General features: G+C 52.8%; 5 protein-coding genes, 2 long non-coding RNA genes and 1 pseudogene across 18 annotated transcripts in view; 2 read left to right on the plus strand and 6 right to left on the minus strand.

Moving 5' to 3' along the window:
• LOC310881232 overlaps window positions 1-7,451 on the plus strand; it is a 14,440-nt gene extending 6,989 nt beyond the window's left edge. Inside the window, exons 1-2 of the long non-coding RNA XR_014572254.1 lie at window positions 1-5,583; window positions 6,174-7,451. The exon at window positions 1-5,583 is cut by the window's left edge and continues 6,989 nt beyond it. This is a non-coding gene — a long non-coding RNA (uncharacterized lncRNA). The remainder of the gene's footprint in view (window positions 5,584-6,173) is intronic.
• HTR4 (5-hydroxytryptamine receptor 4) overlaps window positions 1-29,600 on the minus strand; it is a 166,512-nt gene extending 136,912 nt beyond the window's left edge. For all 7 annotated transcript variants that reach the window (XM_083798276.1, XM_083798280.1, XM_083798277.1 and 4 more), the window contains exon 1: window positions 29,461-29,600. The gene's annotated coding sequence lies outside the window, so the exon portion shown is untranslated. The remainder of the gene's footprint in view (window positions 1-29,460) is intronic.
• On the minus strand, window positions 7,687-16,952 carry LOC310881230 (sulfate transporter-like; annotated as a pseudogene). Its single transcript has 2 exons — window positions 11,849-16,952; window positions 7,687-11,021 (listed from the first exon to the last, which is right to left on the minus strand). The product of its transcript is annotated as a sulfate transporter-like (transcript).
• SLC26A2 (solute carrier family 26 member 2) lies at window positions 18,973-37,906 on the minus strand. 2 transcript variants are annotated; one of them, XM_083798272.1, is made up of 3 exons: window positions 36,321-37,906; window positions 29,461-30,114; window positions 18,973-27,098 (listed from the first exon to the last, which is right to left on the minus strand). In XM_083798272.1, the coding sequence occupies exons 1-3, from the start codon at window positions 36,834-36,836 to the stop codon at window positions 25,593-25,595; spliced, it is 2,676 nt and encodes an 891-aa protein (XP_083654398.1). In that variant the 5' UTR covers window positions 36,837-37,906; the 3' UTR covers window positions 18,973-25,592. The 2 variants fall into 2 exon arrangements, with proteins under 2 accessions (XP_083654398.1, XP_083654399.1); XM_083798273.1 differs by lacking the exon at window positions 36,321-37,906 and adding an exon at window positions 35,638-36,302.
• A 14,544-nt stretch (window positions 37,907-52,450) lies between these two features.
• On the minus strand, window positions 52,451-58,206 carry LOC310881180 (E3 ubiquitin-protein ligase TRIM62-like). Its single transcript, XM_083798108.1, has 6 exons — window positions 57,412-58,206; window positions 56,654-56,749; window positions 55,400-55,633; window positions 55,281-55,303; window positions 54,682-54,824; window positions 52,451-53,317 (listed from the first exon to the last, which is right to left on the minus strand). Exons 1-6 carry the CDS (start codon window positions 58,051-58,053, stop codon window positions 52,836-52,838), a joined length of 1,620 nt encoding a protein of 539 aa, XP_083654234.1. The 5' UTR covers window positions 58,054-58,206; the 3' UTR covers window positions 52,451-52,835.
• A 4-nt stretch (window positions 58,207-58,210) lies between these two features.
• On the minus strand, window positions 58,211-65,648 carry LOC310881179 (E3 ubiquitin-protein ligase TRIM62-like). 2 transcript variants are annotated; one of them, XR_014572188.1, is made up of 8 exons: window positions 64,491-65,273; window positions 63,733-63,828; window positions 62,475-62,708; window positions 62,356-62,378; window positions 61,757-61,899; window positions 60,218-60,761; window positions 58,430-58,557; window positions 58,211-58,347 (listed from the first exon to the last, which is right to left on the minus strand). XR_014572188.1 is itself a non-coding variant. In XM_083798107.1 (7 exons), the coding sequence occupies exons 2-7, from the start codon at window positions 65,130-65,132 to the stop codon at window positions 60,274-60,276; spliced, it is 1,626 nt and encodes a 541-aa protein (XP_083654233.1). In that variant the 5' UTR covers window positions 65,133-65,426; window positions 65,509-65,648; the 3' UTR covers window positions 60,035-60,273. The 2 variants fall into 2 exon arrangements, 1 of the variants encoding a protein (XP_083654233.1); XM_083798107.1 differs by lacking the exons at window positions 58,211-58,347; window positions 58,430-58,557 and adding an exon at window positions 65,509-65,648 and having other exon boundaries at window positions 60,035-60,761; window positions 64,491-65,426.
• On the plus strand, window positions 65,565-80,000 carry LOC310881181. Its single transcript, XR_014572189.1, has 3 exons — window positions 65,565-65,703; window positions 68,850-68,940; window positions 79,295-80,000. It is a non-coding gene; the product is annotated as an uncharacterized lncRNA (long non-coding RNA).
• On the minus strand, window positions 71,071-116,202 carry PPARGC1B (PPARG coactivator 1 beta). Of its 3 annotated transcripts, XM_083798096.1 has the most exons (12): window positions 115,846-116,196; window positions 87,718-87,891; window positions 85,620-85,832; window positions 83,654-83,770; window positions 82,050-83,202; window positions 81,570-81,606; window positions 81,180-81,244; window positions 80,008-80,773; window positions 79,268-79,343; window positions 78,415-78,536; window positions 78,038-78,192; window positions 71,072-76,267 (listed from the first exon to the last, which is right to left on the minus strand). In XM_083798096.1, exons 1-12 carry the CDS (start codon window positions 115,927-115,929, stop codon window positions 76,164-76,166), a joined length of 3,066 nt encoding a protein of 1,021 aa, XP_083654222.1. In that variant the 5' UTR covers window positions 115,930-116,196; the 3' UTR covers window positions 71,072-76,163. The 3 variants fall into 3 exon arrangements, with proteins under 3 accessions (XP_083654223.1, XP_083654222.1, XP_083654224.1); XM_083798097.1 differs by lacking the exon at window positions 85,620-85,832 and having other exon boundaries at window positions 71,071-76,267; window positions 115,846-116,201; XM_083798098.1 differs by lacking the exons at window positions 71,072-76,267; window positions 78,415-78,536 and having other exon boundaries at window positions 78,050-78,192; window positions 115,846-116,202.
• Window positions 116,203-124,822: the final 8,620 nt, after the last annotated feature.

Genomic DNA, 124,822 nt, shown 5'->3' on the forward strand with positions numbered 1-124,822 from the left:
AACACGGCAGAAATTTTAAGCTGATAATGGGCACACAGGAGGCCAGGCTGGGCACCGGGGTGAAAGTGCTAGGCAGGAGGATATCAAGGTTTACCGTCAGCGATGGCTGTGCTTCCTCTTTGAGGCCACACAGAGCGAGTTATTTGCATGAATAAAGGTTTATAGGGGAGAAAAAAGGAATTAAAAAAAAAAAAAGAGAGAAAACATGGGAAGAACGAAATGACTGCCTGTGGCCCAGCCACGGCTGCCTGAAGAATCACAGCAGGATGCAGCCCAGTTATTGCAGTGCTTGGGCAGTAACAGTGCCCCATCTCATCCTGTGCTTTATTTCTTGCAGTTTCCACTGGAGGATGCCTAAGGAGGACCCTAGGAAGAGGGATTTGGGCGTGCAGGATCAGGCAAGCACACTTCCCTGGGACACTCTCCAAACCTCCAGGGCTCTGCGGTTAAACAAGTCCCTCAGCCAGAGAGGACAGCGCTGTCTCCATTAATTGTTCTTCCATTAATTTCTTCTGCTGTGTCATGAGCGCATTTTTGGCGAGGGCTTCCTGCAATAATTACATCTGCGAAGAGCCCTTTGGCGTGCTTGGAGCATAGCACGCAGCCGTTACAGCTGGTGCTTCTACTCCGCGGACTGAAGGAAGCAGCGAATGATCCTTCCCCAACACACAAAGCCCGGCACTCCCGGGGGCTTCTCCTGAAACTAATGCTTTAAGATGCACTAACATGCCTGCTGCTGTCAGCGTGCTCACGCCAGATGTGGACACCTGCACGTGAAGGCGAGAGCTGCATGCCTCTGGTCTCTGGCTCCTTGTCCTCGGGAGTTACCTGCTCAGCATCTGCTGTGATTGCTGCTGCAGGGACCTCGCAGTGCCGTGCTCTTCCCAAGCACCCCGCCATCCTTCAGGGTGCCATCCTTGCACCTCTTCTCCCCGACCCTATGCTCAGTGCCGAGCTCCGTGCGGCCGTGTGGGCCAACATTGCCATCCAGTGGCCACCGAGCCCACCGGCGAGCCCGATCTCCCGTCCAGCACATCGCCGCAGGTGGCACAGCCTTCAGCGACTGTCCCGTCCCGGAGTTACTTGCCTTCGGCATGCTGTCGCGTCTCGAAATAAGGAAATGCTCTCCAGGCTCAAACACCCCCGGACAGAAACACTCACAGTAAGTCCTGGTGGGTGCCCAGGTGCTCTCCCACCGCACCCGGAGAACAAGAGCCACCCCGTCCCTGCTGGCACCATCCCCACCGAGCCCAACATGTTGTTCTGTGCCGCACGCTGCCCGCTTGGCACGGGCCGTCCCGTGCAGCTAACGTTGCTTTTAGAGCAACTATTGGTTTGGGACAGAGAGCCGACACTTGTTGGAGGATCAAAGATTCAATTAAATGCTCTTAAAAAAAATTAACATCCAAAAAACCCACCCACAAAGCAACAAGAGATGGAAAAGCAATGAACAGTTTCCCCTGCAAAGACAGTTTGAAATGGGAACAACACTGTCAGTGTTCGGTATTGTTATTTTTCCTACTATCTATTAGCCACTTCGTGAGTCTCAGCTGCTGTCTGGCCTGGCATTTATTTTACAATACATTTAATCTTGTCTCTGCCTTATAAAGAAACCACAGTTGTACCTGCTGAAACATGCTTCTCAGTTGCCAAAGAAAGAAAGAAAATACAAGAACAATTTTCTTGTCATCGGACTCCCTTTTCTCAGCCCCTAGGGATAACCATTTACATGCTTTTTCCATGACTGTGGGCTATGTACTTTTTTCTACAGATGCAACAACTGTCTGCATGGGCTTCCAGGAGCTGGGGCTGTTCAGACCCCCTCCGAGAAGCCTCAGAGCTGACAAAACTGCAGGATTTGGCTGCCGAGCCTGAGGGCAGCAGATGCCCACGCAGCTGGATCAGAGTCCAGCCAAACGCTCAGCCTCCAACTTCCCCTCCTCTAAGCCTCAGGATTTTTTAGACCAAACAAATAAAGCTCATTTCAGTGCTTCTCTCTGCCGTGCCATCTCTCTCTCTTTACCACCTTCCCTGCCCTGCTTTGAGCCGTTTCTTACTTTGCAAAATCTCCCCAAATCCCAACCCCAGACCATGGCCATCACCCTGTAACCTCGCTGGCCTCGTCACCTGGGAAGGAAACCAAGGGATTCCCCTGGATTATCCTCGCAATTGAGCATCCAATCTCCAGCGTGGTTTTCTTCCTTAATTATTTTTAATCCTGCCTGCTGTTGCTGTTGTTGTTATTAGCACTGAGTACTCAGACTCTCCGAGGACATTACACCATGCGCTCATTAGCCAGCCAGAGAGATGGCTGCTGCCAAGAAGGCGGTGGGGGGCCACCGTGTGCCTGCCCTCCCCACACCTCCCCGCCGCCCCCAGCCCCTTCTTACTGTCCTGGGGAAAAGTCGGGACAGGGAAGAGCTACAGAGCTGTTTTCCCCAGTGAGGTCGCCTAAGTGCCATCGAGATGTGAGCCTCTAAGCAACTAACAGCGTGCCAAGGAGCGCAGCACTGACTTAGAAATAGAAAGAAGCGTCACCGAGCCAGTGAGGAGGATTTTCACTTTCTGGGCAATGAGCGAGGGCAGCGTTATTTGTCACTACTGGGCCTGCACCAGGAGCATGGGGCCCTGGGCAAGTAAAAGAGAGGCCCTTTGATTTCTCTCCCCTCCCTGATGGACTTTCTGATTAACAGACAGAAAATGATCATACACCGAGTGAAGCAGATTGACTCCGTCCGATTTCTCTCCAGGCAAGGGTGATAAAAGGGCAAAGAGCAGTTCACCAGCAGAACGGCAAGTAGAGAGAGGTTCCCAAAGCCGTGGGCTGGTTTCGGTATTTTGTGGGTGATGGCAGAGACCAGCAGCTGCTTGTGGCTATCCTGGACACTGCAAGAATTTAGCCCTGAGCGATTTTCCTCTTTGGCTCGTTTCATCCCTGTCCTTCTTCTTCCTTCTCCCCTCCCTGACACCGGCAGCTTGTCCCTTGGGGTGGCATCGGTCACCGAGCTCCTTTCCAGAGAAACACCTCCCTTTCTGAAGAAACACCTCCGTTAATCAGCAGGCCTGAGAAGACCAGACTCCGTTGCATGTCCAAAACTGGAGGACGTGGTTGTGCCCCAGACATCGCAGCCTCAGCACCGCTGCCCATCCCGACGCTGTTGGGCCACGGGATGCAGGAGCCCGCTGCCAGCACCCTGGAAGGCTCGAGGAGCATCTTGCTCCCACTCCCCTCCCTGCTTCGTTAGACATTAATGCTAATCAGTCATGCAACTGCCCTTCTTGTTCAAGGTGCTGCTGAGGTGCCACTCCTGCTGTTAACGCAAATCCGCACTCCTTTAGTGCAGAGGCTGCTGGTGAGTGGCAGAGAAAAGGACTGCTGAGAACCCAGCGGTGCTGACGGACGGCTGCCAATCCTGCTTCTCCAGGGCTCCCCCGGGTGCCGGGTGGCAGATTATGCAGAGGATACTAGCCACAGCATTAAGAAAGACCAAGAGGTCCTGTTTTCACAAGAACATCACTCAGAAGAGCCCCATCTCTTAGATGCACTGTGCAAAGAACAAATTGAGCACGTTCGTAGTTATGCAATTCGGGGGATTCTGCAACCCAAAAGCTGATGTGTGTCTCTTCCCCTTGCTGTTCCCAGCCACTGGTCTTCTGTTTGAACATCTGGAAACAATGCCATAAACCTCACTTGCAAACTGTCTGGTGTGAGCCCCGGCAGCTCCCTTTGGGGCTGTGAGACTCATCGCTTCCATTTCACAGCAGGTGGAGGGAGGGAACGAACTCCTGGCCATGAGGTTTGGGTGCTCAGTGACTTGCCAATGATGGAGCAGGAACCAACTCATTGTGGTCCTGTCCCCCCTCCCTGGGGACCCACCTCCAGGCTGTGCAGCACGGTCCTGCTGAGCCGCCGAAATCATGGGGCACCGCGAAGACACAGGCGGACGAAAGCTCTTCTCCATGTGACTGCAGCAGAAGACCCCAGCCTTTGCGGATGAAGTATCTCAGCCCAGCCACTCTGCCAGCTCTGCACGGGGGAACGGCCATGGGAGGGCTGTGGCTTGGGAAAGGTGAAGTCGCGTTGTGCCAGCACACGTGTAGGAGTGTGCATCTGCACCTGCACACACGGCCAGCTCGGTGAGGGCAGCATCCTCTGCCACCGACACAACGCCTTTGGTTACTATTTCCTCAGCAGAAACCCCAGCCAGCCTTTGGCCTGCAGTCTTCATGGTTGGAAATATCCTTGCAAGCAGACTATTGCTTGTGGCAAGGATATTACAGTTCCCCAAAGCAATCTTCTAAGAAGAGATTAAGTGAGGAAGACGCTTTTTTAGCACAGCGGGGTGCTCAGGTTAGCAGCAAACCTGGTGCACGCAATGCGAGCTTGGCACGGGTACTACAGAAGCCACCAGCAGAAAAGAGCTGTCCTCTTCCCTCTCCCCTGTTCTCCCTTGAACACGCAGCCCAAGCAGGGTGCCCGGGCACAGCCCCTCAGCTCAGGGCCCGACTCTGCCCAAGCTCTGCGCACTTGCCCACAGTCTCCGTCTGCTGGTTGCAGCTTCTGTGCTTCTTTCAGGTTGTCAGGGCACCATCCACCATCCGTGATGTTCCTCCACACTGGGCACCCACACAGCACCCAGGGTGCTCTGGAGTAAAAGGTATGGGCAAACGGCAGAAAAAGGAAGGGATTTCTCTCCCGTGGCTGAGGAAGGGTTAATGACGTGGCTGTTCCCTGACTTTGAATGTTTTAGACCAGGATTTAAATGGAGGGTTGCGTGCACCCCACTCGGTGGAAGAATTTAGAAGCTGACATGAATGTGTCAGAGCAAAGCCTCTCTTCTGAGAAACGCAGGTAGAAATACGGTACGGCAAAGCCATAAAAAAGCGAGAGCAGCAAGCTCCCAGCTGAGGACGCGGCCACCCACCGCCCTGCCCAGCACGCTCCTCGGGGAGAGGGGGCCCAGCAGCATCCCTGGGTTGTGCTGAGCCCCGCCAGAGCTTTTCACCTGCAGCCAGACTGTTAGCCCAGACCCTGCCCGGTGGCTCCTTCATCACCAGGCTACCTCCAGGGAAGCACTAAAGCTGCCCCTAATCTTCTTTTTAGGAAATGTAATGCCACCACCTGCAGCTCCCTGCCTTCTCCTTCCAGCTGAGTTTTATCTGCCAGGGAGAGCTTACGTGGGTAAGCACCGTGCCTGTGCTGGGAGCATGCATACTGCTTTATTGCAGCTATTGAGCTGCAGAAGCAACTCTTTGCCATTATACAAAGTGTGTGTTTTCAGGAGCAGGCAATGGGAGTGAGCAATCCGTGCAGCAATCAGCATCTCATAGGCTTTCTAGAAGGTGAAGCAAACACCTATCAGCCACGACAACCTTTATTCCTTAAACTTCCCCAAAGGGAGCATTTCAAAGCATAAAAAGATTTAAAGCTGTCCAGCTGCCACTGAGGCATAATTAACAGCTGCACAGTCAGCTCCGACCGCAGCTGCCAAAGCCTTAGCAGCCGTCCTCTATTTATCACACTCGTGGAGTATTTATAGCTCCTCAGCAAGGCAGGGGGGAGACAGAGAAGGAGAATAGCAGGTGAGCTGCTTACTGGGAGAGATAACATTTGCTTTCATCTGCATGGCATTTCCTTGCTCGCTGGCGGAGTGGCAGGGGAAGGCATGCGCGGTGCCCCGCAGCGCGGGCTGGGCGGCTGGGGGAGGCTGCGGCCGGTGGGAGCTGGGGGGTAGCAAGGGGCTGCGGGTCCCTGGATGGGGTCCAAGACCTCCCAGCATTTCCTGCACCTCCTGCACGCAGCCCGGTGGACCCTGTGGCTGACAGCCTAGCACGGGGTCCCTGCAGCCGGGTTCGACAGCCCGGCACATCTGTGCTAGGGATGGAGACGTGCTTCCCCCCAGTCCCAGGTGAATGTGGAGGAACTGGGGCAAAGGAGGGGACCGGGCTGTTGTGATCGGGTGCTGGGGGCAGATGGGTGCCCTGTGCCCTCTCCAGGAGCCCTTTTGTCCCCAGGAATTGTCCCACAGCTGTTGCAGCCCCTTCATGCTGCTGCCTGCCTGGGCCAGCAGAGGCAGGCAGTGAGGTGTCAGATGCATCTCCCATGCTGATTATTAGCTACCCTTGGACTGTGTCACTTGTGTCCTATCTTGTCTGTGTCATTTACAACCCAGGACCTCTTCATAGGAATTGATATGAAAATGGCAAATGTCCTTGAGCTACCTTGGAGTGCTGCAGGAACAGAAAGGCCGTGTCACCAGTGCTGGTGGTGGTGGCTGGAAAGCTACAGGGGGCTCCAGGCAAGCGGCGTGTGCAGGAGCTGCCAGAGAGATCCCCGTGCTCTGGGACTGGGCAGGGGGTTGTCACCTCACTCCTGTCCAGGGACGGTGTCCTGCAACAACTGCTGGGTATTGCTTTGGTGTGTTCACCGCTCTCCGGGGCTCCCTAGCCTCTTCCCGTGGCAGGGGGCTGCAGGAGCCCCTGCTCCGACGGTAACCTTGCCTCTGCTACCTCGCACCAGGCGGTGCCCAGGAGTTATCACTGCCAGTGATACCCGAGACTTGGTTTCACTTCCTGCTGCGGCTTTACTCACCCCACTGAGATCGTAAACACATCTAAAGTCTAACTAAAACAATTTAATTTTCCTCGTAAGCAGTCTTGTAAAGAAAACGATGGCAGTGCTATTCCAAAAAGGAAGAAAGCCGCAATCTTCACAAGGCTTCCCTTCTCTGCCAGCCTGCTGAGTCCCTCCTGTTCAGACACACCACAACCCACCGCTGGGTGCCTGATGCAGCTCCCTGGGGGCTGCCTCATGCTCTCACAGCCCACGAGGCCCCAGGAGGTGCTCCAAGAGCTGCACCCCGCTCCTGCCTGCACCCTCTGCCACCCACCCCCGGCCATTCGGCCCTGCAAGGCTGGTACTGGCCTCCTCGGTCCAGTTAGTTTCACCCGACGCTTCCAACCCTGCTCCAGCAGGCAGCCGGGCATGCTGTGCTCCTCAATCTGCTTGAAGGAGTCTCGGACCACAAGGAGATAGCTTCCTGAGCAAAGGCAGCAGCTCTCCTTTTCCATGCACTTTATTCACAGCAGTCTCCATGACCGGGCTTCCAAAAAGCCCTCCAAGCTAGAGTTCACTTCAGCAAACATCTTTGGTGCCACGTTTTCTTAGAGGTGGCATGGAAATAGTCCCAGATTAAACCAAAACACACACAGTGTTTTTACAGATGGCACTCACCAAAAAGCTGTCTTTGCACTTGACAATGCTGCTGAGCCTCGCTGCTCGGAGCAAGGACTCCCCCGTGGGGACGCAGAGCCAGCAGCATGCTGCCTGTCCCAGCGCGCCAGCAAGTAAAGGGCCCGTGCCCAAGTGAGCCGATTCTTGCTGAGCACCTCCCGCGGTGCTGCATGCACAGCACGGCCCTGCCTGCCTGCCACGGATGGCACCGCATCCCCCAGCAGCCCCAGTCCTTGCTGGGATCGGGGGTCCTGGCTCACAGCACCACCGCCCTGCCCCTTGTCATCGTCCCACCATGCATTCAGAAGGCAGCACGGATTTTGGCAAGCACTTGGAAAACCATGGCTATTTCTAGCCACTGTACAAGCACTCCTGGTTTACAGTTTATAAAGAGTAGCTGGTGATCTCAGACGCTTTAACTCTTTTTTTTTTTTTTTTTTTTTTTTCAGGAGGGAAGCTGCACTTTCAGCAATGGGAGTTCTTTGCAATCTATCATGGAACCGCAGCAGGGCAAGGCGCCCGTCCTGCCCTGCAGCAGAACGTCCTGAGCCCCACGCAGCGGCCGAGCAAGAGCTGCTGGCTGGGGCAAGTCCCAGCAGTCTTCTGAAACTCGTTTGCTTTTAAGGGAAGTGCTGTGCTGTTGCTGGGTTTGCTGCTTTTGTTTTGTGGCCACCGAGGGACTGTTAAACTCTCTGCCGTAGGGTGTTTGGAAGACAAATGAGCCTCTGTGATCTATTTCCCACACTGACTCGGGGTGGATGTAGGGGAGAGAAGGCCAGTCCAAAATAAAAGCGGCAACAAACGGGTGTGTGTCAGTGAGGGAAGGAGCAAGGGGGAATGTTCGGTCTCACCCCCGGTTCAGCCGGGCCCAAACCCCCCACGTTTCAGGAGGCTGGTGAGCGGCCTCGCAGTCTGGCACCCAAAGATGCCTTGGGATGTGCATTTCTCCACCATGCGATTTTTGAGAGATTGCACCACAAGAGGGGATTCTTGCAGCCCTTTCCCTAATTATTCTGGGTATGGGCACTGGAGTTGCACCTAGAAGGAAACTCCCTAAGCTATAATTGCATTTATGAATGCTCCTAAGTGTGCTACGTAGAGCAGCTTTTCCTTGGTGCTGGGTTGGAGAACATTGCAATTGGTGTTTGTTTGTGTTTTTTTTTTCATTTGTTTGTTTGTTTGTTTTTATCACTGAGAACAAAAGGAGGATCAAGACAGTTCCAGATTTAGCAGGCTCCATCCTTGTGTTTTAAGAATTCAACCTGCTGCACTTCCCTTTTCTCCTGCATCAAGCCTGCCCCCCCAGGCCTCTCTCGACAAGCGCCTGCAAAGCCTCTGCTGTGATTTCCACCGTGCACACGGCACAGTTACAGCTGCTGCTGCCCGAAGACTGCAGCTGTAAGGGACAGGGATGTCCCGTACTGCTGGCCCCAGTGATCAGTCTGGGGTCCAGGTCACCTCCAAACGTCACCCAGGCTCCAAGGGACACAGCCCCAGCCGGGAGGTGGCCAAGTGCTCCCTTGTGAGAGCACCCAGGGGCTCCCCAAGCCTTGGAAATGCATGCCCCAGTTGGCTGGGGTCCCCTTGCACTCAGCGGGGCTGGGGTCCGCTCTCACGGATGACTGAAAGCAGAAGGGTCGGAGGGAATACATGCAGCCCCTTCCTTCCAGAGGGGCAGGCAGGGCCTGCCTGCAGATTCAGCCGGCAAAGGGAGCGCGGCAGTGCCTGGGGGCCTGTGCAAAGGTTGCGGGCTGTGCAGCGCGGCTCACGTTTGCCACCCAGCGCCCACGCGAGCCCGGCGCCAGCATGGGAGCCAGGTGGCTGCGGGTGCACTGCGGTGGGTTGGGAAGGAGCGGACAGCAAGTGGGAGAGGCATCGCGGGGCGGCATCTCACGTGGATGATCCCTGGGGAAGCCGGGAGGCCCAGGTCACCGCGCACCGTCTCTTGCCGTCACAGCCCTTTCCAAAGGGAGAAGGGTAAAAGCCAGCCAGGCTCCCAGCCCACACGACCAAACCTGAAATGCCTCTCAGGCTAGGGGCGATCTCAGCTGAACCCCCTCCCTCCTCAGTCCTTTTGCCCCTTGCTTGCTGCTCACAGTTCCTTAGTCTTTTTTCATGCTCTGATCGCATGAAAACTGAAATTGCTCTGAAGCACGTACCAAGCCCGCCCTCATTAGAAATCATTTCTCACGCACAGGTCTACAAAGACGTCTGGACATGCGGGTCTTCGGGGTCCAGGAGCGCATCCTTTTTCTCCCTGCTCTCTTGCTGCACGGTACCACTGCTCAGCAAACTGCACTGCATCATGGACGCTGTGGAAAGCCAGCTGCCCACCGCTAGCTGCCTGGCCAGCCCAGCCTCCCGCCCGGAGCCGGTGGCGTTACAGTAGAAGGGTTACAGTTGGCCAGGAGCACCTGGACACCAATCTCCTTGTAGTCGTGATGTGTGTCCTTCAGCATGGAGAGACCCACGGTATCTATGAACTGCATCGCCCCACAGTCAGTGATTAAGGTGTGCTTATCTACAGAGGGAGGACAGACATCTGGGGGTGACTTCTCGGCCCTTGTCTTGGCAGGTTTCAGGCAGTCAAACCCGGTGCCAAAAAATCTCTTGCCATTGCCCATGTCTGCATTTGCCTGGCTCTCCACCCTTTGATGTCTAGCAGCCAGCAGGGTGGGATTTAACCCAGCTTTCTGGTAGAGAACAGTCTTGAAATAATCTTTGTTGGCATAGTAAAGGGACAACTCGAAGCGGAAGATTTTGATGTTGGCAATACTGCTGAGTTGCTTGTAAGCGGCCTGGTCCTCACAGATCTCCGTGTTGCTGACCTTGCCCAGGAGCGTGGCCCTGGGTCTCTGTGTGTGGAAGATGATGCAGAGCAGAGCAAAGCAGACGCCCACAAGGAGCCCGATCTCCGTGGTGATCAGTGTGGAGGCCAGCGTGGGTGTTCACCACACCACCGTGTCCAGCTTGCTGAGCTGCCATATGCAAGCGATGTCGCAGAACCTCCTCAGGCCCCCCCGCAGGTGACCACCCCCAGGATGGAGGTCTGCAGCGAGTAGAAGAGTGGCGCGATCCACAGCAACACTAGCAGCAGCACCAGGGAGGTGACCAGGCCAGAGACCTGGATTTGGGTCCCCGTGGACTCCTTCAGCAGAGTCTTGGTCAAGGCTGCAGAGCTGGCAAAGCTGTAGAAGAAAGCTGGGATCAGGTTGCACATGCCAATGGCGACCAGCTCTTGGTTGGCACGGACGGCTTAGCCGTGCTTTTTGCCAAAGATTTCCGCCAGGGAGATGGTCATAGCAAAGCCAATAATAGCAATGGGCTGGGCATCGACTGCCAGGCTGGAGAACAGCTTCATATCTGGTAGGGTGGGCTTCCTGAAACCAGTGGGGATAGCCCTACAAACAGCCGACTTGTATCACTCTTGAAAGTTGAAGTAGTAAGATACCACCGTGGCTACAATGACCACAAGCAGCTCTATGGGGAACGGGGCCTTCATCCTGTCCTTATACCGGTCATTGATCTCTTTGACAGGCACTATGATGGCCAAAGCAACGAGGCTGATGAGCAGGTTGCAGATGTTGGTGTTCTGGATGTACCTGAAAAGGTCAAGCCACGTCAGGATGAAGGAGCCCACCCCTTCGTGCCGAGGGATTTTCAGTCCCAGGAGGTACTTCATCTGGGAGATGGTAATGGTGAGGCTGGAGCCGGTCACAAAGCCACTGAGGAGAGGTTCTGACAGGTAGACAGCCACAAAGCCCAGCTGTAAACCCCCCAGCAGGATCTGAAAAGCAAGCCAGCCGTATCATTAGCATCCATGAGAAGGGATAGAAGAGGTGGCCGGCAACTTCTGCCAGTCTGCTTCCACTTCAGCCTCTCCAGCTATCCTGCCTGCTGAGCATTCTGCGTGAGACCAAGGCCTCTTTCTTAAGGAGTTAATCTGTAGTATGAAGAACTAAAGAGCTAGCTAGAAGACTTGTCTGTGGCTGGAGATGCCATACAAAGAAGCCTACATGATCCTGGTTGTTGTCTCCTTCAAGCAATAAGGGCTCATAATTAACTCTGAAGGTGCAGAGAGCAGCCACATCCAAACAGCCATTAGCATCTCTCAGTGGCATCAAGACAGTTCGGCACAGTGCCTTTAGTTGTCCCAGTGGGAGGGCCTGAAGCTGTCCACTGACAGCAAGACCCGGGCAGTGGGGACACTGCACGGCCTTTAATGGAGGCCCTGCTGATGGCAGGGTCCTTGAGGGCTGTTCTTGCCCACCCTAACTTGCTCTGACCTGCCCAGTCGTCAGCTCAGGTAGGACTGGCGTGGTGGGAAGGTGGTTCACGGTTCCCTTTCTTCCCTTGCATCTGATCCTAAGCACGTTTCAGACACATCCAGACACCTGGCCTATCACATGGGGGAAGCAAACCCCCAAATTCAGCTGTGTTTGGGCTTTCCAAATCACTACAGTTGGGTCAAGGGTGCAAGGGTCTAGTTACGTTAGGAAACATTTCTCGTGGCTTTTAAGTCTGAAGTGAGACTGGAGCTTAGAGCTGTTAAGCTCAGAAGTTCCTAGCAGGGAAAGGACAGAGAGGAAACAGCACAGCAGTGAACATCTATACCTGGTAAAGGCCAGCCAGAAAGCTCAGGGAAAGGGCCACAGTGATGGCGTAGCAGCTCTTGTCACAGGTAGCCATCCCGTTCCCAGGGGAGGTGGAATTGCCCACCATCACAGAGCCAGTGCTGCCATCGCTGTACCCTGCTAGCTGGAGCTGCCGGTTCACAGACTGCCCGATCATCAGGCAACGGACTCTGAAGGATCCAGCGAAGTTGTGGTGTGAAGTAGCCATGGCCACGTAGATGATATTGCAGAAGTTGGTGTAGATTCCGTAGATGGGATCCTAGCTGGCTAGCAGGGAGTACGAGACGGACTGAGGGATGGCAACTATCCTGGCCTCCAGGAGGCCAGATACGACATCCCCAAGTAACTGCGTCCTGACATCGTACCGGGGCAGCCAGTTCAGCACTGGGAACAGCCGACAGAAGAAGGTGAGGATGGTTTGATGATTGCATTTGCAGACCTCTCTGGCTTTCTTCAGGATGAAATCCTTGGTGCTGAAGTCTGTGGGCTCATTCTCCTCCAACCTGACGCGTATAAAATTGACAGGAGGCTCTTCTGGGGTTAGGGAGCTCAGTACATCTTTGCTCTGTCCTGACATCTGGCTCAGCATGCCTTCCATTGCACCAAGATAGCTATGGCAGGAGAGCAGGCGTGCCGTGAGGAGTTGCATTCATGTGCATAAAGTGCTTTACTTAGCTCCAGGGCTTGTGCAGATTGCATGGATAAACAAATAAAGGAAAATAACCTCAGACAAATCAAACAGAAAAGCACCTTCCTGTGGTGCCAGTTGATTTGTTTGCTATCAGTTACGGACCTAATTAAGCACAGCCCCGAGACCACAGTTCACATGGCATTCCCACTGGCACAGATGGCCACATCAGACAAAGCTACGGCAAGTGCTGTGCTCTATGCTAACAGGACAGCAGAGTGGCTTAAGATCAGACAATGTTATTTCACTGAACTAAAACTTCTTCAGCAACCCTGCCTTTCCTGACGACGCTTCCACTTAAACAAAACCTATTTTGAAAATGTTAAGGCATTCCAAGTGATGTTTTAGGAATGCAACATGTGGGTAAGGGAAGTTATTTGCAAAATATTTTTTCCTTTTAACATTTTGACATTTTATATTACATTGCTGGCTTGCATCAAATAAGCCCATTACAGAGGCTGATATCTGCGGAATGAAAGCATTCAACTTCTTCCATATTTTTAAATAAGATATTTGCCAGAGCTACTCCAAGTTTTTCAGTCAAAATACAGTTGCAATAAAACACACCTTTTTGTCGAAACTGATCAACACACAAAGAGAAAAATTCACCTGAGTGTGGACCTAGGCTCTGGAAATTGAACTGGGATAACGAATTGAGGCCATGCCCATTCCCCTACCCTACGGGTTCATTTCACATCCCTGGGCCTGACTGGAGTCTCTTACCTCTGGCTGCAGGAGCCAAGGGACTGGGGGTGTTTTCCTCGGGTCCCCCCTGCTGGCAGACCTCTCTCCTCACCTCACAGCACCCACCGAGCAGGGAAAGCACAAGCCAAACAACAGCAAACCTGCTTCCTTTGCCTTCCTTCTGGATCATGTGTTGCTTCTCTTGAGAAAACGGAATTATTCAGCCAAGCAGCTGGCCCTTCTATCTTGCTGCAGCTGATGAAGGCAGTGCAGCCGGCCAAACAAAGCTGTGTTTTGAAAACAAAGATCGTTCCGGGGGGGGGGTTATTTTTGATGAAAACTTGTCCTGCCCATCAAGAACAATTGAAGGGGTTTTGGAGAAGTGCTCCTGCCAGATAACAGCATTGCTGGTATCTGGGGATGTGTTGGCTAAACAAGGGCAACACTACACAGAAATCTTCCTCTGTGTGCTGTGACACTGCCCCTCCCTGGGGCTCAAGTCCTGCTGGGCTTCTCTACGCAGATCTTCATCTATTCTGGGCATCCTTTTGCTCCGTAAAAACAATCACACAACAACATTGTTCTTTGCTGGTAGCTTTTCTACCAACGTGCTCCACCACCGCATTCTCACCCCAGGCTCTGCCCACGCACGCTGCAGCCACGTGCCGGGCTGCTCCCCGAGTGCTCCCACCGCTGCTCTGCCACGCTGCACACACAGTTTGTGCATGCCTTCACAAAGGCTTCCTGCACCGCAAGCAGGGGTGTGATAGCATCATTATTTCTGGGCAGAGAGAGAACGTGGCATGTGGCAAATCTGTGTAGCCCGCATTCTGCATGTGCCTTTTAAAGAGCGTGGCAAAGGAACAAGGGATTTTGTGGCAAAGGAACAAGGGATTTTGCTTTGCAGAAGTGCAGGGCTGCACTGCCTTCAGAGGTAAAGGTGGGCAATTGCTTTAGTGGCCAGGAAAAAGGCAATGTCTCATCACCCTGAACTAAACCAGCAGCCTTATAAACACAGTTCTTCCCTTGCGATTCGTGCCAACAACCTACATGAGAGCTCTCAGCACATATTTCTGCTTGCCAGTCTCATCTCAGTCTCCGCTGACTCTTTTCCATCTTGTTTCCATCGACCTAGCCTCAGACCTTGCTGGATGTGCCGCTGCCCCTGGAGCAGGACAGCAGCGCTGCCTGGCAGGGAGCAGCCTGGTCCCCACCTCTGCTCCCGGCACTGGCTTAGTTCTGGGCTTGGGGGGGGGACTGGGGCCCACGGGCTTTGGAGAGATGGTGGGGGGCATGGAGAGATGGCACTTTCACAGGTCTGTGATTAGATGTTAGGGAGACACCCTGAGGGAAGAGGAGGGGAAGATCAGCATCCTGAGTTACGTTTATCTCATTAGTGCAAGGCTGTATCTCAGTAATTAGGAGTAAATAAATGAGAAACATCAGTGCTCTCTGGCAGCAGGAAAAAAATGAGAGCATATGGCAGGGGAGACAGCTGCTCAATGTATTTAGCTACTTATACTAATTCTTTTTCTCTGCTATTGCTCCACAGCTCATTTCCCTCTCCCTTCTTTCAGGAGTGGACTATTTCTTTCCTTGGCCTCTTCATTCCCCTTGTCCTTAGAAGATGATCCCTTCATATGCTTTATAATCCTTCCTAGTTACAGCTCATTTCGTATCTTGGCCACTCTGATATCATCTCCATTTCTTTTTTTTTTCGATCTCCTTCCTTAGCAAAGGACCCAGATCTCCACCTTTTGTATGATTCCTTCATCTTCAAATCCAGTCACTGAGGAACTGGCCAGTCTTTTAAGATGGCTTATTTGCTGGGATGAAACACATCTGAGCACAATCTATCCTTTGAATTTCGATCTTATTTAGGAAGCGTTCCTTTCTAATTCTGGATCTCTGATCTTGTCTGTGTCTTCAGCATTACCGTCCTCCAAAGAAATGGGACAAAGCACGTTTTCCAACTGTGACAGTATCTAGGCTACCTTTAACATCAACCCTGCCCTCACTGCATGGCAATTCTTCTCGAAGTTCCATCTTGTTCCATGTATTGGATCTCTTTGGTGTGTTATCATTTCCTTTACCACTTGGCATAAGTTGGTAAGCCTCGATTTACCCATTCTCTTTTGCTTCTCACAGGTATAACTCTCGGTGTGCAGTTCTTTTTCCATCCTTCTGTCTCTGTGCTTCCTCTGCCATCCTTTGTGAATGTGATTTTTTAATTGTCTGAAGCCTACCCTACATTTTTTCTCTTCCTTGTGTGCAAATTCTCAGTTGATTTTTCATACTCGATTTTAAAATATTCCATACTTTCCCTGCTATTACATTCTTGAGCTCCTCGTCCCAGCTGGCTTCCCTGTGGGCTTCGGTTCTCTGCACTGATCTCTTTGAAGTGGAAGCTCTTTGTGCGAGGGCAGCTTCTGCTTGGCCCCTCCAGCTGGGGGCACTGAGGAGAGGCCGTTCTCTGTCCTCCCTCCTGGCAGAGAGGATGCAGGAGCATCCTTGCTCACACTGAACACTGCATACACCTCTGAAATCACTTTTGCTGCATGAGGTAAGGGTAGGAGCTGGAAATATTTCACATTTACTCTAGAAAATATGTAACAGACAAGCTTAAAAAAGAAACCCACAGCACTTCATGTGACCTTGAGCTGACTGAGGCTGCAAAGTCTTCCAAATGCAAGGTCACTATAGCTAAACTTCTGAAATAGTTTGTTTTTAAATGCATATTCCAGGGTTGATCTTTATTGCCACCATAAACTCACCTAACTGTTTAACTCCATTATGGGAAAGGTTGGGTTGAACGGACGGTGAGTATTAACTTGAACCATGCAAGTGTAGGCAGGACTTTGCCTGCCAGCAACACGGTACGCTGTTTTTAAGACAAGCAGGAAGGACGAAATTCAGAATTGTCATTCATAGCATGGCATGTGAGCAATGTGACATCCATCTACGCAACTCCACTGCAAGCAGCTAGAACCAGAGCAGTGGAAACCCACGCTCCAGGTACAGTAGAGACCGACTTCATTCTTACAGGGGGTGGTGATGTGTTTCTGTCCTGCAGTGAAAAAAATAACATAAAATTGTCCGGGTCCGTGATTGTTACCCAGATATCTAGCAATGGGCAAATGTAGCGAGTTCACTTATCTGCTGCTACATCAGTGCAACCTTTATGGTTAGCAGGACGAGCTGACATCTTGGTCAATACAGCAGTTTTCTTTGGAGCAGAGCTAACAGCACTGCACAAGGATTTATTTGCTTTAAGGCTCGTGAATGCACTTAGGACTGTTTGGCTCCTGGAAGCCCTTCAAGCAGCGTCCACAGAGTCTTGGCCCCAGAACTGGACCAGCCTGCCTTAGCACGGGGAGGCACCCCCCTGCTCTGCAGGGCCTGGGACCACAGCCCACTTCAGCAAAACACAGCAAGGGCCAAGAAATGGTGCCAGGTAGCTAAGAGAAGTGCTTTTCTTTCCCTTCAGGTTTGGGACCTAACTGTCTTTTCAAATGGCTGCTGGTTCAGTTCCACATGGAAATGAATTTTCCAGATGTAGTCATTTGCAAAAACATCTTTTTTTTTTAAAGGAAAAAGGAGACAAACCCTGAACTGGTCGCACTGCTGAGACATGGCGAGTTGCGACAAAAGCAGGGGACAAAAAAGATGAACAGAACCTCTCCTATGGTTTCCTAGAAATAAATTACTCACTTTTTTTTTTTGCAAGAGATAACGCCAGAGAATGTGGAAGCAGTACACTAGGTCATCCCAGAAAATAAAACACTTTTTGTAGCCTCCTGTTGTTTTGCAGGGCAGTTTATAATAACGTGCATGGGTCACAGCAGAGCATGCAAGACAAAGAGAAAAGTTCTCTTCAGACAATGTGAGGCCAGGAGTGTCACTGACCCGCTGACTGCATTTCTTAATGCAGTCACTCTGCTCTGAAGCTTGAGAAGGTCCAAGGAGCCTACAAATAAACAATGATAAAGAGGACTGCTAACGATAATTTGGACTACTGCTCTCTCCCAGCAATGAGCTGTGAAGACAGACAGGCAAGGAATGCTTTTTTCAGTGTATTTTGGAAGATGCAAGATGGAGCATACGTCCTTGGAAAGGGATTCGGTGTAGGGATAGCAGAGCTAAATGGATGCAGAAGAGCATCTTTGGCCACAGAGGTCAAACACCGCCCGGCAGCCTATCAAGGACCCCACAGATTGGGTCCCCCCTGACATGCCCTGCCCCAGGTCCTTTCCCCAACACGGATGCCCACTCGTAGGACACAGAAAGAAACCAGCACTTCACAGTACATCAGCTAGATTTGGGGAGCGATCCCAGCCTACGTAAGGAGGATGAAAACAATGCCTTGCTAACTTCACAGCAGGTTGTTGCTGTTTTCCTGCTTTTTCCTGCGTGATAAATGCCCAGTGCTTATGACCCTTTTCCAAATTATCCAGCTAATAATTGAAAATTCTATAATGGCTCTGTAAGCTGATTAAATTGATTAGAGATGTATGCAATGAAATAAAAGCAGGGAGACACATTACTATTTCATACCGCATTGGCACTTGGCCCAGGTTGCTTGGCATCATTTCAGGCTGGGCCCGTTTGTTTTACCTGCGAGCCCTCCGCGCTCCCGAGGCCGTGCTGGCTGCCACCGGCCCCTTTAGCTGCCGGCCGGCCTGCGGGGTCACCCTATTTGAGATGAACCCAACTTTCCCAGCACCGCAGCTGTGCCCCACGGCTCCACAGCAGCCCCAGCGCGGTTCCCGAGCTCCCTGCACCACGGCTGCGGGGAGGGACCCTGCAGAGGTCACATCTCAGTGCCCCAGGAATCAAAGATGCCCCAGCAGGGGTTAAGAAGCATGGAAACTGGAGCACATCTCTAACCACCCACCATACGATGAGACTGGATCTGCTAGCAGATTTTTAACGGAAGGAGATGTGGCTGGGGAGTCTCCTCTGGCACGGGAGCACGTATGGAGACAATTACGGTTGTCTGCAGGGAAGGCAGAGCCTCACGTGGCACCAGCAAAGGGTGCTCCTGATGGAAGCCCATCGTCTGGGCTCTGCATCAGCAGGCATCAGCAGTGCTCTGCTAAAGGCAACGGCTGTCCTGTGCTTTTCAGGAGAGCACAGAGCTCCTGCCGGCATTACCTGAAACTGAACGCTCCTACCACTCCTGGCACCGACGCAGGAACTACAGCAGTGCTCTGAGGTTTCCTAAGGTAAAAGGTGCCCTCAGGTAAAAGCTGGATCAAGAAAATCCTTTGTGTAACACAAGGGCACGCATGCTTACAGTAACTGCCCAGAACTGCTCCCAGAGCTGGTCTATTTTTGCTCTGACTCTTACTGGCCATGACCTGACCAGGGCACATAACTGCTATGTCAAATAACCCCGAAACACATTGCAGCGATTTATTACAGCCACAAAGGTGGATACCATGCGCTGCAAGCACACATATCTTACAGCACAGCACCGAACCTGAGCAAAGCTGTTGTTTCCTGCAGTTTAGGAATTTGCACCTGGCCCACAGGAGGGTGCTGCTCACCCTGACACAGCACGGGGTTGGCATCGCTTTTCTTCCTGCTGGCCATGTCCCTTCAGGACACAAACAGCAGCCCACCTGCTCAGAGCACCAAAAATAGGACAGGGATTAGGAGTTCACTGTTCAGATGTGTGGTTTTTCCTCTTAAAATTCATAGCTGTGACATCTTCTAAGGCATCAAGCATGTGTCTGACAGCAGGAAAAAAAAAATATATCTTTTAATGATGGTAAAGAAATCACAAAGATTTTATCACATTTGATAGAAAACTGCTGTGCTAACATCTTCTACAATGACAATAAGGCACATTAGCATTTTAAAATGACAATTGATAAAGAACTAGCAGATGGAGACAGTGTAAAGGAAAGGCAACAATAAGCAGAGGATATAACCCATCGTTACGTTTTGTTGGTACGACATAACAACTGACAAAATACAACTCTCGTGGCAAATTTTGGTCAGCAAGTACAGCCCTCAACGAGGAGCTGATGGCATCGCATCTCTTCTCAGGCTGTGCCCAAGGCGAAGTGAAGTCTGTGTTGGCAAATACACACCCAGCACGGAGCAAAGCCACGCAGCAGACAGCTTCCCCAGCACCACGGATCCCAGCCCCAGACCGGGGGAAATGTTATACCTCATTTGTACCGCACAGATAAATCAGTAAAAAGGCAATCTCTTATACGTGCTATGCAACTTCTGCAAACTATTTTGAAATAAACTACTTCTGTAAACTGCTCAGGTCAGCCAACCAACATGGCCTGTTCCATTCATGAAGTCACGTTTGTTTAAATGGATTCCCAAATGTGAAAAAGCTGCTCCAGGCAGTTTTTGCCATATTATTTATTGTGCACAACATTATGTCACGAATAATATCTAAAATCACTCTGAATTTAAAATAATTCAGAAATCATATCCCAGAGCATACCATGGTACCAGAAATGATTGTCAGCAACCAGAGGTGATGAAATCAAATCACCATGTGCTTACCAGAAAAAGGGGAGCTTCACCCCTCTAAGCATGTTTCAGCTGCACTTCAAATATACACAAAATTTTATTCCTAAAGACAAAGATTAGACATTAAAAACTTGGACCCAAGTCCAGCAAAATGTTTGGTTGCCTATTGTCCTGTGGAGTCTTGAGATCACTTGGGAGCTCGACTAAGAACAAAGTGCTTTCAGAGCTGCAGAGATCGGCAATCCAAATATTTTAGGCAATACATTTCCACAATAGGGATTTGATTCTCCATCAAATGTTGTAATATTCTGTGTATTTGCACATTAGAGAAATAGCAATGTGCCTATTTATCAGATACAATAGAAAGGTACTAATTATATTATGCACTAAATACATATGTATATGTATTAAATATTCATCATTTTACTTAGCCAGAGGCCTCACTTTTAGCATTGCGGTCATCTCAAAAGAGAAAGCAAGACCCAAAATGATTTCCACCTCAGGTGGAATTTGATTGAAATAATAAAGATAGGTAGCTTCTCACATGTGCAGCTGCTCCGCCAAAGGCTTACAAACATGACAACCAAGTGCAAGTAATTCTTGGGACGTAACAAAATCATTCAAAGTGCAAAGGCACAGTGCCTCATCTGCACTGAAGAGATCGACCCTTTTAGCTATGCCAGCATAGCAGACGTGTAAAACCCTCTAGTGCGGACACGTACATCAATATTGGCATCCTAGACTGCGACTCAGCAAAGCACAACAAGCTCTACAGATACAAAGCACCTTGTATGGCATTAGCAGTAGATGACTGCTATCTCCATGGCAGCTTCATTAGCTCAGCTAATGCTATTAAAATAAAGTTTAAATCACCTCAATCACTTAATCACCTTTCCAAAGCATGTGAAAGAAAACCCAGAAGATAATGCCCTGAAACAAACTATCTGCCTGAAGAGTTTCACCCTCAACTAACAGGGTTTCCTCTTGTTCCAGTTTCTGTTCTATGATCTTGTAGACCAGCAGTCTCCGACAGTCCAGTCGTGTGGGTGATGACTTTGACCTCCTTAAAAACTCCTAGCATCAACACCAGGGCGCTGGCAGCAGGCGGCTAGGCACAGTGAGGTTGCACAGCCCTTGGGTGGAAGACTCAAAGAACCGGATCCAGGGAGATGTGCAGCATTGCTGGTCTTCTCAAGTAAGGTTTGAGATGTAGATTTAGGATCCAGCACAGAGTGGCAGCCAGGATGCTCTTCTGCCTGCAGAACCTCCCCTCTGCATGCCAGGCCTCTCGGTACAAGCCAGCAGAAGTGAGCAGAGATGAAGGAACTGCTGTGTTTTTTTCTCAAGAGAGAGGATCCCTCCGTTCGTCACTGCAGCCCGATGGGGAGGGAGTGCGGAAGTCATGGCAGCTCAGCTGCCCTGGCTGGGGGAGCCCAGTACAGAATTAGATTAAAATTACACAAAAATAAATAAGCACAAAACCAGAAATCCCTAATAACACCCAGTACAGGACACTGACTCATGCAGCAGCACTGAGCAGGAACTCGGTCCCTGCATTATTATTACACTCATTATGGAAAAAGGCACACCGGCTGCCCGCAGCTCCCCTCCTCCCAGGCTCAGAGCCCAGAGGACTGGGAGATTTTGGGACTGTTTTACAGTTTTTTGCTTTAGCCTTGGTGCAAAAACTAGGTAGCAGTTCACAGACAATAGCAAAATATACAACGATTCTTCTACTTGCAGTCAAACACATACAATGCCTTAAAGCAAATCACAGAAAGAGGCGTGGAAGAGGGTGATGAGGTGGATCTGGGAACGAATTAGGGAGCAGCAGCTGGAGCTGCAATGACTTACTAGGAAATCAGGATCATTAAATTGTGCAAGACTGAGGTTGACCATGTCATCATAAGTCCAAAAATAAGCACCATGTGCATCGTGGCAGCACCTTTCCACTTTACGAAGTAGACTGAAAACTGTTTCTGCGTCAAAACATTTACACAAGTTAAATGTTTATTACTGCAATTGGCACATTAGGAGGAGTTGAATCTGCTACATATGGCAGCAATAAATGCAGAAAGTCTGACATTTTGCAGGAGAGTACTAAAGACATTTCCAAGAGCATTTAGCATGGCTGAGACTGTGAGTATTCATTTCCATAATACTGTGTTGTTATCATTAATGAATATGCTAATGATCTCTTAATTCCTCATTTAGACTGGTAATTGCTGGATTAATGCCTTTGGGAGCAGAGTCGCTGGAGATCAGTGGTTTACACAACCTTCCAGGCTGGCCCAGGGCTCTGAAGGCTGCGGCTGGGACAAACGTCACTGCTCTGGGCACAGGAGTGTTCCCAAAACCAATCGTTCTGGGATTCCTTCTTCCCATAGACTACACATTAAGCTGTGAGGCAGGGATGAGAGAAGGGCTAGATGGCAGTGGGTATGGCAGACTTTCCCTTTTAAAATCCAGTATGTGCATTCCACCGTTTATTTTAGACAGCAGACGGCAGAAGAGCCCCTTCCAGGACAGAAAACAGACACATCACAAAAACACAACTGGTGAAATACAGCTGCTGCATTCATCAAACAGCTGCAAAAGGCATGTATACATGCCTGAAATTCCTTTATAAATCACATTCTTTAGGGAAACACTTTTCAGTTATGGTCCCTGATTCCTAAATATGAAGTTGGATTACTTCTAAAGGGTCCATAAACACACTGAAGCATACTCCTCTTATGAAGGAGGGTTGATTTTGCTTAGACTCATGCCTCTGTTAAAAAGAAAATATTGGCCTAAAAGGAAAATGGCTGAAATCGCAGTTTAAAGAAATCCCTGCCGTGATAAGCTCTAATCTTCAGTTAACGTCCAATGACTCTCTATTACACTAAACTCTCTGACAACTGGTATTTATTTCTGTTCCCTTTTAACCAGGGCTGTGTGAGTTTATACAGAGGATAAACTGCGGCCTCCGGCTATTATCTTAAATAAGAACATCAAAAATTGTTCTTTTGTTTGGCTGGCTGCTTTTACCATTGCATTTTAATATGCTTTTTTAATGTTTTGTTTGAAATGGAATTTGGAGGCTACACTGCCAGTTGTGGCTGCACAAACAGCACTGCGGCCAAGCATGATGTGCTCTAGCTGAACATAAATCACTTTAGTGTATCTTTTAGCTGTAATCTAAATTAATTCTTTGAAAATCAATTTATGGCTGTTTTATTGTGCTTTAATGCAAGCAAATACCCAGGTGCTACAAATATGCATCCTGACAGCTGTGGAACTACTGCTTCTTGGAAGTAACACTTATTCCTCCCTTCCTGGCACAAGTGGAAATGAATTTGAAAGAAATGTTGTTTAATATTTGTTGTTTTCCTCTTCTGTTACCCTGCTGCATAGTTACAGGTCAAAAAACTCTTCACCTGGGCAGCACGGAATGGGTAGAAGTCATCATGAGAGTGTAGAGAGGAAAGACTCACCCAAAACAACTTCTACTTTACTTTATCCCTGCTCCAGAGGATGTCTCCTGGTGGGCCAGAGCAGCTTCTCGGTCCTCCTCTCCCTCTCAGCTACATGCCCGAGGGGCAAGGGAGTGAGAAAGAGTGGCTGGGGGTAAGCATGAAAATTTGCCTCAACAGGGTACACCGTTTATTGTTTGTTGTGATTTAATTTTTCATCACAACTTTGAGGAGTGGGCGCTGCTTCTAGCACTATTCTGCTGTCTTGAAAAGTAGTAGCTAAAATCAGTGTTTAAAAATGGCATGGAGGATTTTGCTTAAAGTGAAAAGCCCTCCTGAAGCAGGAGCCCGGCTGCTGGAGCTGCTGAGGACATGGCTGCTCCCTCCTGACGCTGGCCCCCACTTTGGTAACATAAGCTTGCTAATTATAATTATCCAAACTGCAGGAAAAAAATGAAAAAAAAAAAAAACAGCAGTAGCTGTTTGGGATTCATCTCCTTGTATAAACACGCCCTAAGGCTATGAAAGAAAAATATTTGTGCTTTTTGAACACTGCAGAAGCATTAGAATTTTATCTCTGGTATTTGAAGACCTGCTTTTGCCTTAATAATGCCAGTTCTAGAACACATAATTCAAGGATCTCAGTTATATGCTACAGTGTGTCCCTCTGCCCATCTCCTAAATATTTCTACATGCTTCTACAATGTCCTAAAAATGTAGGACATAACATATAAATGTTGCCAGGTCCTGGGACTCATCTGCTATCTATTCCTTCTCTTGAGGTCTCAGCTCCTAGAGTGAAGTGACATGTGACATTTCAGCTTTCACTGAAAGAAGTTACTAGTTACTAGTTGCTCAGAAAAAAAAGAAGAAAATAATCCTAAAAAGAAAATAGATTTCTATTTAGAAGATGTTTCATGACTTACATTGCATTTTATTACCTTTTTGATTCTTGATTCATTATTTTTGAATGATTAAGACTAAGCATATTGTCTGTATAAAAGATCTTTTCCCTTGTAAAAGCTGCCAAGAAACTACAGCTCAGACTATAAACTCCCCTGGGAGAAAACACCCTCTTCCAAGTGTGTATTGTGTGCTAGGTATAGCTGGCACTCAGTTAAAAAAAAAAAAAAAAAGTTAATCTTTCAATTATGCTTTCATAACTGTATTCTATTGCTGTAAGAACAGAGAACAGCCTTCCTACTCAGTGCTTCTATTTTAGGATGAACAATAGACACTCTTCACGGTTCTGAATAATTTAAAAGCAAAGTACAAAGTTTTATTTACACTAACATGGTGAACAGCTTCCAGCAGACCTCTCTGGCTCTTTTTCTAGTGACTGTACTTCCTGGCCGACCATCCCCATTCCAAAATGTCCATGACTGAACACGTGTAAAGGATTTATGGTCAATAAAACCTGTATTCACACACAAAGTCTGTGTGACACTGACAGATGCTGGCTAGTCTATGAGGCCCTTTTCATTTCGGCTCCTGTGACTCTGCCTGGCTTGTAAAACTGGCCATGAAGAGCTGCAGTGTGTTGAGACCCATGAATTACAGATCTTCATATCTAATGTTCACAATACTGAAGTGCTCCTAGACATTAGGAAAATGAACAATTGACCATAAGCATGAATCAGACTTCTAAACAATCTCCTCCAAATAAAAACCCTTCCAGATTATCCAAAGAGAACCAAGCTAAAGAGACAATCTTTCCTGGCATGTAAAGACCCGTGTAGAAATTAGAAAATCATGTCCCTGTTGATCTGGCTGCATTAGCCTGTCAGAAGATGACGACAAAGCATTTAAAGGTGATAGGTAGTTAAAAGCTACTCGTTAAGACTCTTTTCCTGCATGTCTAGATTTTACTTACCTAGCTGTCTCAAAATCACCAGCTAAGGACTACATGTTATAGACCAGAGCAAACAGTCCCCGTCAGTCATTCCTTAAAAATATAAAGGTGTGATGATATGAAAAAGCAATACCTCAACTAGGGACAAACAACAAGTTGCCTTGTAGCATTTCATTAGACAGGATGCCCATACTCCTTCAGGATCTTGTCCCATCCAGAAAGACTTCAATGCTGATGATCAAAACTCAGGGGGGGGGAACAGAAATGGAAAGTTAATGACAGAAGAGAAATGAGATGAAAATCCACATGAAAACTCTTTGGTTCACAGACTGGTCACAATCAAGTTAAGAATTGCCTTCACTCAGTACCACCTATTGAATCATTATACCTGGCAAAGTAAAGCATTAAAACACACTGCACAGTAACCAATGTGTTACCAACAATCCTGCCTCTTTCCATCTGAGTGCACATATGTTTCATACGCAAACACACAGACCCACACGCATTTTTTTTCCAGGCTTTGTTCCAATTTGCTGCCTTCCTCCAGCTAGTTTTTAGAAGCACAGGTCCCATTGTGCTCCTGCGCACCCAATGCGAAGTCCACAGCCTGGTGCACACTGTGGAACAGAAGGTGGTCCTCGCCCTCTTTGAAGAATTCTCCACGGATCAGGGAACTCCTCACCGAAGGATTGCACTGGGCCAGTAGCACCTGGACATCTATCTCCTTGTAGTCCTTGCAGACCTCTTTGAGCGTGCGTATTCCTGCCGTGTCCAGGAACTGCACTGCACAGCAGTCGATCACTATTGTGTGAAACCCCAAGGGTTCAGAGACAAGCTCCAAGGAGATGCTGGTTTGGTTGCCACCAGAACCCGCCTCTTTGTGTCTAAGCATTCTTTTTGCTGCCTTTTTCTTTGCTGCCTTCACCTGGGCTGGGTTGACTCCAGTTTGCTTGTACAGCGTGGATCTGAAGCACTCTTTGTTGATATAGTAGAGGGGTGCTTCAAAACGGAACACCATGACTCCTGGCTTAGTTTGCAAGTTCTTGTAAGCAGACAGGGATTCGTATGTTTCAGACTCTGCCACCCAGCCAAGCAAGGGTGCCTCTGGTTTCTGAGTTCGGAAAATGACACAGAGCATAGAGAAGCAAACGCCAACCAGAAGACCAATCTCAGTACTGATGAGTGCTGAGGATGCCATAGTAACTATCCAGATTACTGTGTCCACCCTGCTCAAATGCCACATTTTTGGCAGGTCTTTGAACTTTCGCAGGGCTCCTCTGAGGTTTACAATAGTTATGACAGCAAGGACACATTTCTGAAGGGAATAAAACAATGGCGCAATCACAAGGAGGACTATTAGGATTAACAAACTAGTCACTATGCCAGAAATCTGGGTCCTACAGCCTGTTGACTCTTTGACAAGAGTCTTGGCAAGAGCTGCACTTGTTGTGAAGCAATGGAAGAAAGAGGGAATGATGTTGCAGAAGCCAATGGCATACATTTCCTGGTTGGCCTTCACGGTGTAACCATGCTTCTTGGCAAACATCTCAGAGAGGGAGACTGTGATGGCAAAGCCAATGATGGCTATGGGGATTGCATCCAAAGCCACATTCGGAATCAGGTTCCATTCTGGAGGTCTGGGTGGCAGAAACCCAGTTGGGATCTCCCCAGCAATGCTCGAGCCGTATGTTTCTCTCAGCTTCCCTAAGTGAGATGCCAGAGTAGCTGCCACAACCACAGCTAATTCAATTGGTATTGGAGCCTTAAGCCTAGATTTAAAGTGTTCGTTAAGCTCTTTGGTTGGGATAAGAACAAGAAAGCACAAGAAGCTGGTGATGAGATCACAGATGTTGGTCTTGTGTATGTTTCTGAAGATGTTTGTCCATGTGGTTATGACGGAGCCGACGCCACTGCTCCGTGGAATGTCCAGACCCAGGAGATACTTAGCTTGTGAAGTCAGGATGGTAAAGGAGGCACCCGTGACAAATCCGCTGAGCAACGAATCGGAGAGGTACACTGAGACAAAGCCCACTTGAAAGAAACCCATGGCCACCTGCAAGGAATCAACCACACAAAAGAGATTAGGATCCAAACCTTGCAGATGTCATCCCTGTGGGGCTCTGGAGGAAAGCGGGATAAAGAAGCACCATATGTGGCCTTGGAGAACAAGGCATGGTGTCAACATGGAGCAGACAGTCTCCATTATTCAGCTGCTCCTTGTGCACTGCACTTAAACGAAATGCATTTCTAACACAGAGCAGGCTTTTTTAGAGGTCACGGAGGTCTCCATACTCTGAACATGTGCCTACTGTTTGCCCATTGGCTCAACGCACCTCTACTTGCCTTAGTGGGCAAATAAGGAACACAAGGGAAAAAGCATTTGAAATACTAGCTACTTTTGCCATTTCTGTCACAAGTTCTTTTGATTTCTATGAACTTTTCAGGGATCCAAAACCAACGCTTTTGTCCGTCTCCCACTCGAGCTCACAACCTGCAACAGAAATACAGCTTATGGCATAACAGCTGCCCCTTGCACTGCATAAAGCTTGGCCCATTTGGCTCAGAAAGTATATGAGCTGCACACCCTTGTGATGCAGATTATATATGAATAGAGATAAATTTTTGAAGTGCCTTGTCATTCATTTTTTATTAATGTTAGTTGAACGGAAAAATCCTTGGTGCTCTTCCACAGGAATGAGTGGTTTTATGGATACCTACCCTATGTGTCTTCACAGCCGGTAAACTTCCCTTCCTTCCCACCACCCTTCATGCAAAACAGAGCACAGACTTTCTCACGGCAGCAACAGAAACTTTTTGAAATCTCAACAGGTTTTGCTAGAAACCTTTTAACTTCCCGAGATGGTCAACAGGGCTGCCTACACTGTTATCTGAAGGCAGCAGGCCAGAACTTACACGTATTAAACATTAAGCAGTGTCATCTTGATATATTTCATTAGGTAGTTAAGGCTAATCATGGCTGGAAACTTCCTAAGAATCTCAAAACATTACTGAAGAGAAGGCAAGTTTGGGGCCTGGACTGAATAGACATGGGTTCAGCTCCAGACTATACAGTAGGCTTCTCCACAGTCTAGGTAATTCATTTAATTCAAGGTTTTCCTAGCTATAAAACTGAAGTAGTGATAATCATCTTACCTAGCTGTGCTGTAGGCAACTGGTGTGACCAGGTTTGCTTTTTGCAATTTGATTGTAAAGTTATGGATACAAAGAGAATGTGAGTTTGTTTGGAGCTTCCCATTAAAATTAAACTAATAAAAATTGAGTGTGTGAAGATCTATTGGTTGGCAGGCTGAGAGACAGCAAGTAAAATATGCCTAACATTCAGAGTGACTGAAGATAAAATAATCTGACTTTTCAAATAAAGAAACTTAAATGTACCTTCAAAGTTCAGTGCAAATCACAGCTCCAAAACTGCTTACATCCTACAGTGATAAATCCACTGTGCACCAGGCAACACAGAACATTTTTGAAATTATTCAACACTATCTTGCAGTACAAGAAAAAGTCCTAGGTAATGCCTGAAAGCAATGGTTTAGAGTATCAAAGGTATGTCTCCTTTTCGTCTCCTCTACAATTTGATTAGCTACCACCAGGGATGTCATTGCAGGAAGAAATGAATGTGAACTCACGAACTGAAATATCACAGCTCTGCAGTACTGTTAAAACTAAATCCATCCTAGTTAATGCCTGACAGTCTAAAACCAAAGATATCTGCTTTAATTTCAGCAAGCATGCAATTCTATGAAGTAAGCAGAGACAAAATAGTAAAATATTGTCAAATAATGTATTTTGATATGGTAATAACTAAAAGTTTTGTTTCAATACAACACTATTTTATCTCAGTAGCATCCCTTTTATAAAATGCCATCGATTTGGCTTTGAAAGGGCAGACAGCAAAGTTTTATAAGCACATTGACAAATAAAAAGAAACTGGAAATAGCTTTTCTGTTCAGATTATTTTTCGATAAAAGAAAAACCAAATGACCCAAGTCTGGAATTAAAAGCTGACACGCCACATTTTGGCCCAACAAAATGGAGGCCTAAGATATAAGCCAGTTCCAGGGCAAGGCAAGGAAGGTGGTGAGAAGAAAGCTACGGGAAGAGCAGGCGTTGTCTGGCAATGCTCCAATGCAGGTCCTTACAGTCCCCACTAAGGTAACAAAGCAAGCACAAAATGCTGTTTAGAAAAGGCGAGGAAGCACAAAATGCTGTTTAGAAAAGGCAAGGACAAAGACGAGTTTCTTGCACCACAGTAACTGGAGACCTCCAGTCCTCCCTTTGTTCACTCGCCTGAGATGCAGGGAACATGCACAACCCCAGCAGACAGCCCATAGGAACAATCACTTAGAGAATTAAAACTATTTCCACAGAATACCTGTTTGTCCTCCTTCTCTTACCTGATAAACTCCAGCTATGAAGGTCACGGTGGCTCCCACTCTTATTGCATAGCAGGTTTTATCACAGAGCAGGATCTGCGACGTCTGGTTCAGAGGCACAACGGTGGTGTTTACATGCGTGACTGTATCTGTGTGGGCATGAACAGTGGCTGCCTCCAAGTCGTAGCCAGCTCTCTGCACTTCACGATCCACCACTTGGCCCACCATCAGGCAAAGTGCACCAAAGATACCAACGGAGATGTGGCGAGACGTACCAAATATGGAATAAATAATGCCTGCGAAAAAGGACGTATAAAGGCCGTAGATAGGCTCCTGTCCAGCCAAGAGAGAATAGGCAATTGACTGTGGGACTAGTAAGACTCCCACAATCACACCAGACATTAGGTCTCCCAGTAGGCACTCTTTTAGTTTGTATTTAGGAAGCCATTGCAAGATGGGAAAGAAACTGAAAACACAGTCTTTAACTTTGGCTGGAGTGCAGCTGCAAGTTTCCTTTGCTCGCTTAACCATCAGAGCCTTCAAGTTCCTCTTCTCCTCCTGAGGTTCCAAGAACATTCTGTGATTGAAAACATGCTTAGCATCATCTCCCTCTGGCACTTCTGCCACTGACCGGACACTGTTGAATTCTGCCGTGGCCGCCATCTCGAGGACTGCCTAGGAACACAAAGAAGGAACATTTTGACTAAACAAATGCGTTACGTCAGACTTTTTAATGGAGTCAGACCAGTAGATATGAAAAGCAAGGGCTAATAGTCTTGGTTAAGCACAGAGAAAGCAAGTTCCAATCAAACTTGGAAAGAGCCTCCTCGTTACAACCCCTTAAACAAGGAATCATCTTCTCTAGGAAGGAAGCTGATATCCTGTAGAATAAACCTGCTGCTGGTGAAGCTGTGAAATGGAAAAGAATGCATAAGCACTGTCTCTTAGAGAGGCTTCCTTGATAAAAATGCTCTTTGCAGTCTGTTCCACGGTGCAAAGACAGACAAGGAGTTTTATTGTGGTACAACAGTCACTTCAATTCAGTTGCTGAAAATTAACTACAATTAGTGTATTTTTTGTATTGCATAACTTGGTCTAAACCTCATCTATTTATGCATTTATTTATGTATTTAAACAGTGATTACACTTGCCAAATATTGTAAAGATTTGCCACCTGAAAAGATTTAATCCTTACACAATGACTTTATTTCAGCCAATCACATTTTTTAAATGCTAGTTTTCAAGTAAATTACATCTAACCAAAACAATACAAACAAGTGGAAGGCATATTAAGGGGGATAGTGTACGGCAGGCAGCACATTTCTGCCAGAACACGTGCTCTAATACAGACTGTTTATGTACCATAAAACAAGGTGATTATATCAAAGCACATTTAGGAACAGAAACAAATTGCCTGAATGTGAGAGACCAAATTCTTGATGAGACAAGCGCTAATGAAACTTGACGATCCCAACTGCGATTGCCTGCACTGCTGTGTTGTCTTACAGCACTGTCAGTTTCTGGAAAACATCCAGAATGGTCCAGAAAACTCTCTTTCCATCACAATACCTGTTACCACCGATATGCTGAAGTTGTCAAGTTTCAGCCAGAAACACACTCGCCTGGTGCTGCAAGTCAAGGTCAGGCACTGCAGCAGAACTCTGAAAGTCTTTTTGAACGCTGCCTTTGTAGTCACTGAGTGCTAATAACAACGGGCCACTTACGTATTAATTACACCTTCTCTATGCAGTGCAAACATCAACCAAACTAATATTTGACGCAATGTTTACAACTGAATTATCACATCTATCAGAGCTAGCCACACTGAGCATTTTGAGAATACATCTCCAAATTTGTTCACTTAATCAACATCTCACAAGTAGCTATAAAACATTCACTGCTACTATCACTTCAGAATGAACCTCTGAAAAATGTGTGTGGAGAGAAGTGAGAGAATTTAAGTGTGGTGCTTAAACTGCCAGCTTCTCCTACAGCCTGAAACTGATCTTCAGAGCTATGCAGAGAGGAAATTACTTCTCTTAGACTTTGTTCTAATCAACTGAGTGTTCAATTTTTCTTCTTCCGTTCTAGGTTTGCACGCTGTCACACGGAGGTATCCAGATGTGGACCACACATATAATGGTTTACAAACAGCCACACCTCTGACAGTCTGTTTGCTCAGACAGAGATGAACAGCTTTTGGTTCTTCTGGCTAGAAACAGCAACGCAAGTAGTTACTATCTTAAAACACCCAAAGCATACGATACTAACCTTATCAAAGGACCCACAAGACAGTAGGAGCAGCTACAGTACTTAACATTTAGACCCACTTCTCTTTCCAGACAAAAGCATTCAGGGATTTCTACAGTAGCCTCCCAATTAGAAAGCAACTCAACCTGACTGATCCAATTCTTCCACATTACACCACAGCATACTTCTCCTTAGAGTCTCTGTTTTGCAGACTATGCCCCAGTTTCCTGGAAGTTCGAGCGTGAGGTACCTGTTTGGTTGCAACGAAAGCCTGTCAAAACAAAGCTTTACAATTATATTGAACCAGGTCAATCCTCCCCACTGTTCTGAACAGTTATTAGCAGCCCAAATTCCCAAGACTGTGCTACCAGGCTACAGCTTGCAGAGGGCTATCTAAAATCAATACACACTACATAATGCGGATAGATAGCCAACAGGAAATACCAGGGGCTGGTATTTTAACCCCAAAAGGTGCTTTCATTCACTACAAACCCAGAGACAGCGAGCATCTCTCTGGCAGGTAAGCTCCTATATCCTTTCACACAACCAAACCCGCTCCCTTTTTGCTAGCAGCCACTGGACCGCTACTGAAAGTCAGCTGTGTTTTGAACAGAGACCTCCCCGGCCCCAGAACTGTAAGTAACACTGTTGTATCAGGAGGGGTGGATTTGCTGCACAAGGTGGGGACTGTACGCTTTCCTGTTATCATGACCTATGCAACCCATACTCTGTTATATTCTGGGGCAGACAGAACAGCATTGCCTGGTCTCATGCTCTGAGACACTTCACTAACACCTGGCTCCTGCTTTCCCCACCCAGCAGATACTTACAGCAAGGTGTCAATGCTTTTCTCCTGCTCCTGCCCTTTTCTGTACTCCCACACCTTCAACTCTATGCCTACACCATCTGAAAGCCACATGGGGTCTGCAGGGCAGGATCTTCAAACTAGAAAGACTTAGCACAACAACCAAGGAGAACGTGCCTCTTTACGGTTGCAGTTCTGAGAGCAGGCTGACCAGCAGCTTTGGAAAATTCACATTTAAAAAAAAAAAAGGATGAAGCCTAATGCACTCCTGTGTTAGGTGAGACCTAAGTGGAAAATTCCACAATCTGAACTCAAGTCCTATTTCTGGCATCTATGTCCTTCTATTGGTCCTGACCCTTATAAGTTAAAGAACTGTGAGTTCTGCATCCGAAGATTAGTCCACCCAGACCTGTAATATATTTACATTTCTAGGGGTAAATTTCCAAATGCACTTATTAGCCTTCTCATCTGCTCTTCTTGGACAAGTGAATCACCTAGTATAATACACAGAAAGAGAAGAAAGCATTAGTTTTGCCTATCTGTGTTCTTAATTATTCCAAAATTCCATCTTAGAGCCGCCTAGCCACGTGGAATTGCTGTACCACATACCTAAATACACCTTATAATGACAAACGTCCTTTGATTAACATCTTACAGTCCACTATCTATAACATGCTTTAGAATAATTATATGGTCAGAACAGCTGTATGAAGGACTCGGATCTTTACAATGAGAACTTTATGGTGCAAGAAGTGACTTACTCAAGCTCACGCAAGGATCACTTCAAGGACAATGCGAACTCCCAGCATACATCCTCACAATCCAGATATCTAATCTGACTCACCCAATAGTTATTGCAAAGTCCACTTAGGAATTTTTTATAGCACATACAAGAAAAGAGAAAAAAGTGAATACAGCATGCAAAAGCAAGTGTCTGCAGCACTCAGCACAAGCACATTCCGTATTTGTATTTGCTCAAGCAGTTTTATTCATTTCACAAGCACAGAGTTACAAATCAAAAAGCCTTCATCCGATTCTCAGCAAATCAATACTGCAAAGCTAGGGGGGAAACTCACCTCCAGGCTATTTTTTATGTGTAGCAAATTAGTTAGATTATTTCATCTTCTGACATTTTAGTAAAAAATTTAGCAACGAAAAGCCTTCTGATTCCTCTTCCCTTACCCAGGACCTCCAGACAGCTTACTGAAATCTGAGAATTTTTCTTAATCCACCAGGAAACTCAAACATGAAACCCAGCTAGTTCAATTTAGCTCTGTGTAGTGTCATAAAATGTCTGCACAGTAGATGGTACCTGGTTTTTTTGGTTGTCTCAACGGTACAAAAATGCTCTAAGTGAAAATCTTCTTGGCTACTAAACTGCGGGCATATACTGGATCTTTGTGTTCACCTGCATAACAGCTTTCTGTACGTGGCATGAAAAGGGCCTTTCATCACACAGTCACAGCCTCTCAGGATGTCAGGACACTAGGAAATGACACAATTTTCAACACTGTTTCACTCGATTCTGTTTGAAAGCATTACTCTGTATTACTTCTGAAACCATTTAGCCCAACCGTGCTGAATAAAAATGGATTTTGTTCTTAAAAAAAGTTCTGTATACTGAATGATATTCTGTATATTTAACCTGGAAAAGAAACTACTGTGTTTTTTTGTTTTGAAAACTGCTATTTTCATACAGGTCATTTGTATGCCTAGAATTCACTTTTATCGGCTCCTTTTGGCCTCAGTAAGATCTTCAGGGGTTGTCTGATTGCCATTAAAGCTTTAAATAAGCAAAGGATATGACACAGAACTGTGGAAATTTCCAGTATCTCCATCGTGTTATCAAGTGACTGCCATAAAATCAAGATATGGGGAGGTACTGTACTCCTGAGATCCAATGACTTTTACAGACTATTTCTGGATCCCATGTGGGCCTCTCTTACTGATCCCTTTATATGTCAGCGGTGAGCTAACGTCTGCCTAATGCCTGTCTTACTGGAAACACTACCTGCAGCACAGGGCTTGGCTGCCTTGGACTTCTGTCTGTGTCCCAGAACACAGTCACCCTGACAGTAAGAGACTAATGGACTGTGAAGCTCACTCGAGGGCTGGAATAACATACTACAAGCTTAAATGTAAGACCTGAGTAATTAAAAGTAGAAAATAAATGAAAATAAAAGTGTCGGTTCTATAACACCGATATTAGTTTTCCGGATTATTTCTCTAAATTTCATTTGCATGTATTGCCACTGTATGCTCTCACTACCCAGCCTCACCCACCTGCTAGACATGAGAAGTTTCAGGCATGCACTTGAAAATTAATGCATAAACACATCATTTGAAGAGGCATGATCGTTTCTGAAGAGATGTAGAAGAGAAATGAGTAAATTAGAAATTCAAGTTCAATATGAACTGAACAGGAGCAGGGATACTACCTCAAGGTCCCTGCAAAATTTCACCCTAAGAATATATAAGAGGAAAGTGTATCACTACGTTTTGATAATGAAGTCTTCACACTTACTCTTTTTGGACAATAGACTCAGCTGTTACCAAACAATCTCCTTATTGTTGTGGAGCAACAAGGAAATTCAATACTGCCACGATAATGCCAAGATAGGCACCGGAACAGCACTGCATAATCCTTAACACTTTCAAACACCTCGTTCAAGATACAAACATTCATTTCAATCGTACTACTGAGATCTTTCTGAGGAGCATAAAAAGACATACTGCCTTTACCATGCTTAACCCACACATCTGGGGACTGAGCTACCTTACTATCCGCAGGATAGTCACCAAACTTGAGCTCACGCACAAGAAAACGCGCTGCCACACATGCAGACGGATAATAAAACACTGCATGCGCGAAATAGGGGATCTCTTCCTACTTCAGCACCAGTTCAGCCGGGTGATGGTGCCCCTAGATGCTGGGCCCGCTCTGTGGAGAGGACAGCCGCCCATCTCTGCCAGGCAGCTGCGTGTCCCGGGCGAAACGCGCGCTGCCTGCCCTGCCCTCGTGCCGCAGATCCCCTCTGTGATAGCAAACGGCTGTCTCCCACATAACCCCAGCAGTCTTCTAGTTTGGCACGGAGCATTTCCAGCAACTCGCTTCTGCCTCGGGACCCTCCGTCTGCCCTTACCGTTAGCCGGCAAGGTTAGAGCACCCAAGGGCTGCGCTCAGGGCCAGGCGTTGCGCTGGGCATGCGGAGGAAGCACTGCCCCGAAGGAATTTCCTCAGCAGCTAACGCCAGCTCATGAGGAACCCGCTCCCTGCGTGGCTCAGCCTGCAGCCCTGCCACCCCAGCACGGCTCGGGGGGTTCACTGGGCCGGGGCGGACGGTGCAAGTAGCAGAGCGTTAAACTGAAAAGCTGAAAGAAAAACTCACTGGGGAAAAAAAAAAAAAAAAAAAAAAAAAAAAGGAAAATCCACGGGCTTGTCACACTCCTGAAATTGCAATTTCTGCTGAGAACGCGTGTACCGGTGTGGAAGCCAAGGAAGGTCTGAGCTTCCAGGATAACGAAGGGGAATTCCGCTGTCGTTTGGGCAGGGTTCAGTGCCACCCCCTCGACCTGAGCGGCGTTTCGCCGTCGTCTGGCCGCCGCTCCCTGCCCACCTCCCGCCGCGCTGCGCCCTCCTCGCAGCTCCGCGGCTTTCGTTTTCGCTTTCCTGCCGCCTCGCATTATTTGAAACCCCGCTCCGAGAGATGCTTCGGGAAGCGAGATTGCGAACACCGAGCCCCCTGGAAGAGCCGGGGCGAGCTCACACCGCCAGTCCCTTGTCCTCAACCCCTTGCCCTCAGCCCCTCCGCCGCGCCGCACTCACCACGGGGCCGCCGGCGGCCGCGGGCAGGACGGGCTCGGCTCGGCTCCCGGCAGCTGCCGGAGGCTCGGCAGCGCCGGCCCGGCCCCACGCCTCGCCCCCAAGCCGCCTCCCCGCCGAGGGGCCGGGGCCGGGAGCCGCCAGCCGGGCAGGGCCGCCCCCGCCGCGCCCCTCAGCGCGCCGCCCGGCCTCCCGGAGCCGCCGGGGGAGCAGCTGGGGAGACCCGAGGGGGCGGCCGGGAGGTTCGGGGCCGGCCCGGGGCCGGGGCCGGGGGAGCGAAGTTCCCCGCTTGGCAGGACGGGGCTCGGTGTGGGACCAGGGCCGCCAAGGCCGAGGAGACCGGACAAAATGGCAGCTGCGGGCCGCGGCCCAGCCCCGCCGGGTGTTACCAGGGCCCAGGCTGGAGCCCCCCCGACCCCGGCTCCCTCCTGTCGCCCTTCGGTCCCACCATGAGGGCCGTGCCCTGGTGGTCCTGCCCGGGCTGTAGGGATAGTGTGTAGAGACACTGTGTAGGGACATTGGTTGATCCGTGTGGGGATTTGTGGGGACTCCTGTGGTAATCAATACCAGGTGCTGTAGCTGCCCCTCACATGCACAAGCGGTGTGGGAAAGCAGAAATCTTGCTCTTGGAAACAACCAGGGCAATGCAGGCTGCAAGGAGATCAGACCAGTCCTGTGGGTTGTCAGCAGTTACATTCTGGGGCCACGCTGTGGGGCTGTGTGGTTCCCAGTCTCCTGGTGGGATGGCCAGAGGGCCTGAGGTGTGGGGAGAGGGCCGGAGGACATGAAGGGGAGAAATTCTGAAGCTGCAAAGGAGCACGCATAGCGCTAATACAAGACTGGAAGTGGGTGAAAACATCATCTTCCAGTGCATTCCACCTGTGGCACAGAGGTAACGGCATTTCATGTGCCGGGTTACGCTTTGAGAGCCAAGTACCTGCCTGCTCTGCCTGTGCCTTCACCATGAGTATAAGGAGTTAAAAATGTGCGCTTTTATTTAATTGGCTTTTTCCATGGCAAAGGCACTAGTAATGCTTCAGTTTTTACTTTCTAATTCTTTCCAAGTATGTTCTGAATTATGAGAGGCCTGAAAAAGTCTAGTGCAGAGAGTGACTCATGGTAATCCTTACCACAAAAAGGAAAAAAACAACCCAGAAACAAAGAAACAAACAAAAACACAAAGAAATTCCAGTGAAGAATCCATGCTTTAGCTAATTAAGTCACACCAACTTTAAAATTGAAAGATTAATAATCTGTTGGTAACTTCAGGTAAACTGACCTAAAACTCGTCATGGCTATAATTGTTAGGGATACCATAACAATTTCTTAAGGAGAAAATGACCTCACTGTGCTTTGGGGTACCACTAATATTCATAAAAAAATAGCCAGTCTTTTGAAGACCTTCATATTACTTACTTCAGTATCCAGATCTATCTGGGAAGTATGTTCAGCTGTGAAGAACACAGGATCTCTGACCATTTCTGTATTTAAAAATACTAGTTTTCCAGTCAAATGTTCCATACTCTTTTTTCCTTCTGAACTAAAGGGTCATGGTCAGACGAGCTGTACCCAGCCCCGCTTACCTTTCCTTCACTGTTTGCACAGAAAATCATACATTATCTGAAATCGAACATTGCCTAATATTTGCATTTCATGTGGAACCTTGAGCCACCAAATAGCGCATCAATGTATGACTGGAGAAAGCGACACTAACGTCAGACCTGTAGATTCCATGTTTTTTGGTGTTACGCAAATGCTAAAAATCTTGTTTTTAAGGGCTGTCGTTCTGTAGAAAACATCATACTTCACATGGTAAACATCTAGTTAAAACAAGGTTTTAACTAGAAACGATGGTAAGTGGAAGATGCAAGTTGAAAAGGAAAAAAAAGAGTTACCTTCCTCTCCACTATCTATCTGCTGTCAAAATCATCAGCAGCTCTAACTTCCCAATCTTTTTAGGGATTAACACAGGAGCTTTAATGGAGTTTGAAGTATATGGTGACTCCAATACCATCAGAGCGAACCATTGTGAGGACTGACATCTATTATAAAAGCATTAAGAGACTGCCTTTGTGTAGGAGCTCTGCAGAAACCTAATACCACAAAACAAAGATATAAGGCTTTATAGCCTTTTCATTGTCTTTAGAGGCGTTGGCTGTGGAACAATTTGGATCATCAAATATATCATGTCATCTTGAGAAAAACAGGGCAATAGTATCTTCGTGGAACACAAAGAAAATGATATTAAAGAAAAAATTCCAAAGTACTTTTTTTTTCAGGATCATCACTATTGTTATTTTTGTCCTTTTAACTGTATATGGACTATTGTTGGATTGTGTTTTTTCTTTTTTTCTTTTTATTTTACACTGATTTTCTAAAAAGTGGGTAAAAATCCAACTAAATATTTAAGATGAGTAAATCATTTAACTTACAACTGCTTTTCTTTTCCTAAGGTATACTGAGTTTTGTGGTTAATTCATTTCTGTGCTTAGGGAACTTTTGGCCTTGGAGAAATCTGTCTGGGGATTTCTCATGCTCCAGAATCTTGCCAAGAATCTTGACCTGAGGCTTGCTGATGCACAAACGCCAATATGTGCCACCTCCCCATCCGGCCTAGTCTACATGTCCAACCTGCTGCCTCTGTTTCTTCAGCTTGTCCCACCATTTTTGCGATAGCAAATCTCCAGAGAGCAGTTTGTTGGCCTGCTAAATAACCTGAAAAACCTCGGTGGACCACTCCATCTTGTTCCACCATGCACGTAATCCTGCACAGCCCCGCACACAGCACTGGAGCACGGCCCCAGCACTCCTGCTCCCCTTTTGCCCAGCAGCTCTCGTATAGTCCTGCTGCACCCTGGTCTCCTCAGCACACCGCTAGACAGGCTACATGCAAAGGCTTCATCTTCCCTCTCTGCCCTGTCAAAACCAATGCTGTGCAGCAACTCTCCCGATTCTTTTCAGTCCTTGCTCAGCTTCTAGCTCAGCTCTATCCTCCTGCCACCTCCTCACTCCCTGCCCTGTCCCCAGCAAGCTTGCCACGCCTGCAGCTCCAGTGTGGGATAGATAGGCTATGGTGAAAGCTGCTAAAAATGTCTTCTTTTCTCTCTTTATCCTTGCTTCCTTGTCATTCACTGGGGTTCAGGCCTGCTTTTGCAAAATGTTGATGAAATTTGGAGATGAAGAAGATGGGCAGTGCCAAACTTGCTTCCCAGAGACTTAGGTCTGTATCTGCTTATCGCAGCTTGTGCAGACCTGCCTCCCCACATGGGCAGCCTGTCTGGTCTCCCACAAGAGAAAGAGGACAAGTATTGCTTGTGAGAGACCAGCCAGGGAAAAAAGACACAGTTAGCACCCACCCGTGCACCCTCTGCTGTTCTCTTTCAGCGAGGTCTCACTTCCCCTTCACCAGCTTGCTGGTGCAGCAGAGGGTGGGGGATCACAGCGGCAGGGCTCAGTCTCTCCTGCCTCTTTGCTGCTGGGTTGCATAGGCACAAACATCAGCCCTGGAGGTGCTTCCCGGCCTGCAGAGAGGGGAGGAGTTCCTGCAGCAAATGTGCCACATTGCTCTCTGCTCCTCCCAGCAGGATGGGATAGCAGGAGAAGGAGCCGAGGCAGCCAGCTAGGAGCTAGGAGCCAGTCTAACTGGGGACGAGGAGCGTGGCCAAGCTACCTGGTTGAGCATCAGGAGCTGAACAGAGGAGGCTAGGCACAGGGGTGCCAGCAGCTGCTCATGGGTCTCCAGGCTCGCCAGCAAGGAAGCCCTGTTCAGCAGGCACCTGCTTTAATTCCTTATTAACTGAACACAACCACGCTGGTGCTACTATAGTAAACGTCAATAGGCAATGGAAAGGGAAATAGGGACAAAACAACAAAAGTAATGTTAAGCTACCCTGAGCTTCTTGAACGTGAGCCTTTTGGGGGAGCAACCGAGGGACTAATAACAATGTTCTGCAGGACAACCTGAATTCTGTGTGCAAAACCCAAGTGGCACCCATGGGGTCTGGTGTCCAACCTGCTGGTCAGAGCAGGCCATAGTGCCAGACATGTGAAGGTGTCGATGTGGCACATCTGACTTGTTTAGAAAACCTGTCAGACTAAGTAACAGAAAAATGTGTGTTCTAGCTTTTGAAATGCACTTTATTTATGTATTTGATTATAAGTTCAGCCACATCACACAATGCTTGGCAAAACCAAAAAAAGAGCCATAAAATCAGGTACTTCACTCTCCTCTAAAGATTTCCATCAAAAATGTGACAATGCCAAGTAAACTGATGTGGGTGGGGTGAAGACAGCATAATAAATATAGAAGTTGTAATTAATCAGAGTCCGTAGATAATCTAAATACTTGAGCCATAAAGATATTGGAAAGAAATTAGCTCTGTCCGTATCTCAGGACTACATATCTCACAGCTGTGTTGCTATCAAGAAAGAGTGTTCTGTACAAATAGCTGTGCAGAACTGCTGCACTCTCAATGTATGCCATAGTCCAATAAGGTCTCCTAGAACCAACAATTAATTAGGTATTAATTTTTTTGCATTGTTGTGGGATAGAAGGCCTAGTTAAATAATTACTGGACTCCAGTGTATTTTCTTACACGGCTTTCATCAAGCCTTTCACTTCTCTTTGCTTCCTCAAGGCTAATCCGAGGAATATTAAGAGTATGACTAGTCTGAAATTCAGAGGAGTCCATTTTTGCTAATCCTATAGTAGGTCAAACATATGGGGAAATAAACTGCAGCATCAGCCTTTTATCTAACTCAGAAAAACTGCATCCCTAAATATTAATTTTCATCCCCAAGCTTTGTGAGCGTGTGGCAGTATTGAAAAATGTATTTTTTTCCAAGCTACTTGAAACGAAATCCTTTGCTTTTGCCATATAGCAGCTGTTATAAAGTCCTTATCTCCTGCATCACGTTAATTTAGCCTACAATAGAGCCACCTCCTTCTGTGCCATTTTGGCAAGCATTTACATCAGCCACAGATTCAAGTCCAGCAAGCATAGCAATGAAGAGCTCCATGGACTTTTCCCTTCAAATTAGATGATAGGCAAGTTCCAGAAAACTGTTGTCTTTGTTTTGGCCAATAAATCCCGTTTTAGTTAATCCAAGTATTTTAATCCTAGTGTGGTACTGTATTATCTGTGATCAGTGCTTCAAAGGCAGCATTAGGACTGCCTAGTGAGGGCTGCAGAGCTCTTCATTGAAGCACAAACAGCTTTTTCCCAGCCCGATTCGGAAGTACTCTTCTTGGCTTCTGCTCCTAGCTGTTCTGAACACCTCTTGTGAATGTGAGTCCGTTTGTGAGAACTGGACAGCTGTGTATGGTAAAGGTTTCTAGGAGGACCCTTCTCTAAACAGGTCACAGAAGTTTCTACCAGGGGCTTGGAGTTTCCGGAAGACAATTGCTGGCATTAGAGGAAAGGCAGAGTCAGTACCTCATCCTTCCTGAGGACAGTAGCATCATTTTTCCTCCAAGACTGTCAGAAATTATGTTAAAAAAAATGAGAGCAGCTTGCGAGCGAGGAGGCAGCTATCTATCCAGAACATGCCGGGAGAGCAGGAGTTTCTCAGCATCCTGCAGCTAGTTGCCTTTCACTCTGCTAGAGAGGGGAAAAGCAGTACCCTGGCTCTCCCGCAGCATCCTGTGGTTGGAGGCATGGGAATATATGTTTGTAACATGGGTTTATGCTGGGGAAATGCTGAAGTGGTATTGCAGATTGGGATACAGAGGTGCTGACATTTCCTAAGTGTAGCCTATGTAAGAGATGCAGAGAGACAAGGATGGGAGGAGTTACTTCAAATACGGTGCCGAGTAAGCCTCTCACTCCGCGCTGATTTGCAGCAGCAGAGCTGGGCTGCGTTGGCTGGTCACGGTTCTTTCACCCAGGGTGAAAGCAATAAGTACCTGGCAGTCAGGGAGAAGCCTAGGTAATGAAAGAGATGAGGAACAGGCTCATTTCTTCTGCTTCATTTGAGTGGTTGAGAGCAGCTGTCCTTCGTGTCCCACTGGCTTGGAGCAGTAGGGAATATTTGCAAAGTCACCTTGAGCTGCTGCTGAGCTCCCAGAATGTGGCTTTGTGCTTACTGTTATGCTGACAGCTGAAGTGTGCGGCAGAGCAAGGGCTGCAGATCCACCACAGTTCGGCAACCCCTTTAAACATTGAACAGATACGTCGCTCTAAATCTGAAGTGGGTTTTGCTGCTTTTATTGTTTTTACTACCTACAATTAGGTATATATTGGCTATTGCAAGTAGTAAGTTGTACCCATCCCTCCAGTGCAGGATGCTTCAAAAATGCAGTGGTGATAAAGCATCTGTCATGCAGGAAGAGCACCAGAATCCGAGCCCATTGGGAACTGTGCCGGGAGCAGCACTGTGTGTGGGATGTTTGCTGCCAGGCGTGCACTGCCCCACACACGGCCCCACTGTGGATGCAGCCCTGTGCCTCCCCGGCCGAGTTCCCCACCTTCCAGTCCTTGGAAGAGGCAAAGGAAAGCAAGGCCATGGAAATAATGAAGGGAGTGGCTCTTTACACAGGCATTATTACTGTTTCTACAACAACTCCTTGAGAAGACCAGGTGCATCTGCTGAGTCCCTTTCCCAAGGCCATTTGTGATGTTAAATGAGTTTCATTCCTTACATGCCGAATTTTATTTTCTTTATCCTAAGTGTTCTTATTTTCAGTGATTTATCTTGTGTGAACTCACCAGGCAAACTGTTCTCATTTTGCTGGGAGTGTTGAGGGCGCCGCATATCATTTGTAAATCCTCTAAGTGGAGACCAGCAGCAATGTGGATCATGGTCTGGAAGCCAGCAGCTGTCGGAGATTTTCTTATATTTGTGTTAATCCTTCCTTACAAAATGTGCATGTGCTATGGAATTGCTTTAGTAGGTATGCAGGGGAAGCCAAGGCACTTGGCAGGTACCCGGAATTAGAGGACATTTTAAACAATGTTTAACTTTTCCTTTCCCCCTCAGTTCTGACTTTTTTTGGCTTTTTTTTTTTCCCTGTGGACCATTACGTATATGAACCATTCATTTTGTTCATGCTTGCCATTTCATCCTTTCAGTTGGTTTTATACTGTAGAAGTACATGAGATGGAAAAGATTTACTTAGTGAAACAATAAAGCAATATTTTTTTGCTATGCTAATAACGTATTTGACAAGTTGCCTCCAATTACAGTTTTGCGTTCCCTTAGGAAAAAAAAATTCTTCTCCCTCACCTGTTTTGAGCCTAGTTCTGAATACAACGTAGACATTAATCTGTCAGTAAAAGACTAAGCTCACAAGACAAACAAATGGTGATGTACCATGACTTGAAGATACATCTCTAGATGTGAGGCTGGCTCTCTTAAAGTCAAAGCAACTACCCAAAGTTAAGCTGCACTGTGTAATTCAAACTCCATTTAATAGCTTTTTTTCTTTGCTTTTTTTTTTTGTGGTCTCTTACATGTGTGTGGTAAAACAAATATGTTCGCAGTTAGGGCAAGACGACATTGTCCTCAATTCCCCATTATATAGCTGTTCTCAAACATATCCCTTCCAAAGTAAAAGTAAAGATTTACCATCAATCATACCATAAGAAATATTTGTCAGAATGGACTTTTTTCCTCTCCAAAAATTAAAAAGTGGAGAAGAAAGCACCACATCTTTTCTGAATTAAAAAAAAAAAAAAAGTGAACTGAATTTTAGTTGCAGAAAAACAGCAATTAAATCTTTCAAATAACTTCTAAATAGGTTTTCTTCAGAAATGCTTACAGAAAAAAAATGTACCACATCCTACCCAGCAGAAATCTGTTTGAGTATTACTGATATCTGAAAAGTAATAGTGCTCACAGATTTAATATCTCCTGTAGCATGTGGATTTGTCTGGGAATCCTTTCAGGCACTAGGCTTGCTCAGTGGGAACCCCTCTTTGGTCTTTCCCAGACTCAGGCTTTTACCAAGTACTGAAGCAAAACCAGCCTCTCCCTCAAACTGAAGATAAATGATTTCTCTGGTGAGTTCCCACAGATTTCTGCGGATTTTGTGAACTGTGCCCTGTGCCCAGAGGCTGCACTCCCACTGGTCTCACCTCTGTCGAGGAGAGGAGAAGCATGCAACAAAATGTTGCTGGCATTTTTAGGTGAGAGATTTTCTCTGCAAGATTCACAGTCCCAGTGCCAGAGTCCTGAGGAATAGCTAGTATTTTTGAACACTTCCAGTTTGAAGAGATACCAGCAGCTGAAACCCCACTGTAAACAAACAGCAGTGGATGTTAGTGCCTTGTAAAACATGAATCACATCTTGGGAATAACAAAATAAGAGACATCAATGGATCTGACTCCCCTCTTTTGAGATAAAAGACAACCTTCTAGGATCTGCCTGGCCCTTCCTGAGACCAAAGCACAGGAAGCAAAGCATGTACAGTCCTTAAATGAACAACTGCTGGACAAATATTTCATAAATAAAGAAAAGTTTTAACCTGTCCCACTGAATCTGGTTAGTGAGTTGGCCCAGATAGGATTGAGAAGAACGTTTTACAAAGCTGGCAATGCATTCATGTGTGGGACTTGGTACTGTGCACCTGGGTCTTGTGGGCAGGGATAAATTCGATGGGGAGGGTGGTGGGCAAACAAAGAGGATGTTTCTCAAAACCAGGATTGGGTATCCAGTGCCTGGCAGACAGGTGGGAGCAGGGAGCTAGGGCAGAGGGAGGAGAAGCTGACCTTGCAAAGGTTTGGAACCCTAGAAATGGTCTTGCTACCCCTTCCCTCTCCCCTCTCCATCACCTCACACTGCACTCAAAAAACCCCCAAATCCCACTTGAACTTTCACTCCAAACCCTTGAGGGAAGGAGCCAGCAGTGGGTGCTGAGGGAAGGGTCTGTGCCAGTGCTCAGCCGCGTGCTGCCATTGGGTCAGGGCAGGGCACTTGCTGTGCCCAGCTTGCAGCGAGTCCAGGCGGGACGTGTAGTCCCACATCAGCAGCTGGTAGCTGTTGATCTTGGCCTGATCCAGCTGCCTCACTGACGTGTCTGTCCTGCGGGTGCTGAAACTCAGACTCAATCCTAGGATGCAAACAGGTATTGCACCATGGAAAGCCATATAGCATTGGAAAGTTAACAAACTCCTTCATTAAGGACTCTGCAAAGAGGAGGGTGCTTTGGCAACATGCAGCATGGCCTCTGTTTAGGTCAAGTGAGTCACAATTGCTGTAGGTAGCAATTTATTTGGCATTACCCATCACTTACTTACCGGACTTGCAAAGGAACTTTGAAATGCTGAAAATGAGAAAGGGGGAGCCATTTAGCCAACATTCTTGTGCGAACAGTGCTCTGACCTATTGCAGGTAGGCTGTTACTGTTCTAGCACAATGACCGTCATGATAGAAAGAAAATGCCAGACATATTAAGAGGTCTCCAGGCTTCTGGAAAATGACTTTGATCCCACAGGCTAGATTTTGACTTGTGGCACAGCTATGAGTAATGGACTGCACTGCTGCCAGCACAGCCCCTAGGTACACGGTGATTCAAAGTTATCCTTACAATCCAAGTTCAAACGCAGCTTTAATTTGTGCAAGGTACAGATGACATCTTAAAATCCAACTAGCTGTTACAGCCAGCCCTTTATAAGACTGAGGAGTTTATTGCTGCAGCAAAATCCCTCATCAACCTGTAACTTATTGTCAGTGTGATTTTGCACCGTCAAACTACAGCTGACACACACACATCAATTAGGAAGTGATAAGCTATAAATTAAATGAATCACTTGCAAGAGAAGACATAATAAATCTGTCAAGCTATTAAGCTTGTCCACAAACAGCACCAAAACTGAGACAGTTTTCTCTGTAGCCAAGGGCTCTTCACTGCAACTTAAGTATGGGAGTGTCACAAATACACAGCTGCTTGTAAACTGAACTCTATGGTCTTCAACTCTGAGAAAACAAGTGAACAAACGTTTTCAGGAGGAAGATACCTGTTCAGTGCCAGTTTAAATTCCTACAAATAGGATTGCCAAAAAAAAAAAAACACCTTCAGTGTGATTTCCAGAAAGGGCAGCTGGCTGAGAAATAGGCATATGCATGAAGAACAGCTGCTTACTTTGAGGAAGAGGAAAGTGTCTGATTGCTGTCTGATCTTCTGCAAGGACTGAAGATGCTGCACAGTGTCTGTAGTGGGTTTACGTGGCAAGGTTTTGGTAGCAGGGGGCCATAGGGGTGGCTTCTGTGAGAAGGATCTAGAAGCTGCCCCATGTTTGGTAAGGGCCCCACTGCTGACCAGAGTTGAGCCAATAAGTGATGTTGTTTTGCGCCTCTGTGAGAGCATATTTAAGTCAGGGAAAAAAAATGCTGCACTACACAGCAGCTGGGAGAGTGAGAGGAGTGAGGAACAGCCTTGCAGGTGCCAAGGTCAGTGAAGAAGGAGGGGGAGAGGTGCTCCAGGCACCAGAGCAGAAGTCCCCTGCGGCCTGTGGTGAGGACCATGGTGAAGCAGGCTGTCCCCCTGCAGCCCATGGAGTACCGCGGTGGAGCAGGGTTCCACACTGCAGCCCGTGGAGGAGACCACGGTGGAGCAGGTGGACCTGCACTGACGGAGACTGCAACCTGTGGAAGACCCCTGCCAGAGCAGATTCCGGGCCGGACCTGTAGCCTGTGGAGAGGAGACCATACAGGAGCAGGTGACCTGGCAGGAGCTGCTGCCCGTGGGGGATCCAGGTTGGAGCAGTTTGCTCCTGAGGGATGGACCCCGTGGTACAGACCCATATCTGGAGCAGTTCTTGAAGAGCTGCTGCCTGTGGGCAGCCCACACCAGATCAGTTCAGCAAAGACTGCATCCCATGGGAGGGACCCCACAGCACAGAGGACGAGAGTGACCAAGAAGGAGCGGCGGCAAAGAAGCGCTATAGACTGACCATAACCCCCATTCCCCCGTTCCCCTGCGCCACTCAGGGGGAGAAGGTGGAAGAGGGTGGATGGGGGGGAAGGGAGAAGGTGCTTTTGATTTCTTTCCTTTGTTTCTCGCTTCTCTAGCTTGTTAGTAATAGGCAATAAATCCTACTGTCTCCCTACACTGAGTCTGTTTTGCCCGTCACGATAATTACTGTGCGATCTCCTCATCCTTATCTCAATCCTTGAACACTTTTCATTGTATTTTCTCCCCGTTCCTCTTTGAGGAGGGGGAGTGAGAGAGCAGTTATGGTGGAGCTCGGCCTCCCAACCGAGTAAAACCACCACAGCCTCACCTCTCTTCTGTTCCATTTCCTTCTTCAGTTTGACAATATCTGCCAGTTGTGATTCCTCAATGGATTGAATGTCACTGAGGATCTTCTCTTTCTCATTTATCTGTGTCTTCATCTCTTTGAACAGCTTTTGCAGCTGAGAATTCCCTCTTTTTGTATTGGTCTAAATGAACAGATAACAAAATGGTGCAGTGGCTCAGGAGCTCAACACTTCAGTGCTGAGTCTCTATTAATTAGGCTTGTATCTGACCTTTACACTGGCTTTAGAAAGAAGCATATAATAAGTGTTTGTTTAGACTATTGGATTAAACAGAGAGGTATGAAAATTATCCTGCTATAGTAACAATATCAGACAAAATTCAGCTAGCAATGTGAGAACCATATTGGTAAGCACTGAAAAGCCCACTTTATTTATTTTTGTATACTTTTATTTAAAGGATAGAAAACTGTAAAATATATATAATATTATGTACAAACTGTAAAGTGCAAATGACTGAAGTCAACCACAAAAAATGGTGGTTTCCCAGCTGGTTCTTTCTATGGAGCTATTGGGAAGTCATGAGAAACTTGACTTCTGGTAGTTTATTACATCAGTGTTTTCCCTACTTTGGATGGTACCTCTTCCTATTTATCTGTTTCTCTAATTGTAGTTATAGTCCAAGAAGCTAGGCATCAAGATGACACTTGAATTTTCCTCCTGATTTGATTGCTGTTCTAGCTAGAAATTTCTATGTTCCTTGCTTAACATATTTATTCTACAGGTCTAATAATAATAATAGCCGGTATTTTTCATAAGGAGCATTCCTCCTAATGAATTAATTATTGTGAGTGAGCCATGCTAGATCCTGAGACCTTAATACATGTAAGTGAAAATGCAGTAGAGTTGTGGGCTATTGATTTGACTGTTCTCCAGGGGGTTGAGATGGGATGAGGAAGGCAGCCCACAGCAGTGCAGTCAGTGGAGGTCACCTGCTGCCAGTCAGCCTTGCACAGGCAGTCTTTGTCCCCTCCTAACACAGCCACAGCATCCTTCTACAGCCCTGGCTTGAAACTGCTGTCACAGAGCAGTCCCAAGACCACCATCAGCTGCACAGACCTATACTGGGCTGTGCCTGATAATTTTATCAATTATTGGAGTATCTTTGCAGGTGCAACTCCCAGAACAACTTGCTGAAGGTGACGTCCACTGGTTTCTTAGACCATCACTTATCTCTTAGAAAACACGGAGGGAAGATGCTCTGAATTAGCTGTGACCTGGGCTCAAACCTTGAGCTGATTCTCATTTCACTGAAGCTTCCCAACGGCGATAGCTAGAGCATTTTTATGTTCCCACAGCTGATTCATAGTGCAGGACAGGACATCCTCATAGGAGGAAAAAGGAACACTGAACTTTGTAACATGGAAGCAGCATGAATAGTTTTAAAACAAACTGGCCATTCATGGAGGTGGCAAAATGGCAAGCGTACCTTTTACCTGCCTGCTGTCCTCAGCACCAGTGTCTTTACAGTGAGCCCTACTATAAACTGTGTTTACTTGCCTCCTCATAAAGATAGGACATAAATGCAAAACCAATGTAATTCTTGAAGTCTTTCAAGCCAATGTTTAATTTTTATGTGTGACTTTGTATGTGGTAGGTTAATAGATAAATAACTTTCCCTTTGAATAAGTAAATTTCACTTTAAATGAATAAATCACACTTTATCCATTTAAATTCTGTTCCTGCCAATCTTCGTGTGTGCCTAATGTGATCCAAATCCTTGGTTTTCATATCTGTCAGCATTTGTGGCATCTGAGGGTAAGGTAATAAGCAACCATCTTTTCAGGAGATCAGCAGAATACTGGTACTTACTCACCCAGCTGTTTATTTTAGAAGATATTACAGTAAGTGAGTGCTATTATAACATATGATAGCATAATATCATACTTTGGCCACTTTGGATCAGCTGTCCTGGGTCTGTCCCCTCCCAGCTCCTGCTGCACCCCTAAGCCTGCCCGCTGGCAGGACGGAGCGAGAAGCTGAAAATCCTTGGCTTAGTGTAAGCACTGCTCTACAACAATTAAAACATCAGCATGTTATCAGCACTCTTCTCATCCTAATCCAAAACATAGCACCCTACCAGCTACTAGGAGGAAAATTAACTCTATCCCAACTGAAACCAGGACATATATCCACCCCTTATTCCATATCATTTACGTCATGCTCAGGTTACACTCTTTCCAATACATTCTAATTAATCACCATTTTCATCTATAGTATATAACAATCATGGTAGTGATGACATACAGTATTATATAATAATTAACATAATACAGTTCAACTCATGGGCTATTCTCAGCCAGTATTAAATCCCCTTGAGGTACACACCGGACCTCCCCATTCTTTTGCATTACCCACCAAGTGCATCCAGGTCCCTGAGGAAAAGCAATCCCACGAATGGGTTTGCCTTTTCCTGAGGCAGGAGTAGCCCAGACTGTTTTACCCAGTGTGTTTCTTACGTGCACTATAGGAACGTTATCCCCTTCTACAGTACGTAGTAGGTTTGATTGGGCAGGTCCAGCTCGGTTGGCAGATCCCCTAGTATTGACTAACCAGGTGGCCTTTGCCAAATGTGTGTCCCAATTTTTGAATGTCCCAGCACCCATTGCTGTCAGGGGTGACGTTAGAGCTCTTTCGTCAGGGATGAGACAGTCTGGATATTGCTGCCTAGCTCTGGTGCCTTGGATGCTGGTTACTCCTCACCTGCCTCTAGCAGTGTTTTCACACCTCCAGCACCCATTAATGGCCTCAACAGGCACACATACCAGATTCTTATGCCTCTTGAATAAAAATGGTACCAGAAGGTTCAGGTTTTCCACAAAATATTTGTCATAGCTGGAAAGTTTTAGCTTTTGAAAAATTCAAAGCCAAATAATCAAATCTAACTAAATAATCAAATCTAACTAAATCTAACTCCTTACACCAAAAACCTTTTGCAAACCTCGCCCCGTTTCCCTTTGGTGGCCAGAAACGTCTCCACGCTGCTGCACAGCTGGAAGTCCTCGTGCAGCTCCAGGATGGGCCCAGCTGGACCTTGCGCAGAGGGCAGGGGTACGGGGCCTGGGACTGCTGCTGGGCACTGAGCGCCTCCTGGATGCACTGCTCGCAGAAGCTGTGACCACAGCTGAGTGACACAGGGCTCCTGTGCAGGCAGATGGGACAGCAGAGTTCCTCCTCCAGGCTGCAACACTTTCTACGTTCTTCCTTAGCTTTTGCCGTGGCCACATCAACGTGTTTGTCAGCCCGCCAGAAACGAAACCGAAAGGCCGCCCGTGGCTCGGCGCCAGGTGGAGGCCTAGCCCGGAGGCTGCTGGCCCTGCCTCCTGCTCCGTGAGGGAAGGCCGGCAGCCGCCCTGCTCCCATGCTCCTCCTGGGCCAGGGAAGCTTCTGCAGACGTGGCCTGGGACCGACATTTCACCTGCCACCCTCTGCCCGGGTGAACCTGGGATGGGCCGAGTCTGGGCCTGGCTGGCGTAGGCCTGGAGTTTCCCATTTTGTCATGTTCATAGCAGCTGAAAGCACTCCCCTGGAGGTAAAAAAGGGAGAACCCAGGGTAAAGTTTTATCCTGGGAGTCGTTGAGGCTGCTCTCCTACCTCCATCTGGCTGGCAGAGGTTCTGAAAGGCACCCCAGGGTAGGAACATCCCTGTGCTGTGCTGCCAGCCTTGTTCTCCTTGTAAGGAATGGTCCAGCAATTCGTGCCACTAAGGGGTTTGAAGGGTTAACATTGAGGCCTGGGTTTAGGCGAGAAGAGAACAAAGGGATTTCTTCAGAGAAAAACTGCTGACTTTGCACGGATGTGCAGTAACTTCTGACAGCCGGCCAAGAGACCACTAGATAAGGAGGAAGAATATGAGCCTCCCTGTCTGAGCGGCCCCCGAAAGACTAACAGAGACTGATAAGCAGGTGCACCTGGGAGGACTTCGGATTCGGGAAACCAATTATAATAACCTTGCCTCTTTTAGAAGTAGTAATAAATATGTATTAGCCTAGGAGTATAAAAAATTAGCCGCCTTACGTAACGGGTGTGCGTCCTGGTGGAGCAGAGACTCCCAGCACACCCAGCGCTGTTTGCTTGCCTCTATTCATTTAATAAATTGTAAACTTTGATTGTAACCCTATTTGGGACTCAGTCATTTATAACATCCTCACATCGCACTTTTATCTCCCGAAAGTCGGCAGAGCATCATAGAGCTTGACACAGCCAACACAGCTGCATTCAGGATGAAGGGGGCCTCTGAGACACACCTCCACCCACGCGGTTTTCCATATCATTTTGGTGTATACCATGCTTAAGGCAAAAAGGAGTCACTTTCTTCTGAGACTGAACAGGGCTTGGTTTTAGCATGTGCAAAACCCCAGTGTTGCTCAAGGTCCTTCACTTTCCCTGCCAGAGTGGAGGGCTCCTTCCTGGACCTCCTCATGCAAATACCCTGGCTGTCTGAAGTCTGAAGCAGGAGAACTACTTGCAGCGGGCAGGAATATCACCTCATCCTCTCCAAGGTGTCTGGACAGTCCTAAGAACAAGCCAATCCAGACCCCACATGACACAGACTGAAGGCACTGGAGTTTTCCTCTCTATTGCTCCCTTCACTGTGAGACTTTGTGCAGGTGAGGAGAATATTAAAACTGAGGCAAGAAGCAGACAAGTGACACACCAGAGAGCTCACAGGCGCCAGGGGCTGAGAGCATCAGAGTGCACAGGAAGCCGAGGGTCCTTGCTTGGGGTCTCTGCTCGTCTCCCAGGCCGGCCGTGCTCCTGCTGTGCAGGACAGGGCAAGGGGGTGGAGGTGCATTAGGGCAGAGAAAACACTGCTTGTGAGTGCTGCAGCAGTTAATGTTGTGCGATATACTTCTTAATAAATCAGATTACCATTGAGTTTTGCAAACTGTATTACTTTAATAACATCCATCCACCACAGCAATCTATACAGTTGAACTAAAGTACAACTTCACAGTATTTTCATCATGATTATCAGAAGTAAGAAGTAAGATAGGAGTTCCTGCAGCAAGCCACAGTGTGCTGAAAATCTGAGCAGAAACATGTAGAGGTAGGGTCTCATTTTCTCATTCTCTCTCTCAATTCAGCCCATTGCTGCTGAAGACCAGAACCTGATTATAACTTGGGGACAGGCTGCCCACTCACAGGCCCAGACCAAAGCCCAATTTCTGTTTTGCCAAGGTAGCAGAGTCCATACAGCAGCAGCCCTGATATGCAGAGAAATAAAGCTTAAAAGGCAAGACAGACCTGCTCCCACATCTCTACAGGAGTCTCAGGGAGCCGCTAGAAATGCTGAAGGCAGCATGGACAGGATAGCTCGCAGGGATGTTTACTGTCTGTATGAGCTGACATCTCTTAGCAAGGACTGTATCACTGATGTTATAAAATGACACTGTATTTCTTCTGCAGTCCAGCTCTACCCTGACCGTGCTGATAGCTGTAGTAGCAGCCTTTTCTGTGATCTTTGTATTATCTAGGAACACTCTGAAATTTCTGCCATCCTTTTGCAGGTAGCAATGAAAAGTCTGATGAGTGATCCCCAGCTTCCAGTGCGTTGTGCGGCTGGTGTCCACCTCCCAGAAGTGCCAGCCCTCCGAGAAGCTCTGGATGCTGTGCACAGGCAGGAGATCTCTCACTCCATACATTGCCATTTGTTGCTGCATAAGGGAGTTTGCAGTGAGTTCATAGTCACCTATATTGAATATACCCGTGCGAGATGGTGCAAAAGTCAGATGTTCATGAACTATAAAAAGAAAAAAAAAAACAACAGTAAAACAGCGAAAACAGTATTTCTGAAATACAGTATTTCTACTGATGAAAAAAAATCTTGAGCCTATCCAAGTTATTGAAAGTATATATAAATTGAAAACACCTTCTGCACCTCTCTTAACTACTCCTACATAATTCCAAATGAAGTGAAAAACACAATTCAAGATATGCTGATATTTCACAGTTTTAACACACCTTTTGCGTTTTGTTTCCAACTAGAGTAACTCCTAGATTTTAGTTTTCATCATTATCCTGCACAGTTTCATTACGTATTTTAAAAAACTCCCCGGATTAAATTTCACACACAGGAGTTGTGTAAACAGTAGCACAGCCATTTTATAAATGCTTATTTACTTAGTACCATTTGAATCCACTTTATAGAACTTTCAAAACTTCCTAGCATAAACCTTCACAAGCAGTTAATTCTGCCCTCAGGAATTTACTAAATGTTCTTATTCAAACCATCTCTTACAAGTAATACATTTCAATATTGTGACATTTTCTGCCCTGGAAGTTATCCTTTCAGGAAACAGAAACAATGGCAGTGACTTGGGCAATTAACTAAAACTGCTCGAATGGGATAGGCAATTACAAAACCATGGATCCATAGCTTTCTAGCCAGAACAGTTCCGGAAAATGCTTACAGGGACCACAGTGACAGCCTGGGAGTGGTGATGCTGTGATTCTTCATCTGCCAGGGCTGTACGCATGGTGGGTTGGTTAGGTCTGCACTTCGCCCACTACCACACACACCCTGCAGAAACCTTTCCACCCCAGCTGTTGCTGGGTCCCAACTGCCGGCTCACTGTCAGCAAGGGATAACATGATGGCATGGGAACCAGAATTTTTTTAATTTAGTTGGACAAGCATCTCACTGCGTACAGTACCAAGACTGTACATTGGTCTTTCAACACAGCATAAAAGAGTAGACTGATTTACATAGAAAGAATAGATTGTTTACGTTTTAAGACAAACTCCACCTGCTGCTGCGGAGTGCTCACCTTTTCTTGTGCTTTGAATTAAAGTTACACAACCCACTTTGATGCTACTGACAGAAGAGGTGTCGCTATTCTCTTCCCTTCATCCTCCCAGAAAATTCCTGGGACCTCTGCACCTCTTTACCCACAGACCATTTTAACAGGGTGCATTCAAAGCATGTCTCAAAGCACTGAGGCCCAGCACAAGCTCCCTTTTTATGCAGACATATGCAAAAGCCAAATGCAGTGTTACTAATCAGTTCTAGATATTCAGTGTATTGCTGTCTTGTTACAGTCCTTTCTTAAATATGGTTTGTTGACTTCTCCGTCTTCCCTCTCACTTAGTGAACTGGTCACTTACCAGGTAATGATTCACCTGAGAAGTCTATGTCCAAGATGAATTGCTGGAAAAGTGTTAGAATAGCCTCTTTTGTTGTTTCACCTAAAATAATGGGTGGCTTTGGCAGTTGTACAGCAGCTTTTTCAGGAGCCGGCCTCCTTATCCTAGAACATGCAGAAAGGCATCAGAAGAGCAGCAAGTCATGGGAAGACCATCCCCAATCCCATCCCTGAGCCAACAACTGAGCCAAGCAGAGGGCAACGCAATGTGGAGGATGACTCAGAATAGAAGCTCATCTGTCCTTTGCGTGCCCACGCAAGGACCTAAATATTCAAGAATTGCCCTCAGAGTTGGTCTCAAGAGCAGGTGCTGATGGTGAAGAAAGATAACTCTTGCTGTAGGTGGAGGTTCACACACGACTTCAGTTAAAATTCTGGGGCTTCCCCAGATCTCTGATGAAGTCAGGCGTAGTGTGTGCAGTCAGCGCGCTGAAGGGGTGACCAGTACGAGCCCAGGGCCTGCTGTCTGTGCGAAATGGGCCGTCAGCCCGGGACTGATGGAGGATCGACCATCAGCAGCAGAGTGAAATGCAAAAATAGACCACCCAGTGAAGAGCTTACCTGGCTTTTATCTCTGTCAAACCCTGTAAAAGACATTTTGAAAGCAGAATTAGCATAATGCAAGCAAAGGCCAACTGAAGAGCTGCAGTATCACTGGGAAGAGAGAGGCTGTTAGGTACCTTAGTGAAAAGTAGTGGGTCTTTCTGATCTCTCAGAGCCTCCAGCTCCTGTAGATCATGGCTGGTTTCATCTTTCCTCTCTTTGTATGTTTGTATCTGTGCCTGAATTTGAGAAAGCTGTTGCTCCTCACCGTGGCTGAGGGTTTCCAGGAGCTCTCCTTTTCTGCTACCCAGCTGCTTATACATCTCATCAAAGAGATTCTCCAGCCGATTCCTTCGCAAACTCTCCGCAGCCTTTTAAGAAAACATTTTCAAAGCTGTTAGGGACAGAATCTTACATTTTCCATGCGAACTCTGACTCAGAAAAGAGCCTGCTCTTTTCTGTGCTTAAGGAAGTATTCCTACTTTTTCCACATGGCAACACACCAACCCCAGCTCCTCTCTGCTTGGATTTCCAGTGCTGGGAAGTTCACTGCTCTCAGCAGGACCAGAATTGTATAGCAGCTGAAAAAGCAGCAGTTCTTGCAGAAAGCTTGCTCAAGGCTTTCCCCTATACATATCTTTCCTTCTTCTGCACTGGTATTTTTCTACGGATCCATTGCCTTTTGTCCTTTCAAGGAAGGGTGAGGAAAAATGCTTTATCTGCTTACTGCCTCCACCAAGCTGCCGTCAGTGTTGACAAACAGCTACACTGCCACAAACAGGACGCTGCCAATGGGTACAGTTCTGCCTTCAGACTAGAAGGGAACATTTGCCTTTCCTGAGGACAGGACTTCCAATCCCATCACTTCCACTGTTGGAGGAAGTCAAGTACCAGTTCTGCCTAAGCAGAGTGAAGTAGGATTTGGAGACCTGTGTTAAACTCCCTGCTCCCTCAGTTTTTAGCTAGGCATTTGTGTGCTGAGAGCAAAAACCAAACACTTTGGGGCAATCTTTTAACCTCATGACTACCAACTTCTTAGACCCACAGGCTGACCTAATAGGATTTAGATCACTATAAAGTTGTCTTCATCTTTCCCCTAAAGATTTCAAGGTACTAAGGCTGGAAAAAAACAACCACCACCAAACAGAAGGCATGGACTCAACAACAGCTTTCAAGCTCAAAGGTCCTTTGTAAACTGAAAATGTATTTCTCAGACGGATAAGAAAGTTGTTCTCCAGCCCCCCACAAGGAAGAAACCTTGGAAATATCTGAGAAACCACCAGGAACTTTAAAGCTTTGAGATCCATGATCAGGGGAAGGGAGAAAGAAAACCTTAGCTACAGCTACAAGCATAAACCATCCCCTAGGTAATATGGAATCGGGGAACAAACCTTTACGTCCGTCTCTTGTTTCAGCAGATTTTCTAAGCTTCTATTCACTTCAGCTTCGTATTTTTTCACTGATTGCAGAGTTTTAGGAAAATCATTCTGTGAAAATAACCAGATGGAGATAACAGGACAGGACAGACATACATGCACCAGATCAGCAATTTTATGGAAATGGGTTAAGCTAAACCTGAAGAAACTTTGTTCACTGCATGCTCTCAACACAAACCAATGCAGAAATCTTTTACTGGAAGATTGTCCCTGACCAAAAAACATGATTCTGAGTGCGGGAAAGGTATTTTCAAAACAAAAACTGTTCATGTGCAAGAGACACACCGAAACCATTCATGTGCGAGAGACACACCGAAAGGTACTTTTATTGGTGGCTGCTTCCTTTCTCTTACTCCGCCATTAATTTCTGTTGCACAAATGCAGCGCAGGATGATTTTCCTGTTTGAAAGTGAAACAAGAACCAAAAGCAAAGCCACAAGCTCTCATTCCCACCAGTCTGGCTCCTCAGGATGGGAAGAAAGGGTTTATATCCTCTTGATTTACATCCCAAGAGGCAAGCCCGGAGTCAATCTGTGGCACAACCAGACCTGGGGCTAAAAGCCAGATATCCCAAGAAGGGGGCTTCACCCCAACCTGAGCCTGCGCACCTGAAGCTCAGGATGTTTCATCCCTGTGCTGCAGGCAGCTCTCCATGCCACAGACCCCATGGTTTGAGCACCCCCTGTCCAGGCAGCCTTTCGGCAGCCTCTTACCTGCGCTTGGCCAAAAGCCTCTTCCACACTGATGATCTTGTGGCTGTTGTGGGAGCTGGCGACACAGCACAGTACGCAGATGCAGACCGAGTCTGTCACGCAGTAGCACTCGAGCAGTTTGCCATGCTGGGGGCATCTCCTCTCTGCCAAAACATGGACATCAGAGGGCTCCACCAGGACATGGTCTTTCAGGGAAGCCTTTGTGCTGTGCTTGTCCAGGTGCGCTTGGCACAGGGACGTCTCACAGCTCAGGCAGGTCTTCACCGCTGGCAGGGGCTTCTCAAGGCAGAAATCACACATGACCTCCTCGTTTTGCTGGCCTGAACTTTCTTCCATCTCTTCACGTTGCACTTGATGCTTTTCTTCCTCTCCATGAGTGCTGTCTTGCCCACAGGTATCCACAAACTTCTGTACTACGTTGCGGAGCTGGATGTTGGGCTGCAGCTCCGTAGGGGGAACTGCCTGGGTGTTGCACAGCGGGCAGCTGAAGAGGCTATGTGGGCAACACCGAAGTGCCTCCTGGATGCACTCCTTGCAGAAGCTGTGGCCGCAGGCGAGGGACACAGGGCTCCTATAAAGGCCCAGGCAGATGGGGCAGGTCAGCTCTTCCTGCAGAGCGCTCACTGCATGCGGCTCTGCCATGGCATCTGAAAAAAGTAGGCGTGGAAACCGAGCGAGGGCTGAGTGCCAGAGGGAGGGGACTGGTGGGAAAAGCAACCCTGGGAGGCCAGTTTCCTATAACCGCCCAGAAGCAGGAAGCTGTCACCATCTCCTCCTTGCAAGGACGTCGTCCTGCATCCTAGCAGCTTGCATGTCCCCTTTGAACATGCTGCCCAGCCTGCGCTTGCATCTTGCTTCCCCAAAAAGCTGCCAGGGGTTTCCCATCCCTGCCAGGAAGAATCCTGCGCAGCAGCTTCAGTACGGGGAGCTTGGCTGCTGCAAGCAAAGCACAGCAAATAGTCAACCCCTGCTTAAATCGGGGGAGCAGCAGCTAAGAAATGGAGCTTTCTATCTGTACCTGATGTAACTTTACTTTCTGCTAGTCCTCTTGTAGAAATTCCTTGAGACAACATCTGGAGATCCTCCATCCTTAAAGCCTGGCCCTGCGTCCACTTTTTCCAGCTCCAGCAGGTCCTTACCTTCCCTCTATTTGAGTACAAAGGGACAGGAAGAAAAAAATGTAGGAAATCGTCTCCATCTGCACTTCATCCAGGTGGGTGATCCCAGCCCAGACCCTCTGCAGGTGGTCGTGAGAGGGGCTGCTCCTGTCCTTCCCCGCTCAAGTGGCTACGTCTTAGGTGTTAGTTCCTCCTCGAAACAGAAGGGAAGGACACCCTTCAACTCCCTCACTTCAGGAGCAGGGGAGAGAGGAGGATGGAGGCACCTTATTTTTACTGTTCTGAGAGCTGCTTCTCTCCCTGTGCTCTCTCTGCGGTCTGGTTTCTGCCAGGCGGCAATGCCTGGAGCTGAGCTTCTGCTCCGCTCCTACAGGCGTGCTCAAAGCCCTGAGCAGATGCAAGAAGAGGGAGAACAGAATGTGTACGGAGGGTGGAGAAACAGGGGATTACTCTACTCAGGGAGTTCTCTACTTCAGGATTTCTCTTAAAGTGGAGATGGGTAAGAAATAGATCGCAGAGGACGAAGTGTCACAGGGGTTGAAGCAGCAAATGTGAAGGAACAGCTAGATTCAGTCCCTGCTTGAGAAATCCGTAATGGCCTATGATGCCTTGTCTCGCTGTAACTTTGAGTAAAATTAGGGTTAGGAGAAAATGTGACTGCAACTTAAGTGTGGGAGTGTCACAAACACACAGTTGCTTGTAAACGGAACCCTATGGTCTTCATCTCTGATAAAACATTTTTGTGGTAATAAAAGCCATTTATGTGGTAAATAAAAAAAAAAAAAAGTTTTCATCAGAATCCTGCAGTCATGTGCCTGCTAAGGAAAGTGAAACTAAAAGGGCTACTGGGATGGCCAGCAAGCATCTCCTCAATGTTAATTGTGTGGACATGGTTCCCTCTGGCTCAGCTGGAATATGGAACAGCTTTGCAGCAGGGGGTGCCAGAACAGAGGGGCACACGCAGTAGTTCCTGAGCTCAGCTAGCAACACAACAGTTTTTCAAAGAAGAAAACAAGTGAACAAGTGGGCAGGCTGCCCACTCACAGGCCCAGCCCAAAGCCCAATTTCTGTTGTGCCAATGTAGTAGATTCCATACAGCATCAGCCTTGATATGTAGAGAACCAAAGCCTAAAAGGCAAGACAGACCTGCTGAGAGAGGGAGTTAGGAGAATCTTAGCAATAGAGAGAGAGCGCTGACAGTATCAAACTAGTGGATGCTGCTTAATGTCTTTGCTAACTATTGTGCATTGTGCAAATTAACTAAAGCAAGAAGCCTTGGGCCCCTTACCAAGGTTAGTCTCTTGATAAGAGTGTTACCCTATCCTAAGAAACTGGCCAAAACTGGTCCTGCGGATGGACAAGAGCCAAGGAGCAAGTGAGTCTGCGCAAAGACAAGAGGTCAACTAGCAGTGATGAGGAAGAGTCACCAACCTTCATCCACATGACCCCCGGCGACCACTACCAGGAGACACTGTGCAAGCACGGATGGGAGGAGCTTATGGAAATGACTTCTTGAACTAATTTTAATATGAAGCAGGACAGGTTATGCATATGTATAGGCACATTGTGAAACTTCATGCATATGTAACTCTTTGCTGCATATAACCAAGGCAAGTTGCTGCGTCGCGTGTTCACGACTTTGGTGGGACTACCCCCCGTGCTGCCCAGCACTGAATAAGCATACCTACTTTACAATCTTACTGATTGTGGAGTCCGTTTTCCGCAAGTCACTGCTCCCACATCTCTACAGGAGTCTCAGGTAGCCGCTAGAAATGCTGAAGGCAGCACGGACAGGATAGCTCGCAGGGATGTTTACTGTCTGTATAAGCTGATGTCTCTTAGCAAGGACTCCATCCTTGTTGGACATGTTACAAAATGACACTGTATTTCTTCTGCAGTCCAGCTCTACCCTGACCGTGCTGATAGCTGTAGTAACTGCCTTTTCTGTGATCTTTTTACAATCTAGGAACACACTGAGATTACTGCCATCCATTTGCAGGTAGCAATGAAAAGTCTGATGAGTGATCCCCAGCTTCCAGTGCGTTGTGTGGCTGGTGTCCACCTCCCAGAATTGCCAGCCCTCCGAGAAGCTCTGAGTGCTGTACACGGGCCTGAAGTCCACGTCTGTGTACATTGCCCTTTGTTGATAAAGGCAGGGGATTACAGAGAGTTCCTTGTCATCTACATGAAATACACGTGTGTGACATGGCATAAAAGTCAGATGTACATGAGCTATAAAAAGAAAAAAAAAAAAACAAAAACATTACGGTCAACAGATAGTTCTGCAGATTTTCATACATCTCCATTGCTGAAAACAAAACCCTTGAGCCTACCCAAGTTATTAAAAATATATATTAATTGCATTAATTGAAAACTCCTTCTGCACGTCTCTTAACTACTCCTGTGTAGTTCCAAATGAAGAAAACACAGTTCAAGATATGCTGATATATCACAATTTTAACACACCTTTTGCCTTTTGTTTCCAACTAGAGTAACTCCTAGATTTTAGTTTCCATCTTTATGCTGCACAGCTTCATTACGCATTTAAAAAAACTCCCCGGATTAAATTTCACACACAAGTTGTGTGAACAGCCATTTTATAAATGCTTATTATAAATACTTATTTGCTTAGTACCATTTGAATCCACTTTATAGAACTTTCAAAACTTCCTAGCATAAACCTTCAGAAGCAGTCAATTCTGCCCTCAGGAATTTACTAGATATTCTTAATTCAGACCATCTCTTACAGGTAATGCATTTCAATATCGAGGCATTTTCTGCCCTGGAAGTTATCCCTTCAGGAAACAGAAACAGGGGCAGTGACTTGGGAAAATAACTAAAACTGCTTGAATTTTAAGACAAACTCCACCTGCTGCTGCGGAGTGCTCACCTTTTCTTGTGCTTTGAATTAAAGTTACACAACCCACTTTGATGCTACTGACAGAAGAGGTGTCGCTATTCTCTTCCCTTCATCCTCCCAGAAAATTCCTGGGACCTCTGCACCTCTTTACCCACAGACCATTTTAACAGGGTGCATTCAAAGCATGTCTCAAAGCACTGAGGCCCAGCACAAGCTCCCTTTTTATGCAGACATATGCAAAAGCCAAATGCAGTGTTACTAATCAGTTCTAGATATTCAGTGTATTGCTGTCTTGTTACAGTCCTTTCTTAAATATGGTTTGTTGACTTCTCCGTCTTCCCTCTCACTTAGTGAACTGGTCACTTACCAGGTAATGATTCACCTGAGAAGTCTATGTCCAAGATGAATTGCTGGAAAAGTGTTAGAATAGCCTCTTTTGTTGTTTCACCTAAAATAATGGGTGGCCTTGGCAGTTGTACAGCAGCTTTTTCAGGAGCCGGCCTCCTTATCCTAGAACATGCAGAAAGGCATCAGAAGAGCAGCAAGTCATGGGAAGACCATCCCCAATCCCATCCCTGAGCCAACAACTGAGCCAAGCAGAGGGCAACGCAATGTGGAGGATGACTCAGAATAGAAGCTCATCTGTCCTTTGCGTGCCCACGCAAGGACCTAAATATTCAAGAATTGCCCTCAGAGTTGGTCTCAAGAGCAGGTGCTGATGGTGAAGAAAGATAACTCTTGCTGTAGGTGGAGGTTCACACACGACTTCAGTTAAAATTCTGGGGCTTCCCCAGATCTCTGATGAAGTCAGGCGTAGTGTGTGCAGTCAGCGCGCTGAAGGGGTGACCAGTACGAGCCCAGGGCCTGCTGTCTGTGCGAAATGGGCCGTCAGCCCGGGACTGATGGAGGATCGACCATCAGCAGCAGAGTGAAATGCAAAAATAGACCACCCAGTGAAGAGCTTACCTGGCTTTTATCTCTGTCAAACCCTGTAAAAGACATTTTGAAAGCAGAATTAGCATAATGCAAGCAAAGGCCAACTGAAGAGCTGCAGTATCACTGGGAAGAGAGAGGCTGTTAGGTACCTTAGTGAAAAGTAGTGGGTCTTTCTGATCTCTCAGAGCCTCCAGCTCCTGTAGATCATGGCTGGTTTCATCTTTCCTCTCTTTGTATGTTTGTATCTGTGCCTGAATTTGAGAAAGCTGTTGCTCCTCACCGTGGCTGAGGGTTTCCAGGAGCTCTCCTTTTCTGCTACCCAGCTGCTTATACATCTCATCAAAGAGATTCTCCAGCCGATTCCTTCGCAAACTCTCCGCAGCCTTTTAAGAAAACATTTTCAAAGCTGTTAGGGACAGAATCTTACATTTTCCATGCGAACTCTGACTCAGAAAAGAGCCTGCTCTTTTCTGTGCTTAAGGAAGTATTCCTACTTTTTCCACATGGCAACACACCAACCCCAGCTCCTCTCTGCTTGGATTTCCAGTGCTGGGAAGTTCACTGCTCTCAGCAGGACCAGAATTGTATAGCAGCTGAAAAAGCAGCAGTTCTTGCAGAAAGCTTGCTCAAGGCTTTCCCCTATACATATCTTTCCTTCTTCTGCACTGGTATTTTTCTACGGATCCATTGCCTTTTGTCCTTTCAAGGAAGGGTGAGGAAAAATGCTTTATCTGCTTACTGCCTCCACCAAGCTGCCGTCAGTGTTGACAAACAGCTACACTGCCACAAACAGGATGCTGCCAATGGGTACAGTTCTGCCTTCAGACTAGAAGGGAACATTTGCCTTTCCTGAGGACAGGACTTCCAATCCCATCACTTCCACTGTTGGAGGAAGTCAAGTACCAGTTCTGCCTAAGCAGAGTGAAGTAGGATTTGGAGACCTGTGTTAAACTCCCTGCTCCCTCAGTTTTTAGCTAGGCATTTGTGTGCTGAGAGCAAAAACCAAACACTTTGGGGCAATCTTTTAACCTCATGACTACCAACTTCTTAGACCCACAGGCTGACCTAATAGGATTTAGATCACTATAAAGTTGTCTTCATCTTTCCCCTAAAGATTTCAAGGTACTAAGGCTGGAAAAAAACAAACTACCACCACCAAACAGAAGGCATGGACTCAACAACAGCTTTCAAGCTCAAAGGTCCTTTGTAAACTGAAAATGTATTTCTCAGACGGATAAGAAAGTTGTTCTCCAGCCCCCCACAAGGAAGAAACCTTGGAAATATCTGAGAAACCACCAGGAACTTAAAAGCTTTGAGATCCATGATCAGGGGAAGGGAGAAAGAAAACCTTAGCTACAGCTACAAGCATAAACCATCCCCTAGGTAATATGGAATCGGGGAACAAACCTTTACGTCCGTCTCTTGTTTCAGCAGATTTTCTAAGCTTCTATTCACTTCAGCTTCGTATTTTTTCACTGATTGCAGAGTTTTAGGAAAATCATTCTGTGAAAATAACCAGATGGAGATAACAGGACAGGACAGACATACATGCACCAGATCAGCAATTTTATGGAAATGGGTTAAGCTAAACCTGAAGAAACTTTGTTCACTGCATGCTCTCAACACAAACCAATGCAGAAATCTTTTACTGGAAGATTGTCCCTGACCAAAAAACATGATTCTGAGTGCGGGAAAGGTATTTTCAAAACAAAAACTGTTCATGTGCAAGAGACACACCGAAACCATTCATGTGCGAGAGACACACCGAAAGGTACTTTTATTGGTGGCTGCTTCCTTTCTCTTACTCCGCCATTAATTTCTGTTGCACAAATGCAGCGCAGGATGATTTTCCTGTTTGAAAGTGAAACAAGAACCAAAAGCAAAGCCACAAGCTCTCATTCCCACCAGTCTGGCTCCTCAGGATGGGAAGAAAGGGTTTATATCCTCTTGATTTACATCCCAAGAGGCAAGCCCGGAGTCAATCTGTGGCACAACCAGACCTGGGGCTAAAAGCCAGATATCCCAAGAAGGGGGCTTCACCCCAACCTGAGCCTGCGCACCTGAAGCTCAGGATGTTTCATCCCTGTGCTGCAGGCAGCTCTCCATGCCACAGACCCCATGGTTTGAGCACCCCCTGTCCAGGCAGCCTTTCGGCAGCCTCTTACCTGCGCTTGGCCAAAAGCCTCTTCCACACTGATGATCTTGTGGCTGTTGTGGGAGCTGGCGACACAGCACAGTACGCAGATGCAGACCGAGTCTGTCACGCAGTAGCACTCGAGCAGTTTGCCATGCTGGGGGCATCTCCTCTCTGCCAAAACATGGACATCAGAGGGCTCCACCAGGACATGGTCTTTCAGGGAAGCCTTTGTGCTGTGCTTGTCCAGGTGCGCTTGGCACAGGGACGTCTCACAGCTCAGGCAGGTCTTCACCGCTGGCAGGGGCTTCTCAAGGCAGAAATCACACATGACCTCCTCGTTTTGCTGGCCTGAACTTTCTTCCATCTCTTCACGTTGCACTTGATGCTTTTCTTCCTCTCCATGAGTGCTGTCTTGCCCACAGGTATCCACAAACTTCTGTACTACGTTGCGGAGCTGGATGTTGGGCTGCAGCTCCGTAGGGGGAACTGCCTGGGTGTTGCACAGCGGGCAGCTGAAGAGGCTATGTGGGCAACACCGAAGTGCCTCCTGGATGCACTCCTTGCAGAAGCTGTGGCCGCAGGCGAGGGACACAGGGCTCCTATAAAGGCCCAGGCAGATGGGGCAGGTCAGCTCTTCCTGCAGAGCGCTCACTGCATGCGGCTCTGCCATGGCATCTGAAAAAAGTAGGCGTGGAAACCGAGCGAGGGCTGAGTGCCAGAGGGAGGGGACTGGTGGGAAAAGCAACCCTGGGAGGCCAGTTTCCTATAACCGCCCAGAAGCAGGAAGCTGTCACCATCTCCTCCTTGCAAGGACGTCGTCCTGCATCCTAGCAGCTTGCATGTCCCCTTTGAACATGCTGCCCAGCCTGCGCTTGCATCTTGCTTCCCCAAAAAGCTGCCAGGGGTTTCCCATCCCTGCCAGGAAGAATCCTGCGCAGCAGCTTCAGTACGGGGAGCTTGGCTGCTGCAAGCAAAGCACAGCAAATAGTCAACCCCTGCTTAAATCGGGGGAGCAGCAGCTAAGAAATGGAGCTTTCTATCTGTACCTGATGTAACTTTACTTTCTGCTAGTCCTCTTGTAGAAATTCCTTGAGACAACATCTGGAGATCCTCCATCCTTAAAGCCTGGCCCTGCGTCCACTTTTTCCAGCTCCAGCAGGTCCTTACCTTCCCTCTATTTGAGTACAAAGGGACAGGAAGAAAAAAATGTAGGAAATCGTCTCCATCTGCACTTCATCCAGGTGGGTGATCCCAGCCCAGACCCTCTGCAGGTGGTCGTGAGAGGGGCTGCTCCTGTCCTTCCCCGCTCAAGTGGCTACGTCTTAGGTGTTAGTTCCTCCTCGAAACAGAAGGGAAGGACACCCTTCAACTCCCTCACTTCAGGAGCAGGGGAGAGAGGAGGATGGAGGCACCTTATTTTTACTGTTCTGAGAGCTGCTTCTCTCCCTGTGCTCTCTCTGCGGTCTGGTTTCTGCCAGGCGGCAATGCCTGGAGCTGAGCTTCTGCTCCGCTCCTACAGGCGTGCTCAAAGCCCTGAGCAGATGCAAGAAGAGGGAGAACAGAATGTGTACGGAGGGTGGAGAAACAGGGGATTACTCTACTCAGGGAGTTCTCTACTTCAGGATTTCTCTTAAAGTGGAGATGGGTAAGAAATAGATCGCAGAGGACGAAGTGTCACAGGGGTTGAAGCAGCAAATGTGAAGGAACAGCTAGATTCAGTCCCTGCTTGAGAAATCCGTAATGGCCTATGATGCCTTGTCTCGCTGTAACTTTGAGTAAAATTAGGGTTAGGAGAAAATGTGACTGCAACTTAAGTGTGGGAGTGTCACAAACACACAGTTGCTTGTAAACGGAACCCTATGGTCTTCATCTCTGATAAAACATTTTTGTGGTAATAAAAGCCATTTATGTGGTAAATAAAAAAAAAAAAAAGTTTTCATCAGAATCCTGCAGTCATGTGCCTGCTAAGGAAAGTGAAACTAAAAGGGCTACTGGGATGGCCAGCAAGCATCTCCTCAATGTTAATTGTGTGGACATGGTTCCCTCTGGCTCAGCTGGAATATGGAACAGCTTTGCAGCAGGGGGTGCCAGAACAGAGGGGCACACGCAGTAGTTCCTGAGCTCAGCTAGCAACACAACAGTTTTGAACAGGAGAAAATGTGACTTTCCAATCAGCTCTACTATGAAGCTGAAAATGATGTTAGCACTTTGTTCCATCTGCTTTTATTTGTTTTAATTTATACATCTGCAGAAATGTCCTATCTGTCACATGTTTTGCCTTCCTCTTTCCCTAGTCCTGTTTCTCCATGTAGCTGATAAGCTGGGCTGAAAAGTTCAAGACTTTCCTCTTCCTTTCTTCTGAGAAGCTTTAGCACAAATCCTACTGTCAGTAAGTGTCCTAGCAAAAGCTGTCCCTGTGAGACCCTTGTGGCAGAGCCCTTAGTGTCCGAGGTGCCTGCAAAGGCTGGTGGTAGTGGGCTGCTCTCAGCTGCTCCTGGATTCCTGAGGTCTTGCTAAAGATGTATTGCTCTATCCAAGATTTCTGAGCCAGTGCCCAGGCAATGTTTTTGTGTTTGATTAAATGCCCTGAGGAGAAAGTTATTTGAGTTATTTTTCAAGAATTTATCTTATAAACCTCTTCCTGATGATATTCACTTCTTGGTCCTGTCTGACTCACTGCACCTGCAGGGGAGGGGTACAGCTATTCCCTCCAGATCATAGAGGGCAAGCTCCTTATTAGCTTGCTGCCCATTGCCTGCTCCCTAATGCTTTCTTATGACCTTGGCCCACTGACTGCTTCAGAGATTTTTCTGTTCTCTCCAAGCGATGTTTCTTCTCATTGCCAAGCACTGTGTGTCCTTTATTATTTTTCTCTTCTCCATGGAGTCTGTGGTTTCACTTTGCAGTACTGCTGATCGCTTTTCCCCAGCTGTGTCAGACACGACAAACACTGCATTCAGTGCTCACCTGACCTTGCTGTCCGCTTCCCCCAAAATGCAGAAAACTGCTGCCTTCTGTTGCCTTTCCTCACCTCCAGCGTGGCAGAACTTGCGTTTGCAAATGCTGCGCTTTGTACCTATGGCACCGGCTGACTGCCACATTGCTGCATGCATCCCAAACCAAAAGACCTGGTCCTTCTCTGCGTGGAGCCCAGGAGGGCTGCATTAGGGCTTGCCCCCTGCAGGAGCCCGTGGGTGTTTTGTGGCCGCTGAGGGTTTCTCACTGCGCCCTGCAGTCTGAGACAAGCTGGGGCTGCCCCACGGCACGCTGCTGTGTGCGCTGCTGGGCGTGCTGCCTTCAGTCGGACTGGCCTGAAGTCTTGCTTCTTTACCCTTGATTAATTAAAGTTATTAATCCTTTCATTTAAGAAAGAATTAATCTCCTTAATTTCCTTCAGGAGTTTGGATAGCCAGAAGGTGCTGGAAGCTGCAGATAGTGACCACTGTAAATAATCTGCTGCTATCTCCTGAGCCATTTGCAGGCAGCCTGCGTGGCATAATGGTGTGCTGCCTCAGCCAAACAGGCTTTTTAGTTCTTCCCTTTGGACTCTGTTCCCTTTGGCCATGGCAATGACAGTCCAGGCCCTTGTTTCTTGCCTGTGTTCCAGATCAGCCATGTGTGGAAACCTGAGTCAGGCTGGCTGCAGGAGAAATGCTTTTGTACAGGGCGCTTTGGTGCCGCGATGCCTTATCCCACCATTTTGTAGGAAGCCTCCTCCTGTACCTGCAGCCCACACCTTTGTGGGGAGTTTGCTGCTGACAGGGGAAGGCCTGATGTTAGTTTCCCAGATTAGTTTTTTAATGTCCCAGCTTGAAATGCTGCAACCCAGCAGCTCTTCACAAAGTCCCTCGTTTTCTCAAGGCTGGGTCCCTGGGTTTGTACCAGCTCACAGTGTGCAGTGAGGTGACCAGCTCTGCCTAACTGTGACAAGAGGCAGCTTCAGTGTCTCCCTTTTTCCTGGAGGGAGGGCTAAACTCAGCAGCGGGGCAGAGCTAACATCACAAGCGAGCAACAGCTTAGTTGCCAGCTGGGTTCATTTTTCCACATAATTTTGAAATAAAAATTCAGAGATGGTTGGATTTGACTGATTGCAGAAACCCAGTAGAAGAAAACTGGACTTGTCTTTCCCAGACGTGAGTGTGAAGGACTGAGGATGCTTCCTGAGCCACGTCCCTTCCTCCCCTGCCATAGTGTCCAGTGGAGAGCCCCCAGCACGTGGGGACCACATGAGTTCGCTGTTCTCTTTGGACAGCTGAGTTACTGCCCGGACCTGAAACAAATGGCTCGCGGTGATGAATTGAGATGGTGCTGATGACAAAAGGGTTTTCACCGAAGAGTTTTTCCATTTAGCAGTAGTGAACTAAATCCTTTCCCTGCCTCTCTCCAGGCAGATGCTGATATTTTGCAAACCCACTGACATGAAGACTCCTTGTGATAGAAGACCAGCGTGAGCAGATATGGAGTGTGCCAAGCTGCAGGTAAATCTAATCCCTCTCTGTGCCCTTCTCCAGCAGGCTCTGCACGGGCAGTGAATCCTCAGTGCTTCAGGGTACTACCAAGAGCCTGGGGCATTGTATGTTCCCTTTTTGGCAGGATCAGGTCCTGAGCATGTATGCAGTGCCACAATTTCCCTCTAAAATCATAGGATCATAAAATCACAGAATCCTTTAGGTGTTGGCGGTGGGGAGGTCTCTCCTCTCTGCCCTGCAGGCTGGTGCCCGATGAAGGGCAGCTCCCTGCACATCTGAGCTCTCTGCCTGGCTGCAATTCCTTCAGTGCTCAGCACATGTGGAGTCCTTGTGGCTGTCAACCTGAAAGGGAAGCAGAGATGCTCAGACACGCAGAGAGCCCCAGAAGGTCTGCAGGAGCGCTCTGCCCACACCTCACCCACTGCAGCCGCTGCACAGCCATTGTGGCTTGCCTGGGGCAGGTCTGCTCCTGCTGCAAAGCTTGCCAAGGGCTGCTCAGCCCATGCCAAGTGCAGCCTCCTGTGCAACGCAGGCAGCCAGAGCCTGCAGATGAAGGGAGCAAGACACCCTCGCTCTGGCTCGGCAGCGGAGTGGGGATTTGGGGAGGGGGATCTGTTGGGGAATGGTGTCTTCTTACCTGCTGGAGGCTGCTGAGAGACACAAGAGATCCAAGTCTGAAGAGGTACTTGGAGGTACAGACCATGTATGGAAAAATAAAATGTATCCAGCCAAGGACTGATGAGGAGAGAAAGAGGGAACAGAGATTGTAGGACCCAAAACTGGCAACACCTAAAGTAAGCTCTGCACCAGCCCCTAAAGATGTACAGTGAGCACAGAAGGCAGGAGCTGGGTGGAGAGAGCAAAGCTGGGCAGGGAGAGCAACAGCAAGCTGGGAGGAAGTGCCTGCAGGTGAGCCAGGCAGCTGCTGCAGGCAGAGAGGTCGGTGCCACTGGGCAAGCGGGCAGACGTCCCTGAACTGGCAGGAGGCAGACACCAAACCTTTCCCCACTCCTCCCTGCAAAGGCACCTTCCAGACCTGGCCAGCGAGCTGGGATGGAGAAATGCTGGGATTGGGCAAATGCACGTGTTACTTTACATGAAGCCTCCAGAGCTCCTGCGCAGGACCTCAGGCGGTGCTAGCGCTGAATTCCCCGCCGGAGAGCGGGGAGCTCTGAGCCGGTGGCAGCCCTGTGCTGGGCTCCATGGCAGGGACAGCCCCGTCCCTGCACAGCCAGCCCCACAGAGCCCAGGGCACGTCAGGCACCAGATGCTGCTGCCTGAGGCACAGATGGATGCCGACACTAAAAGGGCAGCCCAGGACAGCTGGTCAGACAGTGAAATGAATCCCAGGCAGCAGCGGTGGTGTTTCCCAGCACCCCAGGCCCAGTGCTTTGAGACCAGGGGGCAGTTGTACCTGCACAGCTCGGCCCGAGGCAGAGGCTGCTGGCACAGGGCAGCAGGGCGGAGCTGCCCTGCTTACCCAGCAGCGTGGCAGCACTGTGAAGCCTCCAGCGATGTTTGTTCCCTCCCCACCTTCATCCTGGGCAGCTGAAGGGACTGCTCTCTGCTCTTCTCACTGAGCTGCTGCTTTCCCGCTAACGGCAATCCCCGCACTCCTCCACTTCGGGTGTGAGCACCTGGCTCCCAGTCCCTGCATTCGTGTGTCCCCTTGGCACTTCCGAGACCAACCAGCTTCAAACCACGCGTTTGCTCCGTCACACGGGTATCCTCCAGGTGCTGGCATGGAGCCAACAGACCCCCGTGAGGGGGATGCTGTTGAAGGTCAGGCATTTAGAAGATGCTGAAGATGCTCCCTCTCGGACCAAGGGGCAGCCGTCATCTCACCCAGCCCAGCTCTGCCTGCAGGTGGGGGCATGGCCACGCTGCCCTCGTTGCCCACACTGCCGGCCAGCCAAGGGCAGCAGCAGCAGTTGTCCCTACGCCCAAAAGCCAGCTCTTGACTTATTTTCTCCTCCCACAAGGCATGCTGAGCCTGGTTCAGGAGATAAGGCTGCTTCTGTTTATCCAGGGTGAGCAGGCATGCAAGCTACAACCAGAGCAGCGCCCAGGCTTGTGAAAAGAAGTTGTTTTATCAGAAAGTTATGCCCAAAGGATGAACTGCCCTGGTATTGTGGCTTTTGGTTTCTTTTTTTCAAAGGGATGAAACTAATTGTTGGACTAACAGAGCTGCAGCATGGATTTAGCTATGTATTCACGACCAGCTCCCCACAACCCTTAGGTCTGCTTGCAATATAATACAGAACAAACAGCACCAGTCCTTGGTCCCCAGGAGCGCTGGGGTCAGGACAAGTGCTGACCATGGGTGGGTCCTTCCCGCGCCCCCTCCTCCCCCACCCCCGGCCTCCTCCAGCCCCAACCCGGCCACCCAGCCGCAGCTTTCCATCAGCTCCTTTGCTTTGCATCTGTCCAGGCACTGGCCCAGCCTTAGCAAAATGCTCGCGCAGGGACTGCGACCCTGTGGCCGGTGCACCGTGCGCCGCGCTGCACCCCAACATCCTGCTGCCAGCCGGCCACGAGCGTTTTGTGCAGTGCGAAACGCCTCCTCCAGAGCGGATTTGCACCAGTATCCGAAGCACCAGCAGCACAGACTTGTTGCTCTTTTTTTTTTTTTTTCTCCCAGTTTATAGTATATATGTTATTGTTTATTTATAGGCAGATCACTTCACTATTTACAGTACATGAGCGTAGAGATTCTACAGTCTTTGTGATGTAAACAAGTAACTCCACGGCAGGGGAGTCTGGAAAAAGAAGCCAGTTCTGAAGTATTTACACAATTTAAAATAGAACTTTTATACCCACCGGCTAGATATAGATAATACATTGAGCGATTTGGTTAAATTATCTATGAAACTATAGAATCTGACAATGTAAAAATACAAGAAAACGTTCTCTCGTTTTAGAAGGTAGACAGTTAAATCACACTAGAAATAAATCTCTTTTTAAAAATAATAACAATAATAATAAAGGAAAGGCATAAGAATTCATGCCATCTTTTAAGATTAAAGTATATTACATAAATAAGGACACAATGGAACGGAACCGGGGAAAAAATTAAGTGAAATATAAAAAACCGCTACCAATTAAAAAAAAAAAAAAACATACTAAAAATTAGATTCTTAATCTCAGAGGGAACAATTCTGCCACTTTTGCTAACCCTGCAAGTAGAAAATCACAGAGTTTAGTAGTACTTACTCAGCGTGAGGAAGGAGGCAGAACTGGCCCCTAGTAATTATTAGCAGTGTCCTTTTATTCAAAAAAAAAAAAAAAGAAAAAAAAAGAGAGTTTAGCTTTTATTATAAATAACAAAGCAGATGTGCCCGTTTTTAGGTGAAATTCTTGCACCTTTCTCAAGAAATGCATCAGTTTAACCTTTCTCTCTCTCACATGCATACACACACTCCCTGCCCCGTCAGTGTGCGCTGGGTTTGGCTCTGCTCAGTAATGCCCTAACCGTGCCAGCCGGCGCTGCCCGTGCTGTCCCTGGCTGCGGCTTGAGGAGGGACGAGGAATGAGGCCCAAAGGCTGCATTTGATTCTCTATTGCTTCAGATTGTCGGGGACGGGCTAAGATAGAACAGAAAGGGTTTCAGGGCTTGCTATGAACAATGACGTAGCTCGGTATTCAGCGTAACTCCAAAAAGAAAGAAAAATACAATAAAAAAAAAAAAGAAAAAAAAGTGCTGGTCAGTAATGCTCCTTCGCATGGACCAGTGCTGAAACCAGACACTTGGACTGTAACATGGTGGCTGAGCTGCTGTTTCCATAGGGAAGACGTGCAGCCCAGCAAGCTGCGCTGGGTACAAATTGGGATAAACCTTTCCTTTGGGGCAACATCGAACCTAACACCCGGAATTGTCCTCTGCGTTCAGCCCAGACATTCAGAAACATTTGCTCCTTTCCTACGGAGCCCCAGGAGTCTGCTGGATTCCAGCCAGGAAACCTGGTATCCCACTGTGAACAATGAGATTTTTTGGGGCAACTCTGTGCAAAAAAAACGAACAGGCATTTTATCACCAGACTCTTCACATTTAGCGTTTCCCCGCAGTACTTACAGGCAACTATCGGGGGACATTCTATAGTTATACACTTTTTTTAAAAAAATAAATCTAAATCTCCTTCGTACTTATTGCCTACCATAATATACCCTTTTGCTCCCAGTTTCTCTTGGATTGGGGCCCCTACCCGTGTGCAGGGCTGGGCCCCAGCGGCGAGGGGCACCGGGTTCCTTTCCCTGTATTCAGCCCCCCCCTGGGCAGGGGGGTCTCTCACCCACCCCTGCCCAGTCCCTCCTTGCCCCTAGAGCACTGCGAGCTAACGAAAGCTTTCTACTAAAAAAATAAAAATAAAAATCAAGTGGGAACTTACTTTTCACCACTAACCCTGCATGAGCGATTCTGGACCCAGCAGGCAGTCACACCTGTGCTTCTTTAAGCCAAAATATGCCCTGCACACTCGCCGGGTCCTTAAAGGTGGGGGGAGCCATGGGGGCGGGCAGCATGCCCCCCCCCGGGCTCTGCTGCTGCTGCTGCAGCGAGGGGCGGGCGGCCACGGGGAGGGTGCCTGGGCCCCGTATGGTGCATCCTGAGCACCTCTGTGCGTATTGCATCAGTGCAGGAGAAATTTCTCAAGGGAGGAGGGAAAAAGAGCCGTCGAAATTTAAAGGAGGGGGAAAAAAAAAGGGAAAACCCCAAACAACAACAAAAATCCGTTTATAGGCTTCAGGCAACACGAAGACCACTTATTGCATCTCTTCCTATCCTAAGACTGCAGTACTGATTGGCTCTGTGCATTATGAGACCTCCCTGCTTGGGAGTGCTGTACCCGCTGCGCAGGAGCTCCGCGATGGTGGTGGGCTGCTGGCTGGCACAGGAAGCCACAGGAAAGCAACGTCCAATTTCGGATTGGGTACACAGAAACCAACGCTGGCAAAGCGCCTGAGGGCTGCCCCGGGAGAGGGCTCCTCGCGGCCTGGGCAGCCCACGCTGCGCTTGCCCCTTCCCCTCCACCACGCTTGATGCATCCTCCAGCTGGGAGCGGCCCAGGGCTCAGTCCCACTGCGGCTGAGCAAGGAGATGGAAGAATTCCACTTGGCTTTTTTTTTTTCCTTTTTTTTTGATTGATCGTTTTCTGAAAAACATCAGCACAGCACAGGACAGTACTACCCACCCTAAATGTGTCGCTATATACATTCTACATAAGCTCTATAGCAATCACATGTAAACATCATCGTTGTGAGGAAATACTAGGACAGAAAAAGGCAAAGCTACAATGAGGCAATTGCCAATAGCAAATGCTCGGTCTCGGCCAGGGTTACTCGTGTATGCTAAGTCAGGGAGGAGGTGGGGAGAGCCTGTGGCAGGAGAGACAGCGACCCTTGCTGCTGCTCTGGGCTGAGACGGAAGTGGTGCAAGGACAGCGACTGGCACCAGCAGCAGATTTGGGAACCACCATTCAACCCACCGGGGCTGTCCCACTGCCTCGCTGGTTGCTGTCGGAACCGCGGGTTCCACAAGAGCAGTGTGAAATATCTGGGTAATGGTGCTGGTACTGCTGCTGGCACCCCTTCTCCTGCCAGGGATCAGCGTGGGCTGTCAGGGGTGCAAACGCGCCCATGGAGCCAAGGGCCGTGTCGGCAGGGTGTGGGTTCCTGGAATTGAACCTCAAGCAATTTCGGAGGCTTTGGTCATACTCCCTGCAGGATGAAGTGGTGTCTGCACGGAGGAAATGAGAATAAAAACCCTAAGTCATGTACAGGGGAGACCCCAGAAGACTCTATCTATTGGCAGAGTTAAGGCTATAATATTCTATCTACATAGGATGGCTGAATCCCTAGTGGTCTCTGTGTCTGGGAAGTAAATGGAGACAATGGAGATGGCTTGAGGAGCCGGCAAGATTTCCTTTCCCTCTGGGAAATGGTGCCTCTGGCCTGCTCTCGGTTGGGGTTCCTCCAACCAGGGGCAGGGGCTCTCCCCCTCCCACCTCTCCCAGAGGCGGGGGGCAAGCTTGCAAGCAAATTTGGCGGGGATGCTGCTTGAGCATGCCTTACATCCAGCGCTGCCGGGAGGCCTGAGGGCCCTGGTGAGAGGTGGGGGGGACGACACGAGCAGCAGCAGGCCAGCTGGGAGCCGCAAACACACAGCAAAGCCGTGACGCTTCCTTCACACTGCTGGGCATGAGCCGGGCCGAGGGGGCAGAGGTGACAGCAGAGAGTGTGCCGTGCCGGCAGGGGTGCACGGGTCTGGGTTGCCAACGGGGTGCTGGGTGAGCGTATGGCTTGTAAGACACCGACCAGAGGACAGGCAGAGACGAGAAGGATCCTCACGGCCCGCTCCCTCCGCGGGCGCCCCAGGCCTGCCTGCGCAGGGCTGCAGCAACGACGGCCGGCAGGCAGCAGGGCTGCAGGCTGCCCGGCAGTGGTTCAACACTGCCTCCTTCCACCACCCCCTTCCCTCGCGCCTGCAGGCTGCCACGGCAGGAGCGGCCCACGGGCCTCTGACCGGGCCTGCTTGGCAGCTGGGTGCCGGGGGCTCGCCCCCCAGTGAGGAAAATGGCTTTGGCAGCAGTGGGGGAGCCCTGCGCACAGAGGGCCCTGGCGCACTGCCGGGGAGGCCGGTGCTTCTGCGGCCCAACGCTGGCTCTGTGACTCTGCTCTGACCCCCCATTTGCTCAGTGGCAAGTGCCTCATTACAGTGCATAGTTAAAAATCAAGGAAGCGGTACAATAAATCTGAATTACAGTACATCTGAGCCATAAATACATTTTTTTAAGCATATACTTTTTTTTTCTTCCTCTTCTATTAAAAATTAGTCTATAATCCTGATTCTATTCACAATTAACAATTTCATCATCACACACTACGGACAAAAAATGTTATGGTGAACACAGCTGCAACTCCACGGTGGGAGCACGGGGTCGGGGCCAGGGTGGGGAGGGGGCCGGGGGCTCCTAGGCTCACCCTAAAACAACCAGTCAGAAGCGGGGAGACTAATGTGTGGCAGTGAGACATCAACACCATGGGGACTCACAGACAGAAGCAGCTTTGTTCAATGTAAACATCGATTGAAAGGGACAGCAGTCTCTCTCTCGCGTGTGCGTGCTCTCGCTCTCTCGCTCTCTCTCGCTTGTCATAGACTGAATAATTTCTTTGAAAACGTAAACATATTGGAAGTGCCTTGACTGAGGTATTGAGGTATTCCTCCAGGGTTAAGGCTGTTACCGATGCAGGCTGAGCTGGGCCTCCTGCAGCAAGCTGTCAAAATCCATGGTCTCGTACTTGCTTTTCACCGGTGCCGGGGAGGACTCCTCTGCGCTGCAATCTGGGGACAGCAGGGACACAGGACAGCGGGGTGAGGGACGGCAGGAGGCGGGCAGGGGCGCCGAGGGGCACCATGTGCTCCCCGTGCCTGCGCACGGCGTCACGAAGCCCCGGCCGCCCCGGCAGTGCTTGGAGGTGATGGCTTTGCCGAGCATTCCCCGAGCTGGGTGCCTGCCCTGGCCTCCTCCTGGGAAGGCACCAATGTTGTCCCGTGTCCAAGAACAATATAAAATGGGAAAACGTGCTGTTTCTCCCCATTGAAAAGGAGCAAACTGCTGTTTGGCAGAGGGGCTCTCACTGCTCAGGTCAGAGGGCAGAGACGCCCGCTCCCACATTCACAAAAATTGCCGGCCCCAGGTGAATTCTGAGCCGCTGAAACACGGCACTTCCCACGTGAGCAGCCAGGTCGCGGCAAGCGTGGGCGTCTGCCTGTAGAGCTCCCCAGCTCTTGCATCTGAAGCTGAACAAAGAGTGCCATCACAAAGCCTGTGAAATCTAGCAAATGCCAGAAATAAGACCGCCTAATTGAACAGCAGCTTAACCCCTTTGTGTGTATATTTTTGATAGAGCTGTTAATGGCATGGCTGCATTTTACTTCTTCCTATGGGCTCTCTGTCTCAACCTGTGCACAGGGCGAGCAGGATTTAGGAACGAACCATGCCATGTAGTCAGGGGCAACTGCTTTCTCACAGAAACCAGGGGGTGAGGAGCTGGGAGCGGTGCTGGGGGTTCCCCTGCAGCTCTGCCCTCCCCACAGCGCTGCACAACTGACATTTTTGTCACGGGATGCTTGCTGGTTCTTACCTCAGAGCCCAGAATGGCAGATCCTAGCTTATTACATGGATAATGAGCATTTGCACCTACAGCCAAAGTCAGAGGGAACGCTGCTCTGTGCACATGAAATATTGTCAGGTGCTAAGAGACCAGGCAGTACTTGTGTCAGACTGAGCACCTAGAGGTAAATCAAGACTTAGGGCTTTATTTTCTGGGCGTGAAATGGACTGCCTTATCTTATGCATGAAGTGGGAAAACAGAACCACTTCGCTGCCTGCAGAGGGTGCAAAACTGAAAGCATGGTGTTCATGAAACACCTGAGGATCACAGTGATGAGGGCCAAGTGACGCCCCGATCACATTTCTCTTTCAAAACCAGCATAGGGTTTCACTCCTGTCCATTATCGAAGGCTGAGAGACAAGGTTGAGTGAGCCCTGGCTGAGTTAGCGAGGCAGACCTGTGGAGAGCAGTGTGTGTGCTAGCAGAAATCCATGTGGCACCAACAGAGTTAATGTAACTGCAGCACATCTCAATGTCTTCGTTTTGGATGAAAAGTACATATGCAATGCTGGGGAATCTGTCCTGTGGAGCAGTAAACAACCCAGATCACCTCTTGGGCTAATGAGCTGTTGTTGACCGCTTTCTCTAACGATGGGGAAGGGAGTTCTCAGCTGGAAAGCATCCAGCACCGTGCAGAAATGCAGCTGGGAAACGATGGGCTGTGCCTCCACTGAAACCCAGCAGCTCTGGGGTGGGATGCTACGCTTCGCAGCCAACACGCTCCGGGTCTTCACACAAGCTGCTTCCTTCTCTCCCTCCAGTGCCCAAAGCCATCCAGCTGGGCTGGGAGCAGCTGTGTGAGCCATACAGAGCAGGTGGGCTTTTGCTGCAGGCTGCAAAGAGCTTTTGGATCCTCACATGACGAGGGTTCAGAAATGCAAGGTGCCGTTACTGTGCCGTGCTGATAAACAGGACGCTTCCAAGGAAGCCTTCTTACCCAAGTCAGCGTATCTGGTCCAGAAGAAGTGCCCAAGGCCACCAGAGCTGAGCTGGAAGGAAGGCTCGTTCCTCTTCCTTAGCGAGGTGCCATTCTTCAGAGATAAGGCAGCATGCTCTGAATACCGGTAGGTGATGAAGCCGTATTTATCCCCCCTGCACAACCAAAGAAAGAAGCAGAGATGCACCGGGCTCCACAACCCTGCCCACACAGCTCTGCCCTGTGCCCTGCCACCATCCTGCCGCCCACCCCTGCACCCATGGGGTGGGCTGGGGTGGCGCAGGCTTCACCCCCCCGGCACTGCCCTGTCACTGTCACTCCTAGAGCTGAGGCAGAGGTGACCGCGCGCCCCATGAGCCCAGCACCTCGCCACCCACCTGTTAGTCCTGGACAGGACCTGGCACTCCACGATCTCACCAAACACCTCAAAGCGTTTCTTCAGCTCGCTGGAGCTCATGTTGCTGGAGAGGTTCCTGACGTACACCACCCGGCCTTCCCCCTGCCAGCACCAAGCGAGAGGTCTCAGGCTCCCGACCCGCGCCTCCAGCACTGCCCATGGGTGCTGGACACGCAGGGTGCCCAGGAGCCCTCCGCCCTGGCTGCGCAGCGCTGCCTGGCCCCCAGCCCGCTGCTGTCATAGCCAAGCTAAAGCAGCCACACGCCCCTTCCTCCCTTGTCAATGCCTCCTGCGTCTCTGCAGCCTTTGTACCTTATCCCGGTGAAGTCACCAGGAAACATTCCTGAGAACTTATGGAGGAAAAATTCGACTGTGCTGCAGGAGAAAAATGCCAGACGGGCAGACGTGAGCATGCACGTGTGCGCACAGCAGCGGAGAAGAGCTATTTCCCTGCACATGCAGCCCCACACCACCGCACACGCCGCACCCGTGCTGCCCCTGCAGCAGTGCTGGTGGCTGCGCAGCTCCAGGGATTCCGCGGTGGAGACCGACGTGGGATGCGCCGGGAGTTTCTGTGCCAAGGACTCTGTGTATTGCCAATTGCCGATCGCTTCCGCTTTGCTTTAGCTTTGCTTTCTCCCCCAGTCATGTCCCTGTTTAACACTGGCCTCACACCAAGGGATGCTGAAGCCAGGGCTAATGCTCCACCGCTGCTTTTCTGGAGCAGGGCACTACTGAGGGCTGCGGGTTGCTTTGTCCCAGCACGCACGCGGGTGCCGGCGGGAGGGAGCGGCCGCTGCCCCCGGGGTAGGCGCTACTCCCTGCTCACTTACGATGGCCTTTTCCCGTTTCTTCTCCAGCTGGCCCCGGCTCCCACTGCCACCTTGACACTGCTCGCCGTTCTCACACCTGCGGAGCACGAGAGACGAGGTCAGCCCCAAAAGGGGAGCCTGCAGGGAACGCTTCAGCCACCAAAAGGGAGGTGAGGCAGCGGGTTTCTGAAGAGGCAGGCAGGTGCCTGGCAAATATTGGCAGCAAAGGGGAGATGGGGTCATGCAAAGAGCTTCGAGCTTCTCTGGGCCACGCCACCTCTCTTGAACCTGCTATGACACTGGAAAGCCCATTCCTTGATGCCAGAAGCAGTCCCTAACCAGTGTGTGCCCTTCCCACAAATGGCTCCAGCCCCTGCCAGTTGCTCCCAGCATGATGGAAACCCACAGGTACTTCCCCAGATGCTGCTTTCTCTGGCCGTGGCTGATGTTTTTGGCAGTTGCTGCTGTAGTACCAATTACTTCAATGGATTTTCTTTAACTAATTAGCATCTTTATACTCAGACCAGAGAGAGCCAGTGCTGTCATGCAGTGCCTTTGGACAGAGCTGGGAGCGGGGTCCACCCTGGCTCGCACACCATCTCCCTGCAGCAGCGAGGGAGGGGACAGCCACCATGCCAGGCCTGGCCAAGGGCCCATCTAGCCCAGGACCGACCCCAGCAGTGGCCAAAAGCAGGTTTCTACAAGACTGTGTGCCCCTAGAGCTGCTGCGAGCTGCCAGCCTCTCTGCTGCCCACCCATACCTGAAGGTGCGTCTGCTGGTGGGGGATCGGGACCGGCAGCACGAAGACCCCGAGCTGGACCTGCTCCGGGAACAGTAATGCAAACTGGTCCTGGAAAAGGGGTTTCTCCGCAGGCACAGCTTGGCGTCCAATGGGCTGTCGCAGTGCTCTTCCTCCTCCTCGTCTTCCTCCTCCTCCTCCTCTGCCGGGGAGCCGCTCTCGCTGCAGCTGTCGTCAAAGACGGTGTCGTACTCAGGGGTCTTGCAGAAGGCCATGTCCTCATTATCGAGAGCACTGTCCAGGAAGCCAAAGTGCTTCGTTAAGCTGGCTCTGATCTCCTGGTCTCGCAGCTGCTTGACGCCGTCCTTCCACACCATCTTGCTGCCCGCCTCCTTGCCGCCGAAGTCCAGCCCCTGGTAGTGCGCGTCCGGGACCCTCCTCTTGTGCTCCATCTCTGTCTGGCCTGGGGGCTCCCAGGACTTGAGCACCTTCCTCTGCAGGGTGGCCTCCGGCTTCAGCACCTGGCAGTAGTCGTGGTCCCCGAATGAGCACGAGAAGGGCCGCTTGAGCACGCCCGGCTGCTCGGCAGCACGGCTCAGATGGGCCAAGAGCTCTGTCCTCTCGGGGTGCTTCTTAGGGGCTTTCTGGGAGGCTCCTGTGTCCCCTGTGCTCCCAGCCCCAGGGCTGGGAGCCGTGCTGTCCTCCTTGCCTGCCTCCTGGGGGATGTCTGGCTTGTACAGGTCCTCCTCGGCGGGCTTGTATGGCGGAGTGGTGGGCGGCGTGAGACCTGAAACCCGAGTGAACAAACGATGGGAGTCAGCTCTGCCCTCCATCACACTTCATCCGATCCCAATGCCTGAGCTGCATCGACACTGCAAGGCAGGGAGGCTGCTCAGCCTCCGCCACCCTATCCACCCACTGACACTTTGGGGAAAAAGAAGGATGCCTCATCCCCAAGGGGACCCGTCGATTCTCCCTTCCCTCCTGGCCTCCCTCCAAGCAGCAGCCCCTCCAAACAGCCTCCCCACTTCCAAACGCTTTCCCCAGTGCCCATGTCGCAGCCCACGAGCTGCTGCTGATGCTCCAGCACAGAACCAGTGCACAGAGAATGTGCTCCTGCACCACGGGATGAAGCAGTGGCTTCAGGATTTCCCATCCCAGAGAGAAGTGAGAACACTAAGAGCCCGTCCTACCTGCTGTCCCACACAGCTCCACGGTCAGCATTGGCTCAAAGTTTCTCTTCCCAAAGGTCGGGTCACTGAACAGCACAAAATAAGGAGAGGGAAGGTGTGTAGGTGAACACAGAAAATAAAAAAAAGGAGGCTGATAAAAATGCTGCCTACAAATGAACCCTCCCAGCATGCCTAATGCCTGACGGAGATGGGGGCGAGCAGCATGCCCTCGCCACCACCGCAGCGGGGGCGAGCCACAGTCAGGTCCCCAGGGCACGTCCACCCTGGCACCAAACCTCGCCGAGAGCCTGGAGCTCTCCCAGCGCCTTGCACCTGTGAGCAAGGTGCAGGTGGCGGCTTTCCAGCCCCAGTGTGATTTATGTAGCCCACACAAATCCCCTGTGCACTTACGTTTGCGCCAAGGACAGCGTGAGACACCGTGGTGTTTCTGAAAGGCAGGGAGAAGCAGGGTTACAGCGGAGCTGGGCTCCCTCCAGCACCCATGGGGCAGGCAGGGGACAGGAGGAGCTGGGGCTGGGGACACTGCCGGTGAGGTGGCAGCAGCCACACGAGTGGAGGGATGGCAGGTTGGAGCTGCTCGCACGCACAAAGTGCTGGCCAGGGACAGGCTGATGGCAGCTGCGCTTCTGGGGCACCAGTACGGTTGAACCCCAGTGTGCAGGCACAGGGCGAGCCCTGAGGGAGGGGGCAGCCCAGTCCCTGCCGGGTTACACTGTCTGCCTCCTCATGCTATAAGGATGGGGAAACTGAGGCAGGAGGCACGGGGGTCGCGGATTGGAACAGCACCCCAAGACCAGAACAGCTGCCAGTTCCCCATGCGTGGGACCCCTCAGCCAGGTGGCACCCAGGGGACACCTCCCGCCCCCTCACCTGCTTGCTGCCGGGGGGCACAGTGCTGGCTCTCAGCACCTTCGCCCACCTCGCTGCCCCCTGGGGATGCCAGGACGAGGGGCTGAGGCTCTGCTGGCGGTGCCACGCTCCCGCCGTCTCCCTCCTCCGTGCCGCCCACCTCCACTTCGGCCGCGGGCTCCTCAGCGGAGAAGGCCTCCAGCAACGGGCACAGCGTGGGCTCCCTGGAGGCGGGGGCCTCCTGGGGCACAGAGGGCTCGAGGGGCGGCTCGTCAAGTAAGGAGAGCCAGTGGCCCAGCTCGGGATTGAGTCTCTTGGACCGGCGGACAGCGTAAACGGTACTCTCTGGCCGCCGGGCTGCCTTCCCTGTGGACACAGCTGGGGCACCCACGCACTTCCCAGCCTCCTCCTCCAAACTGCCAGGTTCCCGTGGAGCCTCCGCCTCGGCCCCGAGGCTCTGCCTTGGCTCTGTTTTCTCTGGCACCACTTTGGCTCTGGATTTGCAGGTCCCACCAGTGTCTGCCCCATCCTGGACCAGCATGGCAGGGCAGCCGGCAGCGGGCGGCCGGGCAAGGGAGGCATACACGGGCTTGCCCAGGCGGTAGGGCTTGCTCACATCACACAGCAGGTCCCGTGCCAGCAGCTCCTTCAGGATGGAAAAGGATGCTGCGGGCTTCTTGCAGCCCCCAGCCGCCTGCCAGGCGCAGCCCGGCCGGCTCTCGGCACCACCAGGGTGTCCCGGCTGCGGGGGACAGTCCGGTTTGGCTCTCTTGAAGGGGCTGCTGCAGGGCTGGGGCTTGGCGTCAGTGGCGTCACGGGCGGGCAGCTTCCGCGGTGGCAGGCAGTAGGTGTGCATATAGCGGATGAGCTCCACCACTGTGTGCATCTCCCCGTCGCAGGAGAACCGGCTGCCGGTGCTGTCCTCCGCCAAGGAAGGGGAGGTCACCGCGTCACCGGAGCTCAGCGAGTCCTCGCTGGAGTCGCTGCTGTCCTCGTGGTGGGCACAGTCGCCCGCGGCAGGGTGGTGGTGGCCGCTGGGGCACTCCTCCGGTGCGCGGGAGGCTGAGGTCTGGGCGCAGGGCGCCGCTGAGGTGAGGTGCCGGTGCAGCTCAGTGCAGCTGCGGCTCTGCGCCTGCGGGACGCTTACCCTCCGGTCCCGGAGAGGTCCCTCCACCTTGGGAGAGCAGAGGGGAGACGGTGAGCCCTGCGCCTCGCCCTCACACACAGCCCCAGTGCTGAGGGGAAAGAGCAGCCCGGGGTAAGGAGCCAGCTGGGATAATGGCTGGATATCCAGGATAATGGAGCCGCCAGGGCTAGTGGGTTTCCCTCAGGCATGCCAGGAGGCAGCTCCTCCTCCCCAGGAAGGATTTGCAGCTGTTCCCAGGCATTCTAATTTGCCCGGCCTAATGCACTGCACAATTACCATTATCCAAGTAGAAAAATCTTTGATGGCAACTTCTACTGGGATGCAGGAGATTAGCTTAAGATCAGGCTCTGCGGCGCGACAGGCAGCTCTCCCCAGGCCGAGTGATCCCACATTTGGGTGTAAACCATCGTGGTAAAGGGGGGCGAGGGGGCGGCTTTCATAAACTAGCGCCTGGTGAAACGGAGAGGTCTGAAAATACCTTTGTGCAGGGCCTTGAGGGTCGGGACTTAGGGGTCCCCGGGCGCCGGGCGCTCCCGTCTCTCTGAGCCTCGCAGCTGGGAGGCGCGTGCGATGGAGAGAGGAGCAACTTCTTCAGCTGCAACGAGAAGCGGCGAGAAAGCGCGTCGGCACTGCGGCGACAGCACCGCACCTCTGCTGGCGGCCGCCCGCGCCCCAGGGGCTGCAGGCTGCGCCCAGTGCTAAGCGTCCGATTCAAAGACGGGGGGGGCAATAAAAGGGCACCGAGGGGCTTCACGCTGTGGCTGTGAGCAGGCACCTGTCAGCGCTCGGCAGCGCTCAGCCCCCTTGCCCAAGACCCTGCAGAGGGCAGGGGTGGTGGGGACAGGGGCAGAAGCAGGGGAATTTGCTCCCCAGGGCCATCCCCACTCCGACCAGACACGTGGGAGCTGTTGTGGCGTCCAAACGTCCATCAGCTCTGTCCCTAGGTGCCAGGCTTCACGTTTCTAAGCGTGACTGATTTGGGCAGCTCACTTGGGTCGCCCTGCAAGGCTTGTTCAGCTGCAACACCCAGAAAGGGGCCTCCCTTCGTTAATTAGCTCGCAAAGCATTTTGCAGATGTAAGTCCCGGCGGGACATGCCGAGGGCTGGCTGAGGATCTTCCCCAGCCCACTCCATTCAAAGACTCCCCTGCAGTCCCTCGGGGTGGTCGGAGTGGGGTTTTCCTTAGGTTACACATAGCGCAATCGGTTCTGACAGCGAGGTTAGCAAAACTCTTTCCTTCTACTCAAACACTTTTTTGGTCAGGAAAATAAAAAATATATATATATCCCCCAGCCAGCAAGGATGTTTTGTGTCCCACCCGTCGCGCTATCAACCGGAGGCAACAACAGCTCAACAGCAAGGCGACTGCGCAGGGGCTGCATGGAGGAGATAGATCGGGGGCTAGGCCCCCCCGTGCTGGCCCGTGGGTTTGTAGACCCCTGGGTTGGGCTGTGGGGTTTTTAAGGGGTGATAGGAACGGGGGTTTCCTGGGTCAGAGGCTGCCAGGAGACATCAGCCGGGGTGCCTGAGGCTTTGGGCGTGCAGCTCCTGTCGGTGGAAGCAACCAGCACCTTCCCCCCCCCCCCCCCCCCACAACGTATACATCCTATATATACACATCCGTATCGTGTGTGATATATACACCCACCTGCGCGCAGGGCTGGGGGCTGTGGAAATGCACGCTCTCACCACTGGATGTCACTCCTCCCCGCCACAGCACGGCTTTGGGGGAGACCCCGGGCAAGACTAGGGGGGCGCTGGGGGGAACCATGAGCCCCCGGAGGGAGTGGGCTGGGTGCCCCCACCCCAGGGGACCTCCCGGGAACAGTGGAGGGTTGCAGCAAATGCTGCCGGTTAGCACGGGCCGGGACCAGGAGTGGGGCTGGAGCCCAGATACCTCAGGGGACCAAGAGGGATGCTCTGGTCTCCAAGGCTATAGGGACTGGAGGCCACACGTGGGGGCTTGGGGGGGGTCAAACCTCCTGCAAGAGCAGCGGGGAGCTTGGTCCTGGGGACCTGAGGCAGAGCCAGGCAGGAGCAGCCACCTGCCCTGGGGTTTGGGGCTGGGGTTGGGATGTGCTACAGAGAGCCCCGGGCAGCCCCACAGCCTCGCCTCGCAAGAAAAGGAGGTGTGTGGGTCCTGCCAAAGCCGCCCCCAGCACCGTGACACCCCCTGCAGGCAGCGCCCGCCCCCTGGGTATATATATTTATATACACACAGCAACAAGCAACTCGTTCCCGTGAGGATGGCGATGGAGGTGACAGCAATGATGCAGAACATGTATACGTATACAATACAAGTATATGCTTTGGTATTGACGGTTAGAGAGAGTTTTAAGCCTAGAATGAAAAAATTCAGACCTTTGCTTCCTATCATACCCATGCAGCCGGCTTATCAGGGGCTCATCCAAATCCACCTTAAACAGTAGGAAGTGGGTTCTTACTAGAGACAGCTCATCAACCTCGGGGGCCGGGGGCGGCCCCCCCGAGACCGGGACGGCGGGTTTGGGGGAAGGGGCAGGCGAGGTGTAGGCATGGTTGAGCGTGTCCCCCTCTTCCAGAGCTCGGAAGGCAGCCAGGCCCACGTCAGCTCCCTGAATATCATCCAAAGTCTCGGTGAGGGCCGCCAGCAGCGCTTCATTCTCACTGTCTATTATCTGAAAGGAGCAGAGAGAGGGAATCAGGCCGAGCGAGGCACCCGCGGTCGCTCCCTCCGGGGGGGCATGTCAGGCTGGCAGGGGGCCGAGGGGGGATTTACCTCCCTGGGGCACAGAGATGGGAGCAGGGGAGAATGACCCGCGCAGGGATGTCATCCGTCCACCCACAACCCTGGCAACCCCCAGGGGAAAAATAATAGAGAGCATCTTCTGTCCCTAGAAGCAAAGCGCAGCGGGAATGGGGGTGGCGATTAAAAGGCTCCTTGACCAAATGATCCCGGCTTTGGGCTGTGAGCCTCCCGGTGCCAGCTGGAGGGGATGCTGGGGGGAAGGAAACGTGGAGAGCCCAGCCCAGGGCTGCCCGGGGGAAAAGAGAGTGCAGCCCCCTGCGAGGGCAAGGGCAACAGCCCCCATGGCACGGGGAGCATGACCCTGGGCAGGCTCCGTGCATGAGGCCCCTTCCTGTTGGTGGTACGGTGCAAACGCCCTAGACAGGGTGCAGAAGCAGAGGAATGGCCCAAGCGAGCCAGGAGTTGGCTTGTTTTGGTCCTCCTCCTCAATAGGCTCAATGTAAACCATATCCAACAAGAAGAAGGCTACTCTCAGGTATAAAATTAGCACGGGACAAGTTCAAGCTCTCGGTGAGGACTGCGGACTGCACACAGCCTCCCTTATTTCTCTCTTCTTGTTTAAAAATTAAATATCTTGAGTTCCGTGCCCTAACCTTGCTTGCAGTTACTAGAGCAGGCTCCAGGGAAAGGCAGCAGGATACACCATTTTTGGCTCCGTTTCTTTTCCTCCTGTTATTGGCACGAGACTGCTGTGCACACAAGTTCAGTGGGATACATTTCATTATACGCTGCTGCTCCTAACGGGCCTGCCTTTTGCATTTCTTTTCTGTTTATCTTTTCCCCAGGAAGTTCAGCGGAAAATATGCATCTCGTGATGAAGGTCCGTCAGCTGGACTGGACCATTTTCAAGCACAGCATCAGCACAGCACAAAAGCCAGAGGGCTATTATTATGGCCAGGTCAGAAAATATCAGGGCTTTTTCTTTTTTTTTTCTCCTTTCTTTAAGAACAAATCCTCTGCCTTCCCAAAAAGCAACCCACTGCTGGTGACCAGCAAGCCCCAGTGTGCCACAACCAAGCTGGCCTCCTTGTTCCAGCGGGAAGCGCCTGGAGATGCTCAGCAGGGCATGGCAGCCCCATCCCCGGAGGATGGGGCACATTGAGGCCATGGCACAAGAGGAGGGAGGATTCTGGAAAGGCAGCCCCACTGCTCCTAGCTCTCCTCCTCCCGCACCCGAGGGCTGCCCCGTGCCCTGGAGAGCAGGGAGTGTTTGCTCTCCTTAGGCACAGCTGTAAGTGTCAGCATCGGAGATCAGACATCGTGCAGCTTGCTTTTTTATACCAGCGCTCAGCAGCTTGGTCTCCCCTGCCCCACTGGGGCTCCAGTAGCCCCTGCCTGCCCGCAGCTGCAGCAGTGCATGCCCTGCTCCAGGGTGCATCCACCCCAGGGAGGCAGAGGTGGGTGCTGGGGACACCCCCACCCACGGGTGCCCCCCGGCGTGCACAGAGGTGATGCTGAAGCTGGAGAGCACAGCACAGGTGGGCTGGTACAGCAGCCCCGCTCCGCTCGGCACCTCCTCATTAGCCTTGCTCTGCTTGCTCCATTTAGACCCAGCGCGCAAATTAATGGGAGCACTAATCAGCTGGGGAGGCGATATTAATAGCTGTCCCCCCACACCTCCCCTCCCTCCTCTACCCTCCCCTGCGCTCCCCATGCCTCGGCCCTCGGCAGTCGCCCATGGGAAGGTGCAAGTGAGCGGCCCAGGACCAGCAGCTGGAGGGATGTCTCCCCACATCCCCGTGTCCCCTGGGTACCTGGAAGAGCTCGGAGTCGTCGGTGCTGTACTGGCTGGACTCGGTCTCAGAGTGCTCCGCACACCACTGCAGCTCGCTGAAGCAGCCGGCCGAGTCCAGGTCGCTGGTGTCCAGCTGGGACAAATCGATCTCAGGGAAGTCGGAGTAGAGGTGCTCCTCGCCGGACACCTCATACTGCGGAGAGAGGAGAAAGGAGGTGAGCTCACGGCCACACCACAGCACTTGGGGCTTTGCAGGGGACACCCAGGCTGGCAGCGACGGGCTGCAACCAGCAGCAACAACAGCGGGGACGGCCGGGACCTGAGGGAGCTGCGTCCCCACGTGCCATCGCCTCTGCTCGACCGCGTTACTCAGAGCCCAGATGCAGCTTTTTGGAATAAAACTGGCAAATGGCTCAAGGGAGAGCAATTACACAGCAGCTGAGGGAGCACGGAGCACCTCCTCACCGTGGTTTTTGCAAACCGGTTTGCGCAGCCCGGCACCGCCGTCGGTGGGCACCGAAAGCTGCCCTGCTGCCACCAGCGAGCCCTCGCGGCAGCACCAGGCACATGTGGAGCCTGCACGGGAAGGGCCTCATTGCTCCAGCAAGCAAACAGCTGCCAGTGCCCTCAGACGAACCTCAGGAGCCCTTCCTGCCTTCGGTGGTGCAAGGCTGACCTCCAGGCTCATCCAGCTGCCCCGGCAATCAGCAGCAACGGAGGGAGGCGAGAGGCTTGGGGCGCGCACAGGATGCAGTGCATGGGGCAAGGCTCTGCGGGGTGGCTTCACGCCGGTCAGCCTGGCTGTTCACATCCCCATCCCCATCCCGGCTACGTGGCAGTGAAACGCTCGGTGACAATCCTTGGGAAGGTGCACATCCCACGGCACCGTGAAGGCACTGCAGCCCCCCATACTTCTCGCACATGCAAGAGAAAATGGCATGGAAAAACATTGACATCCAGGAGCACATGGGGCAACCTGAGCTCTAGGAACTGAGCTAAAAATACCCATTTAATCACCAAAAGCAGCTGAGACCTGCCCTGCTTCCACCTCACTCCTTCATTGCCTCCCCAGGTCTCCGCATGGCCAGCCCCTGCCCACCCCGCGCCCAGCCCTCAGCTCCCTACTGGATGCATCCTCAGCAAAAAACAGGGCTCAGACGCAGAGGTGAAAGGTCTGGTGCAGATCCACCTGGTATTGGCTGCCCAGGGGGAGTTTTCTGGGGATGAGGGAAACAAGTTTATTTACACAGCAAAGGGATTTAGGAGCAGGCAAACATCTGAGCACGTGAGAGGCTGTGGAGGCAGAAAAACATGGCCTCCACTTCTGCCGTGCTGACAGGCTCTCCTCTGACACGCAGCAGGGGGAAAGGGATCTCAAACCGAGCTCCAGGAAGGGCAAAGATAGGGTTTCTCTCTTCATTGTCTTTTTTTTTTTTCCTTGGGATAATTGAGGATCATAGATGATCAACTCGGTGTCCCCCCAAAGGATGGTCCTGTGCACACCAAGGCTGGGGTCTTCAACCCCTCCCAGCAAAATCTTTGCTTTCCGGGTGCTCAGAGCACGTGCAGTGGGATGAAAGGTCCCCGTTCTCATTGCTGCCAAGTCTGGGGATGCAGATCTCCCTTCAGCCCAGCTCAGCCAGCCCTGCTACTGCGCGTTCGGTGCCCTCTGCCCTCCCAGGCACGTGCGTTACCTGCCGTGCCTCCTCCCTGCCTTCCCTCCCCAGCTCCTGCGCCCGCCCCAGAAAACATCCTGCAACAACTTTGGCTCCCCCTTCTCCCCAAATCTTCCCATGGGAACACAGGCAAAGGGTTCTATTTTTAGAAAAGCCATACACATATATATACGTGTGTGTGTGTGTTCAATTAAAAATAGCAAAGCAGTCAAATCCTCCTGCTCCTTTTGATATGCCACAAGGGAAAAGATCTCGGTGCTGAGATCACAAGGAGCAGCTGACACCAGTACTTGGGACGTCTTTTGATCAACTCTGCAGATGTGACACGTCCCCGTTGGCAACAGGGCTGGGTAAAAATAAACTCCTGCAATCCAATGCTGCTGGGCTGCCCTGGCTGGGCATCCCGGAGGCAGGCGCTGGGGTCGGTGTCCTCACGGTGCCCTGCCGCTCGCGGCATCCCCAGGCAGTGCCCGGCCATGGATGCTCCTGGATTCCTGGCTCACATAGGTCAGGAGCACCCCCAAACTCCACCTTCCCGGCATGGCATCCCCACGTCACTTGTTTGGCAGGGAGGATTCATTTCAGGCCAGCAGCACAGGGAGCGCATGCCGACACTGCCAGTGCGGTACCGGTGTGGGGCTGCTGTGGGCACGAGAGCTCATCTGCTCCAGTTCTCCCTTTTCCCACCCTTTCCACTTCCTGCTGCCTTGGGAGAGGAGTGAACTTTTGTTCTAATTTTATTCGGGAGTTTGTAGGAAGATCAGCCCTGGGTTCTTGGTGTGCAGCCAGCAAATACCCATGGCGACATGCTCGAAAATTCGGAGGCATCCTCCAGCCCAGACACCTGGCCTGTGCGCGCTGCAGCGTGGCCGTGGCCGGAGCTGCCGGGGGCTCTGCGGCTTCTCCGACCAACCCTGCTGCCGGGGAGGGCTGCGAGGGGGCCACGTGCCCCCCACCTGTGCCCTCTGGGGACACGGGAGCAGAAGGCTCAATTGTGGGTTGCTCCGGGAGGCAGGCAGGCACCCTCACTCACACTGAGGCTTTGTGCTGTTTTGTGGATTTGTGCTCGTTTCATGTCCCCGTGGTGCTGGCCATACCCAGGAGCACCCCTATCGCACCTCCAAGGGGACCCGGTTGAGCTCAGCCATGAATTCCTGCTGCTGTGGGGCCAGCAGGTGGGATATCGCCCCAGAAAGGTGATTTTCAGCTCCTTCTGCTCTGGAGCCGTGCTAACCCCAAGTGTGGGCGTGTGTAGGTCTTATCTCTGCACAGAAGTGAGCCCAGCTCTAATTCAAATATTGGATTAACGAGACAGGAAATGTTTTCCTCTTTTTCAATGTGAACTTGGGCTCCGGGGGCTAAACCAGCTGCTGGTGAGCGTGGCTGGGGCTGGGCCAGGGTCCCCCCAGGACAGCCCTACACAGCGGCCGCCCAGCGAGGTGGCTCAGTCTGATGGTGCCTGCAGTGCTCAGCGTAGGTGCTGGCGGGTGATGAGCATGAGGACGAGTTCATCTCAGCCTGCTCTTCAGTTCAGTTCCCCTCAATGCGCAGCGGTAAGCCCTGCCGGTTCCCCACCTGCTGTGCATGGCACCAGTGAGCTGTGCCTGCAGCTGGCCTGTGGCAGAGTTTGGCTGCCCAGCGGGGTAAAACCACCACACTTTCCTCAACCCCGGGACAGAGCGGGTAGGAACTGCCCTTGTCTACAAGGCTCCTGCCTCCAGCCCCTTGAAGTGGCAGCCAAGAGCTCTGCAGCCCAGCTCCAGGCACAGGGGCAGGCGGGCAGCCCGTGCCTGTGCTCAGCGAGGCTGCACGAGGGGCAGCCTCTGAAGGCTGCCGGTGCAGAGACGCGGCTGGATGGGGCACAGCAGCCTCTCAGTAACTTAATCCCGGGTAAGCCTGGAAGGCCAGATTTGTGTCACCGCTTGCATCCGTGTCCCCAGGACGCTGTGAGATTGGCCTGCCGCTCACCCACCACTTTGCTGCTCCCTGCGCCCGGCGAACAAAAAGGGAAGGAAAACGGGGGCTGTCTGGGGAGGCCGAGGGACGGGGGCAGAGGCCGTGTCCTCGCAGAAGAGCGAGGCCGTGACTCACCCCACACACAGCCTCCTTCCTCCACACCACTAAGTGCCTGCTCAAGGCATTAAGGGATAAATGTACATCCACGCACGGGAGGCAGAGCCCCAGATTAGCCCGTAGCATCCCAGCTGCGACTCAAATTGTTGAGAAAATGTGGAGAGCTCAGGGAGTGCTGGCCCCGCGGCCTGCCAGGTGCAGGTGGGGAGCCTCCCGCTCCGTGCTCTTGTCCCGAGCCTGTCTCTCAAAAAGAACGAAAATCCTCGGGCAGGGGTTTTGAAGGCAGCCGTCCGGGCTTATCAGGGAAATCCGTAATTACAGACTGCTTGAAATGGGGATTACAGACAAGCGGGGAGGCAGACACTGCGCGATTGTTTCACTGGGGTGAACTGGGCAGGCAGCGAGGGGGTGGCTGCAGCACCAGGGGCAAGGCCACCTGTCCCTGGTGCCGTGGCCCTTGTAGGACAGATGTCTGATGCCCCGGTGTGCGGCCCTAGGCCTCAGCATGGGAGCGGGGAGGTGAGGGGGGCTCTGGCCGTGCTCCGGCATGCACCCTGCAGCCCGCGCCGAACCCAGCTTCTCCCTGTCCCCAAGCTGCCACCAGCCCCTTGTCACCCGCGGGGACGTGCCGGCTCCCTCGCTGTCCCCCGATAAGAGGTGCCAGCACGGGGTGGGCAGCTCCCCGTCGGTGCCAGGAGGGGGGCAGAGGTGGGGATGGATGGAGGAGGGAGCTATAAATAAGCACAAATACAGCAAGGAGGCACCTGGCCAGAGCTGTGAAGGTCACCGGAGCGTGTGCCTGCAGATAGCAGCCCCCCTCCCCATGGCATTTGACAAAATGTCACTCTGAAGGAGGAGGCACAGTGTCGGGTTGTGCCTGCTGCCCGGCCGCCCCTCGGCACCCCGAGATATTTATAGGCAGCATGCTGGGGTCCCCATGGGACCTCTCCCTGCAGAGCCCTGGCCCTGGGATGGGGACGAAAGGAGAGCTGCAGGGTGGCGAGGTCGGGGACTTTGCACAACAGCACCTTTGGGGGGACAAGGAGTGCAGAACCCAGCTTCCCAGTTCTGCACAGTGCTTGCGACATCTTGCTGCCCTGATAGGGTCAGGGGATTTTGCCCTCTGCACTCTTTTTTTTTTTTAATTGGTATTGATCTGTTTTATTGATCCAGCCCAGTCGGAAGAAAAACCATGCTGCTGCATGGGGGAGCCCTGGTGCCCTGCACAGCACCCTGCCCCAACACCTTGCACAGCACGGTGCACCAGCACCCCGCACAGCACCCCCCTCCCCAGACGAGGTGCCCAGAAGCTGTGCAGGCAGCACAAGGCACCCACTGGGCCGCTCAGCCCAGGGCCTGGGGCATGGCCGTAGCCGAAAGCACAACGAAAGCGTTCTCATTCACTGACTTTTGTCTTACATTAGAGGGGTATAATTAAGATCAACCACGAGATGCGAGTAGTAGGAAATATTAAACTTTAACTACAAACAATAAACATGAACTTGCCAAGGTGTCTTTGATATGGAGCAAAGATGGAAGAAATTGCAGTAAACTATCCTTGAGTCACAACATGGATCCAGAAGAAAGGAGTCTGAGATAGTGGTGATAATGCCCTGAGTAAACAAAGGTGTACTGGAACATTTCAAACAAAGGTGTGTCGAGTTTAGGAAGAAGGGCAGCAGCAGAGTTCTTACATCGCAGCTTGCAGAGCTGCATGCTAATACCGTACCCATGGCTGTTTATTTGGACTCAGGGTGCAGATCCCACTTCATTTCTGTGTGGGATACCCGCAGACCTCGAGCCCCTGCCGTGCTTGGCCGCGCTGCAGGCACTGCAGAGCCCGAAGCCCCACACCGCTGCCGTCACCCCCTGTGCCACCACCCCGCCACCAGGCACGGTTAGCAAACCAGGCCGGGAGGTTATTTTGTCCCATGCGATGAAAAGGGGCAGCAGGCAGATGCAGTGGAGGACGGGACGTTCCCCAAGAGGGCCTCTCATCTCTCAGCACCAACTAATGGAGGCGCGGCTGCTGCCAAGCGCGCAGGATGTGCTTTGCAGGGCAGGGGCTGCCAGCTGTGCCGGTGCAGGCACACATAGCAGGGTGACAGCAGTGCTCAGCACCCAGCTGGGGCGCAGAAGTCATGCCCAGGGCAGTGCACTACCAGGCAGCTTTGGCCCCCGTCACGACTTTATCCCGCACCCACAGAGCAAACCAGCAGAGCGCAGACCCAGTCCTGAACCCTGGCAGTGTTTTAATGAGCTCTACGCTATCTGCCCCAAAACCACAACCAGGAACAGCAGATGGCACTTGCCCAGCTGGGTGGCCCAGGTGGCGTGGGTCCTGCCCCCAAGGATGGCCATGGGGGCAGGGGGCAGTGGGGCCAGCGGGGCAGGCGGGGAGCCCCAGGAGCGGCCAGCAGCACAGGGGTCAGGCTGTGCCGCGGGACGGGGCACGCGTCTGACTCAGTGGGGAGCTGCCCCTTAGCCAGGCTGCTTGTCACCAAAATTCCCCACCACGGCAACTGCCGCCTTTTGAAAGGATAATATGAGCAGGCGATTATTTTCAGCCCTTCCTCTTGCGATGCTCTGGCTGCCAGGAGCCACATGACGGCTGTGGGCAGAGGGAGGGCCCTGCCGGGTCGGCTCGGGGTGGCCGCGGGGCCGGGAGGAGGAGCGGCCCTGCCTGTCCCCTGGCCACCAGCCACCGCTTCACTCCTCCAGCCTGCTCTGTCCCCGGGAGAGCTGTAGACCCCTCCCCTCGTGTAGCCCCCTGTGGCTATCACCAGCTCGGCTCCATGGCCACTGCTCTTTATGGGAACCACACGCTCGCCTGAGCCCCTCACAGCTGGCCCGGTTGGGGAAGAGCAAAACCATGCCAGGAGGCAGCAAGCAACTGTCCTGCGGCTCCCTGCACTGCGAATGCCAGAGAGGTTGAACCAGTAATAGCACGGGGAGGAAATCAGAGATGCTTCCCACAGGGAACATGGTACAAATCCCCGTCCCATGCCACGCTGGGTTCCCAAGCTGCCCCTGGATCTGCCCACACTACAGGCACAAGCAGAGCCACGTGCCTGTGTTGTTGCTCTTGTGGAGCTCCCCTGGTCATGCCAGCTCCTGTGGTCCTGGAAACCCATGAACCATGCTCAAGGGGCTTGCAAAGGCGGTGTGGAAAAGCCAGGAGGCTTTTGGGGTTTTCTGGGAAATGGCAAGGGACCCAGCCATCCATCTCTCCATCCAGTGGCGCAGCTCTCCATCCAGTGGTACACCGCAGTGCCTGCTGTCTAGAGGCTGGGAATTGGCAGGAGAAGTGAGGACAGCAGGGGATGAGCTATAATTATTGAAATACCCTTCTCTCCTGGCCTAGGACACAACTCACAGCTCTTGAGGAGTGGAAGTGAGCGGGGGGCCCTGCCTCTGCGCGCAGCCCTGCTCTGCCGCGGGTGGAGGGCTCGGATTTTTGGCACTTTCTGATCTCTGTGTCAGCAGATCCGCAGCCATGAAATGGAATCTGAGGTTAAAGCCAGCCCAAATCCTGGCCCTTCACACACAGAGCTGAGGAACGGGTGGAGATAATCTGGTGGCTGCTGCACAGCCCGGCCCTGTGCTATCACTTTATTAGGTCTGTGCCCAGCGGTGTGGGATGCTCCTTGGCTCGCCCCATGCAGAGCAGGAATGCTGGGGCAGCCTGTCCCCAGCCCATCCTGCCATGGGGGTGGCAGGCAGGGGACAGAGGGACACATCCTTCCCACCTGCCAGAGGGTTTGGCACAGGAGCATGGCCACTGTTTGATGTCGTTGGCACCACGAGGAAGCAAAGTACCGACTTAGCACTAATCAGCACGAGGTGGGAGACGGGGAAGGTTCAAGCCCAGGTTAAGAAAGCGCAGGGAAGATCTTCCCGCATTAGCCTGAGCTCTGAGCAGCTCCGGCCCCAACACATCGCTGCCATGGGCACACTCAGTGCCATGGTCAGGATACCCAGCACCGAAACCGAGCCTCCATGGACCCTTTCTCTTGCTGGTCACCAGAGCCCCCTCTAAGGAAAGCAACAAGGAGGGGCAACATTGTTTCTTGCCCTACTCCCACTGCCTGCAGGCTCCAACACCCCAGCATCCTCCCAGCATGATTGCCAGTACGCACTCCGAGCCTTTATACCTGTGGCCAGGACACCCCCTTCCTCCCTCCCCATGCCCAGCCACCCTCAGGGATGGAAAGCGCTGGCTCCCCATGGCATGGCACGGCACGGCACAGCACATCCCAGTTTTTAAGAGCAGGTTTTGGGGGCTGAGCAGCGCCTGGCATGCCCCTGGGAGCACATTGTGCCTCTGAGCCTCACTGTGCCCAGCTCCCACACGGAAAATGAAGCTCTTGCAAGGCATCTAAGGATGAAAACCGCTGTGGAGAGAGCAAAACCACTCTGATCTCTGTGCACCCTCCCACCAGACCTGTTCATTCATGCCCAGGCCTGTATCCCAGCAGGGGTGGCAGCGCCCGCATTGCCCAGCCCTCCTTACCTGGCCCCCTGCACCTCTCACAGCATCCCCCGGCTGCAGGGAGCGGGCAGCGCTGCCCGTGCTGGCTCCTGCCCCTGCTCTGCGGGATGCCTGCTGCCCTGCCTGCACCGCCAGGCCCCCCGCAAGACAAGGAGCAGGGTCCCCACCTGCCCCATCTCCCGAATCGGGGGTGCCCTCCTTACTCTTGTTCATCCCCTCAGCCATCCACTCTCCCTGTTTCAGTTGCTGTCCATTTTCTGCAAAGTGCCCAGCCGGAGCAGATGTGTCACCATCCGGCGGGGTCACCGCTTGGTCCTGCTGTGGTACAACCCTGCTGGTGCTCCAGGAAAGTCGTGGGGGGAGCCTGGGCACAGCGTGGGCACCAACACCTCTGGGCTCTGCTGTACCCTAAACTGCAGAGAGCTGGCACCACCGCGTGTGGCTCATACCAACAACAACAGTGGTGGGAAAGGCGCTGGAGAGTGGCTGGTGCTCTCCAGGTGGGCATAAATCCTGCTGGGCAATCAGCTCTGCTAACTGATAGATGGCATCGATACCGCGCCAGCTGGTGCCGGGGGAAAGCAAGGCCTGGGAAGGTGAAATGGACCAGGTTGTAACAGGACTCGTGTCCCATGACTGGAGCACGGCTCTGCGAGGCGATGGCGAAGGTGTGATCCCTGACCAGCACTGCGGGGCTGGCTGCGGGTACGCCGGCACCACCCAGCCGCACTTTCACTGGCATAACCTGTTTGGCCCGGGGATTTCCCAGAGCTACACCAACAAACACAACGCGTCGCCTCTCCTGTGTCCGCACTGTGCTGGTACCCCGGGAGCAGGCAGAATCCCACCTGGGCAAGCATCTGCCCCATGTTTGGGCTCTGCAGGGAGCAATGCTGGCAGCTGCAGCGGGCGCAGGGCACTGGGGCCGGTGCCGCCAGCCCGGCTGCTCTTGCAGAGCTCCCGTGGGGAGTGGGCGCTCCCCGCTCTGCCCCCCAGAAAAGTGACTCACCCCGGAAAGAAAGCGCTCTGAGATCTGCAGATAGAAAAACCCCTCCGAGGGCAAAATGCTTGTTTGGGAGTGCATGCAAACGAGGCCGATCGCACACAAACACAAAGCTCCGCGCTCCTCAAAATTACCCCCTGCGAGGGACCACACCTTTCCCCTCCCCAAAACCCCAGCCCAAGAGGCACCGGCGGGCACGCAGGGAGCTGCAAACCCTGGGTGGGGCCCGGCCGCTCCCCGCTGCGGCTGCTGGGGGCTGCTGGGGGCTGCTCCCGTCCCCTCCTCCCTGCCTGGTGCAGACACAGCCCAGAAGCATCACCACCGGCGCCCAACCAGACCTGTCCCTGCCCCTTCTGCTCCATGTCCTGTGCCACCTCCCTCACCACTGTGTCCGTTCTCAAGCCGTGTCCCCTCCATTTTTGATGTTCCCCACATCCAGTGAATTTGGGGATCAGCCTAAAGCCGGGTCCCCGGGGCAGGCTGGCCCTGCGACCCAGCCCTGAAATCCAGGTCCAGCAGCCCGGTGCCCAGGGACCGGTGTCAGCCCAGAGCCACCACCAGGCTGGTATAGTCCTAAGCTCCCTATGGATAACACTGGGAGCACGAGAGCCGAGGGGCCCCTCGTGCAGGCAGCTTGCCCTGCTCGCAGCAGCATGTCCCCACAGAAGGGCTCGCAGGGGTTAAGGTGACTGCTCTGGGTGCCACCTTCATAAAGGCGGAATGGTCCCCGCGCCCGGCAGAGCTCCCCAGCCATGTGAGCAGCTCCAGTTACCCGGCCCCTTTTATCCGATCCACCTCCCGCTCAGAGGAGGCCAGCCATCTCTCCCCGCTGCCTCCACTCTGTGTCGGGGCTGTGGGGCAGGAGCAGGGCCGGGTGTCCTTGGGCAGAGCTGTCTTCGCCTCCAATGTCACCCCGGAGAGCAGTGCTGTGGCTCCAGCCAGCGGGCTGGGCACCCTGCATGGACCCTGCCTGTGCCATGGGTAAAACCAGCCTCAAAACCCCAACAATGCTGGGGGCAAACGTGCCACCCCCGCAGCAAGCAGCCCCCTCGGCCCCAGCACCCATTGCTCTGGCACAAACGGGGCTCCTGGCCGTGGGCGCCCGGGTGGAGCCGCTCGTCCCCAGCCCCGGCCGCGCCGTGCCTGCTTGTGCAAACAGCAGCAGGAGCCGTTTCAACTAGTTGGACGGCTGCCTCGTGGTCAGGTGCCTTCCTCCTCCTCCCCAAACAGCCGCTGGTGCCTCAGTCCCCCCCAGCTCCACACGCTGCGCCCTGCCACTGAGGTGTCTCCCTCCCTTGGGTGCCGGGGCAGACCCGGGGGGTCGCCAGCCCCCAGCACGGTGCGCTCTTATCTCCCCGCCTGCTGCACGGAGGCACCAAAAGGCAGCTGTGAAGCAGCCCTGTCAGCGGGTTTCGCAGTCCTTGAGGTGTCCTCAGACGTCCCCGTGCTGCCGATGCAGAGTGCACCACGGGGGAGTGGAGGAAAGGTTGTCCATGCGCAGCTGGCACCGGCATAGCACCAGCAGCAAGGAGCTCGAGCTGCGCAAGCCCCAGGGCGCAGCAGAGGTAGAAAGGGGCTGCTTGCCCCATCGCTGGTGAGTGCTGCCCATCGCTGCAGCCATGCTCGGGTCTCCCACCCTGTCTGCATCCTCGGTGGGGTACAGGAACCTGAGCAAACCGCTCCCTGTGACCTGCTGCAGTCGCAGTTTGGAGGGGTGCCGGGAAAAAGAGATGCCACAAGCCACAAAGGAGGCGCTGTCGCATCTGTCACCAGGTTTCTCAGCCACGCTCACACCCCGAGGCAGTGCTTTGGCATTTGCTCTGCCCGTACTACCTCCCCAGCCTGGGAGCAGAGAGGACCCAGCATCTGCTCCAAACAAAGTCCGCCGCATTGCAAAATGGGGGCAACACCCAGGATCCGAGCACCACTGCGCAAATCTCGTCCCACCCATCCCAGCACCGATCTCACGCTCCCTTGGGAGGGCAGGAAACCTGGAGCAGCCTGGCTCTGTGCAGAGATCTTCCTGCTTTGCACAACACTGCTGCCTCTCCTTACTTTTCAGGATTGCGGGAACTTCATGTGCTGCTGTTTGAGTCAGCGGGGGCCTGGCAGCCCTGGCAGCAGCAGGGAAATTTTCCCTAATCCCCTGGCTGCTCGCACCAGCCCCGGGGCAGAGGCTGCTGGTGCTGCAAGCACCACGTGGCCCAGCACCGCACGGTGTTAGCGGCACGGTGCTGGCACGCCAAGGTGCATGGCTGCATCTGGGCCCCGGGCTCCTCCTGCCACGGATGTCCAATTTGGGGAGCCTCAAGGGGATGTGGGGAGGGAGAAGTGCTGCGAAGCCTGCCTCTGCAGCGCTCCTCACAAAACAGAGCGGGCCCAGCAGCCCAGCTGATGGAAAGGAGACGTGGCTGCAGCAGCGGTGGTGCAGGGAGAGGAGCTGACACCGGGCTGGGGTGGCACCAGAGGTGGGCTCTACCCCTGCAACACGTTTCTTTACCACCAACTTCCGTGAAAAAAAAGTAAGGCTTGTGCCAAAACCAAACAGGCCCCAAGGCAGCTCCCGTGCCAGGCTCCCTGGGAAGCTCAGCTCCACACATACCCCCCCCCAGGTGCCGAGCTCCAGAGGCGGGGGGTGCTTTGTTTGGGGTGCTTTTCCAGCCAGTGCTGGGTGTCCTTGATGAGCTTTTCTGCAAAAGTGGCATCAAACAGGAGGAGCGGGGAAACCTGCCTGCGCTGAATAGTAAAATCCGCTGGCAACACCGTGACGCTTCTCCAGACTGCATCTAAATATAGACTCCTCATTTGTTAGCATGCCTGTTGCTGGATTTGGTGCAAGGAGCCAGGGTGCTGCGCTGATGGTCCCCCATGGCCGCTGCCAGAGCCCAGCCAGGGCAGGGCTGCAGAGGGATGGAGGTGACAATGTGGCACCGCCACACCGCTGGGCACCCCAGCAGCCCCACCAAGCTCAGGCTTCTGCAGCAGAGCCACGAAGGACCGGAGGAAGCTGGGAAATTTGTGTCCCGGGCCATGCAGACAGCGGGATGGAAAAGCTCTTCCTTCTTGGGAGGGATGCCCTCTGCAGCACAGGTTGGTCATATGCCCACGATCCCTCCCAGCTGTGCAGGACACAGCCTCCAGCAGGTGCAGCAGCTGCAGAAGGAGCAGCGAGGTCAGACAAACAGGGTGCAAAGCACCACACGTACCACGAGGCTTCTCCCTGCTGTCTCCTGGGATTGGTTTGCTGGCAAAATGCCGTGGGTCCAAATCCCCCATTCTGACTCCTGGAGGTTTGGAGGCGCACGAGCACCTCTTTTAGAGGGCATGGCCTCGGTGGGAAGGGCTCCTGCTGCGAGCAGCGGCAGGATGCGGGGCACCCAGCGCAGGACGCTGAGCCAGCCCCCAGGAGCAGGGTTTCTGCAGCTCTCCTGCTGATGCAACACAGGTGTACTCTGCCAGCCAGCACGGCTGAGGATGCCAGCACTCAATCTGGCTGCACTCACCATCTTCCTGGGGCTCCGGGCAAGGAGACATTTATGGCAAACGCTCCAGGAAGCCCCAAGGGAAGGAGATGCCCCCCAGCATTTGCTGGGAACCTGCACCCTCCTTGACTTGACTCCTTGGCGGAGAGCACAAGAGGTGAAGACCTGGAGGCCACCAAATGCTGGCTGTCACCGCGCTATCGGCCCCGCTCCCCTAGCAGCACCCCCAGCCTGCCAGGGGGACGCTTCCACATCCCCAGCTGCTGCACAAGGGCAGGGGGTTGCGCTCCAGCCAGCGCCACTAAATGCCACGCCGAGGGCTGCCCACTTGCTGCCATGTCCCAACACCTGGGAAAAATGGGGAAGAGACGGGGTGAGCTGCAAGCCAGCCCCTGCCCCGCTGGGATGAGGCGCTGCTGGCTGCGCGCAGCAGCCTCCTCTGTTCCTGGCGCCGAGTCCCGTTGAGACGGGGCCAAGGAGGACGGGAACTCCGGGCATCCCGCGCCGCCGCCGGGGCATGCGGGGACATCTGCACCCCCAGGCACGCTGCTGCCAGCGTGTCACAGCCACATCTCCTGCCCCGTGACCGCGGTGTGCGGCCAAAGGAGACACCTCCGGGTCCCCAGCCCGCCCGGACACCCCACCAAAACCCCACGGGCTCAGGGTCCCAGACACAAGGACGTCACACCCCAGGCTGTCCCCACATGGGGACAGGCAAGACAAGCCACACAACTCATGCAATGAAGCTGAAAAGCCACCCAGTCAGTGTCCTCTTGGGAACCAGAGTCGGGGGATATGCTTTGGCCCTTTTTCCCCTGGTTTTACCATCTTCCAACCAACATACAACCCAGTTCATTTTTTTGAGCCTGCAGGGAAACTTGAAGCCATTGGGTTCTCCCCGCATCCCCCCTCGGGGTGAGGGGGGAGTTTAAATGCTCCGTTTCTCAGCCAGACCTTGCAGATGGCAGCAGTCCATCTTCTGGGGGAGAGTGGATGCTGGGAAGCAAGCCCGGGCCAGAAGGACAGCTCGCAGGGCCAGAAGCACATCAGGAGACGTCCCTGTGCCTTCACAGGCTGCTCCCCCTGCTTCCCCTGCCCAGAGCCCGTCCTGAGCACGGGCCTGCAACAACCCAAGCAAGCCAGAAACGTGCTCCCCGGGGCACATCCCTCTCTGCGGCAGTGTCTGCAGAGAGAGGGAGAGACAGGCTGGAGCTCCCATCCTTCCCCAGCCCCGGGGCCTTTCCCCCACTTCCCCTGAGCTTGCAGGGCCACAGATCCTCGTGCTGCTGCTGGTATTTGGGTAGCAGGCCACCGAGCGCCGGGGACACAGAGCCAGGAGCAGCTGAGAAACGCAGCCCTAAAATAAGAGTTGGCAGGAGGCAGACGCAGCTTGGCAGCCAGGGGACAGGCTCCAGGCAGCAATGGGGACGCATCCGGTGGCTCCCTTAGAGGAGAGCAGGACAGACAGAAAGCAGCACCCCGGCCCTGCTGCGTGGGGCTCCCACCCTTGTGTTTTCACCCCAATTCTCCATCGGTGCACGGGTTTCCCCACCTGGCCCCACCACCATGCCCCCCCAGGGCAGGTTTGCTGTGAAAGGCTCCCAAAGCTGCCTGCTCCCCCACTCTGTCATCTCCTCCTGCACTTCCAGCAGCTCCCGACCGCGGCTGTGCCTCAGTTTCCCCTCCTGGCCCTTGGGACGGGGACTCAGCCCCCACAGAAGGATGTCGCCAATGCCTGCCAAGGGATTTGCAGCTCGCTGCCATGCCGGCTGGCATCCCCCTTGGCTCCTGGCAGGGACCAAGCGCCGTCCTGGAGAAACCTCTGCAAACCTCGCCTCCCCCGCCTGCTGCCCCAGCCCGGCCCGGCCCCGACACCCCCTCGCCCCTTGCCCCTCGCCTTGCCCACAGCCCCGCGGGGGGAGCGGCACAGGGCAGGCGGCGCGGGTACAGCCAAAGAAGGAAAGGAGCGGGACGGGACGGAGGAGCCGGCAGGGCTCCCAGCTGGCACATACTGTAAAAGGGAACGGGACTGCAGGGCTCCAGCTCGGTGGATTTAAGATGGCTGTGAGGCCGGGAGGAGGAGGAGGAGGAGAAGGAGGAGGAGGATGTTAACCCTCCCAGCACCGTGCTCGTGCCAGGGGCACTGCGACGGGGACAAGCAGCAGGCTCTGCTCAACATTTTCCCGAGGCTCTGCTCAACATCAGATGCAGAGGGGTTCCCCTGATCCCCACCCGACAAAATGCAGCTGGCCGTGCCGGCAGGCCCTGGGAGATGCTGCCCTAAAGACGGACCGCTGGGAGGAGGAAGAGGAGGAGGAGGCACATGGCAGGCACCTGCAAGACGAAGCCACGGAGGTGACCCCATCGGGCGCATGATGCTCAGCATCGAAGCCCCCTCGAACCCCGGCTCCCCTGGGAACGCTGCCCCCAGAGCCCACACCAGGGGCACAGCTGGGCGCACGGGGGCTTTGGGGGGCTCAGCAGCACCAGAGGGGCAGGAGAGGGGAACCCATGGGGCCACCCACCCGGCACTGCCACCCCGCAGATGGGCAGAGGGGGTGGCTGCTCAGCTGTCCCCCTCTCCGCCTGTGCACACACCTTACTGACTGCTTTTTCCTGCTTAATTTTTTCCCTTAAAAACATCAGCTTTGGCCCTCCCCGGGTTTTATTGTTGGATTCATCAAGACTTTGAGTAGCCAGGCTTGGTGATTGGAGGAACAAAGGTATCGGCACTTAACTGCAACTTCCTTTCTCTGAAATATTTATTGGTCATTGACGTCAAGTAATTATTGAGAATTATTAATTAAGAAAGCATTTAAGAGCGTTGCTTTTGTTGAGGTTTTGTCATTACAATCAGTTTATCGTCCAACAGAAAAAACATCAGCCTTTCCAGTTGCTTGGAGTGAAGCAAAGCTCCTCTAATTAATTTCCTTTTCCGCAGCAAGTGTTTTGCTTTGACCCACCTCGGGGACTTGCCTTTCTCCAGGTATGACAGCCCCGCCAGCTCGGAGCGAGCCAAGGGGACCTCAGGGAGGCCATCGGATGGGAACATGATGTCCCCTCCAGCTTGGCAAGGGCAAGCGTGAGCTGCCGCACTTTTCGGGAAAGCACCCCACGTGCCCCATCTCCCACCGAAGTGCTGCTTCCTTATTTCCCGGTGGGGCTGCCCCCTCTGGGGACCGATCCTGCTGGAGAAGCATCAGCCATCCCCGACCCTCCCCATCCCGCAGGGCGCAGTCCCCACTCAGCAAGTGGGTCAGCTAAATATAAGCAGCACTGGCACCAGGCGCCTTCCTCCTTGCATCATCGCCACCCTAAAAACCATGGCCCCAAGACAGAGGCTGCTCAGCATGTGCTGTGGCAGACGTGAAACACTGTCACGTTGCCAGAGGCACCGCTGAACCCTTTTCTTTGTAGCAACCCCCCCACACCCAGGCTCCCAGGCTGGCTAGGGTGGCCACCATGGAGCTGGGGACCAGAAGGCACCAACATCCCCTGGATGGCCACCCCGAGGAGCCCATTGCCACAAACCACGGGCACTCTGCACAGAGCAGGCCCCCGGGAGGGAGATTTCCATTTCCATTTACTGAAAGCAGCCGCCTAAGCTCCCGAGCACAGCGGCAGTGAGCTCGCACCCCATCACTGAGCTTTGGCAGCGCACCCGCCCAGGCCTGCGGCGCTGAGCATGCCCAGCCCACGGCACATGTGTGGCTTTGGCTGGCAGGCTCATGCCAGGAGCCGGAGTGTGGGACATCAGCAGGCAAGTATGCTTGCCTGGGAGACTGCAGACCAGCCTGTCTGGGTGGCTGGGCAGTTTGGACCCAGTATACCCAGTCTGGCCACCTGCGGGGCAGATGGCTTTCCCAGTGCAACCTGTGTGCCACCCCCTCTCCTTCCTCCCCACCTGCACCTTGGTGGCTTGGGGCTGGTAAAGCTGGGTGCTTTCGCCGCCAGTTGGGAGCAGCTCCTGGGCTGGAATGCAAGGGGGGCAAAGTTTGGGGTGCTTGGGGATGCTGCCCCTCTTCATGGCCTCACTGCAACGCCAAGAAAAGGCACAGCGCTGCAGGCCTGGCAGGGAGCAGGCACCAGTGGAGAGTGGTGGTGAGCTCCCTGCACCCCAGCAGCACCTGGACAGGCCCTCGGCAGCCTCCAGTTATCCACAAGCAAACATCAGCAGCCTCTCGCCCAGCCCGGAGGGGTGGTTATTAGGGAAAGGCACTCTAATGAGGCAGCTCATTAAACGCAGGAACGGATTAGGCCAGGAACCAAGGCGCTCTGTGACTGCGGAGTTCAAGAGCAGGACAAAGCTGCCCTGCCCTCGCAGGTGCTGCAAGATCCTGCCGCACAGCAGGGGCCGAATGGCACCAAGCCTCAAAGCGCCTTCAAAGCCCTCCCAGGGCCTGCAGGAGCTCTGAGGATGGATGGCGGAGGGAACGCAGGACCAGGGCTTGAAAGCGATGAAAACACCCCCTGAGATACAAGCGGAAAACGTCTGCTCCATCCCAGGCAGTCAAGCTCGGGCGCTGCCTCCTCTGCTCGCTGAGCTCGACCCCAGCACCGCTGCGGCTCCCAGCGGGGATGCTCCAGGGAGAAAGCCTTTGGCACGGCCCAGCCGTGCTGCCTGGGAGCTCAGGCAGGGGCGATGTGGGAGGAGAGGCAAACCAGAGTTCACAGCTGCAGTCACCAGGGAAAAACGAGCCCTGAGAGATGTCCCTCTCTGTCACCCACGGCAGTGAGAGCCACCTCCAAGCCACCTGGGCACCCGTGAGAAGCATCAGGCCCGTGCGATCGCTGCTGTGAATGAAGGTGGGAACGGAGCTGCTAAAGATAACTTTGACAAAAGGAACTATTAATAGCAATACTATAGGGCTTTTCACTTTGTTTTTTTTTTTGTTTTTTTTTTTTTTTTGCGCATCCTTCAAGGCTCTCTCCAGGCTTGACAGGCCCTGATGGATCAGGCCCTGCTGCAACTCCAGGAAAACGACAGCGCAGGCAGGGGCACGGCAGGCACCCAGCAGCGTGCTGCAGCCCACGGGGAACCGGCATGAGCAGCAGGGGGCTGGCAGCCCTGAGCCAGCCCGGCGCAGGCCGGAGGATCCCGCACGGTTTCTGTGGGTGATGGCGCCGCCACCACGCTGGTTTCCATGGTGACTCCAGCACTCGGTGAGATGGAGATGGCGGGATCAACCGGGAAGGGATGGAGCGGAGCTGGCACCCTCCAGCTGCTGCAGCCGCCGGCAGGGCCCCGCTGACCAGCTCACCTGGGGGCATCTGGGTCCCCTCATGCTGGCTGTGGGTTGTCCCAGTGCTGCACGGCCTTCCCTGACAGCCAGCCCTGTCCCGGCCAGGCACACAGCTCACACCACGGCACCAGGCCGGTTCTGTGCCCTGGAGCTGCTCGGCCGCTCCTGGTGGCCCTGGGGACAGCTCCCGGTGGCACCATCTCGGAGCACACGTGTACCACCACAGCCCGGCTTGTGTGACCCGGCACCAGGGCCAGCAGAGTGGCAGCGAGCTCCCCCCAGCCCAAAAAGCCACCAGTGCCTGCCGAGGAGCTCTTCTCCAGGGTCACCTGCCAAGCCACCAAGTGTGGTGGCTGCTTTCCGGGCCCTGGTGCAGGGACAGGGCAGAGTGGGAGCCGGGTCCCCCCCCACCGGGTCCCTGCCACCGCCTTCTGCCTGTGTGCGGGACCCTGCCGCGCGCCCTGTTCCTGCAGCGGTGCAATTAGCCCCGCTGACCCCTGAAATCCTCAGCCTCGCTAAGCAGCCATGCATTAAATCCCGGATTCAAGGGTGGAAATAAACTTCGTAAAAGGCTTATGGCCCTATTTATTACATTTTACGCATGAAGGGGTCCGGCAGCGCAGCCACAGCGCTGCGGTCGGTGCTGGCTCTGCCTGCACGCCAAGGCAGGCGGACAGGCGGACAGGCGGACGGGCGGGGGCTGGGGCAGGCAGCAGAGCCTTGGCGGGTGTCTCCTCCTGGCTGGGGTTGGGTTGCCAACTGAGTGCTCCAGCAGACGCAGGCAGGCGGGGATATCGATCTAGATGAAAGCTAACACCGCTCTCGGGGATGGGTAACTGTATCTGCCGCACATTTGTATTCCTCAGAGCAGGGCGCAATGGTTTCAGCCATCTGCCGGAGCAGCATCGGCATCCTGGGGCCACTCCAAGCCCTCTGCGCCGCGCCACCACCTCCCGCTGGGGACACGCAGCTCCAACCTGCCCTGTTTCACCCTGCAGGGCCACGTCCATGGAGCGAGCAGCACCCTGTGGAGGAGGGCATCCCCAAAACAGCGAGGGGCCTTCTCCAAACCCACGCCATCTCCCCCTGCCAGGCAGCTCGCACCCTGGTGGTTGGCACAGAGATGAAGGCTCAAAACCCGAGGGACCCGCTGCTGTCCCGCAGGAGGCAGAAGGCAGCCGCGTGTCCCTCTGAGTGCTGATAAATGTGAAGAACCCGGAGCAGCATGGTGTGTGCCTCATGCCCCAGGTTCCTGGGACACTCTGACACAAAGCGCAGCTCCCTGCTCCCTGCGGAGGGACCCCCGGCACCCTCATCACAGGTGCAGGGAAGGCCACCAGCAGGGCCCTGTGAGGACAGCCCTGACAAGGGGAAATGGTGCCTGGGAGGTGTGCTGGGCTTGGCTTTTCAAAGGGGCAGATCCCACGTCTTTCATTAAGCGAGCTCAGAGGACTTTGATGCACACAGTGCCCCGTACACCTGAGGACAGAAGGATCTTTGCTCCTCTTGCCTTCCCTTCCTGCCTGCCCAGCCCCTGTCACGCTCCGGGACCCTGCTCCAGCGGCCCTGAATTTCCACCCCCAGGCGCCTCAGCCCCCGTCGTGGCACAGGACCGGAGGTTTTTCCTGCAGCCGAGCTCCGCTCCACGTGTTTTGCAATCCAGCTCCTTCCTCCAAGGGAAGCTAACAAGCAGCGTGTTGGGGCATAGATAGGCTCCTGCCTCTAAAGGCACGGAGAAGGCATTTAGAGGAAAGCCTGCGGTTCGGGTGCCAGCAGGCTGCAAGCTCCCCACCGCCCTGTGCTGCCCCGCGATGCTGCGAGCCATGGCAGCCACGGGGAGAGGTCTGCACTGCCCAGCACAGCCCCACGGAGCTCCCAGCCCCTCCGCTGCCCTCTCGGGCTAGTCCTCCCACAGGAGAGGCTACTATGTTTAGGTATCTAAATGAGCTAGAGTGGCTGTTTCCAAAAAGAATTAGTTTGGGTTACGTAAAGACAGAGAGAAACTTCAAAGGTCCTCAAAGTGCTGTAAGTGAGCAGCACAGACGGGGACGGTTCCCGCTTTTCATTTCTGGTGGACTCGGGGATGTGCTGCCAGAGCTGGGCTGGGTGCCCGGGACAGGCAGGCACGTGGCAGGCAGTGCGGGCTGATGCAGAGGCAGCAAAGCAGGGGCAACAGCTGGGGGCACCCACCCTGCCCCAGCACCCTGCCCCAGCACCCTGTCTGGGACCTGCTCTGCTCACCACGTGCCCAAGTGGCACCTCACAACATCCCCAAGTGGCACCTTGTGGCTCCAGCACGGCTGCCTGGCCCTGCAGAGAGCAGCAGGTCACCAGGACGGGAACCTATCCCTGTGGGCAGCACGACCGAAAGCACAGGGAGGAGCGAACAGGAGCGAGGAGGCACCCCGAGCGCTGCAGCTCCAGCAGCAAACAAACCGAGCGGCTCCAGCCCTCCTTGCCCACGCGTGTCCTAACAGCTCCCCGTGACCTCCCACCCGCTCGGCTGCTGGCTTCCTTCCTCCTGCACTGACTTCCACATCCCGAAGCCTCTGGCCCGGCGAGGAGAGGAGCCGCATGCAGGAGCGTGTCCCACGCACCCACTGCCTCTCATCCCAAAGCCGCAGGGCTGCAGCTGCCTGTGCTCCACCCTGAGCTGAACCCAGGGCCGGCACCAGCTCCTGCGGTTTTGTTTGCTGTAGTCACCTGAAAAGCAGCCTCCATGCCAGCGGGTTTGGTAGCGGGCACAGCGGGAGTTTCTGGGGACACGCACTGAGTGCTTTCATTTTCAATATATATAGAAATAGGCATTTGTATTCCTTCCTAAAAGGACACAACAGCAAGAAAAAAAAAGCACCATCAAACCTCTCAGACTGAGAAAACCACACAGTTTTCATAAGACCCGAGTTCTCTTATCTGTGTAATTGGTTTTAGCACCCAAAAAAAGCCATGTGCCATTCTCCTGGTGGGGCCCACACATACACAGAAACTTCCTTTTTAAGTAAGGCAGTTGCATTTTTTTTTGTCTTCATTATTAGAACGGTTAGGTCGTGACTACCTGCATGCAAGCATGCTCACAAGGAGACACGATGCTGGCTGGCTGAAGTCCTCAGCTCCTGCTGTGTGGAGCTCCGGGGCAGGTTTAAAAACCCCGCTGGCACCGCAGTGCTGAAGCGTGCCTCCAAGCCGCACGCACGTCCCGCGGGCAGGGCTGGGGAAGGCGAGCAGCTAAGCAGCTGTGGTTTCAAAGGAGCCGGCGGCGCTGCAAAGTTTAACTAGCTGAAAGCAAAGGGCCGTGGCAGTTGCAAACATTTGCGCCGAGGCTATGCAAGTCCCAGGAAATCAGGAGACCGGGGCTGGAACAAAGTCCAGCCCCGCAGCGCTGGGTGCTGGGTGTGCAACCTGTGCGTGGCAGCACAGGGCAGTGCTGGCCGTGCCGGTACAAATCTCTGCCACGCTCCCCGTGTTCCACTTTGCCCTCCGGCCCCTGGTGCTGAGGTCAGGCAGAAAATCGCCCCGTGGGTGGGCTGCGCCCAGGCTGCCAGCCTGGAGAGCCTGCGAGGACCAGCAGCGCCGCGGCTGCTTTCCTTCCAGCAACGCCCTGGATGGTGCAGATGGGCAACAGCACCAGTGCTCACAGAGCAGGAAGGAAAGCCAGCTCCTTCCCTGCATGGCCTTCCACAGGAGCCGTGGCAGCGCGACGCTTTACGCCTCCAGCTGCCTGCTGTCAGCCAGCCGTGCGTCCAGCCGCCGCTCCAGCCCCGGCGGAATCCTGTGCGCACAAACGGTCGCTGCAGTGTTTCCTGCAACACCCCACAGCTACACGGGCACTTTCATCATAAAAAAAAAAAAACAACGTAACCCACTCCCACCTAGGCACTTTGGTGAAAAGCAAAGTGAGGATGAGCTCAGCAAGCAGGCTGCCGAGGCTGGGGGACGTGGAGCATGCTGCCTGCTCCTGGCGCTGCTCCCCTGCACCCCACCTCTGCCTGCCCAGGGCTGCCCCAGCCTTGGGTCCCCTCGCTGCAGGACAGCCAGGTCCACACCTGTCACTTGCAGGCAACGAAACTCGCAGCTCCCCCATCATCTGGGCAGGAGGGGGGAGAAGAAAGGCGACGAGAGGCAGCAGGGCTCCCTGCTGGACGCAGCACACCGCCAGCCACCCGGCACGCTGCTCCTACCATGCTGCAGCCCCAGCCCAGACCCCCCGCCTGCCTTCTCCCCTCCATCTCCCCCCCTCTCACAGGATTTCCTTGCTCTTGATGTACACGAAAATTAGGAAATGAGGGCTCCTCAGGGACTAGGTGGGGAGAGCAGCTTTTGGCAGGGGTGAAAGGATGACACGTCCCAGCCCCCGCTCCCGCCGCCCCATCTGCCCGGGTCGAACGGGGTCCCACAGCCTCCCTGAACAATGGCCGGGGAAGCAAAGTGACAGCAGTGATGAACTTTCTGCAAACTGAAACAGGAACTGAGGTGTCTGACCAGCAGCGCTGGCTCAGCAGAAGGGGCTGCTTCAGGCAACGTGCTCCCTGTCGCTGCAGGCAGCCAATGCTCAGTGCAGAAGCGGCGCAGAGGAAGAATTCAGAAAATGCATCGCAGTGAAGATCCGCTGCCCTGCAATCACATTCGCTGCAAGAGCTAGAGGCAGTCTCTTTATCCTCAGCCACCTCAGCACAAAAACATCCATATAAAGCATGTAACACTGCATCCCAGGGGAGGAGAGAAGTGTCACATCAGCCGTTGCGGCCACCGGGGTCTCTCCCACCCCAGCCCACAGGCCAGGGACTCCCCCTCTGCTCCCTGCTGGAGGGGAAACACGTGCGTGGCCCCTCACCAGAAGGAAAGGGTGCAGGAGGAAAGGGTGGTGTGCATGGAAGGATGTGAACAGCCCCTGTGCTGCTTCAGGGTCTTTGCTGGGCTCCTGCAGCACGTGGTGCCGAGAGGCATCCTTCCCGCAGAGCACTCGTCTCTCCGGGTACAGGCCAGGGAGGTGCCCAGCACCCAGCGCTTTGTCTCAGGACTGCGGGAAGCCAGATAAGCAAAGCATTTTCCCTAAGCCCCACACATCTGCCCGGGAGCCAAGAGTGATCAAAGGTTAGTCTGGCTACTGGATGGGGCTATCACACAGCCCCTGAGGCTGTGCCCGTCTCTGCACCCCCACCGGCAGACACTCAGGATGCTGACACCGCATCAGGACCCCCCGGGGAGGTTTCAGCTCTTACAGAGCCAAAGGAGATTTCAAGCTTTTATTTTCCCTTGTCTTAATTCCGACATGAACCAGCTTAATGCAACAACTTGCAGCAGCAGCTCGGAGCTGGTCACTGCCTTCTGCCTGGGGAGGCACAGCGAAACAGAGCCGGGCGAGGACAGCGCTGCTGAGACCACGAGCACTGCCAGATCCGTGCAAAGTCCTTGGCATTTCTTGGAAGCTCACACTATTAAAAAAAAAAAGGCGATAAATAAATAATAATTTGCACAGTCCCGTGGCTGGAGCTCAGGAAAAGTGCTGAAGAGCAAAAGAGGTGAGAGATAAGTGGAGGGGAGCGCATTGGCTGAGCCTTTACCTGGGTGCCAACGGCACAGCAGCACGGCTGCCTCTGGAAGTAGGTCAGTGTACCTCACCTCCCCGTCCGTGCCATTAACTTTAACCTTTAGTCTTTGGCTTGTTACAGCTCTGCTCTGCAATGATGGGCACCTGCATCCCCGGCATGTGGCGCAGGCAGCGGGGCGCCCGCTCCCCTGCACCCATACAGCAGGCGCCCACCAGCTCTGGGGGTGCCTTGGTGCTCTCGGGGATGCCCCCACAGCCCTCCCCGTGCAGGCAGCATGCAGGGTTCCCCCTCTGCTCCATTGCTTTCGCTCTGCCAAAGCGTCACGAGAAATATAAGGCTGTGCGGGGTTGCCATGGAGCGGGGCTCAGCTGCGGAGCGGGGGCCTGAAGCGGGTTCCTCTGACAAACGCTGGCTCTTCTTGCCCTGTCTCCTTGGCGGCAGCGTGCTCGGCAGGGCCTTATCTTTGGGGACAGCCCTTCCCTGGGGTGATGGAGAGCCCAGCGGTGTTCTCCTAGGGCACGCAGGCCCAGGAAGTGCCCCTTGTCTCAGTGAAGCTGTGTCCCCAGATTCACAGGCAGGCAGGAGGAGCGGTGGCTGTGGTGGCTTTGGTCCCAGATGCACAAGCAGTCCCCTCGCATCACCTCTGACCTGCCCCGGGGGGTGATGTCCCCAGGCTCCCAAGGGTGCTGGCCTAGGGCGAGCACATCCTTGCCAGCGCGCTGCCTGCTGGCACAGTCACCGTGGGCTCTCCCGTGAGCCAGGTCCCAACCCCACCAACGCAGCACGAGCTGTCAGAGCCCCACAGGTGTCCGTGTCCCCAGCCCTGCTCCAGGGGCCACGGAGCCCCGTTCCTCAAAGCGAAGAAGGTCCCGCAGCCCCAGGACAGTTTTAATTTTCAACCAACAGCACTTAAGTGCCGGAGCAAGCAGAGTTTCTAACTACAAAGAGGCTTTTGACATTGGAAAGGTTAATGTGGGAGAGAAATCTGTCTCTTTCACAAAGCTCCCTTTGCTTGAGGCATGAGGTTAAGACCTTAATTATTCACCTGTTGGAGAGGTGCCTTTCCATTACGGCATGGGACCAGGGAGGGGATGTGCAGGCAGGGCGGAGGCAAGGGGCAGCGTGGGGTCCTGCCAGGGTGGGAAGGACCTGCTCAGATCCAGGGCTGGAAGCAGCAGGTCTGCACCCAGGCTCTGCCGAGGGGCTGAATCTGAGGCCAGCCCTCCTTCCCCTGCTGCTCCAGCTCCCACGGCTCTCAGCAGCACACCACGCTCTCCATCTCCTGTACCCAAAGCTGCAACGTGCATGGCTGCGGGGGTGCTGCTTTGCAAACAAACCAGCACCAGCAGCCTCTCTCTGTGACCACCACCATGCTGCAGCCCACCTGCTGCACCCGGAGAGGGGACAGCATCACCAGCCTCTGTGGCACGGGGCCCCGTGACCCACGCTGCAGCCTTTGTCCAGGCCCTTGGGCTGCCTCCATCGTCCAGATCCCACCGCACGCGACAAATGCAGAATATCAGTCTGCTTGGTGAGGACTATCGGAAATTAGGGACATGTACCCACTTCATTACTAACAATAGCAGGCCGCCTGATGCACCTCTGCACAACCGAGGGCTTCGGCATGCTTTCTGCACTCATCGACGGATCAAGCTGTTAGCAGGAGGCTGAGAACTTAGAGAGAGAATATAGTATTTCAGTTCATGTGATCTTCAAGCATCCCTCCCAGAAGCAGCCTGTTGTTATTTTTTTTGTGTGTGTTTTTTTTTTCCTGCTGCACTTCGTTTAGGGGTTTAAAACAAATCGAAGCCATGAGTCTGATGCTGCTGCCTGTTGCAGGACATGGGGCTGGCAGCCCATCCGTGGAGCTGCTGCGGCCCCTTCCAGCACCCGGTGCCACTGGGCAAACCACCCCAAGGCAGCTGTGTGCCTCTGGGCCATGGTGTTGCACAAAATGGATTACACGGGCCCAGAAATGACACGTTTCAAGCCACCGCAAACCAAAATCCCTTCCCGTTGCTGTTAAAAAGGAAAAGAGGGTGGCAGGAAAAAGGCAGGCATTGAGTGCAAAACCCTGATTTTCTCTCTGTAGCAATGCAGGCACCACGTGAATCATCGCTGCCCTCGATATGTAAATAGAGGTTAGCAGGCATCCTCAGCACAAGCCCAGATAATTAAGGGCCTGATGCAAATGCCCACGTTAAACCTCCGTGCGTCTCCACGAGAGCCCTCCCGAGGGGAAGGGACCACCGAGCACCCGCACACATTACGCTATGCCTTGCACTAGCCCTGCTGCGAAAGCAGGCAGCAGGGAAGAGCGTGGGGAGCAAGCAGGAGAGGCGCTGGGGGAAGAGGCAGAGTGCCTCAACATTTCCACAGGGGAACCAGGTAATATTGATGATCTCGTGGCCTCCTGACACTGCAGCCTCTCAGGATAATCTGATCCCGTGCTGGAACAGCGGGGACCGTGCAGGAGCAGCTTTGGGGCTTCATTGAGAAGTCAGCAAGGCAGTTGTAAGCAGAGGCTAGTACAGTAGTAATGGGGAGAGACGTCAGAGGGAGCGTGAGACCCGCCTCCCTCCCGTTTATAGTTCTGAAGAAAGCATGTGACAGCACCAGGGCTGGAGCCACCACTGCAGTTTCATCAGAGGTTAAGGTACAAGCACCACGAACACTTACAACTTCAGCCCTTTCCAAAGCAAATGCATGCAAATCACACTTTTTTGTTTTGTTTTGTTTTGTTTCTCCTCTCTTTTCCTCTCTTTTCACACCAGCCTTTAACCCTTGTGTGCACGGGGGGACAGGGAGGAAATGCAATTATCTAAAGCGGCCGCTGCGCCGTACAACAACCCCAGGCTGCATGGCACTTCCGAGGGAACCCGCAGCAGCCTGCCCAGCTCTGTTTGCTGCTCGTAACGTTACACACCAGCAGGCATCAGAGCAGCGCCGACCCTATGCGCATACGGACGGTGCCTCCTCCAACATTGCGCAGGTACGGGAGAGGGAGAGGAACAGAGGCGACAAACACAGCCAGCCTTATCCACGAGGTACCATAAAAATGGTCTTATTTCATCACAAGCCATTTCACAGTCCCAAATTCTGCAGGGTGTTCACAACATGGTGGTTTTGCACCAGAGAAGGATGACACTTCTCAAGGTTTCTTTTTCAGCCTTACCAGCCCCCTTTTGGAATAAGATTCCTAGATTGAAACATCAAATGCTGACAAAAAGCAAAGCAAACCACCCTTCAGATGGGTGCTGCAGTCACACGAGCTTTCCACTTCACGTTACAGACGCAGACAACTGGCAGGTTATTGCTGGGAAGCAGAGCCAGGAACTTTCACCTGCCTAGGGAGTAATTGGGATGGGGGGAGCTCAGCCTTTCTGAAACACTTTGCAGGGATGACACCTCGCAAAACCAGCCTCCTTTCTCCAGCCGGCATTCCCCCCAGCGATAATAAATCCTTCCAAATCAGAAGGCACAAACTGCTTACAAAACCTTCTTGGCCCACTTCTCACCCTTCCTGACCCTTCTTCTGTAATCAGCCTGTCATCAGTTCTTCGTTAGCAGCCCGCGTCCCTCCCCGCTGCTCTGCCCCCAGCAAGCTGCCCGTGTCCTGTGCCAGGCTGGAGCGCTGGCGCACGCCAGGAGCGGTGCCGGGACTCCACCGGTCCAGCTGGTGGCAAGACCTGCCTGGTTCTGGCTGGCACATGCACCAGGGGCAAATCTGATTTACTGAGCCTTGAGATGTTGTTTTGCACCCAAACAGCAGGATTAGTGCCGGCTCTCCCCCCTTGCACACACGCAGCACGCATACCCCTGCTGTGTGCAATCCTGAAGCTGAACTGGTGAGAGAGCAAGGGTTGGGATGAATGTGCTAGCTCCACAATCGGAGCTATTTTGTAATCAGGGGTTATGAAAGTGAAGGGCTGGAGGGATGATATATAACTACACAAAACTCTTCCCGCTTGCACCAACCCCAGCGATCTGCCTGCGAAACACCCGCTGGGGTGCTCGGCACTAGCCACGGCTCCGGCTGCCGCCCGGCTCGTTGTGCGGTGCCTGCCTTCACCCCCCAAAATGGAAAAGCATGCGAGCCCTATAGCCGGCCCGGCTCGCTCTCGTGATGGTGCGGGAGCTGCCAAGGAGCCTTAAGCCGGTTTGAACGCCCGGCTCCGTCCAAAAGGGAGCCGGAGCCCGGCGTGGCCGCGGTGCGGCGCGAAGCCCCCCCGGCCCCCCCAAGCCCGCAGCCCGTGGGCGTGCAAGCGCCGCTGCCCATGACTCAGCCCCCGGCCCGGCTCCTGCCTCCCCCGCAGCCCCCCCAGCACCGGGGGCTGCAGCAGGGCCGGGGGGGGGGCTGCTCCTGTGCGTCCCCCCCCTCGACACCCCCATCCCCAGGCTCGGGGCCGTCCCCGTGCGGCCGGGGCTCGCAAGCGGGGCCGGGGCTGTAAGCCGGGTGCAGGGGGGGTCACTCCGTGCGACCCCTCCCCAGCAAACCCGACGGAGCCCCGCTGCGGGACCACCTCAGCGCCCTTCCCCCTTGTCCCCCCTCCCCTCCCCATCCCCGCAGCGCCCCGGCGGAACCCCCGCCCCGCTACGCCCCCCCCCCCCTTTCTGTGCCCCCCCCACCTGGCTGTCGGCGAGGTAGTTGAAGACGAAGGAGGAGAGCGCCTCGTCGAGCAGGGCGCCGCAGTCCGGCCCCGGCTCCGCCATCTTCCACCGCCGGCAGGGGCTGAGGCGGCTCCGAGCGTGCGGCAGGAGCCGGGCGGCCGCCGGGGCGGAGCCGTTCGCAGCCCCCGCCCGCAGGAGCCGGGGAGGGAGCCGGGGGGGTCCGGGGATTCGGGGGGGAGACGGGGGAATAGGGGAGGAGGTCGCCGAGCGGCCCCCCAACGGGAGGGTTGAGGGGGGAGCAGCCGCAGCGCTGCCGCCCGCGACGAAGGGGCCCCGACGGCAGGCATCGGGCCGGGGGGGGGGAGACGTGTGGGGGTGGGGACCGCAGGGTGCTGGCTCGGAGAGGTGTCCCGAGGTGCTTGGGGTAGGATGGGGGTAAGCAGGGAGACAGGAGCAGCACGGGGGGGCTTCAGGTCCCCTCTGTTGTCTCAGCGCCCCCCCCCCCCCCCGTTCCAGCCAGCATCTCATGTCACGTGCGTCATTTTCTGTCTCAGGTTTGGAGGCGTGCAGACGCTAAAAGCCCTCTCAGAAATAATTGATGGCAGGCCCCAAATCTCGTGGATGCTCTTTGTGCTTACCCGAAGCAATTATGGGGAGAGAGCAGGGCTTGGCAGCGCGGCCTGGGTTAGCTGATGTAAGGCCAGCCAAGTGTACACCTGCAGCTTAATGGGCCCGGACCCTCACATCCCACCAGACGGCTCAGACGGGCCTGCAGGATCCTAATGTGCCCAAACAGCTGAGGAAACAAAGCCAGGAGGAGCGACCTAGGTTGCATTGGGCTCTGATGTCTGAACAGAAGGGGGTTTTCCTCCAGCACAAAAGCCTTGCTGCCCATCAGCTTTCTCGCCTTGTTCTTGTTTCCGAGGCCGTTTCCAAACCCTTCAGCCTCCCTCTGCTTCAGGACCTGCCGTTAGCACTGTGTGATGCAGTAACACTGGGTTTTCCCAATGACTCTGAGCCCTGTGCCAAAAGATGTCAGCAGACCATGCGTGTTGCTGGTGAGAGATGGGGCAGGGGCGGCTCGGCTGCTGGGGGGCGAGAAAGCAAGGGAGAAGCTGCCCACAGCTCTTCCTCGGGCTGCCCGGCCTCATCCCTAATTACTGCCACCAAGCAGTGCAACAGTGCCCCAAGGGGCTCTTCAAGCTGCTCACCAGGGGTAAAACTTCACCTTCCCTGGGGAGCTCTGGGCCCCAAAATGCTGCTTCCAGCGTGGCTCCGGGCAGCTGGCTTGGCACGGAGCAGCCGAAGGGCCCGGGGCAAGAAGCTGCTGTGGGCGCATGCAGTTCCTTGCAGACAAGGACTCGGATTCCCCATTGATGCTGCTGGTGGTGACCTGGGGGGAACAAACCCCAGCCCCTCCTGCAGGTGGTACAAGTGCTGAACACTGCAGGGGGCTGAAAACGGGGGAATTTGCCCCATCAGGGGAAGCAGGACAGGAAGGCTTTGCAATAAAAGTAGTCTTTCAGGAGGAATTTGGTGAAAAAAAAGTGAGGTTCTTGTTCAAGTATCTCGTGATTTCCTTTAAATGAGCTGTACTCAAATGGGAAGTAACCGTTTGTGGGAATTGCTTGTAAAAGGTTGTTCGAAATCAGGCCGCCGTAGCCTTGTGTTTCAGAAACACCTTTTCTCTCCTGGCTGTGCAGGCAAGCACAGTTCTTCCCACAGCACTGGGGAGCATGAGCAAAGCAAAGCCCAGCCTGTGCTGGGCGATTTCTCCTCTGGCCCGGGCTTCTTTCAGGAAGGCTGATGAAACTGGATAGGGACAGGCTGCCCTTGTGCCAAGAGGGGACCAGAGGACAGCACAGAGGGGGTGAGACGCGGGCACCTTGGGGAGGTGGACCTGCTGCTGGATCTGTCTCGGGCTTTTGATGGGATCCTGGAGGACGAAGTACAGTAGCTCACGTGGCTGCAAGGCAGTGTTAACACGCTCCTGGTTCTGCTCTTGACTGCTCTGGACTTTTGCAGAGTCCAAGCGCTTTCCTGTGCCGGTTGGTATTTTTCACCTACAGAACAGAGATCACAGCACTTCCCTGTGTCCCAGGGCTGCTGGGGTGGTGGCTGAATAAAGTTCATAAAGGGCTTCAAAACCTGCAGGAGAGAGGCAAAGGAGGACAAGATGTTACCGCTGGTATTGTTCCCACCTCCTTAGGTCAGTCATGTGGTGGGTGCAGAAATGCCGTGGTGGTGTCGAGCACGTCCTGTCCATGGTACTTCAGTGCAGTGGGGTGAGTGGGATGTTATATTTGACATAAACGGGCCCATTTCTCTTGCTGCACACAGAGCACCTGTGCAGTTTCACTATTAATTGCTCATGAGTTTCCTTCTCAATCAAAACCTGAGTTTTGCGAGCAGAAGAGCTGACAGAGCTCGGGGTCCTGCTGTGTCTTATAATCAAAGAGGTGTCAGCCACAGATGTGCTGAAATCAGCCCTCTGCCGGAGCAGATAGGCCCTCCACCGACTGCTGCGTCCTGCAGCCCAAGACAGTTCCCCTGACAGAGCTGAGCACCCCTGAGAAATGAGATTTTCCACCCCGTGACATGGTCAGAGGAACACCAGCAGCACCCGGGAAGGGAGAGCCAAGGGTGCTCTTAGCTGGGAAAGGCGTCTTTGGTCCTTGCACCTCTGATAATCAAAGGCAGCAGAGATTTCCTGATTTACCCCAAAGAAAGGGGCACAATGTGATGAGCCTCACAACCCTCTGGCAGGGCTGGGCATGCTGACCCTGCCGCTGCACCCCCCTGGCTGTCCCCTTGTGCCGGTGTCAGCCCAGGGCTGTCCCCTGCACTGAGCCCGGGGACAATATTCCTTAGATAAAATATAACAAGGCAAAAATCTGCAAATGCCCTTCCAGAGCAGTGCAGAGGGAGCCATGTCATTGGGCTGGCGGTCAGGAGGGGACGAGGGCTGAGCGTGCCCTGCGCCTGCCAAAGGCCAAGTGTGGGACCCAGAGCGGAGCCAATGAGCAGTGCCTGGGCCGGAGACACCCCGTGCTGCGCCAGCGCCCGCCTGCGGGCTCGGGTTTCAGCCGCCTCTGTTTGTGGATCTGGAAATGTTGTAGGGCCTGGGCTGTGCGGGGTGAGGGGCAGCAGCAAATGGGGCTCCTCCGGGTTAGGGCACGCGGCCCCCAGGGGACCTCGCCAGCCCTCTGCGCGGTGACACGCTCTCCTTGTCACCAAAATTAAATGTGGCCCCAAGTGGACCAGCCTAAGGGCTCCCAGCTGGGTGGGCAGGGCTGGGTGGCTGTCCCGGTGGGCATCGGGGAAGGGGCTCTGCAGTGGGGCAGCGGGGTAAGCTGGGGGCAGCAAGTGGGAGAGTGCTCCCTGGGCTCTGCTGCTGCACTGCCGTGCAGCCAGCTCCATCCACACGGGCTGTGAGGCCGGCACTGCTCCCCACGGGGTGGGCAGTGGCTGGTGATGCCGTGCCCCCATGTTGCACTGGGTTTCTTCACTGGGCTCCTTTCCACGAGCTCTGCTGCTTTTCCTCCTAAGCCCTGCCGGGCTCTCAGCTTAGCGCTGCGCTTCAGCAGGAGGAGCCAAGCTCAGGGACCCAGCATCACTTATCCTCAGAGCTTTCTGTGTCCGATGGCTCCTGTGCAGCCGTGTTCACCTTGCATTTGCACAGCTTCAAGGCCAGCAAGGATTCACTGCTGCAGAAGTGCAGGGGACGGTCCGCATGGCCGCGATGTGGCTCCTTACTGCCTGCAAGCCCCCAGCAGCATCAGCGTGGAGCGCTGTCAAAGCCCTTGCGCAGGCACACAAGGGACTGATGTCCCTCCTGCCCCATGTCTCTGCGTGCTGTAGCTCTTTCCCTGCAGCAGAGAGAGGAATGGAGCTGCTCTGCCTTTGTCAGAGCCTGGCTCCAGTCAGCCTACTTTTGCATCCTGCTCTTCTCCAAACCTGCATCCTTGCACATGGAGCTGAAGTCAGGCTGTTACTGCAGAGGAAACCTACAGAGAGAGAAACGTGGTGGCAGAGGAACAAGAAGGGCTTGAGGATTAGCTGCTGAAACAGATGGGAATTTCCTGGAGCGAGATGCAGAGCCGAGCGGGGCAGTGAAGGCTCCTGTGCGGTGGCTCATGCCGCCTGCCAGCTGCGTGGGCTGCGCGAGGAGACCACGATGCTCATGGCCTCCTCGTGGCAGTGCCGGTGACTCACGGCGCTGTGGGAAGCAGCACACGCAGCTGGGGCTGAGCCCTGCTCTGGAGCCCTCGGCACCGCACACCGGGGATGGGAAGACAGCTAAATAGGGCCCAGGGCATGCCACTCAACCCGCTGCCCCAGGGAGGCTGCCCTCATTGCATCCCGATGCAGGGAGCCAGGCCTTCCCCTTGCCTTTTGGGCTGCAGATCGCCATGTGTGTCCCCTGCAGCAGCTCGTGGAGCAGTGACACCGGGAATGTTTGCTTGCCAGTGCCAACGGGAGCTGTGCCGTCTGGTGTGTGTCCCTCGTGCTTATTGTCTCAATCCAGCTGAACTCCAGCTCTTGCACTGCGCTCACAGTGTCTGTCATGTCCCATTGATGTCACCCCGCTGTCCCTGCCTCATCTCTGCCTGCCGGGCTGCCCGTGGCCCCAGAGGTGCTCTTTGCCCAGCCGCTGCCTGGCAGGTCCCCATCACCGTGCAACCAGCCCTGCTGAGCACCTGTCCCCTGGCCTTCCTCTCCCCACCTTCATCCTCTCTGCCTTCCTCCCCCCTGCCTTCCTCCCTGGGGACCCTTGGAGCGTGGTGAGGCCTGGGCAGGGGCTCAGGAGCCAGGTGTGGAGGCAGCGGGTGCTGATGTGGGCCTGGGGCCCTGCATGGCTGGCCCTCCCGGCACCTCAGCACTAGCTCCAGCCAGCTCTATAAATAAAATCAGGCTCTTCTATCCCACCAAATAAGCTTTCATTGATTTTACCGATTCCTCCTCCTCCTCCCTCCCCTGGTCCCTTTGATATGTGGAGTCAGCTGCGAAGGAGCTCTGGGAGCAGTCAGGCTGGCGGGCAATATGCTACCCCCCCTCCTGGAGATAGCTGCTCTCCCCTGGTTTTCGCTCACGCTGCTGGAGAAGCAGTAGCACAGCTCCCCGGTGGAAGTTTGCCGGCTAATGATTTATTCATCTCCTCCTGCCAGTGCCATCGCCAGCAGCGAGGGAGCCCCAAGCCCTGTGCTGCGGGGAGGAGGATGGGGAGCTTGGGGCTCACCGTGGCCGAGGGAGCTCGGGGCGAGCTGACACACGGCTCCCTTCTCTGGCTGCTTCGCCTGTGGCCGTGCCGGCGGCTGGGATAAGGGGCCAGCCCTGGGGCTCCGCATCCCCACCCTGGCCAGGGTGCGGGCTGGTCCTGGGGCGCTGCCTGCTCCCACGCAGGCGATGCTCAGCCCCCTGGCTGGGCTGCGAGCAGTTCCCGTGCACACAGCAGCTCCCTGCGCAGAGCCTGCTAGCAACAGAAATAATGCAGCAAAATCGCAGCTCGTGCCGTCTCCCTGCCGCTTGGAAGTGCCTGGAGAGCTTCAAAAGCCGCAAGATGCTCTCGTTCCCATCCTTTTCCCTGCTGCCTTTGCCGCTCGCTGTCTGTGCTTTGGACCCCCCCCTTTTCAGAGGGGCACGGTGCTTTCTCAGACAAACGGTGACAAATTCAGAGTGGAGAAGGCTGCCCGCATCCTGCAGCGGGAGGCAGGCGGCCGGCGCGCTGCCGGCCCGAGTGGGGCTGCGGGTGACTCATCGCCATGCAGCATGTGATTACAAAGGCGAGTGCAGGCCCCTACTGTTTTGCACAGGTATCTGTGTCAGCTGGGGCTATTTCGATCTCTCCTGCGCGCTCTCGGCTCATGAGGAAGGTAAGGAATGCAGCCACATAGCTAATTTGCCTGCCACGGGGACGGGCACGATATTCCCAGGAGCAAAGAGCCGGGGGTTTGGGTATTGCAACCGAATACCCCCAGTTGCACAACTGGGGGAGGAGGGAGCAGCATGCAATTGCCCACACGTTTTATGCAGTGAAGGGCATGCACACAAACTGAATGGAGGCACCAAGATGCGTCGTGACTGCACAGCACCATTTCTGTGAACTAAGCGACAGGCGGGGAGAATTTGGGGCTGTTATTATTAGCCGTGCTGATACATATAAGACAGAAGCATCAGGGCTGGGGTGAAGCTGTGTTTGGGAATGGCCTAGCTGGCAAAGCAGGGGGTGCACCGGAATAAATGGAGCAAGGCAGAGTGCAGCAGTGCAATTTCTCCTCCCTGCCAAAGCAGGGAACTAGGAGCTCCGAGGGGCCACGTCTCTCTCACAACCCGCACGCTGACTGCACGCCACCCCCTGTAAAGCCGCTAAGCTGAGCGGCGCTCAGAGAGTGAGATCTTTTGATTTCCAAAATGTTTGCCCAAGACTTCACTCATTACTCTTCCTTCTCTTCTCTGCAAGCAGGAAGCGGCGGAAGACTCAGACGTTGAGCGGTTCTTGGCTGGGCTCCAGGCGAAGGGCTGCAGCCCTCCAGCTGCAAGCAGCACTCCCTGCTAGGCTTTAAGCAACCAGGGTTGTCCCAGCAGGGCAGCAGCCGCAGCACAGTCCCCCTTGGCCACGAGCGGGGGCAGCTCTGTCATTGCACCACCACTTTGTTTCCCAAAACTTGTCCGTGCCAAGATGTACACGCCGTGCCCACCTAAGAAGCCCACCTGGGCTGCTGCCTCGCACAGCCTTCAGCAGCTTTCCCAGGGTGCTGGAGGTTCGCTCAGCTTCACCTGGAGGCTGCAAATGCCCTGAAAACAAGTGGTGTTCATCTCCCCGCTGAGCTCAGGGAGATGGGGCTGCAGGCGTGGGAGCAGGGGCAGAGCCAGGGAGAGCAGGGCAGGGAGGCTGGGGGCACCTCCTGCAGTGCCTGACCAGCATGGGGCTGGCCTTTAAAAGCAGAACGTACTTTTAATAAAATCCGAGCTAAGCAGCAGCATCGTCAGGGTGATAAAAATAAAAAAGCAGCAGGGGTTACAGCCCTCAGCATTCCCTGGGAATGGGGCCTGGCAGAGGCCAGGTTGGGCGCCCAGTCCAGCCCGGCAGTGGGGAGGGGAAGGAAGGGGGGAAAATGTCCAGTGTTGGGCAAGGCTCCGCATGCCAGAGAAGGCAAAACCTGATTTTTTTTTTCAATGACAGGTGCACTTCTTACATACACTTGTTATTTTCTAAATATTTAGTAACTAATTTCATTTGTTGCACGCATAAATGAGCAAACAGGACATATACAAATGTTGAAAAGTAAACTAGTTTGTTAAACTTCATTAAAATAAATTATGCAAATACCTAGATTGGAATGGGCTGGGATCACATTAGCAACAGTGATAAGAAATGTTGTTTATCCATACAAATCTAGCTCTTTGAGGCTTGGCTTTGACAGCGTGCGTGGAGTCAATAAACAAACTGTGGCAACTGGTGGCATCTCTGTTTGCCCAGAGCTGTGGTCGGTCACAGGACAGAGTTTCCCATCCTGGGCTGATGACCAAACTGAGATCTTCACCTCGAGGTTGTCCCTGGAGGTCTCCTCTCTCTGGCTAGCCCCTGCCGGCCATTTGCACAACACCCGCTCCCCAGGCCCAGCCCCATGATGGCAGCACACCGGGGGGTGCAGAGGAGTGGGAGGCTCCTTGGGAGAGCCCAGCCTGGCTCCCACATCCCCATGTCCCCACGTCCCAACATCCCCAAAACATCCCTGCAATGTCCCCACGTCCCCACGTCTCCATGTCCCCACGTCCCAACATCCCCAAAACATCCCTGCAATGTCCCCACGTCCCCACGGCACTGAGCGTGCCCCCCTGAGGACTACTCGCTGCTCCCTGCAGCAGGGCTGTCACCCTTGGCAGGGCCCTGCAGGGGCAGGGTGCCACTCCAGGGCTCCTTTCAAGCTCCATTTCTCCCTGGATTTTCTGGACCAGCTTTATTTGCAGGCAAGAATCCTGTGATCGGCTGCATTTGAATGCTGCTTCTCCTGGGCAGAGCGTGGCCATGTCTGGGACAGAACAAAACCAGCATTCACAGGCGGTCATTGAAATTCCCAGCAGCCGTCCCATTCCCTCACTGCTCACAGCCACACGGGTGGGTTTGTCCCCGGGCAGCAGACGAGCTGCGTCTTCAGGGAAGCTCACCTGTGAGCAGCATCCCCCCTGCTCCCTGCTGCAAACAAGAGATCAGGTCTGGGGCTGCCGGCACATTCCCAGCCTTGTTCCTTCCTTGTCATCTTCCTTCATCCCCCAGGGCTGAGCCGTGCTGCGGGGGCGGCCACGGAGCCAGCCCCCAGCACTGCGCCTCCTGTTCTGACGGCACAGCCCCAGCCCCAAGCCTGATGCCATGGGACTTTGGGCCACCAGCAGCCAGGGGACCTGAGCAGCAGCTGAGTGCTGCATTTTGAGATCCCAACGTGGAGGAGGAATGGCTCGCAGGTGGCGTGGTTTGGGTGGGTTTGTCCCTTTGGTCTCACAAAGGTACCCATCCTCAGCGGGGTGCCAGCAGGCGGGGCTGTCCCAGGCGGGGACAGGTAGCTGTGGCATGGGGCTGGTGGGGACATGCTGCCTGCAAGCCCAGCAGGGCTGCCGCTGCGAATGAGTTTAGTGGCCTCGATTTAATTCCCACTTGTGCATGTTTAAAAAAAAAAAAAAAAAGAGGAGGAGGAGGTGTGAAGGCACAGAAGCACATATCCTCACAGCCTGGCCAGGATGGGCACGCACGAGCCACGCAGAAAGCAGGAGTGGGATGTGCCCAGCCCAGGGGCACCGTGCTGAGGTGGCGGCACACATGGGTGCTGCAGGGGGCCCAGAGGGACACATCCTGCCCACATCCCGGAGCCCCACACACAGGGGCTCCACTGCCTGTATTTGAGGTCCTTCGCCTGTCCTGCACAGTGAGTTAATGGCTTGATTTCTGATCTGATGCTCCTGTCCCTGATGACTCAGGCATGAGAACTGCAAGCAGATA

Source organism: Anser anser (assembly GCF_964211835.1).
Source record: "Anser anser genome assembly, chromosome: 14".
NCBI classification, from domain to species: Eukaryota; Metazoa; Chordata; class Aves; order Anseriformes; family Anatidae; genus Anser; species Anser anser.

Excerpts from the sequence above, each read along its gene's own strand:
- PPARGC1B (XM_083798096.1), bottom strand. The coding sequence starts at position 115,929 with ATGGCGGAGCCGGGGCCGGACTGCGGCGCCCTGCTCGACGAGGCGCTC. Across the intron at positions 87,892-115,845 it reads ACTACCTCGCCGACAGCCAG|TATGAGGTGTCCGGCGAGGA; the intron begins GTGGGGGGGGCA and ends CTCTCTCCGCAG. Across the intron at positions 81,245-81,569 it reads ACGCTGTCCTTGGCGCAAAC|TGACCCGACCTTTGGGAAGA; the intron begins GTAAGTGCACAG and ends TGTGCTGTTCAG.
- LOC310881180 (XM_083798108.1), bottom strand. The coding sequence starts at position 58,053 with ATGGCAGAGCCGCATGCAGTGAGCGCTCTGCAGGAAGAGCTGACCTGC. Across the intron at positions 56,750-57,411 it reads AGGCTTTTGGCCAAGCGCAG|AATGATTTTCCTAAAACTCT; the intron begins GTAAGAGGCTGC and ends TTATTTTCACAG. Across the intron at positions 55,634-56,653 it reads AACAAGAGACGGACGTAAAG|GCTGCGGAGAGTTTGCGAAG; the intron begins GTTTGTTCCCCG and ends TTTTCTTAAAAG.
- SLC26A2 (XM_083798272.1), bottom strand. The coding sequence starts at position 36,836 with ATGTCCCTACACAGTGTCTCTACACACTATCCCTACAGCCCGGGCAGG. Across the intron at positions 30,115-36,320 it reads CGGCCGCCGGCGGCCCCGTG|GCAGTCCTCGAGATGGCGGC; the intron begins GTGAGTGCGGCG and ends TTGTGTTCCTAG. Across the intron at positions 27,099-29,460 it reads TCATAGCTGGAGTTTATCAG|GTGGCCATGGGTTTCTTTCA; the intron begins GTAAGAGAAGGA and ends GATTCCTTGCAG.
- LOC310881179 (XM_083798107.1), bottom strand. The coding sequence starts at position 65,132 with ATGGCAGAGCCGCATGCAGTGAGCGCTCTGCAGGAAGAGCTGACCTGC. Across the intron at positions 62,709-63,732 it reads AACAAGAGACGGACGTAAAG|GCTGCGGAGAGTTTGCGAAG; the intron begins GTTTGTTCCCCG and ends TTTTCTTAAAAG. Across the intron at positions 62,379-62,474 it reads ACCCACTACTTTTCACTAAG|GGTTTGACAGAGATAAAAGC; the intron begins GTACCTAACAGC and ends TGTCTTTTACAG.